The sequence below is a fragment of the Centroberyx gerrardi genome, chromosome 19, assembly GCF_048128805.1.
Source record: "Centroberyx gerrardi isolate f3 chromosome 19, fCenGer3.hap1.cur.20231027, whole genome shotgun sequence".
NCBI lineage: Eukaryota > Metazoa > Chordata > Actinopteri > Beryciformes > Berycidae > Centroberyx > Centroberyx gerrardi.
In genome coordinates this window covers 10,677,906-10,807,352 of record NC_136015.1, presented here as the reverse complement: position 1 = coordinate 10,807,352, position 129,447 = coordinate 10,677,906, and the positions used below count along the sequence as shown (strand labels likewise).

The window sequence follows — 129,447 nt, the reverse complement described above, 5'->3', positions numbered from 1 at the left end:
TCTGGCCGACTCTACTTCAGAGGATCCAAATCTACCCGGCAACCAACCTGCATGCTCATTCTCAAGCTCATGCTCTGATGCTCCGCTATCTGCAGAACAAACACTTGACAAGCCACTCCACAACAAGTGCTCTGCTTTCCAGCGGACTGCTAATGTAACAGCATTGTCTGTCCACGGACTGGAGGCACGGCTGTGGTTGGTACAACAAAAGAAATATGCGTTTTTATTAAATTAAGCTTTTCAGTGAAGTGGATATTTATATTTTGTTAAAAAGACACTTTATATTCCTCAAATTTATATTTGTTAAACAATAAAATACAACAGCATTCACTGCGGAAGGCAAGCATGAAAAATGTTTGAAGCTGCGTTTGGACACAACACTGAGTGGCTGGTCACTCTGTATAATAGTGATATTATTTACTTAATATCTTCATCAAGCTTTGCATACTTCACTGAGAATGTCTTGAGTGCCATTTGCAATGCAGCTAATCCACATTGGTCATCGATAGCAACAAAACACAAATTCGATACACCTTAACTCCACCAAATGTGATCTTTGAATTGCTTTTCCCCTTGTACTTCTACTTTCAAAAGTACTTTAAAAAGTAAATGCACTCTCCAAACCACTCATTCTCACTTAAAGGAAGATTGACATACTTAAACCACCTTCAAACGTCTCAAATGGGCCTTTAATTCTGTACAGCGAATGTGACCCGGGCCATTCATCCCCGTCACGACAGTGTGCTGTAATGGTGTGAGTGTCTGAGTCTATTTTATCCAGCCGTTAGGTCTAATTTAACATGGGGAGATAATATCAGCGTGCTATTGAGAGAAGCACTCTAGAGACCAAGGCTGACTGGAGAGAGAGGTGCTATTGAGATATTAGTCCTTTTGTTGAAGGAGCCACCAAAGAGGAGAAAATGAAGTGTCAGCCTCAGGAAACATTAAGAATAAGGGTTCTCAACTCTCCATAATAAGGGCTGAATCAGAATGGGAGAAAGGAAATGGGGTTTACTGCCTGGCTCTTTTTCCTCATCTCCAGTCAGATGGCGCATTATGTGAATGTCACAAATCATTTTGAAAATCATACTAAAAGGTACGAATAAAGAGAAAAGGTAGCAGTTTTATCAAGCATATAGGTTTCAAAGAATGATTTATAATATGTTTCCTTGTGTTTTGAAAATTTATACGGTTTCCATTTTTTAAAGGGCCTCTAGGCCACTCTGATGTCCCACTACAGATGCCATGGCAACGTTTTAGATAGTGATCCCATACTGTACGTAGGATCAGCATTGTTCTAAATGCAGCGTCATCTATTCACACCAATGCTTTTGATGCCTCTTGCCACATGGACTGGTGCTCAGTGCCCTCATTGTGTAACAATAGATTCATGCAGCAGTTGTTTGTGACAGTGGGTGTTGGTGTCATGTGTAGTCGTTATGAAGCTGATGCTAGAGGTAGATGATGTGTGTGTGGGAGTCAGCTTCCATTCTTAAGCCCTAATCTAAGAAGGTTTTTTATACATTATGTGTAGGTACATATAGACTGTTGATGGAAGGGACTATATCTTTTTGAAACTTTCAGATCCCAATGCTAAACAAAATGTTTAAACCATCTACAGCTTTGAAATACATTTGAAAGTTGTTTTTAGCTTGCACATATATACTGTCAAATCATTTCGAAAGCAAACATCTAATAAAGAAACACACTGTCAGTAGTAAGGTGATGTTGATCCTGGCATCATAGGTGGTTCTACACTATAATATTTGGGGACTTTAAACATACATGAACTCCTCTGTGATCTTGCTATGTCTGAGATGGGAGGGAGACACTATTAAATTGTCACGCCCACATGTACACACACATGTGCGCACACACACACACTCAGCCTGTTTTTCCCACCGACAGTGGTGTGGTGTCATGTGGAAGCAGTTATTCTCTGGTCAAGGGTTGACGTCCTTATATGCTATCAGGCCCTGGAGGGGTTACTGAGTACATGACTCTACTACTCACAAGCAAACAGCTAACACACAGCAATTACACAGCCTGAGTGCTGCTGTATCCTACAAGATACAGAAGTCAGCCTGAAGCAACTTTCCCCTCAGGTGTGTGTTTGAGACTTTACTTTTAGTGAAGTTGACATTTGTCCAAGTTCTGGCTTAAGGGATGTTTGGATAGATTCAGTGTCGATGGCTTTAACCTAAAATGTGCAGTAGACATTTACATAAACAAAAGCTTAAAACAGAGTAAAGAGAAGTATATGAATTTCTCAGGACAGCTGTGTAAGTCTGCATGTGTACCAGACATCTTCTCCAGAGGAGGGAGGAGGGAACATTGTGTGAATGATTGAAGGGTCAGACCACTCACTCCCTCGGCTCTTAAAATAGAGCACAGAGAGAGAGAGAGAGAGAGAGAGAGAGAGAGAGAGAGAGAGAGAGAGAGAGAGAGAGAGAGAGAGAGAGAGAGAGAGAGAGAGAGAGAGAGAGAGAGAGAGCTCAGGTGTCAAACGCGGCTCGTGAGGAAAGGGCAGCGCTCCAACAGAACATCATCACATTCCAATGAAGGGACCGGAGCGCTAAAGCAAAGCAAAGCAAAGCAGAACAGGACGGCTTGTTCTCAGCCTCTATTGGCAGCCGGCCACAAACAGCCACCGGGCTGCGCCTGTTACTGTGCCAGAGAGACCAAGCAGAGTTTCAGACAACAAGTTGTGGAGAGACAGAAGGGAGTCAAGGGGTGGAGGCAGCAAGTGAGAGAGACAGTAGAGAGAGAACAGTGGGCATGGGGTGATTTTACTTTAATGACAATGTACTGTATGTTGCTGTAGCATATGTGCACACATCAAATATATATGGTAATGTTTTAAAAAACACATGCAGCCATTTACATGACAAAGATAAATAAGTGAAGCATAAGACATTCTACTTGTATATCTCTTCCTTCTTTTTGTCTTCCACACACATACAATGAACGAGAAATATTAGGTAAATTTACTATGGGAATTTATTGTAGTAGGTTTAAAGAAAACCCCTCAAAGAGACTGTGTTGAGTCACATGTGGTTGAATTTCCTACCATGGATCTTACTGGCCCTGATTTGTCCGACCTAACCATGCAACTTGAATGCTTCCACCTTGTATATATGATTTTGTCATACAATACCGGTTAACACATTTATGAGAAACACCCAAATGTGCTGCAAGACAAAGGATAGTTCTAGGGTAAAGTTTACCAACGTACCAAGAGCTGCAAAAAGCAGAAGAAACGACATATGAGGAAGTGGGCCTATTCAAAGTGTTGTTTTACATTCGCAGGTCCCTTGAATGGTAAACTACACCTCAAGTACAGTAATACTTGGCCTTTAAAAAAACAAAAACAAAAACAATTTGCAAATCACTAAAACATAAAATGAATGACTTAATATTTGAGTTAATACACACAAGTTCTTAAGGCTTAACCACATGCAAAGGCAGCTTTGACAAACAGGCACACGAGATTGTTTGGAAGTGAAACGGGGACATGGAATATATGAATAAATTATTAGAGATAAGACAGTGATCAGATCAATAACTTGGACATGGCATCAACTAGCCTGTTGTTTAAGCCCATAGTAAAGGAGGATGTATGTTGTGGTTCCAGTGTGTCTACACTGTAGTCAGTCAGTGCATCACCCCACCAGGTAGAGATGACATGATGCTATATAAATATTAGCATCTTATATCATGTAGCGAAAAGCTGAGGTACATATTGCAGCTGTTAATACAATTCTGGGTTTTACCCAGGTATTCAACCTCTACGGTTAGGTCTTTTAAATATACAGCACATGTTGGATTACAAAACAGAACACTTACGGTGATATTATCAAATTATCTTCCACATGCTGAGATCCACTGTACAATTCTAGACCATTACTCCTAGAGAACACTGAAAACTTTCTTGCCAATAATAAAAAAGTTGGCAAAAGTTGGAAATGTACAATGGTTTATACACTATATTTTTCAATTTCAACAGAGAGAAATGGTTATGAATGTCTAGGGTAACTTGGAAATGTTTACAACTAATAAACAACTCAATGATAAATCATTCTATCAATTTTTCACAGTTTAACCATACATACATACATACATACATAGTAACTTGAAATAATACCAAGTTTGTGCAATTCTGGTGCTCCCAACAGAAAGGCACATCTCATTTTGCCCCTTGGCACTCAACATCCATCAGGCTTATTTACCATTAGAACACCAGACTGGCAACATTAGATCATCTGAGTTATAAGTTAAAACAGAGGAGTGTCAACTTGACTTAAAAATACTACCAAACCTTGAGGAACATTTTCTCTCAATGTTCACACTTCAACTTTGACCGATCACATTCTGATTTCATCTTCTGTTGAACTAGCTAAAGAGACTAAAAATGGCGCAACTGATTTTGAGTTGATGTGATCATCATCAAGAAATAATTTTAGGCCTAATCATTTTTACACTACATAAAAGTGTTACAACTTAATATACTTAAAGGGTCTATGAAAAGTTCAGGTGGGGTAAGAACCGACAGTGTAATGCTGATTAGGTGCGACTGAAGGATTATTGCAAGATATTTGTAAATATAAAAGACTGAGAATGTCTAGATGAAAAAAGTGGAAGACCACACTGACACACCTTTGAGTTTATGCTGTGCCCGTCACCCTGAGTGAACCACTGCTGTTGGCCTTGACTGCACTGTTACAGACATGCATTGCATACATATAGTATGTTAATGTTTACAATACGTGCCATTATAGCCTTACACAGCTATTTTATTTACCAAAGAACATTTCCAAGTCTTATGAGAGAAAAGAATATGATATAAAAAGAAACGGCTAGCTTGCTTGTCTGTTTCACAGTGTAATCATGTTATTAAACCTACAATAAAAAATAACTGCAAGGTGTGTGTGTGAGGCAAAGGAGATATATGCTTGTGAGATGCTGTATGACCCTGTCTAGCCTGTAACATTCATGGACTGAAATTAATTGACATTCAAATCGCTTTCAAATGTGGTTTGCTTCAGTTAGGTGAAATTGCCTAGAGGCTGGTCTAAAGTCAGTTTTCCATTTTAGTTTTTTTTTTTTCTTTTTGGTGGGGTGATCTGATTCCTGACCAGCATCAACGGGAAACTTCACCTCTGAGAATTTCTGCCTCCGGGCTTCTCTCTTGAGAAAGGGGAATCCACATTGCACATACACAAGTCCAGGTCTGGCAACCTGCTGAAGGCACTCGGTATCTTCTGTCAGTTACAATACAAGTTCATCCATTTCTCCCATCATGGACCTTACCCCTCTTCTTCTTCTTAATCCCATCTCTTCTTCATTTGTTCCGACTGTTTTTTTCCAGCCTGCTCCGTCAGTCCACATCATTGGTGACTCCTCTCGTACTTGCCCAGCTTCTTCGGCTCCTTGCTGGGCATGCACCAGTCATCCGCCTCTGTGCTCGTCTGGTAATGCCTTAGGGCAGACTTGTTGAAAACAGGAAGTCTCTCCACTGACTCTGAGGACAAGGCCTGGTGATATAGAGTATAGAGTGGAACTATTTACTCTGGATCCTTTTCCCACAGACATGCATGCCTAAACTGTGCTAGTCAGATCCAGGTTTATTTCTCATCGGGCTTTGCTACTCAGTTCCAGCTGTGCTTGATGAAGACACCGTACAGCTTGGCTCAGTAGTGCAAAAGGGTAAAGGAAAACAAAAAACTCTCTGTTTTCTAACACAGATCACATGATAAGTTACCACTTACAACACGACACGGATCGGTTATGCCATTTGTGCTACATAATTACTTTACATCCGCCACCATTTAGTCAATCCAGCATGTTTAGTTGACAGTATGTTTTAAAGTGAAACTCTACACCAAATTGGCCTTCACGGCTATTTTTGACATAGCCAGTGTAAGGAGGCAGTGTTGTTCTCACCTTCAAGTATATGACAGCTGAGGTGCCATGGCCCTCCATGGAGTAGAGCTGCAGGTCTCCCTGGAAGTACCTGGCATACAGACGGGAGATGGGCAGGCCATAGCCAAAACCAGCCTGAAGGAAGGAGGGAGGGAGGGGAGGACAGAAAAACAGGGTCACAGCAGTATTACAGATTAGACTGTCTGGGCAAGTTGCTAAAACATAACCATGTAAAACATCAACTGAAAACACAGAACAGAAATATCTATGGTTTGGTTTAAAAACAGATAACCTTCACTTTCTCTCTCATAGTTAGAGTTTAACCCAAAGAAATGTGGCTAACTACAGTCCAGTTTGTAATTCAGCTAATTTACAACCATGTTCAGCTGTGTGTGGCTCTGTTTAACAGAGGTAGAATTAGATTACAGTTTAGATTTCATCTCAGATTCAAGACAGCATTGATTTTTACTGAACTTCATCTCATGTTTCAACTGCAAAAGCAAACATGACATATTTTTATCTTCAGGATATTTTTTTTCCATTTCTGTGATATGTTGGCTGTTCCCTGCTAGCACACTGACTGTAAGAGAATCATCAAGACTAATAAGTTACATAAGAAACCGTAGTGCAGTGAGAGTGCCAGGTTGGTCTCACCAGAGGAGCGTTGCGGGAGTTGTCCACATGGACGGGACTGGGGGCCGTGGAGTACATGTAGCTGAACAGACGCTCAATCTTCCTCAGAGGGACTCCACCTCCTCTGTCAGACATCTACAGACAAGAACGAAAACACGGGTCCTCTCACTGTTATGCCAACAGGCTCACGGCCTACATAGTTTGTCTTCATCATTTGGCATTTCAACCGAATCTCAACAATCTCATCAGGGTTCATCATACTTACAGAATATAAGGTCTTTCCCATTCAACCGTTTAGACCTGGACCCGCACACATAACGGCTGAGGTATGATGCTTAGCACAGAGTGTGTTGTGTACTTCAGGTATGTGTACTATGTATACAAAGGCACAACAGCATGTGCTTCTTTGTTGCTATAAACTTAGAACATTGGTTGTGTGCCATCTTAACCCTTGATGTACCTTGATGGTGAGGTCCTCAGTGCCCAGTGAGACTCGCACTTTGATGGGCGGCAGAGTCAGGCTCGACTCATGGGTCTCTACTGTGGCTCGCATGGCGTTCTGACAGAAAACATGCACAGAACATTACATTACTGACTGAGCAGACACACCGTCCACCTCTGAAGTCGATAACACTGGCTTTCATAATACAATCACTAAAGATGTTGAGAATCACTCTGGGTAAAGAGTAATATTCTTTATATGAATTAGGTTGAGATGGTATGTGGGGTGCTGCATATTAAACAGCATACCAAGCAAAACAGTATCATAACAGTAATTTGAGATGTTACTCTGTAAGCATTACTAGTTTAGGTTTGTTAGTTACTGTACCTTGAAGAGCTCAAACAGCATGTGGTAGAGGTGGGATGGCACATAGACAATGTGGAGGGGCTGGCCAGGGGTTTTGGCTGTGAAACATTTGGTACTGTTGATCACTTGGAAAAACACACTTTTCCTTAATGTGTAAATGTGTCACTCACAACCATGACAAATTGATAACCATGACACCCTGGGTGAAAGGTAAACCAGTGAGTGTGCAATGCAGGCTTGTTAGAAAACGGTGTGTTTTGTGGGAAAAGTCTACACTGTAACTCTGGCAGAGACGAGACAGAGTTTGAAAAGAGAAAGAGATAAGAGACCATGCCAAACTAAGCAAGGAAAATAACAATGTCATTCATCATTTTGTTTTATTCTCTCTAGCCTTTATTTGCAAAAACACTGGCCGATAATATATACAGTTTAATCATATCTCTAGTATACAGTATGTTCCAACATAATATACTGTAGGAATTGCGAATCTGGATTTCATCTAAGCACATATTGTAACAATAACTGGCACATTTGAAAAATTTAGTCTTCCCTTAATTTACATATTCCACACATAGGGATGGTCTTTTTTTATGCTGTGTAATCATGTAGCCAACTGTTTCCATGTTATCCAATCCTACGCATATTAGCATGGCGAAATAAAACAGGTCTACTTCTCTTTGCGCTGGAGAGAATTCTGTCGGTATGAGCTATGTGGATCAAAGAGAGGGATGTATAATGCTGAGGCTGGCTCCTGACAGGCCCAGCTGACAGGAAACAGACACACAAGGCCTCAGCTAAACTAACAGAGGTATGCACTGGAAGGCTCAGTTGGACTTCAGGGAACTCTAGACTCTCACACAGATATTGTGTACAGGAAAAAGGGAAACTACAAAGATATAGACTAGAATAACAGTTAACATCTTAGCACACGGACTAGCACACTAAATCTTAACATACTGACAAAAATAGCTTTCATATGTAAATAAGAACTTTAAGGTTGCATTTTTAAGACTTACAGTTGACTTGTGTGATCTCCATATCAGGAGATGTCAGGTAATACTGCTCACAGAGCATCTTGGAAGTCTCATAGGCATCTGCAGAGTGAAACAAAAAATAATCTATGGTTGCCATCTAAATTGCAATATAGCAGTCTAACAAAAGAGAATGATGATTCATGCTAAAATGGAGAACAACACCAGAAGACATTTCGTTGGCCAAAAGGTTCTCTAAGCTTTCAGTTACAGCAATTTACATTTCACTGGCATTCACAAGAGGGTCTATCACTCCAATAAAACTCATCATGACTTGCTTTCACTCCTTACACTGACAAATATCAGATGATAAAAGGTCAAACTATTATGAATCTGTACAAACAGTGAGCGGTGGAAAACAGATATCACATCCAGTGTGTGTATAGTTCCTTATCTAATGAGATGTCTGTATAGAAGGCAGTATTGGAGCTGAGGAGGATCATTACCTTTTACTACCTCCACCACGTCACAGCTGGGGTCGATGCTGCCAATATGTTTGGGATGGGCTGGGTTGACGCTGCCGTCGAAGATTAACGCTACAAGAACAGTGGAAGAAACACGCACAACTGTGTGTGACTCAAACACGTACACACATGGGTGGCACATACACACGATGCACCATCCATAAAGGCCACACATTCCTTTCCAGTGGGAAATGTTAGCACTAGCTGAACACTTTTTATTGACATAGTCAGACATGTGCTCTTGTACTGCCGGAAATAATGTCTAATGCATTAATCATTCAGTGCAGTGGCAGAGCAGCACTGCTGTAAAAGGCTGTCAACGTGGGGCGTGTGGTGATTATGTGGCACTGTCTTACAGCAGCCAAATCTTAAACATGTCTGAGATCAGCACTTTGTCCTTAATCAGATAAAAAAAAAAAACATAGTGTGATCCAATCATGATTTCAAGAAACCAATTAATACAGTGCCCCTTCTCAGAGGGTCAACACTTCAATGCTTGCTCTCTCAAGCATAATCAGTAACATAATCACTGAGTACAGTTTAATGAAATGGGCTTTTACCAAGTACTCACTGACAAGTTTCGAGTGCTAGCGACTGTTGATTCATGAGCTTAACTCACTGATAATCACCGAGTGCTATACTGACTGTGCTGGTTCATGAGCATGCGTGTGGAGATGCGGCTCATGTAGAAGCGGTCCAAGAAGTACTGGACGTTCTGGTTGGTGACGGGGTCCACGCCGAAGGCCTCCTTGTACTCCACCACGCCCTGGGCCATGGTGGGCACCACGTTGTTGTGCCGGTTACGGACGTTCACCAGAGTCTCTGTGAACCTGGGGGCGAAGAGATGATGCGTGAGGTACTATGTGAAGGTAGCCAGTGAGTCACATGTGTAAGATATGCAGTCTGTGCATCAACATAAGCGCGCACGGGCACACATACAGTACATGTTTATTTAATTTCCCAACATGCATCGTCCACCACTTACGGCAGCGTGGTGCATGGTTAGAAAGCACCAAGGTAGCAGTCAAGTCAGCAGAGAATTACTTAAAACTGGAGACCAAAAGAAGTCAAACAGCTAATTATAATCTTGAAAATCAAGAGTTTCGCAGGGTGGCAGGAGCAGAGCTAATTACAATACTGCTAATTTCATCAGGCACTTAAAGAAAAACCATTTGAAGCAGTACAACAAGTTCTCAAAGGTAGTAGCTCAGAAGAAGTCTGCGCCCACGCAGCAAACATTAGAGGATGTGCTAAAAAAAACAAGCAAAAAAGGCAAAAAAAACCACAAAACATAAATAACAGAGGATTATTGAGTTTACTGCACTGGATGAGCAGCCCCTCTTGGTGGTGGAACATGTAGGCTTTCACCATTTAATGGATTATTTGGAGTCACGCTATAGTTTGCCCTCTATCTTTCAGACACTGCCCCCCAGAAACTGTACAACAAGATATGTGAGCAGCTCTTGGATTGGATGAAAGGTGTGACAATAATTGTTTCCATACAGACATTTGGTATTCAGACGTCTGCCCCAAGTCACTCCTGAGTTTGACTTGCACTGGATTAATTCGAGCTTTACCTTACAAAGTGCAGTGTTGAAAAATAAACAATTTTCAATTAATTACAAAACCATTTGGATCGGTACTCAGTACCGGCAGATACTCAATAATAACCCGGATTTGAGACAAAAAAACATGAGATGCTTACTTGTCTCCTTTTGCCCAACTGCGTAGGAAGTAACTATTTAAATTTATTCTCTTATTTATTTTTTGTTTTATCTCTTTTAACAGTTCTCTTTGAGGCTACATTGCCATGTTTTAAAATATAGTCTGTGCTCCAGTTATTCTTAGTAACTCTGTATGTACAAATACTTTTACTTTTTCTCTCTTTTACCTTGTCTTGTTTTACGTGTACAAATGTGTTCTTTCTATGTTTTATGATCTTAATGCTTTTGATGTAAAATTCTGCATTGTTTTCAATATACCTTACTGCAAGCATGAATTAATAAAGTCAAGTCAAGTCAACCCAACCCCGAGGCCTACACAAGCAATCCATGTGTACTGAAATGTCTGTAAATTACTTACTTGGTCAGGACCTGTTTATCCTCTGGATCTTTCTCTAAAAACTCCACAATCTCCAACAGACTCTGTGAATACCTGGTGGACATAAAAAGGATTAATTTAATGAGAGAATATGGAAAAATCCTCAACTCATTCATTTACTGTATGAGTCAGTATCTGTTTTGGAACAGCATTCCTGGTTATAACATACCATGCAAAGCACAGGGGTGTATTTATATACAACAATGTCTATTTCAGTCTTATCAATACAGTGCACTTAATGCATCAATCTCTCCATATCTCTTGAAACCACATTTGAGCAGTGATTCACCCTTTCAAAATTGAAATACTGTGTGAGTAGCTAAGTGGTGTTTGGAAATTCTTGTGCAATTTAAAAGCTGTGTAATTAGCCATAATGCATTAATACATGATTCAGTTTCACAGTCTGAACTTTATACAATGTTCGCTTGTTAATCACTGCTAGTCCATATACATTATGTTTAGACCAGCGGGAGGAGATTCTGTGTCTTGAGTGCTGAGCTCTCAGACTCTCCCTCTCTCTCTGTAGAAAACTAGGTGAAGGGTGACAGGCAGAGCGGCTGTGTTTTCAACGCACTGACTTTGTCCCTCAACTGACCTTCAACACTCTACCCCTGGTTTGAATGAAGACCTATCATGCAAACAGACAGACATCTTGAAACAGTCTGTTATACAACTGATAATTTCACAAACTTTTATTGCCAGGAAATATCAAGGCTTGATTCCTCTCCCCATGTCAACAAAATAGTTGTGAGAGATCAACTTCTTTGTTGGCAACGCAAAGAGCGTTGCTGCAGTAGGAAGAGAAAGCCCGAGTGAGGGACGTAGATAACCAAATATAGACAAGATGGATCATAAGAGAAGGGTGGGGGAAGGCCGGTGACCTTTGCTGTCAACATTTGTTGTCTAGCGTACAGTGGAGACTAATGCATTCAATATGGCAGGGCAAAGGCTGTATTAGAACACTGTGTTTTAGCAGAATGTTGGGAAGCAACAAGTCGGCTGGAAAAACCTACTAGAAAAATGACTGGGCAATAGGACTGTGTTTTTGCCTTTGTCAAACATAAGGCTGACAGACAAAAGTTGTGACTCAGTCAAGTAAACAAACTACTGTAGATTATATTTGGGAGCTCTCATGAAAAGCCTGTATCTCTGCCACCTTTGCTTTACTGCACACAGCATGAAGTGGAGGTGAAAGACAGGAGAGTGGGGGTGGATGCAACACTGGTAATGAGTTCAGCTCAAACTCACAACATTGTAAGTGCATAGTGTGTGAAACCTATTCCCTTCATCCAGGGAGTGTCCCACAGCCTTTCATCATGACAAGTGAAAATGATTGCAGCTACTCAGCTAAGCGGCGCCTGCCTAGAACAGAACTATCATGCGTCCTGATGTCTGGGACATAATCTCAGTCTTTACAGCCTTTCACCTTGTCTCTACCCCACCCTTTATACCATGGTACACAGTGCAACTTTATATGTATGTGTGTGTGTGTGTGTGTGTGTGTGTGTGTGTGTGTGTGTGTGTGTGTGTGTGTGCATAGACAGATACTGGGATAGCTGGCATAAAGCCATACCTGTGGGTGGTTTGACTTGGGGTAGTAACTACTAACAAAATGAGGAGGCAGAGGTGTAACACTGGCCTGGGCTCAAATTGTATCAGGATATTTCTCTGTGTACCCTATAGCCTTCTGATAACTTTATACCGACATGCATTCTTCAACCAACTTGGAATAGGCAACATTATAGGTCTATACTGCACTTATGGGAGCACATGAAGGTAAATACTTTACTTTGACCCATTAAGTTATAAAGGCTTATCACATAAGGAGGAAGATGGCACAACAACATAAAAAAAACAGGGCTGTCCAGCCCTTTAGCCTTATCTACTTCAAACAAACATCATAAGGCATATTCCCAGTTCAATGGCATCAAGCCAGGTAGCTTAGTGAGCAGCAACAGGGAGAAGGGGAGTTGATGCATCTTTAAACAGAATAGACCGTCACTGCACCTCACACAACCACCGACAACATCAACAGCAATCCTGTGATGGCAATCGCCAGCCTGCCACTAGCTGAACAACTGGAGAGTGGAATATGGGGGAAGCCTACTTTCTGGGATTGGGTGGTATCATGAGGTGTAAGGTAGAATGTCAAAAAGCAAAAGTGAGGCCTTCAGTGGCCCAAGATAATGCTAAGTCATGACGTCCTATGCTAAAATAGGCATAACTATAATAGCTTAGCCTACTGCAAGGAAATCAGTGGTTTAAAGAAGCTTAGTGTGTAAGGCTGCAGTTGATTGTAAAGCAACGTGGGGTGTATTACTGGATGTAGTGACTACTTTGACATAGCACATTTAGGGATTTGAAAAAGTATAGTATAGCCTGGTATAAGGAGTATAGGTGTATCCTACTAGCTGTAATGAGCAAAGGTACAGCTATGAATTCTAGGACCCCTGACAAGAAGCGACAGCAGACATGGGAAAACCCAATTATTCCAGACTTTTTGGGGCCCTAATTTACCGTTCCTTCCACTTGCTGCAACCCTGGAGGTGCAAAGACAATTCAGTAGAGTGTTCACGCAGTAGAGAGGGAGTGATCACAAGGACAGATTATATAAGGGGGTCTGGAGATAGGCCTACCAGCTAGTGAGGAGCTGTAGGGATGGAGTGCTGAGGAGCTTGTCGGGGAGAAAGTCAATTTCCTTCATGATGTTGGCCAATCTGACCGGAAGCTCCTGGCGCAGGAACACAAAAGAGGTCTTCTCACATGCATTGGCTGAGCCTGCAGTCACATGACGGAGAGAGAGTGAGAAAAAAATCCCTGGGCAGGCGTTCAACTTTGACCCCATCCTGAGAAAAAAAAACTGCCACTTTTCCTACACAGCTTGCACTATCTGTTGAAGGAAAGACTCTGTCCAGGGTTGATTCTGGACAGGGTCTTGACCATAGACCGTAAAAAAAGACTTGACCTATGAGATATTGTGCAAATGCAATGGAAAAACATGATGAAATCATCTGTTTTTTTGTTTGTTTGTTTTTTTTTGCTGAGGCAGGACTGGAGTATCATGAGAGCTTGCTTGAGTGTATGCCAATGAAGAGATCAACTAAATTAACTTATTTTGCTCATGCTTTAAACAGTTTAAAGGATTCAACTGTAGCCATTACAGCATATTTCAGTCTTTTGTATCCAGTCATTCATAAGACCTAACAGTTGAAGGCACTAATTTGATAACGACTTTTCATATACTGAACTGAAATGACACAATAAATAATCGACAGCAACAACAGCAACGTCGACACTAACTCCTGTTACTATGCAATCATGTATTTAACGGAATTAGCCTAGTTGTAGTAGATGCTGTCAACCAAATTTAATGACTATCAGTGTATATATTGAACAATGACAGCTGTCACATACAAACAATAACGACTGACTCAGTATTTGGCATGCATACAGATTAATGTTGTGCCAATGCACAAACTAATTCAAATTTGCCTTCAAAATTGCCTGGCAAAATTAGGGCATGTCAGCATTTATATACAAAGTCTGAAAAACTTACCAAAGTCAATGAACTGCTTCATAGACAAGGGCGAAGGGGAGAACTTGGAAAACCTCTCCACTTGTTTTGGTATCCCAGCTATTGAGCTGCTTTTCAACAAAAACTGAGCGAACTTCATGTTTCCTCTGGCTCTGCTCTTCAGATCACTTCTTTGTGAGGACAGGCTGCCCTCTCTTCAGTACGCTCCAGTTTTGCTACCTTTGGCTAGCTGGGCTAAAGCTGGCTAGCATACAAAAACCCCTCGTTAAATTGACATCATTAGTGGATGCCGGTTGTCACAGCTCCATTATCGTTTTTACTCGAGCAGTTTCCTCGCATCTTGGCAAGTTTTACCGTTATGACTTCCAAAATGCAACCCCCAAGTCTGTGCAGCAGTGTTGTTGAATGGGAAGCAGTGAGATTGACATTAAATTCAACCAATGAGCACCGAGATTCGCTGACTTTATGGGAGGGGGTTGAGTGTTTTCGTCACGTCGCTGGAGCCTTAACAAAACATTGTGAAAGGACCTCATTTTATCAAAGCATCCTTTGCCGAAATAGGAACACTTGTTTATTTTACAGTTTTCAACCCTTGTCAAATCATTGTTAAAATAGTGCGCTAATAAACGGATAGTTCTGACCCTCGGGTCTGACCGAGACACGAAGCCGTTGTAAAATACCCGATGAACCCGATGAACGCACACCTGTCACCGCATCACAGCAAATTTAAATATTAATGCGCCAACCGAAAATCACCAATCACTGCAACCACGTTGTTTAGTTGCGCGTCGTAGTTGGTCTAACTGTAGCAGACGGTCTCTTGTGGGTCGTTGACAGTGCCAGCATCCATTGCCAACGCTTCAAAATATTAATACTTTATTATTTACAAGTTTTGGATGGCCCTATGCACTTCTTCAAATGGCCAGAAGATGGTGGCGTTGCAATAGTCATGAGACGCTGACAGTGCGTGTGAAAGGAGGAGGGATTTCCTCTCCTCCCTCTCATCATCATCCTACTGCTAGTGATGTATCGGCGTGCAATGCACCTGTTTTATGTTTTATTTGGGTCATCGACCGCCGAAATGCTCTATTTTAACCGGTGTCATCAATAGCCTCACGAAAAGGTTCAAACCACCCATTCATATATATTCCAGCGGCCTCGATTCGGTGCGAGTTAAAGAGAGGATGTGGTGATTTTTTCGGGGTGCAGCGTGAGACAGCATCTTTGCCGGTGACACATCATTATCAATACGAGTGGACAAGGTATGCTGCGAAACAATAACAATTTGCTATTCTATTGTTTGCGAGACAATTTCCTTCTGTGTTGTTATATACTGCAAATGCTGTATAGTATATCTTGCAAGGCCTAAAAGCGCATTAAAGCAGCCTATTTGACGTAAATGCAAATGATGTCAATTTTGGGATTAGCTGCGAATGCTTTTATGTCCTGTAAGCGAAAAGTCAAGCATAGGCAACTTCTGTCGCTATTCATTTCTAAATACTTTGGCTTTTGTAGCCTGCATGGTCATACTGTGTATCAGGTGTGCTAGTAAAGACTGTACCAGTTTCGTCCTCCACTTTTCCTGTCTACTTCTATTTATAGACAAGAGGTTCTGCATACCTTCAGTCATTTTTCATTGATGTCTGTTCCAATAAGGTTTGTCAGACCCACCATTGAACCTGAACTAGCCTAAATGTTTTCTAATTTACAGTGCTAGGCTACTTTATATTTTGAGTATTGTGAGGACGCTCTCCTTTTGGTACCCACACCTGAGTGATGGACATTTAACCTGTGACATTGGCCCATTACCCAGCAAACCTCTGGTTAGCACTCAGACAGCCTTAATGGGCAGCCCACACAAAACCAACACAGACCCATTGTGAGCCTATGCAGGATCCCAACTGTAAGACTGATTTAACTCTGGCTCATCCATTTAGGTTTAACTTAATTAGCTTCTTAATTAAGTGACTTAGTGCTTTACTGAGCCAAATGTATATGTTCACTTGTCCTGGAAATTGGAATGCAATAGAAGTGATGTGCTGTTAAAGGGCATGTTTAATGTATTCTTCCTGAGAAAACATCTAATTGGGGTCTTGTAGCCTACCTCATATACTAAGATTTGTTTAAGTTTTCTGCTAGCATTATTAATTGGATTGAGGGATTGAACAGCAGAAATGTGAAAAAAGGCAATGCTCTATTTGGCCCTATCAGGAATATTTCTGGGCCGCCTAAAGACTGCACACACTGGACCAGTGCTACTGGGCCGAGTACCGCACCAATGTGGAAACCCCATTGGGGCCCAGTGTCGGCTAGTATTTGGGCCACTATTTTTGCCTGCATCAAGTCCTTATTGGCTGCTGGGCCTGCAAGGTTATGGATCTATAAATGGCACACCCAGTTGGTATTCTGAAGCCTGTTGTGCAGACAAATATTCATACATATCATCTTGTAATGAAACCAGATCATATTGTGACCTTGCCCCTTTCTTTCCTGCAGCCTCATAGGAGACCATGTCGGACAAAAGTGACCTAAAAGCTGAGCTGGAGCGCAAGAAGCAGCGCCTAGCCCAGATCAGGGAGGAGAAAAAACGAAAGGAGGAAGAGAGGAAGAAGAAAGAGGTAAGAAAAAAAGTGAGTAAATCCACACAACTGGCACTCATTATATTCCACTGTGAACTGTATTGCTTGTGTGTTCGGTTGGTTCTGTCTGGCCGTGACACAGATAAGGCTGTGATTGTGTTTGTGTGTTTCCACGCATGCATACATACATCTGTGTGTGTGCATAATGATGGGGCTGGGCTTTGATCAAAATGCATGTGTGTGCATGTATGTGTGTGTTTGAACCTATTAATGCACCCATGATGGATAACTTGACATTTGTCTGTGCATGCTGTGCAGTCAGAGAGCCAGCAGAAGACAGAGGCTGCCCCAGAGGATTCAGACCTGGACCGTAAGCGCAGGGAGACCGAGGCCCTGCTACAGAGCATCGGCATCTCACCGGAGCCTCCACTAGGTACACATTATACCCTTAAAAATAAAAGGTTCTTTGGCCCTATTAAATCAGAACTGTTTTTAGCACTATATCCTGTAGAACCTTTTGTAAATTCTTCGCATACCTACAGTAAAAATTACCAAAAAGTTATAGACATGGTACCAAGCAGAGGTTCCTTAATAATTACAGCCAAATAACCTCTGAGGAACTAGTTATTCAGCATATACACACCATACAGTGGACTAGGGATACACACAACAACCTACAGTTTGTGTAATCTGCGGAAAATGATCAGTCCAATCCAGCCTCGCTGATTCCTAACATGAATCGATTGGAGAACTAAAGCACATTGTTTGCTATGTTGCCAGGTCTGTACATAATGTATTGTTACATTTTCCACAACAGTAGTAATTGTTTAATTTGTGAGGCAGAAGTCTGCATGCTGTATCCAGTAGATTGCTGTTGGGACATGCCTGCTGTGGGGGTTATGTTTGCATGCAATAGTAAATGGCAAAAATCTGAATATGAATAGCTTTCATATGATTGTGACGTTGACCAACGGACACAACGTCATAATTTCTTAGTTGTGTGCATTTTTTTTTTCCATTTCCTTATTTTACTTTAATTGTATTTTCTCTGATTTTGTAAAAGTTTGATGTAGAAAAAAATAACTTCCATTTTATAGATTTCATCAAGTATTAAAAACATCCCATGATTTGTTAGGCACATTGTCCTTTGACAATGATGAACGTTTTTCATAATTACATTTGGTGTGTCATCTTTATAGCATATTTTCTCATCTTTTATTTGATTTTGTTCCATTGGTTTCCTTGTGTGTACAGTACCTTGTAATAGTGTCTTTGGACAAAAAGATTCATTCTAAACTAAACTAAATCAAACTAAACTAAATTGTATCAAACCACATGAATATAGAAATACATGCCACTTATTTTTAAGATATCCTCTTAAGATATCTTCCCTCTACATGTTCCAAATCTGATCGATTGACTTCAATTCCCAGGATCCCTGTCACCTCCAGCAGGCTTTTGGAAAAGCCTGTTCGTCAGCACTGTTCTCTAGTGGTCTGAAATTGTAACAACACCCCAACACCTCAGAATTAGGTCACTGCTATGCCTATTATTAGCTTTAATCATTTTTTGATATATCCCAGAATAAAGCCGCGTAGTGCAAAATAAACTTCTAATGCAAAACCAAAAACCAGTTTGACGTTCTGTCCCCCTTTTGTTTGTTTTGTTTTTTTAATTTAAACCTTTATGCTTTTTCCACTTGATTTGCTTTCCCATCATTTCATCCATCCTGTTCTTTTGGCTTTGCGGACACCCTTTTTCTTCTCATTGTCATTGCTTGGGTTGAGCAGTCCATCCGCTGCAGCCTTTAATGTTAGATACGTGTTATTTTCATTATTTAGTCCCGACCCCCATGTCCCCCTCCAAATCAGTGAGCACGCCCAGTGAGACGGGGAGCCAGGACTCAGCTGATGGGGGAGCAGCGGGCAGGTAGGCCAAAGTCTTGGATGTCACTTCCTACCAAGGTTGAATGTCAGAAGTCATTCCCAATGAGTCTTCCTCATTTTGTCTTATATAACTCTGAAAAAAAGAGGACTTTTGAAATTCAAATGCTGAAAATACCGCATTCATTCCTCACATTCTTCAGTAAAGCTAAAAGAGGCTCTAGACGCTCATGTGGAAGAGAGAGGATAAATGGAAATGGTGTACAGAAGTAGGTTTTGCTCAGTCGTATGCACCAGGGATGCTCTTTGAGAGGTTACCAATGCACTGCAGAAACTGGAGAGCACTTGAAGCCGTCTCATGGCCTCGCAACGTTGGTGAAGTTACTTTGGCCTGTAACTATTCCTTTGGCATTTTTTCATTTTTGACAAATATTCTGTCTCTTTCTCTTGTCACTGGAGCAACAGGTATAGGTAAGGATGAGTGTCAGTAAGTGTTGGTGGTGTTGTGGTGCCTTGTTAGGTTTTGAATGTGGTATCTGTCATTTGTCATGGCATCCTGTGTTTTGATGACCACAGTACAGCTTGTTGCTGCTCATCGCTAGAACAGAGAATTAAGTTTGACCTCAAGGTAAGTCAGAGCTATAGTCAGACTTGTTGAGTAGTTGTTGTTCATTTGAAAACATGGAGGGATGCAGATTGCTATTCCCAGATATTACGGTGCAAGTAGGTACCATATTGATAAACTTTCAGAAAGCATCCTTGGTGAGCCACTTAATAGAATAAGTTTGGAATCTGGAATAGGACTAACCCATACATTTGCAGTAAAGGCAAGTAGCTGACGTGAGCACGTGACATGATGTAACCTTTGTTCTGTCACTGTTTGGCAGGGTGCTCTGCATTCACAGTGCATTCACAGCTGGCTCATGTGTCATACCCGCTTCTGCCACTGCAGCATCTGTTTATTGAACACACCAGACCAGTACAACAGCGACTGCACCACACTGCTCTGGTGAATTAAACCTGAAGTTGAGAACAAAGTGGTCATCAACAACCAAGCGCTTTCCATTTGCTACCCAGTGGCAGCTCACTGTGGAGGTCGATGTGTGAGCGATGCCCACAGGGGTCATTAGTGATGTGTTGTTCTGGTACGGCCAGGGGTGGAATTGGGGCAGAAGGACATGTGGGAACTGAGCTAAGTTCCCACAATGCAGTTCTCTTACGTAAGATTTGGATTTTGTATTTCCTTGTAGCTTTTACCAATTGGATTTTACAAATTGGTGAGTTAGTCCCAATGCCTGGAATGAAAAATTTCCCCCCCAAATCCACCCTGGATTATGGCATGCCATTTTGAGCTTCTCCATCTGTGGCTGTGTGTATGTGTGTGTCCCTTCTTAGGTCAGGTTTCTCTAAAAACAAGTCACAAGCACAGAGCAACAGGTAAGCATTTTCACCTCAAACCCAGGAATGTGTCCCCCCCCCCCCCCCCCCCCCCCCCCTCCCCCCGCTTAGCTGAGTTTACCCTCATGTGAACACAAACAGAGAGACACCCACAGTGTTGTCGGTGGTGTTCCTGATGTGTTCCCATCGTGCTTTATAAGAGCGAAACAGCGCAGTGCCCTTCCGTCCGTCCCCTCCCTCCCTCCTTCCCTCCTTCCTTCCTTCCTCTCTCCTCGGGCGACTACCTGTCCGAAGCCCCCGCTGTCTCCCTTAACACCGGCTCGAAAGATTTCCGCTCGCATGGTTTGAGCCACGGAAGTCATTTCGGCCTTGACGGGGGTTGACAATCCGCTGCTTAAAGTGTCATCGCTGTTACCGTAAAACAGCCAGTCTGTCAGGGTAAAGAAATGCTTTGCCACTCTCGCCTGGCACTGTGTGGCACAAGCTGAAGGTCTAATGGGCATGTTCACTGGTCCTAAAAGGTATTATCAAAAAGCGTAGCGGGGTTGGAAGCGTTATCCTGTCACAGCTGTTAAGTTTCAGCACCGGCTCGCCTTAAAGCTCTCTGGAGTTGAGTTTGTTTATGAGTTCCCCCCGAAATGAGTGATCCCTCCCCCCCCCTCCCCAAGCTAGAGCGGCTCAAGTACTATGCAAATGTACTGAAGGAGCTCAGGGATTTCCTCATGGTTTGTCAAACTCATTCTTCATGCATGGCAAATATATTGTCATGTATGTTGAGCAGGCCACAGCTTTTGTTATATGGGTTTTATTTGGATTTTCATGTGCTGAATGTGATTATGTGATTATGTTATGCTATGGGTGTGAGATGTAAGTCATGTTGCTGGATACATTGTTCATTGTTTCAATGTATTATTTGGCACAAATTGGCATATGAAACATCAAAACATAGAAGTCACTATTTTTTTTTTCACATTTTTCTAACATCGCACAACTATAAATCATGCAAGTTATATCAAATAAAAGTAGGATTAATTTCTTACATTTTGCTAAAATTGGGTTGCGTAGATAATCTTGAACAATGGCCAGACAAACATTTTTGCATAACTTCCCATAATCATATATGATCTTATACATTTAAAAGTCATCAGGTCAAATACAATTTTTCCACTGACAGCAGTCAAACCATTTTGACATTCTTCTGCACAAGCGTTTTACATTTTCCTCCCATGACTTGTCAATATTTTCATGTTCCTGTAATAGATTCCTGGCAGGAGATCAAGAAATCTATTACAAGAGATGAATAGTCTTTCAATAAATACAGTACATTAAAGTATAATGAAATATAATGTCTCCCTCATGTATAGCCCTCCTATGCTACAGTATATCCACTTGTCTAAACATTTTTCCACTGACAGCGCCAGTCTGTGCATGTAATTCAATGGGACTTCCTGTGTGAAGCCATTCTCTAGATAAGTGGTGTGTGGGTGTGTGAGCGCGCATACATGTGTTCATGTGTGTGTGCCTATATTATATGTGTGCCAATGCATAATTTGTGTATATGTTCTAATGTGTCGGTATGTAACCATGCATGTCCTGTCCTCCCTCCCTTGCCCCCCCCCTGCTGGTGCTGTCAGGACGCTGCAGTGGGACACTGACCCCTCTGTGCTGCAGCTGCAGGCCGACTCTGAGCTCGGGTACATCCTCCTCCTCTCCTCTTCCTCTTCTCTCTTCCAATATCTGACACCACAGAACACCTGATTAATGGCAAAAAGAGCATACGAGACAAAAAATAAAGTTTGCACTTGCCTCTAAATAAAGAAATTCATCGCCAGCTGATTTGATCTTATTGAGTAATCCATGAATAGATGAACGCAGGTTACAGTTACTTTTAGCTGATGTACCAAGCAGTAATCCTCTCAAAATTGCAAAGGGTATCGTTATGCATTCTTTAAAAAAAAGAAAAACATGAAAGAATCAAAACTATTTTATTTTTAAACCTATATTTATTCAGGGAAATTCGACTGAGCGTGCTTGCTCTTTTCTAGCAAAACCTTGCTACACATTCATACAAGTCATTCCATTCACATTCACAGCTGGGAGCTTCCCAGTACAACCACAGTCTTCTACTGTTGGCCACTGAGCAGCTCCACTGGAGCAGTTGGTGGGTAAAGTGCCTTGCTCAAGGGCAGCTCAACTGTAGTTGTGGAGGCAGGGCGAGAGTGTTACTCATTCACTTTGCCCAACCACAGTTTCCCAACCTTTTGGCTGCAAACCAACTTCTCTAATCTCTAGGCAAAAAAACCCCCAGAAGAATCCATGATGTTGCACCCTTCAAAATATTGAGCGAGTTACAGACACTCAACTCTGCATGTTATTTCATCGACTTCATCGTTTGACCAGTGGTACAGACTGTAATATACTGGACCATATACAGGAGAGTTTGTGATTATGCAGAGAATAGCCAGGCTCATGCTAACATCCTGTCTCTGTTGCCCAGGCGTAGGATGCACCGGCTGGGAGCCTCCAAGATCACACAGGTAGACTTCCTCCCCAGAGAGGTGGTCTCCTACTGCAAGGAGACGCAGACGCCGCTCACCGCCCACCTGTCTGAAGGTGAGTGTGTGTGCTTGTGTGTGTGCATGCATGTTCGTGTGTGTGTGTGCATGAGTGAGACTCTTTAAAATCATTTTATACTGTATCATGCATAGTCTCCGTTTAATTCCCTGCAATTCAGATGCTACTTAGGATCCACAGGGCACCAAAGGTCATAAGAGGCAACAAATGATTTCACATTGCACTGATTTTCATTGTTGTGTGGTTGAATGCGATATCCCTTGGTTACCCAATCCACAGCCTGTAAACCTGGAGTGATTTAAAGCCTTTGGGGGGGGAGAGTGAGAGAGAGAGAGAGAGAGAGAGAGACACTGTGTCTGCCTGTCAGTAACTGTGTCTTCAATCACAGAACATCATAGTTTTGACTCCTGGACATAAGTGGAAACAGATTGACGGATGAAAGATACTCAAGATGTTTCCTGACTGACATTGGAGCGTTACTATGTGTGTGTGATGTGTCATGCATACAGAATCTGTACATTTGTGTGTGTGTGTGTGTGGTGGTGGGGGAGTGGCGAGAGATGTTAGTTTCTCACACTGACATTATGGTTTGTTATATTTCGATTCATTAATAGTCTGGTCGTCGCACACAAATCCTGTTATTATTATGAGTGTTAAACCTATTCAAGTTAAACCCGCTGCATATTTATTTTTAAGCTAAAAAAATTGCCTAGAGTAAGAACAACTGGGGCATGTCGTTTTTAAATGAGTTATATTTAAAACACATTTCAGTTTCAGTTACTATGTTGGAAATTTATGACCTTATTAAATATATATATATGGGGCAAAAAAAAGTCTAGTTTCTTTACATCCTCCAAATTTGGTGTGGGAAAAAATGTTATAACAAGGTGAAGCACGGAGAGGGAAAAAAATTGTGTGAGTGCATGTGCGTGTGCGTGTGGGTGGGTGCACGTATGTTTTTAGGGGTGTGAGGTTATGTGTGCGTGCATGCGCAAGTGTATACGTGCATATTTGTGTGTGTACGTGTGCGCAAGTGGGCGTGCTCATGTGTGCCGAGCTGCAGTGACTAAACACATCCATATGGTCAGAATTGAGGTTAGTCCTGCGCTGGATTTGGCATAACATTGGTGGTAGCTGATTCAAGGCATAGGTTTCAGTTTACTGTCAGCCTTGTTCCACTGGAGGAGAGAGGCGGTGGATATATGGATGGGTGACAGTTACTGGAAATGTAGCGTTGTTCCACTAAACGGAACCGCATGCCGTCGACGCTGATAGTGATATATGGATCGAATATTTATTTACCCCTCCGTTTGCTCTTATCTTAAGTCCAGACATTCAGAAGTTTCATCTTCTCATTCAGACATGCACAGATACACACATTACTCCACCTACACCCTCTTCTCTCTTCCTCTTCACACACACACACACACACACACACACACACACACACACACACACACACTCCCTATCATCTTCTCTATCCCAGTCCTCTTATGCTAGCCCAGACAGCTGGCAGCCATGTGACTGTGAAGGGGGTTGTACTTCCTGCTTCCTGTCATTATAATAGATGGCCTGGTGTGGATTCCGCTTACTTCCCCCCCACCCACCCCTCCCCCTCCCCCTCCCTCTCCATACACACACACACACACACACAGGTCCTGATCAGAATCCAAATGTCCCGCCTCACCCCCGCATCCTTCTTCCTCGACAGGCCCAGGAATAGATCATTTATTCAGCAAGTGCACAGAGACCAACACATGCATACACTAGCAGGGCATGTATATGTGTGGAGAGGGACATACACATGTATGTAAAGACACACACACACATACACTTACACACACATGCAGACACACACTTTGATTGGTCATTGCCCCTAGCGATCCGTTTAGGTTTGTTTGTTTTCAACTTCTTGACTGGTATTCAGGAGGTGTGTGTGTGTGTGTGTGTGTGAACATCTGTGAGCCAGAGCAGAGCTGTGGTGGTCTATGGGGAGGTGACCCTGGCCTTAGGAGACCCTTTCCTTTGCAGACTACTTCTCCATAAAGCTTGTGTGTGTGTGTGTGTGTGTAGAGGCTGATGATAGCACCTGCTGGGGCTTCTGGCTGTGTGTTTGTTCAGGCCAGTCCACGAGTTCCTCTCGTTGATTGGTGAACCTAAACACACGCACACACACACACACACACATGCACACAACACACATATATGGTGCACAAATAGTTAAAAAAGTTACTGTAGGTTTGGACACCTGGGGACCCTCAGACCTAAGTATAACAAACAGCTTCTTTGAGCTTAAAAAGCAGGCACATGTTCAGTGTGTGTGTGTGTGTGTGTGTGTGTGTGTGTGTGTGTGCGCGCTACATATGTACATCTGCGTAGGCCTACAGTGTCTATGTTGCTCTGAGCTATGAGAGCCAGTGAGCTGACCCTGTAATTCCTGGTGGTTTTCATGCCGCTGCACAGGCAGATGCAGACAGCGGGGCTGCTGGGAAGTGTTTGGTCCATAGGCTCTAGTGTACTCTAATCTGTCTTCCCTTCCTTCCATCCTTCCATCCCTTCCATCCCTTCCTCGCTTCCTTCCTTCCCTCTCTGCCTCCAGGCCTTCTGACCCAGGCCAGAGTGTTCTGTGTAATTTACCTCTGGTGCTCTCTCTGTGTCATGTTAAAATGGACATTTCCTTAAGTAGAAAGAGAATAATTGAGAGAGAGAGAGAGAGAGAGAGAGAGAGAGAGAGAGAGAGAGAGAGAGAGAGAGAGAGAGAGAGAGAGAGAGAGAGAGAGAGAGAGAGAGAGAGAGAGAGAGAGAGAGAGAGAGAGAGAGAGAGAGAGAGAGAGAAAGCCAGCTGGGGTGTGGAGGGATGAACAGAGAAGAGATTCTGTCGTTTTAATGATGGTGGTGTGTCCCAGGGGCGTGCAAAGCTCTATGGAGGGACCTCTAGTTGTTTGGATGTGTGTGTGTGTGTGTGTGTGTGTGTTTGGAAACCTGTGTGTGCATGTTTGTGTATGTTGTCACATATGTGTAGGTGTACATGTGTATGTGTTTAATACTGTTGGTTTGCTGCTGCTTCCCTTAGGATACTTGGAACACAGATATTGAATGTTCTATATGTTCTATATGTTCTATAACTAACTACTGCAGCAAATGTTTTAAAGGTCACATGCAGTCGATCAGTTGTGTATCAGTGGTTTTCATTACAGAAAAATGAATCTGATTGCAGAGCTTTTAGGCTCTAACTAGATTAATTAATGTCATTTCTATCAAGCATCATTAAGGGCCGATTTCACTACATGGCGTCCTTAATGTGGAAGGAAGTTTCACATTAAACTGGCGATATTGACATTGGGTGCAGCGGTGTGTGTGAAAGGAAGCACAACTGTAGTCTCATCGTAATCACTTTAAATCACTGATGGATGACTCAGGGATTCTCTCATGGTTTGTTGTCCTCGTGAACTCCTGACCTCCCCCAGTTCTCACACTGGCCCCTTTGCCCCGGGAGCGGGCGGCTGTATGTGTGTGTGTGTGAGGCGTGAACACGCTCTATAGGCATGTGTGTTTGAGCCTGAATGCAGCTTTATCGAATTGGATTGATTCGATTTGATCTGACTTTTGTGTCTTTCTCTCTGTGTGCATGTGTGTTCATCTTTTACATAAGAGTTTGTGTTTTAAAACTCCCATGAAGTGTGTGTGTGTGACTCTCATTTAAACCAGTTAATGATATGACTTTTCATTTCCGTAACCAATTTTCCGCCTTATAATCGTCATGTGTAGCCGTCTATGTAGGTTCCTTTTCCCATTGACTGCTCGGAGATCTGTCTGTCCTAAGTGTCCATTGTGTCAGTCAATCAGATTAGTCCCAGTCACGGTTGGCTCCAACTATTTACTGCTGTCCTAATGGGTATGAATGGACAGGCTTGTGTAGTTAGGGACGAACGCTTTGTCTAATGACATAGCAGGGGAATAGAGTAAGGTCTAATGCAGCGTGTGATAGTAACATATCCTACTGAGGTCAAACATAGTGTGTGTATGTATGGGTATGTAGGACGCATGCCTGTGTATGGTTTTGGTGACACAGGTGACAGGTTGGTACCAGGGTGGCTTGATGGTTCAAGCCCAACGACAGCTATTGTCTTTGCTATATGGTGATCTTGTGGTCTAAAATTACCAAAACATCATTATATTTTCACACTGTTGAACAGAGGCAGTGCTGGAGTTTCACCAGTCTCGTTCGGGCCGTGAACCCTCCGCGCACGTCTACAACGTAACCGCAGGAGTTGAAATGTTCCACTTCCATTCTCCGGGAGCCCGACAGTGAAAAGATACAAGTTGGTCGAGCCAAGTCCCAACCACGTTGCACACATGCACAAGCAATGGTTATGCCTGGAAGGAAGGGGTGAGATTCCACATAGCTTCGGTAAAACGTAGGCATTTTTCTCTTTCTCTTTCTCTCTCTCTCTCTCTCTCTCTCTCTCTCTCTCTCTCTCCCCCCCCCCCCCCCTCTCCCCTGTTCCCGTCTCTTGACCAGCCAAACCCACATGGCCATGAACGGAGGGAAGGGCAGAACTCTGACAACCGCACTCTTTTACTTTACTGATCCCAATCAGAAGATAACTATCAGCTTCGGTTATTAAAAATGAACTCTGTGTGTGTGTGTGTGTGTGTGTGTGTGATGTTGGCGAGAGAGGGAAAGGGTGAGGGGATCGCAGGCATTTGTGCGTGTGTTTGTGCACGTATACATGTGTGTAGGTTGGCATGGGTGTAGCATGAGCCTGGCCCAGTCCACAGTAAATTGGTTTCGCTCAGTGGAGCCTTAAAAGACCCATAATAGGCCACGGCGGAGAGGTGGCCAAAGAAATGGAGAGAAAGAGAGCGGAAGGGGGAGAGAAAGAGCGAACGTCAGAGGTGAAAAGATGACTGTGGTCACTAGAGATTGAAGACAAACAGAGGGATGGAAGAGAAGCGAAAGAGGAAGAGCAAGAGAGAAAGGAATGGAGGAGAAGCAGCGGAGGCCACTGAGGCCTTTGCAGCAGTTATGATATTACAGCAGTAATTGTAAGCAGTGAACCACAAGCAGGCCTCCAGAAATACAATTTTGTATGTGTGCGTGTGTGTGTGTGTGTGTGTGTGTGTCTATGTGTTTGTTTATGCTTGGGTTGCCATTCTGGAAAACCCCCTTCTCAGGGTTAAAAGTTCACAGGGTCAAGAGTTTGTGTGTGTTAATGTTTGTGCATCTATGTATTTTCTGTAAGCAAAAGTGTGTGCGCAAGAGTGTCTCTCTCTCTCTCTCCCTCTCTCTCTCTCTCTCTCTCTCTCTCTCTCTGTCTCTCTCTCTAGTATTTTCTGGCCCATTAGTTTTCAGGGTCTGTACAGGCCAGGGTGAGTATATAGTAGTTCAGTAATTCACTCCTTAAGTATATTTACTGCAATGAGAGGCTTTCTTTTGACGTGTGGTGGACTGGTAATGGCCCCTAATTGCAAGAAAAAAACCATTTCCAAGAACCAATCTGAAAAGACACGCTCACAACACACACAAGCATACACACTCATAAATGTAAACACACATGCGCACGCTAACATACAAATGAATAAACAAGCATACACACTCAGAATTGTACACGCAAGCATACATGTGCACACTCGCAAAGTGACCACACTCACATGCACATACGTCATTTGAGCGCTGCATAATCCCATAATGGAGCCGTTAAGAAACCAAACTGCAAATTTGTGAAATGATCCTGACCATTGGCAGCACATTGGATCAATTAGAATGTTTACTTTTGCACTTTTTTACTAACTCCTAAATATATCAAATATGGCTCAAGAGGTCCTGAACTGGTAGGTATTTCAGAGATCATACCCAAAATGCCCTTTAGGATTTAATCCAATAGGACTGGATTTCAAATTGGCACCAACACCCCATTGGAATCCATGTCTGAATCTCATTACGACTTTAAAAATTAGACCTCCTGCAGATCCTAAAGGATTTTTAGCATGTTCTGTGGTATTTTTGGGTTCCTACGTACTATCACTAAATTGGCTTTTAAGTCGGTAGATCAGTGGCCACACACACGCTCAAAAAATGCAATTATAAAATGTGATCGAGAGAATAATGCGAGTCAGGACCCATAAACACCATACTCTGATTATGTTATATGTCGATGGTGACGATTTTGTCAGGGGTGCATAACTCAAAAAGACAATACTAACCACATGTCACATGTAAACCAGGTAATTAGGGGAAGTGTCACTTTATAGAATCATCACACTATTATCTTATTGGCAGTATTTATATTATTATGCGCATAAAGTCGCCAGTGTTGATTTAAACATTTATAAGACATTTGTAATGACTATTAAATGGAAGAATGGATTGCTTTGTCCACTTTCTCTTACAATGGAGAGTATTGGGAGTATTGGGAGAGGAGTATTACTGTGTTGGACAGCACACCATGCACTCACAGCTTGTGAGTTCAAGGTCTTCTCTCAGCCTGTGTTTAAATGTCCTCGCCCCTCTATCCCATGTCTTTCTTGGCACTTCCTACAATCCAGTGAAGCTATTGTGCATTCAGATAAAAGGAGTGAATACAGCATAGTCCATAAGCCAGTGTCAACCTTATGGGCCTGGAAACAGTAATTTGGTTCTGTGTGTGTGTGTGTGTGCGTGTGTGTGTGTTTTGCATGAGGAGATACTTGTGCATACGTGCATGCATGCATATGTGTTTCTGTATGCATGGATGTGTGTGTGCATGTATGTGTATGCACCCACATATGGAAGTGCTTGTCTCAGACATCGTTGTTGTTCCAGCCAGGCTGCTATAACAGGCTGAGCAGACCAGAAGGTGTGTGTGTGTGTGTGTGTGTGTGTGTGTTTTCTCAAGGCAAAGTTCAGCTACAGAACCACAATGGGCGTCCGCAGAGGGCCGTGCACAAAATGTATCATGTTCAGTTGTTTTACTTTAATTTTGTTCTACTTTTCTTTTTTCTTTCTTGCATTTTTTTTCATAGCAGAATAGTGTGTTTATGTTTTGTGGATTTTGGACTCCTGGATGACTAATTGTCATTGAGATAGCAGCTTTTAGGGATACTATTTAAACTAAGTGCACATGTGCCGTACGTGCACACACACACATGCACACACACTAAGATCAGGTTTGCTTCTCTCTATTTTGATCTCCCCCCGTCTTTTCCCTGCAGTCAGACATAATCGGCCAATATTTCTCCTTTTCTCTCTCCATAAGACAAGTCTGAGTTTGGCTTTCATCGTCATTGCCCTCAAAAGGGCACAGCCTCAACTCCTGTTTCACTCCCCAAATTGATGCAGGGTCCCAAGCGGTCTTTGCCAAAATGGCCACAGCAAGTCAAAACCCAGAGAAAGTCCTGATATCAGAGAAAAATAATGTCTTTCACAGTGCGTACGCTATTTCAAGTGAGTCACAGATGATTGCAATTTTCCCCCATGACCACCGTATAATAAGATACATGAAACCCCCCCTCCCTCCCTCCCTCCCTCTCTCTTTCTTTCTCTCTCTCTGGCAAAAATGGCCATCATCCAAAATAATATTTGCCATCTGATGAGTGCTTGAGAGGAGTAGGAATACGGTTTCATGTGTTTCTTTTTTCTCTCTTCAATAGTTTTCTATTCCCTTCTGCTCTTGTATTTTGTTGAACTTGACTTTTTGACATGTGCCCCTCACCCTCCCTCTCTTGTTGCATTTTTATACGTGTGTAAAACAACAGTGGGTCTTGAGCGTTTGCCTGGGTGGTCTCCCTTGTACTCCGAGATCCCTTCTGAAACTCCCCAGGGGGGTTTCGTTGGAGCGGGTAGCGGTTCACTGCCATAGCTCACTTGTGTTTTCTAGCCTGCAGTTTGTAGGGGGGGGTTGCTTGTTTTCAAATACTTCAGTTAGTTGCTTATTTTTTTTAACCCCTTATATGTCAAGTTTGTATCTTTTGACTGTTATTTTTAAGCTTGCAGTTTTAAAAAAAATGACAAGAAGAAGATGTATTTAGCCTTTGTTTAACACAGGCAGTCTAATTTTAACACAAAACTTCCACAACCTGTTGAGGAAAAATAAATCTTCACTTCTAACAAGGTTTAAACTACTTTGTTTTGAATTGTTCTTCAGCCAACCATGGCACTTGAATTGAACAGACTTTTAAATCAACTCCAGTTGCAATCAATTCAAAACCTATTTCGAGATCATTATCACGGTTTATAGCTTGACAGTTGATTGAAATGAAATGTGATAACCGTGTTGCTTTTCTGTTTGGCTGGAGTGTGCTGTGTCATTCTGCAGCCGTCCAGCAGGGAGCACTCTTGGCACATAAAATTCAGCGCTCCTTCCGAGCTCTCACCAACCGAAAGTGTCAGATTTTTATTAGGAACAAGTATCAAATTAAAGTTGAATTATGGTAATTTGAACTAACAATTTTACAATTAATCTCAAACATGTGTTTGCGTTACAAGACGACATCTTGAGTCCTAATTTGATTGACTTAATTCCGCTGGCTTGAAGGGCAGCGCTTTCTGTGCTTCAGAAAGGTATTGAGCTCATTCTCCTAAATATGAGCGTTAGATTTGGTGTTTGTTTGTTTTTTTATTTCAGTCTTCGTGCCATGAATATTGTTGTCTATTTTTAGTGCGACCCAGTCTTTGAATCCCAGAAGGATTCAACCCCAAGCATCCAAAATGCAGCAGGCCTATAAAAGCTGTTTGTATGTCAGTCCTACCCATCTGTCTGTCCGTCCCTCATTAAAACAAAATGAAACACCATCATCAAGTGGCGTCATCCAAGTGGCAAACACAGACCACCAACCACCATCTGAGCCACACACACACACACACACACACACACACACACTGTACATGCCCACACCCCTTCTTCTGAGTGACACAAATCCCTGCTCAGATGACGTGTTGAAAAGTGAGTCGATGCCACAGCAGTGATTTCTTTAAGACTCTCTCTCTCTCGCTCTCTCTCTCTCCCTCTGTCTCTTCCCCTCTGTCTCTCTGTGTCTCTCTCTCTGTCGGTCTGTCGGTCTCTCTCTCTCTGTCTCCCTCTCTCTCTCACTGACTGGGTTTTTGACAGTTTGGAAAGTTTGAAGTCATGAGTTTTAATCAGGGCCCTGCGGCCGGGCGCGGAGCATGGCGTGGCGTGGCATGATGGCTCAGTTTAAAGATGTGGGTCTGGGTCGGTGCCAAGCTTGGCTGGCACTGCTAGAAAGAGAGGGGGGAGAGAGAGACACAGAGACAGAGAGAGAGAGGGAGAAACAGAGAGAGAGAGAGAGAGAGAGAGAGGTCTACTAGGACTGTGCCCACAGCACAGAGCAGAACCGGCCGCAGACCCCCAAAGGCCTGAATGGGCTGCATTAATGACAGTTGATTATGTGTGGGCATGCATGTGTGCATACGGTGTACGCTCAGATGTACGCAGACTTGCGCACGCGCACACACACTCACACACACACATACACAATGTTTGATCAGTGTGGGGAAGTGTGGTGGAGAGACAAATTAATCTAAATCATCCTGTGGGTATTAGCCTTGCCAGTTTTACATCAGATGCTGCTGCTAATGTGTGTGTGTGTGTGTATGTGTGGGTAATACTTTTTCCCCCACTGTGGCAATCATGACTTGATGAACCATGATGGATTTTAAGCTTTATACTTTACTAAAAACAAATAGAAAGGCAAAAACCCAGAACAAAATTAACAAACTTACACAGGAGAAAAGGGACTTATGGAGGATTATCAGTGCCGGATTTTAAACAATATCTTAATGCAATTACACTTTGTTCTGGTTTATTCCAGATGTTGATACTCTCTGGGTCACTATAGAAAAAAATAGCACTTTATAAGCAATTACTAAACATTTGACAGACTTTGTAAGAGGCTCAAGTGATGTGGTGCTCTTTGTATACCACTTCCTTGCAAGAAGCTGCGGCTGTGTGGATCTGAATCACATTCAGCTCATGCCATGCTGTTGCACTTCTCTCTACATCTGTCCTGTCTGTCTTCACTGTGCCATGTCTCTTCACTGTCTAGAAGTCAGTGAAACACTTGGAAAAGAGGAAAAGATCTCTGTGACTTTACTGTACAACTGTTCTCTCATCCATCGGTTTGCTGTCCCACCCGACTAGCACTTGTTATGTGAGAGAATTCCCTAAAAAGTTGGCAGTGCTTATCTGTGTTCAAAGAGAAGGAACATACTGTAGTTTTATGTGAGTCCTGCTGAATAGTGCCAGATCTTTCTCAATCTCACGTTTCCCAGAAAGAGTTGACTGAGATACTTATAATGGGTAAAAGGCTAAAAGCATGACTGGTCTGACTGTCAAAATTATAACAATGTAGAGCCGCATTTATTTTAAACTATGGGTCAACTCCCAAAATGGGCCATGGGCTTGTTCCTGGTGGCTGCATACATGAAAACATAATGTTTATGCTTTAATGAGCCTGGGTCCCAGGGCAAGAGTCTACATTTATTCAGTTTTACTCACAGGTTGAAAAGGTTTAACCCCTGAGGTTTGAGAAGAGCTGAAGTACTGTAGTTCCAGTGTGTGTGTGTGTGTGTTTACAGTTGCATTATTTAGCATAGAGATGTTACTGTTTTGTAGATAATCTTTAAAGCATGAGCCTATGAAAACGTATTGTGTTCAGAATTTTTCAGGGTTGATGAAATGATATCCAGTTGTGGCAAAATAAATTTCCTTCATGCCTCTCATATAACATTTTATTTATCGTAGGATTGCGTCATTTTATATCCAACCTGTATCATTATTTCAGTCCTATAAAATCTGTGTGGTTTTATAAATCTTTTCTGCTGCTTGGATAACAAAGATTATGTTACTGTAGGTGGGACAAATAAAAGTGAGAGAATTCCCCTAAGACGCCTCAGGTCATTTGTAATATCTGCTGAGATGAAGTGGATGTGGGTAAGTGGGTGCGTGTGTGTGTGTGTGTGTGTGTTGTGTCTTTCTCTAACAGCAAGCATTGGTCTCAGTGAAGTCAATGCACATATGTGTATGTGTGTGTGTGTGTGTGTGTGTGTGTCGTGCCAGGGCCACATTAGAGGAGTCTTTCAAGTCGTGTTGGCCTCCTCCTACTCCTCTGCATAAGGCCTGTGTTGTGGTCTGCACATTGCTCAACAGCCAACCTCCCAGAACCCCTGCGAACTCTGTGTGTGTGTGTGTGTGTGAGTGTGTGTATCTGATTTTATAGGGTTATTCCCAGCGCGTGGGATCCCCAAAGTCCTATTGGAATTCTCTCGGAAGTACTTTTGTGTCCCCCCCCTCTCCTTCTTCCTCCGCCTCCACTCTCTGGTATCTACACCTCTCCCTCTTTGTGTTTGATACAATAGAGATCTATAGGAATTACGAGTACTATCAACTTTGTTTGTGTGCGTGTGACTCAGTCCTGTAATCACCTCCGCTCTGCCAGGATCGGCCTCAAGCTCGGCAGCTCTGCCTCCATAATATACTGGGTGACAAACTTGGACCTGGTCTCATCCTCCCCTCAGTAGTGTCATCCTCCTCTGCACACACACACACACACACACACACAGCCAGCTCTTTGATAACCGTGCCAATCGCTCCAAGCGTGCGCTAACACATTTCAGCACACTACCACTTACCGTGGATTGGGTTCAGAATAAAAGGTTAGCTAGCTCTTTGATCCTTACTAAACAGAACACATGCTAACACATTAATGCCATGACACCCCACGCCATTGTACTGAACTGTATGTGCTAACCGAAGGGGAGCAAAACACGGTGTACATCTGCAGGCATTGTCGGTATCTTTTAAGCTGCTCTCTCCACATGCGAGCCAGCAGCTACCTACTGTGAAATAATACAAGCTAATGAAATTCTCAGCGGTGCGTCTAGCTTCATCAGCACCGCGTGTCTTCTTTATCCCGCTAAAAGCTAGGCCAGTTTCTCTCAGCTGAGGTAATTCACTCACCTGTTGGTCTGTAATGGCTCAAATGACTCCTACTGGCTAACTCAGGCCTCATGCACTGCGAACGCAACATTAAGCCGTTAATTAGCCCGGATACAGCAGCTAGTAGCATTCCCGCTACTGGCTAATCTCTGGTTCTCTGTCTGAGAAGAGGGGGCTGAGAGAGAGTAATCTGTCTTTGGAGGAACTCTGTGTAGGTGTGTGCAAGGATGGAAACACATACATGTACCAAAGGAAAATTACTGGTGTAAAAATGTACTAAAGTAAGTGAAAGTTTTTTCACATTTTTAACATAATGCTTATGGAAAGCCTATAGTATTTGTACTTTGTAACGGATGTGATTTAAAATGTAGTGAAGTGCAATACGTCAGTCAAAACATACTTAAGCAAAAGTAAAATTACAGATTTCTCAAATACTAAAAAAAAGGGCAAGTACACAAAAAGCTACTCTATTACAGTAATGAGAGTAATTGTAATTTGTTACTTCCACCCTTAGGGGTGTTTATGTGTGTGTGTGTGTGCTCGTGTGTGTGCGGTGTGCATGCGTAATTCTGTACATTTCCCAATACCTTCACACTTTCTTGTGTGTGTATGTGTGTGCATATGCATTTACACAAACCTTTACACATTTGTGTGCGTGTGTGTGTGTATGCGTATGCGTCTGTGTGTGTGCGTGCGTGTGTGTGTGTGTGTGTGTGTGTGTACTTATATTTGTATCTCCGCACTATGAATGTGTGTGTCTACATACCCGCTGGGCTGTGCTGAATTGACTGGGCCCGGCCAGCGTGAGTAAGCAGCCAGGGGAAGATTGAGGCAGCCAGATGCGGCGGGCCCCGGGCTAGCGAGGATATCATTACCCCGGGGGTGTAGCCAGCCAAAACAGGAGCCCCCAAGCGGAGTTTCATCAAGGTGGACCCCCGCCAGCGGCGAGGGGGTGGATACCGGTTAACCTGTTGTCCCGCGGCGAGGCGCGGTATTAAGCGGCAGGTGGAAAGAGAAAGCATCCCGTGACTGGAATGAGGTGGAAACAAGAAAGTGTGGAGATACTTACAGGGTAGCAGGCACACACACACACACACACACACACACACTGACAGGTAGACACGCACACATACTTACAAGGAGAGGGAGATTGTCTCTTTTTATTTACCATCCCCGCTTTTGTTGCACATCTCAAGATTCTTGATTATGCAGGAACCCCTGCAGCGCCTTTGTGTGTGTACATGCGTGTGTGCTTGTTTGTTTGCATGTACATTTTACATAAAGTTTTATATTACCTTCTCTAGCCCGTGAATCCTATTTTCCAGCGTCATTTACCACAATATAGCTATCCCTTTACTTGGAGTGCATGCAGAAAAGTATCTCTGAAAAATTTCCATTCAAAGGAAATAGCCGGGATATTTTTGGTGCCGGACTGTGACAGAACAACATGATACATGGCCACTGGCAACAACATCAGCAGTATCTTCATACGGGATTTGGACCGTCTCCCCTCAGTGAGGTAACCCATAGGCCATGAATCACGCTGCCTTGCTCCGGAGTCCTGTGGTCCGGGGGTTGACGGTCTGACCGCTCCTCAATGTGGTCTCTCTCCTCTCCTCACGCTCCTCCCATCCCCATCACCACACATTCCAACCACCGGACCGGTCACGTAAGGTCAAGAGAATAGAACGGAATAGAATAAAATAGAGTAGAACAGGGTAGAGAGTTTTGTGTAAGCGTCTTCCCATTGTTATTATGTCTAGATGCGGTAGGTTTGCAGGATGGAGGAGGTTTGCTGGTCCGCATCCCGAGGCGCTGGAGTTTGTGGACGAGTCACCACCGTTTGCGGAGGGGACGGAATGACAGATACATGGGAAAGAGAGAGAGAGAGAGAGAAACACAGCTATAAAAGTTGAGGCAGGGAGAGAGAGAAACGGGGAGCGACAAAGGGATTGAGAGAAGGGTATTCCTGTGCCTCTCTGTGTGTAGCTAGTCTGTTTTGGCAGCTCGGAGACGGAGCTAGTCTGGCAGTCTGCCTGTCTGCTCCTCTCTGGTCTCCCCTCCATACTGTTGGGTCACTGGTGTTTGGATCACTACAGCTGGCTGTTAACCGCCGACTTGGACACGGCCTCGCCGCCATGTGTTTGATTTACATAGTTTGTTCATTTATTATATACACACGCAGTATGAAAATTAAAATCCATACATCAGAGATTCTGCTTAAAGTGAAAAAGGAAAGAAAATACAAGGAAGAGGTTGAGAGAAGGGAGGCTGAAATAATAACAATCAAAAAACAGGCCTGGAAATTAGTGCCACAACTAGAATTTCTCTTCATATTGAGTAGCAGTTAGTTCATGAAGAGCTTAGGAGAGTCCAAGTGATAAATGGACAGTTCATCCGGTGCCAAGAGCGGTCCTTGAGCCAGTGGTTTTAACAATGCCCCAGGGCATACTCCGACTGAGTTAAACACACCCTGACGTGTGTGTGTGTGTGTGTGTGTGTGTGTGTTCGTCTGTGTCAGTGTGTGTGAGACATGACATGTCTGAGGGTGTGATGTAGTCACTTCCTCCCGCTAAACTGAGCGACTGTTGTCAGCTTGACCCTGCGCCAGTTAACCCCTCGCCACCCCTGGCACTGCGGGGTAGGGCCCCGTATGTGTGTGTGTGTGTGAAAGAGAGAGAGAGATTATGTGTGTGTTGGCAGACCACAGGTGTCTGGTCGCGGTGTCATGGTGTTAAGAGGTCTTCAGAGAGGCCCCCTTCTCTCAGCATCTGTGTCGGAGGGAGGGAGCGGGAGCAAGGGGGAGAGGTTGGTGAGGGTTACCAACACAGCCTGAGGGGAGAGAGAGAGAGAGAGAGAGAGAGAGAGGGGCAGCAAGTAGCTGACAAGCAGGTGCCTATGTTGACAGTAACCCTTCTTACTTGAACACCCCCCCTCCCACACACACACACACACACACACGCAAAATCCTTGCTCTCTGGGGGAGAGTCGAGGGTAATTGCAGAGTCTGATTGGACGGAATGTAGAGGGAATCCCCCTTTATACACACACACACACACACGGATTGGATCTCTTTGCTTGGGGTCAAAGGTGAGGGAAAGAGCGGAGTGTGCACACAACTCGGAGACACTTCCTGCTGTGTGTGTGTGTGTCAGGGAGCATGTGCGTATTAATTTCCTGCACGATGAGCAATATGGCTCCACACATGCGGACCATGTGAGTACTTCGGCTTCAGCATCGACACGGAAATGGGCGTGGGCTTGTTTCCTCTCAAGCCATATGTATGTATGTTTGTATGGTACAGTGGGCTGAAGCTGTATACAGTAGTCATGGAAATGCTGCAATGTTTTCTGCTGCACGTTTTGTGTGTTTGTCTGTAATCACGCAGCCGTGTGCGTCTGTGTTTGTGAGTGAAACCCATTTGCGGCTGAATGTCAGTTAGACAGGTGTACCGTTGCATGTCTGGGAGTGATTATTTTGGTAAGGGCGGAGGGGGTGAGAGGGTTGCGACACAGGGGGAGGTAGAGGAAAATTGGAACAGCTGTTGATTAACATGGCTGCTCTCTCTCTCTCTCTCTCTCTCTCTCTCTCCCTCTCTCTCAGTAGAGGAGGAAGAGGAAGATGAGGAGCTGACGGAGGTGAAGCCAGGCCCAGAGTCGGAGCAGCAGGACGACGACGACAACAAGGAAGCCAAGGAAGGTACGGAGGATGGATGGAGAGATGGATGGATGATGGAAAGTGAAGCACTCGTTTGACAAGTTGCAGTGAGGAGTATTTAGTATCCTCACTTCTCTACAATGCAGAATTCAAGTGCAACATTTTCTCCTTGGTGTACAAGCAGTACACAAATGTAACAGTCAACTACTATCATTTTAGGGATACATCCTCAAGCCTTTATCAGGGTTACGGCAGCCTGCCTGTCAAAATAATGGATATAAATTACAAGCGTGTGGCTATACTTCAGGTCTTGTACTACCCCATTAATCCAGGTGTACTTTTTCCCCAACCTTTCTCAATGATATATCCTCACCTATAAACTAAGATGCACTTTAGCCCGCTATTGCCACTCACACACACAACTTCCCATTCTTCCTCCTTCGCTCCTCTCCTTTCCTCATCTTCTCACATGTTGCTAGTCAGACTGTCACGAAACACGGTCACTTGCGTGTGACCCCGCCCACCCCACCCTCGCCAGTCAGTGGCTGTATCAGATGGAGGGGTGGGGGTGGGTTAGGGCGGGGGTTAGGGCGGGTCCAGCTTATCAGCTCCGTGGCATTCAGGGGTCAGCACTGATTAAAAACCTGTCACTTGACCCCCCCTCCATCAACCACACTTCAAAGTGGAGAGGAATGGAGATGGGTGTGTGTGTGTGTGTGTGTGTGTGTGTGTAGGGGGTCATGTAGTAAATAATGGAGAAAGGGCGGTTTTGTAAAGGCGAGGGGCCCTGGGCGGGTTAAAACACAACACATGATAGACAGACAGATGGAGATAGACATATTCATATACAGTCGCACACACACATAAACACTGATTCAAAGGAACAGATAGACTCAAACACACACCGATGCATGCGCGCGCACACACACACACACACACACACAGTCATCCGTCTCCTCTTCATCCTGGCCTATTAGAAGGTCTGGCCTTTGATCTTTGCCACTTGATTCACTGGGCCTTTTCTGACAACTCATAAGAAATACAAAGGGCTGTGGAGGGGGGATCAAAGTCAAGGGCTGGGGTAAAGGTCCAAATATGTGTGTGCTGTGTGTGAGATCGCATGTGTGCTTGGGGACAGTGACTTCAAAAACCGGACGCCGTGCTGTGCTGCCATTACGTTCAAAGGGAGGCGGGCCGCTCAGAAGGCTTTGTTTGTCTCGTGTTTATGAAGTTCCTTACTGTAGGGTTTTATTAGAAAAGATGCATTAGGAGCTGTTTGTAGTTTATTATGTCCTGGATTTGACTCTGGCTTTGATAGAGGTGAAGTCAGCAGTGATCTGACATCGCAAACACATGATGTACCGCTGTGGCTTTTAGGACTAGCAAAGGTAGTAGCGTGAGTCTGTTTGTGCTTAGGAATGGAGGATTTTTCAGTATGATAATATAGAAATAACTATAATATAGAAATCTCGATAGCATTAGAGTTAAACAGACATCTCCTATCAATGTATTCCTCAGTTTTGGGATTTCAAACTGTAACTGTAGAAAACAAAGATTTATTTGTTTTAGTGCACATAATTATCAAAGTGAACATCATCTTATCAATTAGTGTAAAGGTGACATATGCCTCCCCTTTTTGAAATGAAAGCAAGTGGTATAAGTTGTGTTTTTTTTTACACAAACAAAAATTTTAACACACAACTTAGCAACAAAGATTATCATTTTCAAAGATGTCTCTTATCCAGCTGGAATAACATTTTTATGGGTGATCCAAAGCCACATCGTAGGGATCTATCAAAACTATTTACTCTCTAACTTTTAAGGCTAAGCATCAAACATAAACATGCAATTATTTGATATGTTATTATTTATAAGGACTTTTTTGTCGTCAGAAATGAGGTGCTATCATTGCACTTTAGTGCCGTTGGTATTCTGGACATGATGTATGTACATGTGTCTCTCCCACACGCCTGTCAGGCTCGTTCCCGGTGCTGCGGGAGCTGACGGAGGAGGAGAGGCAGCAGATCCTGCACTCCTCCGAGTTCCAGAGTTTCTTCGACTGCAGCATCCGGGTGATGGAGCGAGCGCTGGCCGAGGACAGCGACATCTTCTTCGACTACAGCGGCCGAGACCTGGAGGACAAAGAGGGGTGAGGAGGGAGGGGGAGAGGAAGGAGCGTGGAGGAGAGAGGGGGCGGGAGTGAAGGGAAGGGAGTGCGGGGGGGAGGGAGGCGGGGGAGGAGAGAGCGTGTGTTCGGACGTGAGCGCACATGTGCGTGTTTACTTGCGTGCCGAGGACTACGAAATGCGCCGAGACTGAGTCATGCCCACGGTGTCATTCCAGGGCCTGGGAGCTACTTTGTTCTTCACAACACATGTCTTCCCGGTGATGTCACACGCCCAGGCCGGGATAGGGGGTGAAAAACTCTTAAAGAGCATTGTCTTGTCGTCTGAGAGGCTGCCTCCAAATGAGAGAGGTTATCAAAGTGTTGGTTGAAGTTAAAAGAGTCATTAGCGCTCGGCTGTTGTAGAAGAATGCTGCCTTTGCCCACTCACTTCAACTTTGACCACTGAGAAGCATCAAGCCTGTAGTCAAATATAGTTTTTGTCTAAACCAGGAAGATTTCAGTCCCCTTATTTTTAAGTAGATGAGGTTTTTTTTGTGCTTCGCTACTATTAATCACTCACTTAGCATTGTATCCAAACTGTATACACTGGATATCACTCACACATACTTTATTAGTTCTCACAATTCTCAAATGTAAACCAGTTGCCTTCTAGTTTGACCAGGAAGTAATCTTTGACCCTATCTGTCTCTACTGGCTGCTTGCAGGGACTTGGCCAGCGGCTCCAGTCTGTCCTTCAGCAGGCTCTTCTATGATGAACACTGGTCCAAACACCGTGTCATCACCTGCCTGGACTGGTCGCCTCAGGTAAGACTTGCAGCCTTCTGTGTGCCAGGGATCGGTCAATTCACTTTCAATGCAAACACTTCAGGAAGTGGATTTTCTTCAGTGTTTCAAAACTTACAGTTAGTTTCAATTTAGATTTTGAATTGAGTGCGATGTTTACTGTTTGTGTTGTTTCCCCAACTTTAGAATGTGTGTCTGTCGATTGGGTTGTGTGTCAGTGTGTGTGTGTGTGTGTGAAGGGAGAGGGATTCGCTCCATTATGAACTTTCACAGGGCTCTTCCTCTTCCTTGACATTTCTTCTTTATTTCCTTCATTTATCTCCCTCTCCTCCTCCTCCTCCTGCTCCTCCTCCTCTTCTTCCTCCTCCTCCTCCTCCTTCCCCATCTCTCTCAGTATCCTGAGTTGCTGGTTGCCTCCTATAACAATAATGAAGACGCTCCCCATGAACCGGATGGCGTTGCCCTGGTCTGGAACATCAAGTTTAAGAAGTCCACACCAGAGTACATCTTTCACTGTCAGGTACTCACCAGCTGTTAGATGACTGTGTATATCATACTTATCAAACCTCAAATATATGTCAAAATTATGGTTCGATTTTCCTACAGCAGAGTGTTACAGTTCATAGTGCGGCAGAAATTAAAATTGAGTTTGTTGGATTTTTTTTTTTCTATTTTGTGGGTGGCGAGTTGCAAGTAAGAGCTTCCAGTTATTAAGTTCCCTTTGTTAAAGTGTCACAGAGCTAAATGCAGAATAAAAAAACATCTTCCGCGTTCCTCTCATCTCCCACTCAGCTGCTCAGAATTTCACAATCAAAAGCTCCCTCCTTCTCCTTTATTATTATAATTGCTTAACTGGCAACCCTCAATCTGGCAGTGCCATAACTGGCAACCCTAAAACGAGGTCCATGGATGTGGCTGCAGCATTCTAAGACGAGCAGCTAACGTCTGTGGCACATTCCCCTTTGCCAGCCTGCGATGACGACACCTTTGTGGGATTAAAAAAAACAAAACAGAGTAAGGCAGGACGGATCCTCATGCCTCGGTTTGACCCTCTTGGCTGGATCACAATTGAATTCTGGCACTGAAGGCCAGTTTTAATAGAAGAAACCGAGGTTTTGATGGGGAAAAAAGTCATTGACGGGTGTGATGCTAATTACAAATGACGTCGGGAACGGGGTTGAAGGAGGGATGGAGGGATTGGGTGTGAGGGCTTCACTGCTCCCAGGAGGCAGCGAGGGCACATAGAGACGTCTCGGTAATAAAAAGATGTGGCCTACCACTTCCTAATCCGACGCTGCCACATGTGTGTGTGTCGGCCCACCCACATCGACGCCGCATCTGATGTTGCTTGTGCTGCTTCATACACATCACTGTAAATATGGAAATATACCTGTACTTACTCGGTTTACGTGCCGCACACGCTCGCTTCAGCACGTCAAAATAAAGTTGGAAATGCACACGCGCTTACATTCTCACATACAAGCTTCATTGAAACAGGAGAAACATAGTGACAGATTTTCTCTCTCTCTCTCTCTCTCTCTCTTTCTCTCTCTCTTTCTCTCAAACACACACACACATAACCACATATTCCTGCAGACCGCACGCTGCGTGCAAATATTTCAATATAAATGGTGCCATATAAGTCTAGCTCCGTAATGGATTTTTAAAGCACACCATTCTTTCACTCCACCATAATTTATGCTCATGCTGAAATCCATGCGGTCTTATGGATAGATTACAGCCATGCATCTTGTAGCTGTAGGATTCAGTAGTTTTTCCATGTGGTTCTCTGACATAATATGTCCGTTTGACTTTATTAACAACGCGGTTTCTAAGCACGGTGATCTGCGAATTGTCAGTTTTAAAGCGTAGACGTTCGGGAACAAGGGCATGTGTGTGTTAGCAGCTGATAAAATGCTCAGCGTATCGGTGCTGTCAGCTGCAAATCTGCGCAACAGAAGTGAACCGTTTTCTGAGTGGCTACAGACAAATGTTTGTGTGAGTTGGAAATGCGATCATAACAACAAGAGCTGGCAGCAGGTTGGAGTGAGAAATTGAGAAATTTGTGAGCAGCTTTCAGTCGATAACACAACATAACGTCGCCGTCATTTCTCTTGTGAGTTTTTTATCCTCTGACACATACGCACATACACACACACACACACACACACACGCACACACACACAGCCGACTTGCACACACAGAGATTTGTTTTAGGTGAGTGTCTGCTGGAAAGATGTGCGCTAGATGAACTGATATCAGAAGGGGGGGAAAGACAGAAGAAAGATTGAGAGAGAAGAGAAACTCCCAAATGCCCCCCCCCCCCCCATGTCAGTCAGTGAGTTAGTGTGGCCTGGGGCCGTGCCATGCTCTTTCATGAGGGGAGGAAGAAAAGTGAGGGAGCGAAAAAGAGAGCGAGAGAGAAAGAGAGAGAGAGAGAGAAAGGAAATGAACAGGGAGTAAGGGAATGGGGGAGCTGAGAGAGAAACAGAAGAAAGATAGAATGGGAAAGTGAAAAGAAAGAGGGAGGGGGGGAGGGAAGGGGTCTCAAGTCATTTGGCATCGGCCCTGGCTCCTTCACTCGCCGCTGGATTGGGATGAAAGGAACGCAGGAGCGGTTAGGGGAGAGGAGAGAAGAGGAGGGATTGTGTTTTTTCTTGCTCTCTCTCCGCGGGGTCTATATTGCAAACAGAGACGCAGCTCTCTAGTTAGCCGCGGATCAGATGGCTCTTAATGTGCGAGCATGTTCTGCCGTTTAACCCCCTTAAACCACAGGGCTGCTTCTTCCTCTCTCTCTCTCTCTCTTTTTTTTTTCGCCTTCCATCTCCCCTTCCTGAGGTAGAGGAGGGAGGGAGGCTTGCCACTGCCGCCTCGCGCGCTCCGCTCTCTGCATCTCTTTAATCACACACACTCTGAATTTACTGTACACATATAGTACACACACACACACACACACACACACACATATATATAAGGGTTGGGTTGGCAGGCGCCCAATGCTGCTGTTGGCAGGCCCCAGGAGATGGGTTTGTAGCATTCCAGCATTTCAGCCATTTTTATTTTTCCAGACCTGCCCACAGTGGCAGCTTTCATCTGGTGGATGGATGGATGGATAGGTAGATGGGTGGATGAATAGACAGATGGATGGATCTGTGAGTGTGTGTGCGCTTGTTTGTGTGTGTGTGTGTGTGTGTGTGTGTGTAGGGGGGGGTTATAGATACAAAAGGATGACAGTGCTGGGTTGGGAGTGGAGGGTTGGGGTTTGTGGTTGAGGTCTAGTGCAGGGGAGGGCTATACTGTACAGTATAAGGCTATGGCTTATAGATGGGCGTCATGTTTCAGCTGGGGTTTTGGTGAGGTCAGGCTGCTATATTTCTGGCGGGGGTTGTGCGCAGTTCCGGTGAATGGGCTTAACACTGCAAAAAAAGGAGATAATCCCACTTGTTTCCACTGCAGCTTCTTCTGTTTCAGGATTCTTTTTTAGGAACAAGTGAAGGGATAATAAGGCAGATCACTCCACTAGTATCATGAAAATGACACTTGATTCAAGAAAATTATTGAAACAAGTTCATTTGCATTGGAAACAGGTAAAATTATCTCACCCTAGTGGCAGATTTTTCACTTGTTTTAAGAAAAGTACGATTTTAGGATTCAATACTACGTAGATGAAATGACGTTAAGATGTTTTGCAGTGCAGCCGCGATACAGTCAGCATGTGTGGGTGTGTTGGTGGGTTTTATGTTCTGGTGGAGTTGGTGTGGTGGAAAGTAAATCAAGTGAAAGGTGATGTTGGTATGGTTTGGGTTTGGGAGGAGTCTAGACGTGGCAGACTGTGCAATATGGGGATTGTGTGTGAAAGATTTGGCAATACGCAATAGGTGACAACTATCAGGATTTGGCTAAGCGTTGTAATTAGATTCTGTTGCAGTAGTTAGGGAGGCTGCTCCCATGTGGACTAAACAGTGCAGCTTATGGTGACACCAGACGGATGTCATAGAAATCTCACAATAATGCATCAGTGTATTGGTGAAACAACCTTCTCACTCCGGTCAGGACAGCAGTGTCACTCCCTAGCTTGTAAAGAAGGTAATGTAGGACTCTGAGGTTTTTCTGTCACTCTGGATAAAGAGCATCAGCTAAATCACTAAAATGTAAAAAAAAAAAAAAAAGGCATAGTGGGCATGAAGAGGATGGCAAATTTCAGTATGTTTTGATTGTGTGTATTCATCACAGACAGATTACAGACTCCCACTTGATACGTTTTTGTCATAGGAATACTATTTGAGAACATTTTTGTTGTTGATACAGTACGATATGACTGACTATGAAATTATATAACTCTTTATCCTGTAAATGGGACTTAACCACAGTAGAGATAGTGAAACCTATGATCAAAACAGCTGTTATACAGTTACACACTTTCATTCTCATACATTTGGAACTGTATTTCACTCCTCTTTCAAAAAAGCCCTAAAAACTCACTTGTTTGAAATTGCTTTCAATTGTAATTCATTTCCTCTCTTTATCTTTCCTTATTTATGGCTGTTTTTATTATCTTATTTTGCATTTTCATTTTTAAGTAGCGTTAAGTCTTTGTGATGTTTTACATTTTTTTCTGTCTCCCTCTGGTTTATGTAAAGTGCCTTTGTATCGGCATAAATAAAGTGTAATATTATTATTTTTCTCTAATTCTGCCAACTTTTAGGCAGCGAAATAACAGTGAAATTAAACTATTCCTCATTTTGCTGGGAGCCCTTTGCGAACCCCCTCAAGAACCCCTGGTAGTCCCAGGACCCCACTTTGGGAACCATTGATCTACAATATAGGAGAGGAAGTGTGCGATCCATCGGTATATTTTAGCGGTGTGTGCGGGTTGGGTGTGTATTCTGGGAAAGGGGGGCTGTTGCTGCTGTGGATTCTGGTACCAGTTGAGCATGCCTGTCCTCATCTCGGCCGTCCCAGCAGAGCTCAGTTGGACCCGTCATCGCCCCGTCCCCGAATCTGCTCCAATCTGGTAACTTCACACCAGCGTCTCAAGTGGGCAAAGTCACACCACATTAAAGGCCCATTCCCCTCAAAACCTCTGCCGAACCCCAAACCACATGCCCCCCTCCCCACCTCCACCCCTCACAGCCCCTGCCGCTACTGTCATATCCCATTGGACTCAGTCATATTTTTATTAATATCTTGCTGCCTCGCATCGCTCCCTAGGTCTTTGGCGCTTCCAGAAAGGTTGAGTAAGAGAAGTGAAGCAAGCAAGCAAGCCCCCCCAGGGTGGGAGGGAAGGCAAGGATGGAGAGAGAGAGAGAGAGAGAGAGAAACAGTGCAGCAGACTCAGAGAGAATAGTCAGGCATTATTCATAGGCCTTGTCTGGATAGAAGCCCATGTGAAATTACACCGGAGGATGGAGTTGCATTGTGTTCATAAAGCTTAGCGGAGAAATCCTATAAATGCCTGGTGGAGGGGAGGGGTGGAGACCTGTGTGTCTGTGTTTGCTTTGTGACACACTAAACAGACGGAGCTTCTTTACTTGTGGTAAAGACAATTGAGAGCGCTTCATTTCTGGGTAAATGAGATTATTTCTGCAACCGTGGCTTCCCTGATTGGAAGTTGTTTTATTTGGTATTGAGACATGATTCTTCTGAATACATAAACCTACTGTACCAATGAGTCCCAACAGGTTATTAGTCCACTTTAATGCATCTGGGCCTAGATCCTACATGTGTCTGTCACTCTATTCTTCCATGAGAAATTCCACCATGTGGCATTTTGCTGGTGTTGGTGCAAAACAGTCTCAGGTGCCGCCCCAGAATCTCCCATTAGTATTCAACAGGGGTTTTGATTTCTGGTGCTGAGACAGTTACAGTATGGCATACAGTTACATCATTTTCATTCAGTTACCACTCGGTGGATGAAGCAACACCATCCTGTAAAATGGCAAGAATCCATAACTTTGTAATGACAACAACAGGCATAAGTGCTGACTGGTAGCATCTACCACACAAGGACCAAGATGATCAATACTGATCTATAGCTGTTGTAGTAGCCTAACATCAGCGCAGAATAGAGTGGAATATAGTAGAGTAGAAAAGGCATTATTTTTAGAACACAAAACCAACTGTAAAGCGACTGCCAGTGAAAACGTACGTCAAGCAAGCGCACAAGAGAATGAAAATAAAGGGAAAGAAGCTCTAGGAGGGAGAGAAAGGCCTGCTTGTCTTCCCCGAGCCTCCTCCTCATTCTTTCGCTCCGTGAAGCCCTCATTCTTTGCTCGGTGAAATGGAGACTCGGCTTGGTATTTCTCTCCCTCTGCCAGCAACCGCAGAGTGACAAAATCCGTGGGGTGTCATAAACGAGTGAAGCCGGGGGGAGAGAGAGAGAGAGAGAGTGGGGGGGGGGGGGGGGGGGTGAAGGAGGAGGGATGAGAGGTGGGGATGCCAAGGGAAGACAGTTGGATCCATCTGGTCCTGATAAGGCGTAGTGGAAAACAGATGAGTGCGGTGAGCGAGAGGAGGAGAGGCGGGAGGAGAGGAAGGATGGAGGAGCGTGGATCTGTTTGGGAGGATATACTGCCTATCGTGCCCTATCAGCCCCCCCCCCCCCCCCCCCCCCCCCCCGCTGCTTCTTCCCATCATTCCACTCTCCCTCCGCTTCTGCCTTCCCAAGCCAACTTTAGCAACAGTTTTTTTGCCCTCAGGAAAGAAAGAAAGAAAGAAAGGAAGAAAGAGTGGAGGCAACAAAGGAGGGAGTGTTCCCCTCTCTCACTCTCTCTCTCTCTCTCTCTCTCTCTCTCTCTCTTTATCTCTCTGTCATTCCTCCTAACCTCCCTAATCCCTCGCTGGGTGCCATCTTTCATCACAGCCTACCATGTGTGTATTATCCTCTACAGAACACTTCCCATTAATATAATAAGGGCTGCCAGAAGCACTTAGCCTTGTGAGCCTATGTGAGATATGGTAGATGATACTTGTGTGTGAGAGATTGTGTGTGTTTGTAAGCGTGCGAGAAACACACACACTCTCTCACACACAAGCACACACGCAGACACACACACTGCGCGCCTCGCCTCAGGAAAGAAACGAAACCCACTGCTCTGACTGCGTGAGTCCGCGCCTGTAAAACTTCCACAATTCACCTCATGCCCAATATACAAAAAGTGACTCTCACGCTTGTGTTTTTTTTCCCTTCCCTCTTCCGGGAGCTGTCACTCTCCACATCCTCTCTGTCTGGGCTGGCAGGAGGTGACTTAGCAGGTGTCTGACCCATGCTGCACGCACAGATGAGAACCGTCCGCACAGCCGCTCGCCGTTCTGGAAATGAAATGTCAGGCTCGGTATCGAGTCGGCCCCGATATTGAGACGTAATCATAGCGGCGGTGTTGCCGGCAGACGGCAGAGAGTTGTCGAGGTGTTATTTAAACAGATGTGGCGCTCGTATACGACTGGCATGTCCAGACTCATGAATCTCAAGTGAGGCTGAAGAGGAGGTGGAGAGCAGCAGCGAGGGCGCATTCAGTTCTCTTTTCAGAAAGTGTACCTATCGAGTCTACCTTTACACATTTTTTTTTTACATAGTTATGTTTACACACTGTGAAATAAATTCATGGATACCACAAAAATGCAGTACTCCAGTCAGCGCTGACAAATGCCCATGAATACATAAGAAGTAAATGGAAAGACTTGTAGCATCCAGCCTAAACATAACCCAGTTCCCAATAATACAGTGCTAAACTCGGTCATTAATTTCCTACAGCATGACATCTGAATCGGGAAGCCGCTTTAAAGTGTCAACCAATTCCCCTCGGGGCTTAAATCATAAAGTTCCTTATGGCACGGGACAAATTGATCTTATTTCAGTGGCTAATGACATACAGTACGTTTAAATAGCATATAACTCAGAACCATATGTGTTGATGTGACATATGATTAGAAGCGTTTAGAGAGAATGGCTTTTATGCGAAGTCCAACTCGCTGTTGGCAGGCGCCTCAAAGCGCACTATCGGGACCAAGTCGGGCTAATTTTCAGTAGCTCTCTCAGTAAGCCTGACAGTATATGTGGGTAATGATGGCATAACGTGTGGTTTTTCAAAGAGGGGACTCAGAGTTTAGTCAAGGGATTTTTCCTCTTAAGATGGGGACACTGATAGGACTTAGGAGTTAAACTAACATATGGAGCAAATAGAGGGAGCGCTTTTCATTTGATTTGGCTTCTCTCCTGTCGTTACTCATGTGGGGTATAGATGTTTATTTGGGGTGATAACTAGTGGAAGAACAGGAGAGAGATGTTTTCTGTTTGTGTGTGTGCTTGTGTTTGTGCGTGTGTGTTTGTGTTAATATCAATCAATAAAATATAAGGGGTAGGGACATCTTTGTCTTTATTGGACAGAACAAACAGATAAAAGTTTCTGTAGTGAGTTTGAAGATCAGAGTATCAATCACAACATACTTGATAGATAGTGTACAGATTTTGTTCTGTTCCAGATTGTCCCAATTTAACAATATTTCAAACTCAAACGAGAACGACAGTTTTATGGCAGTCTTATGGTTACAATCACCCTAGTCATATAGATAAGCTTCTTACAAAGACAGAAAAGTCAGAGAGGGAGAGGCACAGACAGAGAGGAAGGGATGATGAAGGAAAACTCCAGTGTATAAAAGAGGAAGAGAGGAAATAAGAATATTCTCACAATGAAAAAGTGGAAAAGAATCAAGAAATGTTGGTTATGTAATCGTTCGCTCTGCTTTCCTATCTCCTCCAGAGTCTTAGCATGGTTTAGAGTTTCTTCATGAAAACTGATAAATGGTCACGGTGGTGGAGTCGTCTTGGGCTGGACGGGTTAGGACTTGGGTTTATTAACCCACTGATGGAGCGCTGTGTCTGGGGGAGCGGGCCTCTGACGGAAGCCTGCCAGACGACCGCAGAGGGATCAAGGTCAACCTGAAACTCTTGGATATTAGCGGTGATCGAGTTGAAAGGCAGATTCTTCCATCTGTGTATGAGTATGAGCGTTGTTGTCTTGCCATTTGGCTCGGAGTAGCTGACTTACTGTCATAAAAACTTTTCTGAAGACTTCTCAAAGTTGCAGTCACTCTGCTGATTGGTTAGGATAGGAATTATGATTCAGAAATCTGTTATAGATTTAGAGAATAGAGGTACACCAATTGCAATGTTGCTAGCTTACCATACAGGAACATTTAAGACAGTTATACATGGTAATGAAATTGTAGACGACTTGTATTGCACCTTTATTGTACATAAACACATTAAAATCCATATAAAATTTACCTTACACCCTATTCTATATGGAATAACAGCCTATGACATGCCATAAATCGCACTATTCCAGATATTCCTGGTCAGACCATCAAACACCGTGCGCTAATGCGTGCTAATAAACCTTAAACCCAGATCCCTCTGTGTCTGACTGTGTAAATAAACTTCTCGGAGAGTTCCTCTTTGCTGGCCGACAAGGGACTTTTATTTTTACCGCCGAAGTTCAGTTTATTTTGAGTCCGCACATCTGAAGCGACTCCCGAGCCGCTCCTCTGGAAGCCGTGACTCCTCAGAAGGAACGAAAAAGAGACAGAGAGAAAGAAAGAAAGAGAGTGTGCGGTGTTTTCTTTCCCTCTGGTTTGTTTTCCAGTCCCCTTTAAAAATGAACTCGGGGTTGGAGTTGGCTGCTGCGCACATGGTGTGGTGGCAGGGAGGGAGATAGAGAGGGAGCGAGAGGGAGAGAAATACAAAAAGAGAGAAAAAAAGAACAACAAATGTTATACTCTTACAGATTCTCAGATTCAGTAGGGTCTTCCTACGAATTTAAACAAGGACAGGTCTTATAAGTGAACAGTGGCTGCTTGGTTCAAGTACCAATTGATCAAGTGAAAACACTAATATACCTACATTATTGTTGTCAGTTCATCACACATATTGTATCACTATGCTTGTATTTGCATCTATTTGCTGGATGGTTATCCCTAGCAATTAGGAGATAAATGCCTTGGTTTGTGTGTAAGTATTTTTAAGGCACTTTCCAACCCATATAAGCTCTTCATTCATTCAGTCAAACCATGGACAGATCCTATCTGAGATCTTGTCTTTTATACAAAATTCCTTATACAAAGACTGGACTTGGGAAGCATGCATTAATACTAGTAATAATGCTAGACCAGTGGATTTAGGGGAAGAGAAGGCCTCAAAGCTGTCAATTTAAGTGGCTAAATATAATTATAACTGCTATTTTCTTGCATGATTTTGAAAATCTAGCAACACTTTTAGAACAGAGAACACGGAAATTCGGTCTAAGAAAACTCATGGGGCACATTTTGGATGCTGACATATTCCAAGTCTAAAATTCAACACAGCAAGTGAATTGATGGTGGCTTGGCATTTCTAGTGTTAAGCTACCGTTGCCCATGTTCTTGAAAGGCATTGTAATTTCACTGGTGTTGACCAGTTTAGATCTCCAAGTCTCCAGTTTCTGTTGTGTTGAATTGTGAAGTCTGTCTGTGGACTCCTTATTTACTGCCTTCTTGGCCTGGTCTCACCTGAAAATGAGCTTTCTTCCTCAGTGTGACTAGCCTGGTTAACTAGAAGGGGGATGGATGGATGTATTTGTCAATGTGTAATTCCACTTGCCCCTCTGTATCACTACAACGTTCAAAACATTTTCTCATAATCAGCTCCGGTGGCTCTGGGTCAGGGAAGGCTCGCCGTTGCACGCAGAAGCCCATATGGTACGAGCACTGAAGAGGAACCAAAACTCAATAAACACGGCATCGGGGGGGGGGGGGGGGGGGGGGGGGGGGGGGGGGGGGGGAGTTCAAGGGTGCGCTTGTCATGATGGAGGCTACAGTGTGCGCTCCAGTGGCTGCTGGGGTTTTGATGCTGTAATGTGAAACGGCTGGGGGAGAGAGGACTACAATTCCCCTCTTTGTCTGGCCTGCACCCCAGCGTCACCCCACGCTCCTCTCCTCGGCGGACCCTCACCGTCGCCAAGCTCATCATCTCTCCCTCCATCTATCTCTCCACGTCTGCCACCCATCACGCCGCCTCGATCGCTCCCTCCTCTCCCGCCACTCACGCTCCGTCTAGCGTTACCGGCTCTCTTCGTATCTGTTTATATCTTTCTTTTTTTCACTGTTTGTTTGATCTGTATTTTCTCACTGTCTGCCTTTTCATCTTCTCTGCTCGTTTGACCGTTCCATTTCTCTTCTCATCGCCTTCCCCTCTCTGTTTTCTGAACTTTTCCCCCAGAATAACCTCACAACACTCATTCCCTGTACTCTGCATCACTTTCCCCTCAATTGTACCTGAATAATATGTAGTGATTCCTTTTTCTCATCCCCTCTCTCTCTCTCTGTGTCCCCAGTCTCCGGTGGTGTCCGTGGGCTTCGCTAGGTTCCATCCCAACCTGGTGGTGGGGGGGACTTACTCGGGACAGATCGTCCTGTGGGACAACCGCAGTCACCGCCGGACCCCCGTCCAGAGGACCCCCCTGTCTGCTGCCGCGCACACTGTAAGGCCGGGTCCCAATATGAACATGAGATATATGTCCAATACAACACAATGTAAGGCCGGGTCCCAATATGAACATGAGATATATGTCCAATACAACACACTGTAAGGCCGGGTCCCAATATGAACATGAGATATATGTCCAATACAACACACTGTAAGGCCGGGTCCCAATATGAGCATGAGATATATGTCCAGTAAAACGGAATATAAGGCAGGGTCCCACCTTGTGCATTCTGTTAGTTGGTTTGGAGGTCTGGAATAAGCAAATATAATATAGACAATGATAAAGTAGCAGCATTGCAAAGGAGTTAAACAGTTGTAACAGTTAAATAGTTTGATAGGTAGTCAGACATACAGATTAACACAGCAATTTAGTTTTCATATGATAATGGAATGGGAGTTATATACAGAGAGGGAACTGCACTGCATGTATTTATGAAATGGGAAGCCTCCAGCTTGGAGACTAATTGTTCTCACATACAATAGACACACACACACACTCACACACACACACACACACGACCGGAGCAGTCAAATTCTAGACATAACTCAAAGGACAGCTCAACTGTGAGTTCATACGCTCCAGTGAACTCACTGACCCTCAACAAATTACTGGCCAATATACACTAGCAATATCATAAGAACTGTGAGTGGGGGCCATTTGTCGTCATAGCTATTTGCCACACACACACACACACACACACACACCACTACGTGCCATCCATGCTGTAGGTTTAAAGTGGCTGTGGACTCCAGTAATGAGGCTGTCTCTGGTCCCCTCCAGCCAGTGAGTCCGGCCGGCTAGCCCGGCGCTGAATGGAGCCTTTGTGGGGCCCAGTACACAAATCAATTACTGCACAGTAATGACATAATGGTTTCACACACTCCTCTGGATTTGCACTGCAGCTCATGTCCCAAATGTAGAGCCGTTTGAAAGGTCCACTGCACACTGGCATCTGGTGAACTTACTGGAAGCCGGCTGTATCTGTTGGCCCAGTTCACAATACTGTCTAATGGCATTATGTGTGGAGGGGTGAAACTGAGTGATCAGTACAATATCAAATTCATTCATCTTTCGTTATTATCCCAAGTGATTCATCTAACCCAAACCACATGAATAACTAGGGCTGCCCAAATAATTATGTATAATTGTATGTCGCACATTGGCTAATTTTACTTTCCACAGGTAACAATTGGAGAGTACTGGCATATTGAAACATTTAATTTCACTGTCAGATCCCACTGTAGTTACAAATAGTCAAGATGTTAATATATGATGCCAGAAGTGCAATAAAATAATTTTGCTCCTCAAATCATTGAGACTAATATCTGTGATATATGATCGTGATCACAATATCTAACAAAATAATCCAAATTATCATTTTAGACCTTATTGTATGGTTGAAATGAGTTATAAAATATTGAAAACAATCATCTCAACTATCTCCAAGTGTGTAGCTCTCCCCATGATTGTCTACATGTGCTCTTATGTCTCTTGCATCCATGTGTGTATCTCCCTGTGTGTCTGTATGTGTGTGTATCTGTGTCTCTTTTTGCGTGTGTGTGTGTGTGTGTGTGTGTGTGTGTATAGCACCCGGTGTACTGTGTGAACGTGGTGGGCACCCAGAACGCCAACAACCTGATCACTGTGTCTACAGACGGCAGGATGTGCTCCTGGAGTCTGGACATGCTCTCCCAGCCACAGGTACACAACACACACACATCACACACACACACATCACACAGTCCAGGCAGACTGCAGGCAGCTCCATGTGTTAGGGTGGTGGTGAATTAGTGCCAACATGGCTATAGTGTCAAGTATTGTCTGTGCACTGCAAAATATATCCATCTTCATTCAATTAGTATGTGTATGTGTTAAAATCTTGTTTTCTTTAAAAACAGCAGAACAAAAAATATGCTAATGAGGTGAGATAATTTCAGTTGTTTCCAATATAATTTTTATAGAATTTTCTCTCTAGAAGTATCTCTCTCTGTCAAAAATACCAAGAAAAATACACTTTTAAGACTCAGTATTAAATGACTTGTGAAGATGGATATTTTTTGCAGTGTGCTCCTTCAACTGGGGTTCAGTATATTGTGTTTACTGTAACTGTGTGTGTGTGTGTGTGTGTGTGCGTACGGTCACATATTTACCTGTGTCTGTGCTTGTATGTGTGTGTTTGGTGACATATGGGCATATGTCTACGCTTGTGTGTGTGTGTGTGTGTGTGTGTGTGTGTAGGAGAGCATGGAACTGGTGTACAATAAATCCAAACCGGTGGCGGTGACAGGCATGGCCTTCCCCACGGGAGACGTCAATAACTATGTGGTGGGGAGCGAGGAGGGCACCGTGTACACCGCATCCAGACACGGCAGGTTGGTGGACACACACACACACACACACACACACACACACACACACAAGATCACAAACACACACATGATTATAGTCTTCTTGACTGATGCTTTTAGTCAAATTTTAATGCAAAACAATGGTCCCCTTGCCCTCTAATATGCTCTTCTGGGATACAGGGCTTGTAAACCTTATAGTTAAACACAGACTGTAGAATATATCAATTTTAACAAGTCATTGAATGTTGAGGTTTAAAATTTTCAATAATTTTCTTGAATTAAGTTTTATTTTCAGCAGTGGAGTTTCTCTTTTTTAATAGCGCTGTCTACTGCATTACAGAGGCCATTTAGTGTAGACTTTTATTCCAAGCCCCCCCCCTTAATGTACCATCAGTTTATCTTTAGCATGGGTAACTGTGCACTTCACCTGTTCTTTACTACACAAGAGCCCCAAATGCCACAGTGCTGAATACTGTAGTTGTGAACCTCACACTGCTGCCATCCCTCTGCAGTAAGGCGGGTATCTGCGAGATGTTCGAGGGCCACCAGGGGCCGGTGACGGGCATCAGCTGCCACAACGCCGTGGGCTCCGTCGACTTCTCCCACCTCTTCATTACATCCTCCTTCGACTGGACCGTCAAACTCTGGAGCACCAAGGTAGGGCGTGTGTGTGTGTGTGTGTGAGTGTGTGTGTGTGTGAAGAGGTTGGCTTAGGGTGTGGGGGGTTGATTGTGTGCTGTGGGTGGCGGAAATGTGTGTGTGTAATAAGGCTATTCAGTGTATGGATGTGTGGTGTGTGTGTGTGTGTGTGTGTGTGTGTGTGTGTGTGTGTGTGTGTGAGCGCGAGTGAGTGAGGGGGAGAGGTGAGTGAATGGGTGAGTAGATGGGGATTTTATGAGTGTAGAATCAGGCTATTCAGGATCTGTCTTTCTCCTACTGTGTGTGTGTGTGTGTGTGTGTGTGTGTGTGTGTGTGTGTGTGTGTGTGTGTGTGTGTGAGAGTGGGGAGAAGTGGGTAGGTGGGTATTGTAAGGGTGTGGAGTTTATTCAGTATTAAAGGTGTACCGATAGTATTTGTAGTGTCTGTTGTGCTTTGGTGCAGTAAAATACTTTTCTGGTAGGAGGAAAAATGTCTGAAAACCAACAATTACATTTTCATTCACTATTAAGTCCTCTTAAATATATTCACTATATTCACTAGGCACTTCATATTACTCTGTTAAACTGTTCAACACATTTTCATCAAAATGGGGTTTATTCTGAAATTTTGACCGGAGGGCATTATTTTATTTTTTTTATTTATTTATTTTTTTTGGTTGGCTTGACACTTGTAGGCAAACTAACATGAAAATGCTGAAATATGGCTGTTTGTGAAAAGAACATTCTGCTCCTTTTCTATTTTATTATAATTTCTTTTGTTTGATTGAGGATTGTTACACAATTTGCAGTGTTGTTCCTGTAATTGTTTTATAATAGGCCAACGCTAGGCAGCGTGAGTGAATGTTAATTGAGTGGTACTCAGATCGGTACTTGTATCGGCCGATCTATTTAACAAAGTGCTCGGTGCTCGTTCTGAAAAACTGGTATCAGTGCACCTTAACTCTGTCTTTCTCTGTGTGTGCGTGTGTGTGTGTGTGTGTCCCCGCATGTGTGACCAAAGTGTGCATTTGCAACAGGTATTGTTCTGTTCTGTGTACGTTTGTGCATTTGTGTGTCCAGGTGTGCACGTGAGAGTGCCTGTGAGCGCGCACGTGTGTGTCGCCGTCACTCACTCATCACCGAGAAACAGGAATCCATGGAGGCCGCGGCGCAGCCTGCCGTCTGCGGGCGTGCTCACTGAATCAAAAGCTCGGCGAGTCAAAAACACACTTTTAGCGCGGGCGCTCCTCCTCTCTCTGGTTTTGAGTGGCCTCATCCACTCTGGGCATTTTGTTCGCCCGGTTCAAACCGATGTGATGAATTCCATTTGGGGAGTATTTCAGCGGCAGTAAAAAGCAAACAGTCACTGTATCTGTCAAAGTGTCTGTCGGAGAGGAGAGAAGATAGCTAATACATTCTTAAGGTCGCTGTTGTTGTGGTGAGACACAGCGGAGTGAGCTCAGGTCTCTGAGATACTGCACAAAACAGAGAAAATCAACATCAAACACTTACTCCAGTTATTACCTTTACTGTATATTTACACTTATTACATTTACCTCACTAACACTTGGCTGCTGTTGAGGCCAATGGATTTTGGAGGTTTAAGAGAAGGCCAACAAGCTGTCAGTCTATCTAACAGTAAATCTAACAACAACCTATAAGCTGAGATATTTCAATTATTAAATAGAAAACAGCAGTTGTTTGACCACGGCACGGCTTGGCTTGAGTTAAAGAAAGCTCAACTCTAATGGTTTTATATTCAAACGTTTGGGATTATTGGGATTGCTGCTAGCCCTCTTGTATGATCACACAAGGCTTTCTGTGACATTTTCAACCGATTCTTGAGTATTTTGTTTAGCTGAAGTACAGCTCAGCACCAGAGAGATTGACAACCTAACAAAGCTGGCGGCTGACTTGGACAGTGTGAGGGTTGACATGGCTCCATAGCGGTTGGGTGTTTATGACAGTCGGTCCAGTTGGACTGTTCTGTTGGCCCAGAGTTTTGAAGAAGGGATGAGGGAAAAGGAGAGAGGGAAAGTGCTGTACGGACTGGAAATGAGGAAGGGTGAATGAAGAAGGAAACGAGCGAAGGAGGCAGGGAAGTTTAGACGGACGATGAGGGAGGGTGAAGCCGCTCTAAGGCAGGAAAGAAAAAAGGGTTGATAGAATAGAGTGGAGAGGTAAAAAAGACAAAGGAGACGGGGATGACAGGAAGGACAACAGAGGCATATTGGGTAACAGGGAGACATTAAAACCACAGCTGGAGCAGCAGCAGAAGCAGTAGTACTGTAGACAGACTCTAGCTGTCTGCTCTCCCAGTGCGGAGACATTAGACTGACCACAAACAGAGAGAGAGAGAAGGAAAGAAGGGAGGAAGGAAGGGGATAGAAAAGAGCTAAGGCGAGAGAGTGAGAGGGAAAAGGGCCAGGGAGGCATGAGAGAAGAAAGAATGGCGAGGTTAGGAGTAGAAAGTGATGCTAACCTTGAGGGACAGAGGGATCAACATGAGCAGGGCATCGAACTGCACACACGGGCAAAATCAAAGGCAAAAGATATGCAGTATGAGCAAAATGCATAATGCATATTGCATAATATCTTCCACTTTCTGCGAGATACAGTTACAGTTTTCATGCTTTGCCGTGACAGGCAGTTAAGCACTCTGATGAATTTTAGCTCATATTTGCATGCAGCCGGTCCATAAGTCATACGCGAAGAGTCCCGTGACAGATATTAAAACATTCCGCCGATTTTCATCAGGAGAGTGTGTTATTTTTCGGGATTTGGGAATTCCCTTTCCTTTGAGGGGCACCGCAGGAATGCGTGTCTGTCTCCCATCCCACATAACCCGTATGTGTGTGTGGGCAGGCGGAATACCTGAATGTGTGAGTGTGTGTCTGCGTGTGTCTGTGTGTGTGTGTGTGTGCGCGCGACACAGCACACACACACACGCACGTACACCTTAAAGCAAGCTGCCTTTGCTTACCTAAAATTCCCTTGAGGTTTGCTTTCAACCCACCAATCACCGCCATCACAAACTGTTGTAACACACACGCTCACACACACACACACACACACACACACACCGCGATTTCTCCTTCGCATTCAGAAGGTTTCCCCCCACCAGTTCAAAAAGGCCAGCGTGCCGAAGTCTGCTGATGTTTTTACACTCAGCGGTGCAAATATTGTGGTTAGTGAAAACATTCTGAGTGGGCCAGAGTCTGAAGACGTCGCGGCAGCTGGGAGCGGGGTTATGATTGTGCATAACTTGAACCGTCTTGCTCTCTTGACCCCAAAAACGGCGTCTACCCAGTGATTGGATGGAGCGTAAACATTCTACTTCTTTCTCTCACTTCATTAAAGGCCCGCGTCACCGTCACAGTCAGTTCGGCTGATTGTTAATGAGTGTTAATGACAATATTGAGACGAGTGTCTCTCTATGTGCTGATTTGGGGATCTGCAAAGAGAGAAAAGATTGAGACCGTAGTCCCGATCTTCACTTGAGGATTTTGTCCCGGTGCGCCCTCATGGCCCCGCTTGTAAAACGTTCCGCAACTAATTCTAATTTGATGACAGCTTTTCAGTCCCGTCAGTGCGGCGGTTGTTAAATCTGGTGTGAAGCGAGCGAGCGAGCTAGTGTGATGTCTTGTGATGCAGACGCAGCCAGGATGGAACCAGTGGAATTACATGACTGGCTGCTGCTGAGACTCTCTGGTGGGGAGACGGTTTGGATCCTTCTGGACGGCCCAGTGATGTAGACGGGTATTTTATAAGACCAGCAGGCTCTCAAACTTTTGGAGTTTTGAGCCAGCAAACCCAAAATGTGTCAAGGATTGGTAGTAATTGTAATCCCTTGAAAGAAGTTTTAGTTTGTATAATTTCAGTGGGATATCATCAAGGTGCATCATTAAAGCCAAGGTTTCTGTTGGGAAAACCAAGGCCAGAAGACGGAGGCTGGCATGAGCTTGCAGACAGACGGTTCTTAGCATTAATATTTTAGGTACCATCTGTCATTGTTACAGCTTTGGCAGTTAAACTTTATGCCAATAAATTGGCACTGCAGTGTGTCAACCTCCAGTATACCAGTGATGGATTTCCAGTCCGAGCCTGCTAGAAGCTCCCCAGCTTCTTAGGACAGGGAGGATAATGACAAGGAGTTACTTCACGTTTGGCGCCGCAAGGATTAAACTCAATTTTAAGATTAGTTTTAAGACTTGATGCTGCAGATTATTTACCAAAATCACCTTAGTTTAGAGACTGGTAGATTATGGACAGACTACAGCAAAATAGTAGTTTACATTTGGAATAGTTGGAAAGATACAAGGAGGACGTGATTCATCTCATCTCATTCAAACATATCTTTGACCTAGGGCTGATTATCAAAATACAATGGAATCTTAAATGCAACTCAGCATTAAGAAATACTGTAGAGTGAGACGGTGAGAAAAAGAGTGAGTGAGAAAGTCAGGGGGACGTGGACTAAAAGGAGAGGGAGAGAGAGAGAGAGAAAGAAAACAGAGGGATGACTCAGCTGATCGAATGCTGAAACTGTGGGATGGAGAAAAGTGACCTTTACTGTCACCTTACTGGCTGGAAAACAGGTTCAATCGAGGCTTGAAATTAGTTCTGCGCTGTGTGTGTGTGTGTGTGTGTGTGTGTGTGTGTGTGTGTGTGTGTGTGTGTGCTTACTGTATGTGTGCAAGCGTGCATCGCTCCCAGTCTGCAGGTCTCACAGCCTTTCAGAACAACTGTTGAATCGGAGTATGAGAGAAGCAGTGATGGGGAAAAGGAGAGACAGAAAGAAAGAGAGAGAATGAGAGAGAGAGAGAGAGACTACATTCCTTCACTCGCTCTCCCAGTCTACCTGTCTCCTGTCTCCCACTCTACCTGTCAGGAATGCAGTTCGTAAGCCTCTGGAATCCTAACAGCAGGCCTGAGAGAGGGGGACTCTCCTTCACACACGCACACACACACACACACACACGCACACACACGCATTTGTATTACTATACTTGTGAGGACCCACTACCCCTTAACCCTAACCTTAACTAAATCCAATCCTAATCCTAATTTTAACCCTAAACATAAGGCCTAACCCCTTAATGCACAATACTGTATCCTCACTTTGGAGGATATTCCTCATCTTTCTATGCTTGTGAGGACATTTGGTCTCCATAACTATAGAAATACAAGAACACACACACACACACACACACACACACACACACACACACACACCCCTCCCCTTTCCAGCCCCTTCCTCTCTCGCTATTGTCCTTCCCCTACCATTTTCTCCCATTTCCCATCTCTTCCTCCTTCCTCTCTCTCTCTCTCTCTCTCTCTCTCTCTCTCTCTCTCTCTCTCTCCCTCTCTCCCTCCCTCCCTCTCTCTCTCTCAGACAGCTGTTGTGTTGAGGTTACAGTACACCTTGTGGAGGGGCCCTCTCTTTCATCTCTCCCAGCGGTTTTATGGCGCTGTGTGAATGTGCAAGGCTTTTTAATTAGGCTCTGCACCCAGACAGGCCCCAAGGCTGAGGCAGCGCCACTCTGTCTGAAGCTCCCTGACTCCCTCACTCCACTCCTTCTTTCTGTCTCTCTCTCTCTCTCTCTGTCTCTCTCTTCTCTTTCTGTCTATCCCTCTGGTGTGTCATCTAACTTAATCCCTTGCTCTCTCTCTCTCCAGCTCTGTTTCACACCACAGTCAAACACATTTACTTATACCTCTCTCTCTTTCTATCTCTCTCTCTGTCCCTCTCTCTCTCTTTCTCTCTCTCTCTCAGCATAACAAGCCTCTGTACTCCTTTGAGGACAACGCTGACTATGTGTATGACGTCATGTGGTCGCCTGTGCACCCTGCGCTCTTCGCCGCCGTGGACGGCATGGGCCGCCTGGACCTGTGGAATCTCAACAACGACACCGAGGTGTGTGTGTGTGTGTGTGTGTGTGTGTGTGTGTGTGTGTGTGTGTGTGTGTGTGTGTGTCTGTATATGCGTATGCACGTGCATTGGTGGGTGGATACCGGTCAATGGGTGGGCGAGATGGGTGTGTTGTCTGTGTCATCTCTTTGTGCGTTCATGTTGGTGTGCATGTCTGTGTGTCATGTGTGTGTACGTGTGTGTGTGTGTGTCCTCAGGGCCTGTTGTTGGACCCCAGCCCGAACCGCACAACCAAACAACCGAGCACTTCCATCCCTACACACACATATATACACACACACACACACACACAGAAGATTCCCCTGTGGGCGTTTCCCACAGAACCTCGCTTTAAATCAGCCGGGGGTGACATCTCCTCACCCCAGCTCCCACCCCGGCCGTCCCGCCAGCGTTCCAGCAACCTCCACCCAACGTTCAGGCAACGTTCTTCCGTTCATTCCCCCCCCCTCCACCCTCCTCCCAACCCCCACCCACCCCCACTCCCGTCACCTCTCCCTCCCCGGCCTCTGTCCCGTCAGCGAAGTACGCAGATGTGCAGGAGACCGCGAACCGAGAGCCCCAACCCTCAGTCCGCAGTCCCATGCTGGAGACGAAAATAATGATAGAAAAAAAAAAAACACTTCAGGCCAGGGGTTGGGGTTGAGTTTCCCAACGCTTTGGAGCAATGAGATTTACTTTAGAGACGAGTGCATCTCAGGCCAACGCATGATGGATCTTTGTATTCAGCGCAGCTCGAATCATTTTGTGGACCCCGGGAAGACTGTAGCCGTCATCCGAAAGCTAATGGGGATCCGAATAAAGAATAAATCAGACAGCTTGATTTTTTTTCTGTAATGAACTCAAATTTGGGATGCAAGGCTTTTGGTAAGACGGTGGGCTTTCTAGCTGAATTATTAATGCTTGACAATTTTACACAAAAGCAAATTCAGGCCACTTCACTCCTCTATGCCTGTGCACTATGAAACTTTCGGTTTGAGAAAATATGTTTTTCTTTATTCTTAAGCAGCATTAAAAAAAAAGGAAGTTGTAGAAAAGAAAGATGTATTATTGTGAAAATATAACATCAATTATGAATCTGAACACTTTAGCTGCACATTTTCACACAACTCTTCTCATATTCTCAAAGAACTATACACCAATCAACTGCTTTTCTTGGGTAGAGGCACTTATGATGACAATTATGATGATGACTATGATGGGTATTTTTACATTAGAAATTACACAATGTATATAGTAGATATTAGAATAATAATTTCTACATTTTCTATGTGCCGGAGGTTGTAAATGTAAGCTCTTCTGTCTATAGTGAGTTATAAAGGTGTGTGTTTGAGTCTGTCTTTCTTTGTATGTGTGTGTGTGTGTGTGTGTGTGTTGGAGGGGGGTGGGGTGGGGGGATGCCACACCTTTGATCGCCCAGGTAAAAGTAGGGATGAAAGGATCCTCCATTCTCCCTCTCTCTTGGTTTCCATGGAGACAACATCCACAGTGCCTTCAACCTTATCACAGTTCTGCCTCTCTAGAGATGCTCTCCTCCTCCTCTCCTAATGCTCTCTTTCGCTCTCTTATTCCTCTCCTTTCCTTGCAGCCCCTTTCGTATACATGTCATGTCAAATTCGCATTCCAACACCCACGATTTCATGTTACATCTCACTTGTAGTACCTCCTCTCCTCTCCTCTCCTCTCCTCTCCTCTCCTCTCCTCTGCTCTCCCCTCCTCTCCTCCTTTAACCCTAACCCTCTCCACCATTGAAGCCGTCACTAATGCTGGCTCTTCTTTCTGCAGCAGGATTCCCATGGTTCCCTCAACAGCGGCCCTTTCACCGACAGAGGAAGAGTTCATTATCGACGACCTAACTCGGCTAACAATGTACTTTATGAGAAACATTTGCTGCGACAAACACACACGCACACACACAAACGGATGCGCGCGTGTGCACACACTCACACACAGTCAATCTAATAGCAACAGACTTCCATTGTTGCCATCATATTAAAAACACACACTCATAACGACATTAACGGAGCGGTGCGGCAGGCCTGGTTCTCATTTCCCGCACACACACACACACACATACACAGCCAATTTAAAGCGCTCAGTTCAGATCCACTCGGGCGGAGCGGTGGAAGCTAGCAGGCTAATGGCAGTCAGTCTGTGGTTAGCACTGCTTTAAATACGCAGAAGCCCTGTGTGTTAGGCGACATGATGCCAAGGCCTGTGTCTCCACTGGTGACATGTGTCAGACTCGCCTTCCACATGTCAGGAACAGTTTATGGAAACACTGCGGATGCTTTCAGGCTTTGAAGGTGCACTATGTTTACTAAAGAGAGCATCGGCTCACCAACAACAGCAAACACATACACGATTAGTACAAGAAGCCTTGTGTGTGCACAGTTGAATGAGAAGTTGTAAATTTGACAGCTATTTTTTTAACCTCTGGACTATGTTGATACATGTGCACATTTGTTTAGCAGATTTGTTCTGTAAATTAGACAATTAATAGCATAATGTTCCTTTTTTCCAATAAAAGTTCAGAAGAAAAATAGTTGAAATAGTAATCAGTCATTAAATAAAAGAAATACTTAAGAGATGTGGTCCAAGTTTAAATCTTTATTTCAGTGCATGTTCCTTGGAAAAGGAAGGGTTTTAAATAAGGCTATCCAGGGAAATGGTAGGGTGCTTTTTGGAAACGCTGTGCACATGATGGCACGTTGTGTACTCTGGGCTTGTTTTGCCTACAGGCGGGAGGTGTTATTGTTTTTATGGATGTATTGGAGACTTTTATAAAGATTTATGTGGCTCGTTAAAAGCTCACAGCACTGTTTCACTTAAAAAAAGTGAAGCAAAAGTGGCAAAACACGCTGTAGGTCCTCTGGAAATCAGTGCGAATCAGGACCGAGGTCCAGTAGGGTTTGCCAATGCCTTGTTTCAATCTGCTGACTGAAACATGTAATGGATTATCCCTGCTGTTTATTATACATGCCAGTGTTCACAATAACAAGTAGACGTCTACAGTTGTGATAATGTAATGTAACTTTATCCATAGGGAAATTCTCTTTTTGCTTGCCCCCCTCCCCCTCCACGGAGAGGTCAGAGGTCAGGCTCAGCTACAGAGCAGAGACCCTGGAGTCCTCCTAAGCACTATGGATGTGTTCAGTAGATATGAAGTATGTTTTCATCCTGTCCACCAGGTGCCGACTGCGAGTGTGACCATCGAGGGCACGTCGGCCCTCAACAGGGTGCGCTGGTCGTCAGGAGGGAAGGAGGTGGCTGTGGGCGACTCAGAGGGCCGAGTCTGGATCTACGATACTGGCGAGGTACAGTCAAAGATCATATACATTTTAGAAGATGAATCACTCAATAGTAAAAAAAAAAAAAACAGGCTTGCCTTGCAGCAAAAGTGGGTGTTAACCTTCATGCATTATAGCTTCGATCTTTCTGCCAGACGCATGTCATTACCCCAGTGATCTGTCTGCTGCAGACCTCAAATAAAGCGGTTTTGCTCAAAAACTGCTCATCAAAAAAAACTTTTGTCTCTGGATGTTAACAATACTTTTGACCTGGGTGTAATGTGATCCAAATAACGTTTAGATGTTTTTAACAGAAGATGTGTGTAGCAGTAGGTCATTTTTGTAGGTTTTTATTAACGCAATACACTGAGAGCAGACTCTGGCCCGCTGTACTAGTAGCAATTCAGTCATATTGGCATTTTTTTAGGGAGAAATGTTTAATTATTATGACTATTTGCCAAGTAAATTTTTGTTTTGGATTCATTTTGGGTACCATATTCTCGCCAATGTAATTTTCAAATAATCAAGATGTAGTGCTGCCAACAGCATGTTAGTGAACTACACTGACCATAATTCTTTGCACCTATGACGCAGCACATTTGTGCTCCGAGTCGCAGAGTGTCTGTGCCAACACAAACTGAATGGAGAGACAGTTTGAAATGTAGCCTCGATAATCAGATGGAAATATAATAGTCAGCTCATGTTACAATGCCAGATGTGCTGCCTGTGTACAATTATCTTATACTAGATTAAGAGACTTTAGTGCCTGAAAACATCTGAGTTACTGGGCTCGCTAAATGAAACATAACAAGTCATCAATAATCCTCCCAACGCTGCTGCAGTAAACTGACAACCTGTGGGAAACACTGTACTATAAATGGAAAAACATGTACTGCAATATTAGGGCCACAACATCTAATATAATAGTACCTTAATTATCATTGTGCAAATGCTGTGGAGTAAGCTATGCACTCGCTCAAGCCCCAGAGTACATACTGTACTCTTGCTGTGTTTCATGTAAATGTGTATATTTGGTCCAGTGAGGAAGAAGTTGGTGAAAGATGTGTAGACTAGAAGTACAAAGCGCTTTCTTCACAGTGAAACCTCCACATGCACCACAACCGACCATTTTAGGTCTTCTGGCCCTGTATGTTTACCCAACTGTCAGCATTGCCATGGATGTATGTGTTTGATTTTTTTTCCCTCTCTGCCGTGTCTCTTCAAAACGGCCTCCACATGACTTTACCATCACCACAAAGTGGCCAACCACCCTGCCTGTGCCTATATGCCCTCTCATGTTCGCTGGGCTCTTTTTGGCCTCTGGTTAGGAGCCTGTGTGAGGCCGCGTTAGCTTAGCCGCGCGGCTAATTTTAGCATCTTTGTTGTGTGGTGAGTGGGAGAGAGGCTCGGCCGAGCTGGTGGCCTCCGCTCTGGGTTGATGGTAATGAAGAGTCATCAATAAAAGTGAGTGCAGTGGAAAGGTTTTATGAGTCGGGAGAGGAGTGTGTGTGTGTGTCTGTGTGTGTGTGTGTGTGTGTGTGTGTGAGGGGGGGGGGGGTTATTTACTACACTAGAAGCTCCCCCCATAAAAAAAGAAGCTAAAACTAGCAACAGCGTGTGAAGAGAGAGCAGAGCGATGCACTGCGGTCCGGGGACCTCCAGGGCTCAGAGGGTTCCAGAGTCCAGCAAAATGTCAATAGTTTTATTTCACTCGGCACAAATTAGCTCAGTGAGATAATGTATCAGCTTGGATGGCTGTTTAGATTTGTAGGTTTCCCTCTCCCAACGGTTGTCACTCCACCGAAAGTAACAGATATGCATTTCTACACTAAATCATAACACAAAAACCTAATGCAGATCCATTTGGGGTTCCTTGGACATGAAATTGTTTGTGAACCCCCTGCTTTGGAGAGCTTGACGACACAAAATCCAGTGTTGTTTCCAAGACTGTCTTTCCTGAACCGCTCAGGGAAGATAATCTTTGGTGTTTCTCCAACACGTCAGCTTCTTGTCCTGTGGTTTAAACGCTGCTAACAGAGAAATCAAGTCAGGCACCATATTGATGATGTTCTGGCGGAGTGCCCCCCCTGCTGTGGCCAGCCCAGCTCTCTGGGGGGTGAGGGGTTCAAAATGGCTGCCTGCCTCCTCCTGGTTCCTGTTTAATTACAGCCTGGCCGTGCAGAGCGGTCGCAGACAGCTTGGGTGGCAGCCACGGCTTCCATCCCTCTCATTCTGACTCCCACAGCACAAGGCTCCAGCTTGACACTTAAAGGGCAATACCACTCAATGTGTGAACCCCTATGCCACGGTCACGGACGGCACAACCAATATTTGTGAGCATCAACAGCTCTCTCCCAACATCACAAACCACAGGAGAGAGATTCGTCCATTTGATGTGACTAAGATGTAAAATCTGGAGCTTCTTCATAGACAATGGATTTGGAAAGATGGTAAGGGCGATGTGGAGAGCAGCCGGGGGAGTTTCTGAGAATAAGGGAACATTTTCCATTTCAGATCTGATAATACTACTACAGTACAGAATAAAAGTGTGCCATTCATTGTCTAAGGAGCAGCTCTAGGTTTTTACAGTTTTTTGGATTTCGGGTAAAATTGTCTTGACTGTCCTGGACCTCAGCAGTTCATATTAGGGTAATTGCTTAGGCATTATCAGTTGAATAGCCTTGAGTGAAAACAAATGTGTTCCTCAGAGGGATTACTATAGGGACACAATTAGTGTCAGTAGATTACTTGGCTAATAACATGCAATCCTGTTAACTAGCAAACATCAAGGTTAAACTCTAGCTGCAAATGTGTCCATCCAGTGCATTGAATCATCTGTGTGTGTGTCCCTGTGATGTTTCCCCCCAGCTGTCGGTGGCCCACACTGACGACTGGGCTCGATTCGCCCGTACACTGATGGAGATTCGCGCTAACCGGGCGGACGGCGAGGAGGAGGGGCCTGTGGAGCTGGCTTCATAGGACTGAACCGCCAAAACCAAACCGGAGGGGGTGGCGTCACCGTGGGAACCCAATCAGAGGCCCGGCGCTCTTTTGTTGGTGTCACTGTAGCATGAGCTTCTCCGCCTCCCTCAGTTCAGCCATTCCTCCCTTCATTTCTCTCACATTATGTACTGTAACCGTCTTGTCCGGACAGGGACATGCTTTCTCGTACTGTATTTTTGCATTTGCTCTCCTGTAAATGCAAACGGTCTATTAATGGGTAAACTGTTGACTTATTTGTCCACCCTTATTTATTTGCTCAGTTACTTGAGGTGATGTGTTGCTTGCAACTCGTGAGCCTATATGAAAAGTGGCAGTCTTATAGCCTTATGAAGATAAGTGTGCTGTAACAATGCATTGCACTACCGTAAAAATAAAACAGGGTCCATAGAATAGCGCTGTATTCTGTTCACAAAATGTCATGTTCAGTTTATGTTGTGCTTCTTTCTCTGTATTACGCCTGCATGCAACACATTTATGGGATATTACAGATGCATAAACATGAAGATAATATGGTGACGTTATAATAATACGCTGTGGGGCTTAACTGCTTTACGTCAATGTTACAGGGCCATTCAGTGGAATCAAGTGGAAGAGTATGTTTTAGCACTTTGTCTCATGTTTTGAACTCCAGAGAGCTACTACTGTGTATTATTTCATGAACTGTAATGATTAACAAGAGGTATATCGTAATGCAGAGTGCTCGCTGTTCAACTTGCTATGTTTACCATTAAAGCGTCGCTGAAGAACTGTTGGTTTGCTTTTCCCTCACTGCATTCAACTGTTGCTTGCTGTCATGTCTGAGTCAGCAAGAATCCATCCGGTCAAAGCATGGCAATGAAAAATTCAAGAAAAACACATACATTTTTTTCCTAAGATAGATCTCTCTTTACTCTCAGTACACATATTGCTGCCATACGTATAGTAAGGCACAATTATTACACTCCATATGTACATCCTACATTTTCTGTACTGTACAAGTTCGAATACTCGCCCATGACACACACACACTACAGAACTGCAGTCAGTGCCATCTCTCTTATAGACATTTCTACAACATCTGCGCACATTTAGACCTGAAACCAAGCTTAGACAGCAAACACTGTGTACAATCAGTACGTTACACTGTGCCTTTACATTCAAGTGCTTTTTGGTCATATTCTTTGTATATATATTTGATCAAATTAGTGCATAATTGAGAAAGCAACGCAAGACCAAAAAAGCTGTATAGATATGAAAATATGCCTCTGGTTTTCTCATATATACAGTAGAGTAATATATTATGATGTGTGCTATATTACTTTATGATCAATTATTCCTATTTAACATAAAATATATAACCATATAGGGAATATTCTTTTGAATATAAAGCGACAAATGGAAGACATTGGAAACAGCTGCAGCTACCTAGTTATTGATATTACTTCCCAAAAAGTAAGTCTAGGTGTTTTTAAACTTCTGCCAGCCCTTGTGCTGCCTGTGTGCGTATAGCAATTGCACTGTATGAAAAACCACAACAATATACAATTCTATACAATGTCAATCACAGCGGCCTCCAAGGTAAATTAAAAGAAACACTGCACGCCAGTCCTATGAAGAATAAATCTTCAAGTAACTGGTGCTAAGTAGCTCGCTCACCAACATGGCTGCGTACAGACTACCATATACTGTATAAGGTTCCACAGATTATGTCTTTAAAAGAGGACAAAAACATTGATAAATAACTTAAAATTCTACAAACGAGGGACTAGTCGCTGTCTATCAGTGCATGTTATGTATGAAAAACATTCGAGCCCTCCCTTTCACTCGCCCCCTCCACCCGCGGACGGAGGGAGGGAGCGGTTTAGGGGGCCGACACCCGCACCGTGTAGCGTGGGAGATGGAGTCCAAACTTGCTCTCGATGCCAGCGAACGTGGCCACGGCCAACCTGAAGCCTCCGATGTGGTCGGGGTTGGGCGCCGGCAGGCTGATCCGAGACTTGGGGGTGGGCTCCGAGCCAGCCGGCTTTCTGTGGTGTGGAGAGAGAGACGGAGAAGAAAGCCAGAGAGACGCGGCCGAGAGGAGCGGGCGAAAGAGAGCGAGGAGAGAAGGACGAGGAAAAAGCCAGGCAAAAAGGGGGATGGAAGAGTAGGCGAGAAAAAGTAAAAAGTTCGGAGAAAATGTGAGATGGTTACATAGTATAAAGTTAAAGACATGTTAACCGAACAGGGGGAGAAAGTGAGAGTGCGCAGACAGAGGAGAGTTTTCATATTCAACAATGTTCACCACAAAAATAAACATCTTAATCGAATATTAAAAGTGGGAGAGGGTGACATTCCCCCAGCCAAAGCAGTAGAAGCAGAACTAAATGAATATCCCACATTGATTTCACGCTGGGTCCTGTGATACGCTGCCAACATGGACAGCAAGAGAGCACAGATCAACCCACACCAAACCACACAGAACATTCACTGGATCTGCATTTCATTTGGTTCCATTGTGAGCGTTTGGGAAGAGAAGCTACGTAAATCTACTGCGGCTTCCAATGGACACACGCATGTGCGACACATAAACTGTACCAGCAGAAAAGAGTGTGGATTAAAAGAAACATTTTTAATCTTGGTGAGAGTAAGAAATTCTCCGCTTCCCCTCCCCATTGGACCTTTTCGACTTTTAGAGAAGGAGTGAATTACTCTCTAAGAGCGACCTATTTCGAGGAGGGAAAATGAGCTCATTTCAGTCCCAGAAGTGGGGAAGTACATGTACAAGTCAAATTGATTCTGTCTGCCCTACATCACGGCTCAGTGAGACTCTGTTTGAGAAAAAATGTCACTTCCAGAGCTTTAAGCGAGGGCTTGAGTCTGTCAGCTGATGTGCTCTGAAATTATTTTTGGTCTTGTGGCATTTCTCTCTCTGGCGGGAGAGGGAGGACACCCACCGAGAGCAGCTAACTTGAAATTAACCCTACTGTACCTAAAGGGGCTGTGCTGTCTTAAAAAAGAAAAAGAAAAAAACAGTAAGTGTGAGAAATATCTACGATTAAGCGTCAGAAATGTCGGCACATTTTGAATTGTCATTAGAAGTTAGATTATGGGAATCAGCGAAGTTTCAGTCTTGGGTTCTGAGAGCAACACCAATGACTTTAAGGTAAAAAAAAAATGGCAACTAAGCCGGATGGAAGGCAGCAAGAAAGACAGAGTGAGTAGATGGTGACTTACTGTCCTCCAAAGTCGACGTAGAACCACCGCTGCAGGAGTTCATAGGTCACCAGCGTGACTCCGAACTGAGGCGAGGACCGGAACACTCGAGCTACAGGAAGGAGCGCAAATCAGTTTATACAAATTCATAGATGACAATTTTGGGAATCTTGGTTGCTGAGTTTCTCCTCCACATTGAAATCAAGATGAATCATTATAATATATCCTATTCAACAGCTTATTGAACAGTGGACAGTTTCTATCATGACCTGTATTTAATGACTTTTTTCCACAAAGACAATGTGGACACTAGTCTACACAAACAGATGTATTTATTCTATTATCCAGATTATTCTATTACCCAGATTAACTGTCTCATAAGGCGATAAAATGTTGCTCTTTTGCATTTTTGCACTGGACAGTTTTCTGAATGATAAATGATCGTATTTTAGGGATTCTGTTGCTTATTTGTTCCGTTTTTATCTACAGTGTTTGTTCCATGTTGTTTTTACCTGACTGCAAAACCAATTTCCCTTTGGCACAATAAAGATCAAACTTGAACGTTTGTAATCACCATACTCCTCCTACTCTTCACCACCACTACCATCACCCCATCAGCCTCAGTGAGCGTACCTCCGGCTCCCTTCCAGAAGGCGCGGGGCCCCTCCTCTTGGAGGATCTTCCAGAAGCAGTCCATCAGGCCGTTGTAGGTGGTCTGGCCGGCGCGCGCCGCCACCTGTAGCCTGGTCTTGATCACGTCTGCTGGAGTCACCAGAGAGGCCGCTGGCATGCCTGGAGAGGACAATCATTCAGTAGTCAGGAGTGTCTTGTTTTTTTTGCACAATGTGGTGTGTTTGACTCTAAATACAGCGCGGATTTAGCATCAGCCTGGAACAAATTAGATGATTTGTGTAAAGCAGCCATCAGCATTTGATTGAAATCTGGCATATCTGATAGACAGTTTTTATCGTTCTTTGTTCCTTCTTTCAAAACACGTCACATTCGATCCTTTGGTCATCTTGCAGGAAGCCTGCTACATACACACACACACACAAGTAGGGACCAGTTCCTACTTCACCCTCAACCAATCGGTACTGCCAGCCCTGCGTAAAACCACCAACGAAGCCATTATTTAATCTCTGCCTTTTTCTTCCTTTCCTCTTTCCCCCTCTTTTCTTACAGCCGTTTGAAAGGGGCCAGACAATGGACAGTAATGAGAGCAATGCACACTGTGCCCCGTGTGCCTGTGAAAGTGACTGGCTGACTGAAGGGAGTGACTGCGCAGCCCCCACTCCAGCCACTTCAGCCATGAATGGGCTCAATCATCGATGGCTCGGTCATTACCATCAACTGCCCTCTTGACGATTTACTCTGACTTCTTGGTTTTTGTAACAGCCAAACGAGCTATTCAGCCCCCTGATCAACTCAGCATTAGGTAGCACACTGGCATCCGGTGGAGACTGACCACCTGCGCTGCGGAGAGCAGAGGAAAGGAGAGGAGAGAGCAGAGGAGAGAGGAGAGGAGAGCAGAGGAGAGGAGAGGAGAAGAGAAGAGTGGTAAGTAAGAAAGTTAGAGTGAGGAGATGAGGAAGTTTGCTGTGGGTTTTGGGGAAATGCAGAGGGGGAAAGTTTAAGAATAAGGTATCTGAAGTAGAATTGCTGTGGAAGATCTGTCACACCAAAGTGGAAGAAAATGGCAATTACTGAACAGTAACAGTACAGCGGCATATAACACCAATAATGCAGTCATTTCAAAGTTGTAAAGAGCATCTTACCGATACCACAGTCTCAAATATCAATTATTTAACCTTTATTCCTCTATAAAAATCCCTGCAGAACTCTTTCCTCGCATAAGGAACTTGGGAAGTTAGAGATGGCCAATGCTGTTTTCTTCAGAGACCAGAGTAATGCTCAGCCAAATAATGCTGTACAAACTGAGCGTGTAATTCAATTTCCTGCGCTGACTGTAAAGCACTAATTGCCAAAATGCTGTAACCGCTGATAAATGTATGAAAGGGGATGATAAATGTTTCGAACTAATGAAAAAAATAAAGACATCATGGACTTGATTTCAATTTGGAGTCTGCGGGCCATGGCTGCCAGTCTTGCGGGAAGAAACCAAAGTAAAAATGGAGGGGGGAGGCAAAATTTATATGACTTTTCCATGTTGCGCCATGCCTCTGCGTCAAAAAAGAGCGCTACTGACACATCTCTGAGGATTCAAAATAAATATTAATTCTTTTACACTAATGTTCCAAACCCTTCTAACTTGGCAGGGGAGTGCTGGGCCGTTTTATTAGCGTTTTTTTTTTAAGGTAAAACCTCTGAAAATCAAATATTAAAACTCTGCCTTGTCCAGATCCTATTTTCACACAGGAAGAGGAGAAACTTGTTAAATAATCAGTGGCTGTTTTGCTCCTCATGGCCTGCTTACTCACTGTAATGACTAACCTAACCTAGGGCACACACACACACACACACACACACACACACACACACCGAAATGCCTGCATACACACCCATACAAACAGGGGTGTATGTATGTGTGCATGCATGTGTGTGTGAAATGGGAAGGCATGCATAAAGTATGCACATGGACGTGTTTGTTAGTGCGAGTGTGTGTGCTTGCACGCACACGTGTGTGTATCTGCATGTACAATATATTAGGATTGGAAACTCTCCCTCCCGGCCTGGTTGGCAGGCGGCCGAGGCGCTTCCCTGCAACAGGGCTCCAAAACCCCAGTCCCCAATCACCGAGCAGCGCTCTAATTAGCAGCTACCGCCATGGAGCCTGCGGTCAGAGGCAGCCTGGCTTCCAGGCCCTGGGCTCTGCTACTGCTACTACTGGGGCGAGAACAGAGTGAGATCTGATGTAACACTTCGTCAACATGTAGCCCGACCTGCGTAAGGTGCGATCATCCCTGTTCACATTTTTGATGTACTGTAGTTCCAGTAACAAGGACTTCAAGAATTTTCATGCTCTGCATATAGAGGACAAACTGTCAAGCCTCAGGGTTTGACATTTACTTAGTGACACTCAGAAATGTCACTAGCCCAAACACTGTTACTGAAAAAGTAATGGATACAATAATATAGCCATATTAAGGCTACTCTATTAAAATGCAGAATGGGATTACAGACTAAACGACTGAAACGCAAAGAGACCAAGAGTCAAATGATTGCACCTGGCGTCATGGGACATTAATCTCTCTCAAAAGAACCTCCACTCAAAATGAAGATTCTGTCCCTGCTGTGTGCTTTCAGTGGCTTAAAGGGTGGGACTAGCATATCTTGACAGTCAAATGTTTTGTCGAATAACGACTGGGTGAGGGAGGCACTTAGAAGCCAAGGCGAGGATTCAACAGGAACATGCGCTGGCTGTGCTCTGGTAAACGCGGCTTGTAGGAAAACATTAGACGGACCAAAATGCAGCAGTAACTTCCGAAGCAAATATTTATGTCCATCCGGCTGAGAGCTTCGCCTGCCAGAGGGCACTGCTCTCGAACCGGGACTGTGGGACACATTTACACTAAATGAACACACGTGGGATGCTGTTAAAATTTATCTGAAGGAAAGGTCTTCTTGAGAAGTATAATTATAAGCCTTACAATTAGAAGTATACAAGCATAAGCCTTTAACAGACCTGATTACAAGGTTTGCTACTGAGGTTAATTTTGCTATCAGTAGCCTAGCTTAGAAGACCCTGTATACAGCCACACCAGAAGACTGATTACAAGACGAAATTCTACTCTAAGCCTACACAGGCACACAGTTGTCTTAGCCCCACAAATCCTTGAATATTTCCAATTAAATGCTGCACGTGTGGTCTTTAAAGCCTCTTGTTGCCTTTAAATATCAAGTAGATAGAGCATTATTGTATATCTCTTCTGCTTCTCTCAAACATTACAAACGCAACTCTATCTTAGACTACTGTTCAGAGACGAAAAATGTTTACTGGCTGCACTCAGTCCAATGGAGCCAGAAGAAGTAGGCTACTCATGCAGAATAAAAAAAGGGAAGAGTTATTATGTTTTCCATTCAGACAATACAATAGGTGGATATTTAAAATAAGGCTAGGTAGCCATCTTGCTTGCTTTCATCTGTTCTTATTCCTGTGTACATATATATGTACACTACTTTGAGGAAAACATTTCAGAAAGTACTCATGCTTTTGTCACCATTGTATGAAAGCCTTAATACCCTTGAGGGCGCTCTTTACTGTGATTATAGGTACTTTGGTAATTCTGACAGTAGTTGGCGTAAGTGCCTTGTACAGAGCTGCATCCTCGTTGTACCCATAATCACAGAAAAGAACGCCTGCTCAGGTATTATGACTATCAGCGCTCCTGCTCTAGATAAATACAGAGCCTGATTGTTACTCAAGGATCTTGCAGATATAATCCTGGGGCAAAAAAAACTGTTTTGCTAATGTTATTCGGAAACTCAAGACTACCTTGACTGGACGTTACCTTTAGGCCCGATCCCAGTTCTCTATCGCCTATCTGCTGGAGTATAAAGGTGGTGGGGATTGAAGTATTTTACCTGCCAGTGCCCCGGCAAACAGCATCTTGGCCGGCCCTATCGTGCCGTTCTCCTCACTGAGGTAAGCCTTGATGTGGGCGTAGCAGGGGAAGTAGATGGCCGAGAATGGGATGTCCCGCAGGAAACAAGCCTTAGCACCCTGTGGGGGAGGAGGGTCGGAGGGGAAGAAGGAGAGATATATAGGTTACAATATCAGGTGGAGAGTTGAAAGTCAAAAAGAGAGAGAGAGAATCAGAAGAAAGGGAAGGAGAGAGAGTGGAAGAGAGCAAGAGAAGAGACAGAAAAGAAGAGACAGGTAAACAGAAAGGGGAAGAAGAGAGAGCAGAAGAAAGAGAGTGATGGGGCTGGGGGGGATTCAAACCTTGACCTCTGGCTGGGCTCTCTCATGATGGATCGACTAACCACAATATAAAACATCGGCTGTCTATACACAGACCAGATATTCTAGGATTAACTGATGCTACTGCCACAGAAGTACATCCAAAGTTCCACTGGAACTTAATCTCTTATGGCAGAGTCTACTGAGTGAAATATCTGCCACAACATGCCAGACAATTCTCAACAATTTATGTCTCTTCATATGCAAACTATCTCTGCAAACTCTCCTCAACAGCAGGTGAGGGAGACAGCAACAAGAGCAAGGCTTAGAGAGTGAGACAATGTGAAAAGCAGAGAAAGATAGACCGGCTGACTGAAAAAAAAGTAGGGTGGGGGGAAAAGGAGGAGAAGATGGCTCCTTGTCTGCCACTGTAAACAAAGCCATATCATCAAGCCTATTGGGTTTCCTGCTGTATTTCCAGCCTGTTGGCCCGCTGCCACCCTCTTGATACAGCAACTACAGTCAACAGAAGGCGTTTAAAGAGCTGGGCAGGGTCTCCCTGTTTTTGGACAGGCTTCATTTAACTCCTGAGGGATAATCCTTCGGTTCCTCCACACACACACACACACCCACAGAGGATTGGCAGATACCTGGGCTATCTCTTTCCCTCTCTTTCCTCTGGCACTTCTTGTCTGCCTGTCCCTCCTGCTGGCTGGCTGGGGCCAGAGCGGCTGCTGAAAGCCGGGAGATTGTATCGTAGCAGGACAGACAGGCAGCCTCACAAGGCCCGGGCCCAGGGGCCTTAATATGGGAATGCAATGGCAAGTAGAGATGGCTTCGGGTTATGAGTCAATGGTGAGAGACAGAGAGAGAGAGTGCGAGCATGTCTATCTGTGTACATGTGTGCATGAATAGACACACACAAAGATGAAATGCATAATCTAATTTAACAAAAATGTTCAATGCAAAACTATACACAAGTACATGCCTGTGCACACCAGTAAACTTATTTAAATACAACGACCCCGACGTACATGGAACATCATCTGGGTACATGTTCCCACAGTGACAGCTCTCCCCCAGTGATGATTGGTGGCGCTAGTGCGTTAGCCACCATACCAACCGGTAGCTCCACCAGCGGAGGGTGAGCGTCAGGATAATTACCCTGACAAAGGCAGCTCTGTGCCTGGGCGCAGCCCCTCCGGAGCCAGCCCGTCTGGGGCTCGCAGGCTGGAGCTCGTCTCCTCCCCACCTCCCCTCCACCACCGCCAACACCGCTACTGCTTTCTCAATGCACATTGTCTCCTCTCTGCGCGTAGCACGGAAGACGAACGCAGAAGTGTACGCACGAGCACACGCGCACGTACACACACACAATCACAAACACACACGCACATGTACGGGTGAGGCGGTGTTGAGCAGCATTCTCACAGACCACAGACACACAGTAGCTATGTGTACACACACACACAGAGACACACTCCCGCCAACATAGACAGGTAAATTACTAGGAGCGTGTACTCACACACACACACACACACACAGGAACAGGTAGACAGGCAGACAGAGACAAGAGGAGGCACCACATTCAGCATTCTTTAACAGCCTTGTTAACAGAACCCAAAGGTTTACATGCAAGTGACTTGTCTGCACTGACAGGTGGTCAGATCAGCAGAGACAGGGAGAAACTCTGCACACAGGCAGCCAGCATACTGATAAGCATAAAGAAATAAAAGTGACAGGGTCCAGTACGGTAAATAATGGGTGCCCTATATAAATCTAAATCAAAGTCCTATTCACATCTAGAAAGATCACTATAAAGATAACTATAAACTATAAGGATATATTGATGCTCAAGTATTCACATTCTCTGGCCCGCTTCTTTCTTACAACTTTAATGTGATTGGTTGAAAAAGTTGAATCGTTGTCTCTGCATACAAAAAAAAAAAGCTCTGAGATTGAACCAAAATATAGTTATAGTTATCATTTTGGGTGTTTTTAGTTTAGTTTATAGTTTATAGTTGCAGTGGGAATACAGACATTCTATTTACTTAGAACAATATTAAGCTTTTTGTAGTTATCTTTATGGTTACTGTATTAGATGTGAATGGGCCTTAAGAATAGGCCCTCACTGAAAAACAGTTGAGTATTTGGAATTTGACAACACACACTGACACACACGAGCACAAGCGAGCGAGCGTGCACGCACTAAAGGAAGATGAGGCAAATTAATACAGCTGCAGGTATTAAGATTGACATTTTCTCAGTCGATTGTGTTTACAGTTGAAGCAGAATCTCTCATGCCAAGCTCCATTAGGGTTTATTGATGTAATTTAATTAGACATGCTCTGTTTAACCCTGAGGGCCAATGGCCCCGTCTAGCCAGTTCAGCTGCTAATATTAGCAGTAGCCACAGCTAGCTCATTCATTCCTACTGCTCTTCCGTCTTGAGGCCTGGGGTAAGGATACAAAATGGACTGGTAGTATCCAAAAAAAACACTGACAATGCTGTGTGTGTGTGTGTGTGTGTGTGTGTGTGTGTGTGTGTGTGAAAGATGTCAGGCCTGTGTGTGTCAGTGTCTCAGGTCTGCTGTGCCCCCCACAGGTGAAGAACAGGGTGACATTAGGAGTCAGAATACAAAGAAGGATAACGATTGTGAGAATAAGGAAAATGCAGTAAAAATACAACAACAATATTGCTATATCAGCCACTAATATGACTCAGCAATCTTTCACGCTTGCTTTACAATGTGTGGGGTGCATAATATCACACAATCCTAATATGTTCAAACAGTGCACTGTAATTTTTAGCCCTGCGCCATTGAAAAATGCCAATTATGGCAATTAGGGTTAAATACAGCTTTTAGCATAAATTGTGCCTTTTCTTGTTCTTGAATAGAAGACCACATGGAAATGTTGATTTAAATGATAGCTGATGTGTGGTAAGGTAATATCTGTAATTCTACAATAGTGAATAGAAAAATCGCATATGATTTAGTCATAACAGTAATGAGAAATAATGGATTGTTGTGAAGTTGCGTGGCTGATGAAAATACAATAGAATGGATATCGTGCCTCTGACCATGGTTTGCCAATTAAACTGGTACACTACATTACTGGTACACTGCGACAAAGCTGGGCTGAATTTAGCAAAAAATACATTATGACCACTGGGACTGAGTGCTACAAAATTGTGCCATTAACTTGAAGATAAATTCGATTTTCAATTTCAAATTGGAAATCTCCTGACTGCAGATCCTCCATCAGCCGCCTTGGAAGCTGTATCCTCTCACCTATTCATTGTGGTCTGATTATTCAGCTGCTCTGAGCACATTTCATTTGCCTTTTCAGAAGCATCACTTGATCGTTTCAGTGTGAATCTCCTAACCACTGCGCCATCTGTCATCACTTCTGTGATAGGACTGAATGGTTTATGTGCATAAAAAGAGTATTAGCATCCAGTTGGATAATGTGTATTGATCTATACAGCAAACACCTACACCCCCACCCCCCTGACGGTGTGGCCCACCTTGTAGAGTCCAAAGAAGCCCAGGTCTCTGATGACGGAGAGGGCGCTGACCCGGGGGCCCGTGGTGATCTCCCCCGCCACCTGCAGACGGATCTTCACTATCTCCAGAGGGTTGGTGAAGATCACCTGGGAACCACCAGCCTGGAGGAACAGAAATTCATTGGACATTGAAATTATGCATGGATCCTGTTGATATGCTGGCTGCCACAACGTGCTAGCATGATTGCAACCTGTAAAAATGTCTAAGGTAATGATGAGCACACTGATGCTTTAAGACCCATGTTGTTAAACCACTACCCATTTTGTCTGTTCTGTGTTTAGTGCCTGTCTTTGTGTGCTGCCCAAGCTCAATTGAAAAAGAGCTGTTCATCTCAATATAGCTCCCCTGGTTGAATAAAAAAATTAAAAATACTACTTTATGACAAAGTCAACAATGACAATGTTACTCTGACCCAGCTAGTGGTGCGCAATTGGTGCAAGTGACGTCATTTAACAACGGTGCAGTCTCAGCAACCAGCTGCAAAACAAACATGTGGAGAGGAGGAGAGTACAGGAGACTAGCGGGAAATCCAGCTGATGCAGTCGAGTCTGTCAGCTGTTTGTCTTCGTCTCCCAGACCCCGCGGGGGCTCTGCCTCGCTCCCTAACCTCTCACTTCACGCCGCTCTCCAAACTTGTACTTGCGAGGGGAGGGTAAAAACACTGCAGCAAGTCCAGACCGGTCCCTGTGCCTTTCATGTGTTCGGGGTAGCTGGGGTAGAGGTGTGGCGAGACAAATGGTTAACTGTGTCTAGTCATGGAACATGACGGCATTTCCAGAATGCTTCTTGGTACTGAGAGACGTTTAGACCGTTTAAGATGCTTTTCGGAAACTGGGCTTTGTCTGACTGACAGACCGCCACTCTAAGACTTCTCTGTGTCTCGCATGTTCTTTCTCCTTTAATTGTTTCTCTCACTCTCTTCCTCTGCACTCTTTTGCAGTATTGTCTCTCTCTGTCACTCTGTCTGTTGCTTTGACCTCCTCTCAAGCGATCTCCCTCATCTTCTTTAATATTGTCTCTCTCTCTCTACGGTTGCCAGTGGTTACTGCAGCTACACGCAGAAGGGCGGCACATCGCAATTAGATAGCAATCGGTTGCCATGGCGCCATTCCCGTCTTAAATAGGCCTGGTCTGTTTGTTGTTGTTTCTCTCATTTTTTTCCCTCTTTCATTCGCTTCTTTATGAATGATGGATTGTGCTTGTCGCCTCTTGCCTTACGGGAAGGCATCAAGCGCCAATCTGCAACATGGGCATTTTTTGCTAAAAGAGTCCCTCAATTTTAAGCGTTACCATATTTTGCCCAAGAGAAAGGAGGGAGGAGGGAAGGAGAGAGAGAGAGAGATCATAATCGTCTCATTGAAGGTGTGTGCAGCCGCTTTTTAAATAAAACGGAGCAGAGTGGGCTACAGCTTCCCTTCCAGACCAAATGAGAGGCTGTGAATAGCAGGAGGGCTGCCGCTCCAAAGCTGCTATAGCTCACAGCTAACTCTTTATGACTAGTTTTATGGAAACAACCTAGTTGATTACATGCTGGCTAATAGCATGACCATTAAGAGGCTATTGGCTCCGGCCCCTAGCAGCGTTGGCTGCTTCAATTGGAGACTAATGAGAGTGGAGATGGTCAAGGAGAGTAAACAACAACATGGTTCAGAGAGATGAGCTGACAATTAGCGTTGACAACATGAGAGAGAAGGAGGGGCAGTGTTGGCGATGTTGCGGGAGAGCTTTTTGTGCACTTAACTCTGTCCCTCAAACGCCTCCTCCACCCTCAGCACATTCCTATTTAACTTTGGACAATCCTCCTAAACTTTGGATAATCGGGACACAGAGAGAGAGAAAAGGGGAAAGACGAACAGAGGAGAGAGACAGAGAAATAAACAGAGTGAGATAATGAGAGAGAAAGATGGGGAGACAGAAACAGAGGGAGAAGTAGTCAAAACAAGAGAAGTGAGGGAATGTCAGAGGTGGAGGGAGAGAGGTTGAGGGTTGTGATTATAGAGTGACAGCGTCGGTGGCTCTCTGATGATCCCCAGGTAATTACAAGGCAAGGTGATCCTGAGAAACCTGGGAAGTCAGCACCTTATGTACGCTCCACCGCGCCCTGCCTGTGTGTGTGTGTGTGTGTGTGTGTGCACTTCAGAGATTCTTAAGAGTTTGAGGACCTAGACACACAGGCCAGCAGTTTACTTATCTTAAGGCCAAACAATAGATTAGTGCCAGCTGAAACCACTAGCCACCCTCCATTAATAGCCATTCACACTTTCATTAGTACTTAGAGAATGCTTAAACAGCAATTATGCTACATGTGCCGGTCTGAGGGTGTGTGCGCTAAATTCTCCGATAAATGTTTTCACAATCTACGGCAGGCTTGAATAAGAAAGCCATTACAAAGGCTTAAAAATCAACCATGCAAATTGCAAGAGATTTACACTGAATAATTGCTAGTGAAAACGAACAAAGCATTACTGTATTTCAACTCTCCCCCCTCTCTCTCTCTATGTTTCTCTCTCTACCCCAGTCCTCCTCCCAGCAATGACCCAGTGAGTATTTTGTGTAACTTAAGTCCTAAAGCGCAGGCCAGTAACCGCCAGATAAGCATCCAGCCAGCTCAGTCAACGGAGCATGCCGTTCTTACCAAATAATCATTAGGACCTGGCAACCCACACTGGGGCTTAATGCTGCTGAGCCATGGCTTTACAGAGAGAGGAGAGGGGAGAGAGCGAGAGGAGGAGGTGGGAATGGAGAGAAAAGCAGAGAGGAGAGGGAAGGGGAGGCGAGAAGAGGAGAGGAGTGGATGTAAGAGGGCAGAAAAGGAGAGGAGGATATAAAAAGAGGCAGAGAGGAGAGGATAAAAAAGGAGAGCAGACAAGATGAGCGCAGCAGAGAGAGGGACGAGGCAAAAAGGGACGTTAGAGAAGAGAATGAGAGAAAGAAGTTGTTTTAAGATGAAAGGTGTTTGAGGGACAGAGAGATGCTAAGTGTAGTATACTGAAACCGCTCACACAACATTACGATTCCCCCCCCCCCGCTCTCCCTGCCTTTCTCTCTTTCATTCTTACGCTTTATAGGCTGTGGATCTGAGACTGTCGCTGTGGTCCAAACCAACACTTTCACAGCTACCAAATGATATAAACAGATTTCATGTGCTGTGGCTGGAGACTCACTAAAACAGGGTTCAGTAGGGTTCGACTTCTGTGTGTGTGTGTGTGTGTGTGTGTGTGTGTGCGTGTGTGTGTGTGATAAAGCGGCAGGCAGAGTGCAGTGCCAGCACTAACACCGGGGCCTCAGCCAGGATGAAAGGAGCTGTCACGACGGCTCATGGAGGAAAAGAGGAAAAATCCATCCATCCACACTCCTCTCCTCTACACTCATCTACTCCTCTCCCTCTGCTTCTATATACATCACTCCACTACTTTAAGGACTCCATATGGGCCGTATAAAAAGGGCTACCATTATTTTTGACACCCAGTACAGTGCGGTGCATTTCTCTAGTATATTTGCTCTGGAGTTACCTTACTTTTTCATCATTTCTTCATACGGGCCTGTCTCTCTCTTTCATCAAATCCACACAAACACAGTCACTATCTAACACGTAATTAATTTTCTCTCTCACCGTCCATAAAAATTATTTACCACTGAATTCCCATAACTAATAAGGTCAATTGTGTGTGCCTGAGTGGGCCTAAACCCATAATGACTTGTGTATTCTGAAATACTCTGCTTTAGTGATCAGCATCAAAAGAGGGCTGGAGTGAAAGACCTTCTTTCATTTGGTTAGGCTAAAACTGCTGGGCCTGGTAGACTCACAGTGTGTGTGTGTGTGTGTGTGTGTGTGTGTGTGTGTGTGTGCATGCGTTGGGGGTAGTCTGTGACAGCTCAGTGATCAAACCTAGGATGGGAGGGGAGCAGGTAACAGATGGGGGGGGGGTCTCAGGTAGCAGCCCCTGTCAGTCTCCGTCTCCTCCCTGTGTGTGTGTGTGCGCACCTGTACGCTCTTCTGTTCGTCATACATGCACATATTCCTGCATGCATGTGTGTGTCCGGGTCTGTCTGTGTGTGTGAGTGAGTAGGTGCAGTATGTGCGCACGCTCCCTCTTTCATGTGTGATCTTTACACGTTCCATCAACAAACAGTGGCTCCCGGCCTCAAAACAGATCACACATTCCCCGCCTGTCTGCTCAACTGTCACAGGGGCGGCCCTCAGAAAACAGGTAAACATAGTTAGGGATGGTATGTAGCCTCGATACTGTATACGCCGTCTGTGTACTGTACGGCATCGTTTTAGCACAGTGCACTTTGAAGACCCAGGATGGCCGAGGAGGAGAGAGGCAGCTGGAATATACCGTGCAGAGGTTTTAAGAGGGAGGGTGAACACTGGAATATGTCATGGTGACTGTAGGGATGGATGTTTATTTTTGAATGAAGCTAAATGAGCTAAATACGCGCACACCGGTGCAAACATGTTGAATAAAAATTTGACGTGTATACATTTTGGTTGAATATGAACTGGCTCATTTCAGCTCAGGCAAAACATAATGAACTTTCGTAGTGGTGAAAATGTAGAGCGACACTTCCGTGCACCAACAGAAAGCTGAATTCACCATGATGTGTTTTTTTTTTTTGTTTTTTTTTTAAGTTTAAAAAATGGCCTACATAGATGCTGTATAGATCAACTGTAAATGAAACAGCCGCCATGTTGAGGGAAAACGGTGGCTCACAAAGTGTGGTCAGGCGACCTGCAGGGAGGCTTAATTATCTAAACCTCTATACCGTTATACACCATAATGTGCTAAATGAAATCTAAAAATAGTAGAATTTTCTCTGAGATGGAAGTCTATCTGCAACCTTTTCTCATGTGGGCTCTTGGTTAAATGTATAAATGTTTAAATCTATTTAAAGGTCCTTGGGATGAAAAGATTTGAGAACTCCTTTTCTAGAGGATCAGTTATTGCATTGTTAACTAAACCAAACTCTGAATGTAAAGTTTAAAGGGATCCAGCTAAACTAATGTCCAGTATGTGTCTAATGAGCTGGTCCTCCGCTTTACTTCCATACAAGCCAGGCAGCAGTCGTTTAGGACAAATGTAACAGCCGACTTACACATCCACCGGCCAGGATCTCAGCAGGCAGAGGGACCGTGCCGTCTTTCTGTCTGGCCTTCCCTCGCACAAAGTCATTCACCTAGAGATGCACAAAGAATCCAAATGTATTTTTAACACAGAAAAAGAGAAAAGAAGAAAAACAGAGAGTGCTACAAAAACGGTGCAAAGTGTCAAAAAAAATAAAAAAAATGGTTATGGAGGTTAAATGTGCTTGAATTCCCTTGACTTTACCCAACTTTTAATATACAAAGTTACATTATCACACCATTTTTAAAGATGATATGTGTGGTAGAGCATGATATTAATTCACAGTACAGTATATTTTAAGTAGGACGTGGTATCAGTGTCATTTATCTTACCTGTAAATCCTGGAGTTCATCATTTATTTATTTTTTGTTTTATACACACATCACTGGCATTAACAAGCATAAGGTATGCATTAATCAGCAGATATTGATGTATGTTGAGAAGACAGCAGTAATGCTGCTGTTGTAAAACCATTGAGCGAACCACATACATTATTAGACTAGGTGCTTTTCATCAAGAGGCTTGATGGAAAGTTAACAGATGGGGGAACACTAGAGGAGTGGTGACTGTGTGGTGGTTGTGTGCATGTAAATGTGTGTGTGTGTGTGTGTGTGTGTGTGTCCCCATTATTCACATTCAAGTGTGTGTTTTTGTGTGTATCACATAAAATCATATACATACAGAGGATTAAAATAATGGTAGAACCCGGTCTATCTGTGTGTATATGTCTGTGTGTGTGTGTGTGTGTGTGTGTGTGTGTGTGTGTGTGTGTCTGAATGCTAGCTAAGGCTGTGACTTACTGTGAGCTTTATGGCCTTCTCGGGCGCCACACCCAGTAGCTGTGGTACCAGACCTATCATTAGGAAACGACGAGATGATTAGACAAGAGAGTGCTGCGGTCCCCCCACTCACTCACACACAGACACACACACACTCTCACACACACATACACCACTTCCACACACTCCACATGAAGCGTAGCTCCCCGCTGCATGCGTCCGACCCTGCGTGATCCCCCAAACACTAATGAACTCTATTGATGTGGAGTGTGGGGACATCAGAGTAACAACAAGAGAGAGAGAGAGAGAGGGGAAAGAGAGGGAGAAGAGAGAGAAGAGAAGGAAACTGTTTCCCAGAATAGGAAAAAAGGGCAGAGTATAAAACACACCAACCAAAAGTTTACGCAGCCCTCAATTACAACCCAGGGCCGGATAAAAATAAACAAAATAATCACAACAGAGCGCAATGAAACTTGGCCCCCTACCCAGCCCCAAGGCAACAAGCATGGGCATACACACACATTTTCCCAATAATCTAGTGTGTCTGCAGCAAGGCCACACACACACAAGCAACCAGCCACACAATTGTATCCTAAACTTGGCTAAAGGACCTGTCTGGACCTCATAACAAACAAAAAGAGGGAATATTATTTTTCCAAGTGCTCACATTCATACACTTTCTTTAACACATACAGGAGCGCACGCACACACACACACACACGCGCACACACACACACACACACACACACACACACACACACAGAAGGATATGGGAAAATACACCTAATGTATTTCGACAAAAACGCCCACATAAAAAAATCCTCTTGTTTATGAGAGCTCCCTGCATCATACTACAGAAGTCATTTTGCCAATTTTTCACTGCTGATTTTGCATTCTTCCCTTCGCAGATTTTTCCGAGGTTTTCAGTGAAGGCACTCTCGGCTTATATTACATAACTACAGTTTGGCTGTCAGACTACTTGTCTGTCCATCTATCTGGAGCCAGGCCCGTCTGTCTCTCTGTCTGTCTGTCTGTCTGTCTGTAAAGCCATTCCACTCTTTACAGCCTTTGTGTTTCTCACAGAAACTCGAGCATTCAGGTTTCCTCACGGGAGCCGAGCGCTGTCAATCAAAATGATGGGATTTCCAAAAGGGCACCGCCCCCATTCCAAGGGACCATTTGCTTTTTTCTATCCTTCTCAGACCCCACCCCAACTCCCACCCCAAAAACACAGACACACACATAGACACACAGACACACACCAACCCCCATGTCTGAAAACAGGGCAGGTAGTCATTAGGGATGCGTGCACTGGTATGTGCGTACCTGCTTGTCCAAGTGTGCGCTTGCATGTATGTGTATGTGTGTGTGTGTGTAAGTCCAGACTGGCCGGGTTGGTGCGACACCACCATGCCGTGACACAGGCCTAAAGGTATGTGGCCTTGCGTGTGACGTTCATTGTCCTGCTCTGAAAGTCCCCAGCCAGCCAGTAATCACTTCAAAGGAGACAGGTCAACAGAGAGGTGAACTCATACCGCCCTCCTGTCCACCCTTCACTTTTCTTCTCTTTTCTTATCGTCTCCTCTCCCCTCCCTACTCTTTTCTTGTCCCTGCAACTCGCTTCTCCTTTCTTCTCTTCTCTCTCACCTTATTTCGCTCTTTTTTTCTAAACCTGTTGTGCGGCTATGACTGCCTATGAGTTGTTTTCCCTCAAAATTGCCGGTAAATACAGATGTGGAGTCAGCTTGAGGCTTTCTGCCCATTTTTGTTTTGACCTGGTAACATGTATGCTGAACCTACATTAGTGCCTTGATCTCGGGTAATCTCACCCATGAGCATGTTGACCATCATGATGTTTGCAATACTGCTGCTTTACTGTTCCTCTACCCTCCAAAAGAAATGATTCTGTAAATCCTAGCGTTGTTGCAACCATTACTGAGAGCCATACCTTTTATACTACGATGTAGCTGCTGCAGAATTAACGTAAGATAGATGCTGGATAGAGTCCTCTGGGATGGTGTAAAGTGTGTATTCGTACGTGTGTTTGTGTGTACGGACCTCGGTAGAGGCCGAAGAAGCCCTCGTAGCGCACCACCTTCCTGAAGCAGTCCAAACTGTTCTTGTACATGAGCTCTCCCACCAGGGAGCCGCTGGTCCTCTGGTTCTGCATGCGCGTCTTCACCAGGTCGATGGGGTACACCGCTGTGGCACCGACGGCTAGCAGAGAGAATCACAAAACTGTTACACAAACCATATTTAGATGCCGATCAGATGTTACAAAGGTATTTCCTATTTCCTATTTAATTCACCTTACATTTCCACTTTATTGATCTGTTGGTATAAGCTTACCACCCTCCCCCTCCCCTCACCTTAACCAGGGTTCGTATCCCACCCCCAACCTTGTGGCTACATCTTTCTTTGTCCTGTTGTCCTCATTTCTTGTGTAACCTTGTTTCTGTGTCTTTTGTTTGTCTTGATTGTGAAGCACTATGACTATTTTGTTTTGGAAAAGTGTTACACAAATAAAGTTGTAATTATTATTATTAGTATTAGTATTAGTAGTAATAGTAGTATTGTTACCCTTATAATTATTACACATCATCCAGGTTAGTCCCCTTAGGATCAAAGATCATTTTTGCACAAACAAATTGGGTTTATATTTCATGATGTTGAAAAATCACTCCAGACAGGGATGAGTGAGAGAAATGAGTGGACAATGTTGTTAGGATCTCTAGAGAACAAAATGATGATGATATTATAATACTACATTTCTTTTACTTTTAAAAGTCTTTCAAACTATTAGGAATGACCTGGGCAAAGTGTGATTGGAGATGGAGATTAAGAGGAAGAGAAGGAAAAAGAGGAAGAAGGGGAATGTACTGTGGAAATGATTTCGAGGAAGACGTCAAAGTGTTCAGGAGTCTCTTCTCTCTCATCCAACGACTTGGCCCGTCGGACGAACACAAACAAAAAGAACCGACCCAAGGCGACAGACTTAATTAGAGAGAGACGGAGAGAGAAGAAGGGACGGCAGGGCCACTAGATGTATACCTCCTTATTAAGCTGTCTCCTTTGGGATAGAGGGAGGGGAGCAGGGAGGAAGGGAGGAAGGGAGGAGGAGGAGGAGGGAAACAGGAGGAGGTCTGGAGCCAAACACAAGGCCTCGGCACCACCCGTCACCCCCACCCCCGCCCCCCCCCCTCTTCTGATCACTCACACAGGTACAAAAGAATCCACACAAGAGGGTTTTCCCATGGCACGCAGAGAGGCGAGAGACGGGACAGAGAGAGGATGACGGAGAGAGAAGGAGAAAGAGAGAGAGAGAGAGAGAGAATGAGCGAGAACAAGAAAGAGAGGGAGCACTTCTCTTTAAGCAGGGGAGCGACCGCTCCTCTTGTAAGCAAGGGAAAGGGCAATAGAGGGGCCATTGTCCTCTCTCTCTCACCCTTTTCTTATGAGGACAGCAGAGGGCGGGGGGGGGGGGGGGGGGGGGTGGGGGGCAGGCAGGTAGATGGGTGGGTGGTGGGGTGAAGGTATGTAGGGAGCCAATGGGGCGTGACTCTTACCCCCTGCCACCGAGCCAAGGGTGAACCTGTAGGCCGACTCTGCCACCTGGACGAGGATGGGGCGGGAGCCGTCGCTGCCCGACTGCTGCTCACACAGAGGAAAACAGAGAAGGAAGAAATCAGAGCAGAAAACAAAGTGTTGAATGTAGCAAACAAAAACAGACAATCAGACGGAGCAGGTTGAGAGAGACATGAAATTATACAAGCCATGATTTCAGACAATTCTAATTTAAGTGATTCCTCTGTATACCCATCCACATATCCTTCAATACGGTTTCCCATAAACCCTTGCATGCCACACATCCAGTTCCACAGATCTACAGGTTAAATTACATGCTATTAATCATTCATTCCTCACATCCGAAGTACAGTGTGTGATAGCCAGTCACGATTTTACATGATGGACATCAATGTATAATGGTCATTACATGAAATTATGCTGTAAAGCATACACTAGATCTGCCTCGCTTTTAAAATAACCCTAGCTAATTTTTTTATTAGCATAACAATATATCAAAGTGTATTGTTTAACAAATGGCATACTCCTTAAATAACATAATTACAAACTGCAGATGGCAAGAAATATGTTCAGAGAAAATACATCCAGCTATTATTTTCTGAAATACTAAGATAAAAATCAGTTGTGAGAGAGAAACAATCTATTGTGCAAGTGGTCAGGTGGTGCTTCAGCAGTTCAACATGCAAAAATTAGTGAGCTTTGAGATCAGAAGCTACAGTTAATGAAATTTCAAGTGTCCTACTGCACAAGTAGCGTGTTCTATATTCTACTTCAGGATATCACTCTTTTGTAGGTTTTGAAACAAACTGCAGTCATGGGACTGCTTGCACGAGACATCCTTAGTATGTTCCGCCAGACCAGTTTGTCCTCTGGTCGATTCCTTGAGGGCAGATTTCCTGATGCAAGAATGTTTCCTTTCAGTATTAAATAGTCTCATCAGCCTACAAACCAGCTGCTTACATCAGCTGTTGACATATTTGATAATATTTCATTTTACTACAATTGTTTATTGCTCACTTTGGTTGCTATTTGTCTCTGGCTTTGATTCTCCAGAGAAATACTTCTGTGTAACTGAATCATTCTGTTCTGAAAGGAGTGCTGGACAGGCCTGGAATAGCATTTGTCAAGTAAAACTGGAATCAAAGTGGTCTGAGTGCACCCTTGTGATCATCACCACGCTAAGCAGAGAGCAGAAGAGTGTTAGTAGCCAGCATTAGTCACACAGTAACATTAGCCACATTCCCCCTTCCACCTGAGGTACCTGTTGCCTTGTCTGGTCTGCCCAGCCCCGGCCTCTCGTCCCTGGGGAGAGGGGGGTGGAGTGTGTGAGTATGTGTGTGTGTGTGTGTTTGAGGAGGGGAAGGGAGTCTCTAGAACAGGTCCACCTGTCAGAGCCAACTCCCACCCCCCTCCACAATCCATCTTAGCCCCAGAAGGGCCTTCCTGCCCCTACCTCCCCTCCACATCTCTCCTTCTACCATCGTCTCCTCAGCCCCCTCTACCTCATGACTGGCGAGGTTTGGGGTAACTAACTGTTGGAGGCTGGAGAGGGAAAAAGAGGGAATAAGCTAACAGACAGGGAGCTAGGAAGAGATAAAGTGAAAGAAAAAGAGAACAGGCAAAAATGTGAGTGGGAGAGGGAGACAGAGCGAGAGAGACAGAGAGAAAGTAGATCAAGAAAATGAGAGAGAAATAGAGAGAACTAGCGAGAGATGAGGAGAGAAAGCTCCAGTTAGCTGGCGGCCGGCCCGTGAGGCCAAACCACAAGGGCCTAAAGTGGCTCATTGTGGTGGGACTGGCGTCTGTGTAGCGCTGGGCCCCTTTGCTTGCTCCCCTTTGGCCCCAGCCTGCTCCAGTATGGCCTGGCCGAGGCCTCGCTGTAGTGCTGGAACCCACCAGGCAACGCAACTCTGACCAAACAACCCAAAAAAACAGCTTTCTGTCTGTCTGTCCGGTTGTCCATACATCCTTCTTTCTGTTATTCTTATTCAGCTTGCCCTTCTTAGCTGCTGCAAAGGCTCTTCACAGCTTCTATTCCCCACTTTAAGCATGTCTGAGGTTGATAAGTCTCGGGGATGGCTCCGCTTCTCTATATTTCCACGGCTTTGTGAGTATGCTTTTTTTTAAAGACACCAACCACATGTCAGGGAGAGGTCTAGTGGTGTTTTCTCTCTGAGTTCAAGCCTATGATGGGAAGTTTTTTGGACATGGCTTGATCTCAATGAACCTTTGAGACTGAGCAGGCTGACAAAGTCTGGCTGACTGGTATTTTGGGGGCACACATGGTCCAACTTTTCACTTTTCATTTGAGATGTCTTACTTGGATCTGTGTCTCCTGTGTTTTTTTCTTCCACTTTTATGTAACTCTACTATAATGTCTGAATAAACTAATTCTAAAAGGTGCAGTTCATACCAACATTGAAAATTAAACTGATGTTTTGGTTTTGGGGATTAATTACCACTGGACAGGAGATACTATCATCCTTAATGATACATGTTAGTCAGCTGCACTTTGACATCTAGCTGAAGAGAATGTACTGAGATGGAAAAAAGCTACCAGTGTGGAAGAGGAAGCCAAAGACATCAACAAGTCGTCATATTCTGTACCTGTCTCTGGACCTCAGCCAAGTTGTAGGGCAGGGCGCCTTCCTCCAGCGGAGCTATCTTCTCAATGTCCACTAAACCAACACGTCTGGTGAAGAGAGAGAAAGGAGAGACAGAGTTTCAAATAACTTCCAACTGTCATAAAAACTCTCAAAGGCTTATAGCATTTCAACCATGCATCAATATGACTCAAAGTTTGACCTTTGAGAGCTCAATCTTTCTGCCTGAAATTACTCACGATTCAAAGATACTCAATCCTTTGCCATCGCTCCGTGTGAAAATATTGTGGAATTCAAAAATTCAGACCTGCGCTCGGCATGATTGGGTGTGACAACCGATCTAAAGAACCTGACAACTCCCATTCCTTCATCCCATCATCCAAATATAACAAAGACATTTAACATCTAACCTGCCTTTCTGGATCTTTCCATCGCATCTCCGTGACGTTCCCAGATTTCCCAGGCTGAAGAAACGGGGAACGCCAAATCCCCCCCAACCCCTCTCCTCTGACTATTGGGGCAATTATCTCCCGCATCTCCAATCAAGGGGGCTGGAGAGGGCTATTAAAGTATCCCGTTGCCCAGAAATAATAATCAGGTGGTGTCTCAGGCCGGGGTTAGAAATTACCAGCGCACTGGTCGGCCGCGAGGCAGACGCAGGGGAAGCGGGGGAATGTGAGACGAATACAGTTGTTGTGCGCCGCGGATCGTAAGGGGGACTGGAATCCCCTTTTTTTTAAGATAAATGGGAGTTTGGATAGGTTTTGGACTGAAAGGGGATTCTCTGGCATTGATGTAGTCATGTCTGGTTCTTTTGATCACTCGCAGTCGTTTGAGTCGTTTGAGAAGGAAGAAAGTGGTTGTTTCCCTAAGGTATGGACCTAGGGGTGAAGGTGCGCTCTGGGGGGCGAGTCTGGGATAGGCTTACTCTCCACAACTCCCTGACTGGCTGGGGGAAAAAAGAGAAATAACTGAAGTATAAGATCAATGGCTACGTGCTATTCCTGTGTGTCTGTGTGAATGTTGTGTGTCTTTCTCTTTTCTAGGAGGCCTTAAAGATGGCTCAGCCAGTGTGTGAGTGTGTGTGTGTGTGTGTGTGTGTGTGTGTGTGTGTGTGTGTGTGTGTGTGCGCGTGTGTGTACCATAGTTCGTCTTGGTGTGCACATATGTGTACCTGCCTGAGTGCACATACCTGTGTGGCTGCCTCAGTGTGCGTGTGTGTGTGTGTGTATGTTCTGTGTGTGCTGATTCTTTGCCTACATGAAAGCGTGAGAGTGTGTGTGTGTGTGTGTGTGTGTGTGTGTGTGTTTGACCTACCCGCGGGGCTCCGACAGGTCAGCCAGCTGGAAGAGGATGTCCACCTCCATGGGAGTGACCTGGCCGAACCTCTGAGCCGCCACAATGAACTCCTCTACAGAGAGAGAGAGAGAGCGAGACAGAGAGAAAGAGAGAAAGAGAGAGTGTTTTTAATATTTATCAGCAGTTGGCACAAAACAACAAAAACAACAGTAATTATGAACATAATAATAGTGTTGTCGAATGATAGTAGGCTTGTCACAATATAGCTTCACACATTACAAGGTGAAAGGAAAAAGTCATAATATGTAGCACTGAGCTGAATATCCTGACATCAATTAAAGACACAATCTGATATTACCACCTATAACTACAATTCATGTTACTACAACTTTTTATATTCTTTAGCTATTTTAATATTCATATTAAAGAAACCAGCATAGCCAGAATGTTTCATTTTTAACTACTTATTATTTCCATTAAACATGATAATGTGCCTATATCATATTATGGACTCAGTATCATGGACTGATATTGAGCATGTTATTCCACCACTGCCACATTAAACTCAAGTTACAACAATGATGGTACAGCAATACTACCATACTGTACAATGCACTTAGCACCCCACTCAATTGCAATGGCTGAAAGGGAGCTGGCTGATTTATCTGTGTACTGCTGTACTACAATATACGTAAAAGGAGAAATCAACCCTCTGATACTTTAACATGGTTAGATATCATCAATTTGTTGTTCAGGAGTTATTTTGTGATGAAGTGTTGTTATTTACTTTTATGGTGTACCCACTTTCACTCAACCTTATATTTCCCAGAATGCCTTTTGACAACTGAGAGAAGGGACATTAACTTGTTGCTTTCAATCTAAGCATGTGGGCATATAAATATAACTAGCCAACTAGTTCATGAACATTGGGGCGTGGATATAAGCGTGGCCACAAATGCAACATGTCTTGTGGTTGCATTGCATTCTGGTCTATTGAGGTGAAGAAATTGGTATCTTTGCTTCTTCTAGGATGGATTTCTCCCTGTATGATTGTTAAACTTTGGTGCAAAACGGTGATTCTTGAAAGAAGCAGAATCTCGATGTGACATCATGCTGTCTACATTTGACCAGTTATCTGCGCGAATAAAAAAAATACACCACCACACAACAGAATGGGCCAAAAACTGTTTTCTTTACAGGGTTGAAGTGTTTTAGGGTGGATTTTCCCTTTAAGTCACTTCACTCATTCCCTTTTCCTTCTGAGACCCGGTTGTGACTTAGCAGTGAGAAGTGTCAAAGCACGTTCAATCGATCATAGAAACACAGAATAGAGAATATGGTTATGGAGAGTTATGGACTTCAAGAGTATTTTGAGGCAGCTTTAGCATGCCGTAACTTAAGACCGAGTCTATTGTTGGTGGAATAATGAACAGGTTGACTGTAGGCTGGCTTACAGTGGAGGAGTCAGCATTGTTTGACCTGCTTTATTCAAAGAGCAGCAGGCTGGGGTTGTGACAAAGTCGTCCTACACTGGAGCCATTCACCCCGCCGAGGCTCAGCTTACCCCTGAGGCATTCTCTCACACACACGCACACATACACACACACACACACATCCATGAGTGCATGCAGGTATGCTCATAAGCATGTGAGAGTGCATTCACACATGCTTGAGTGAATGAACGCACACGCACGCGCGCACGCACACAATCAGAGGCAGACAGACACATACACAGTACTGTCTGGGGAGATCACAGATCACGCTGCTGATAACCTGCCTACCTGTAGTCCACACACACACACACACACACACACACACACACACACACACACACACACACACACCTGACTGACCTCTACACACACTTGACAATTACCTGCCTGTTTGTGAAGTGGCCTGGCCTAGAGCCTATTAAACTGATAAGCAGAGTCACACATAACTGCCTTGTCCACACACAGTTCCTTGGTTGTCTGGCCTATATCTTTATAAGGGCTTTAGGCTAATCTGTGCCTCTCTATCAGCAGAATACGATTTATCTTAAAAGGTTTGGCTCTTCACATACACATATTCACCCTCGTCTATACCGGCCTCAAGACGTTCAAACTGAGCGGTCTACTGACCGGATGAAGAAAAAACATGCTGAGATGTGAAAGTCTATTTTCTCCCACTGGCACATAACTGTGGGCATTTCCTTGCTGATGCTTAGCAACTTGGACCATTTCTGAACATTAACACCCTTCCTCCCATCCTTTGTTCAGACTAACGGGGCTCTGCTGTTTATGACCACAACCTGATGCTGGCCTGTTGAGAGTACTATAATAAACTTTTAAAAGACAGTTAGGAAACACTTCACAAATGGTTAAAAAAAAAAAAGTATAGAGTAAAAAATGTTGATAAAATCGACTGTAAAACCGATGAAAGCAAGGTAAGAAATACAAAAGCAAGGCAATAAACATAAAAGTAAACCATAAAATGGATGTCAAAAACAAAATAATAAAAAGATCAATACATAAAAGCAAGACTATAAAAATGACATTTAAAATGTGACATAACAGATGATGCAGATTTAGCCAGCCAGAGCTCCTTCGACAGGTCGTTCGAAAGTCAAGAAGCCCTGATGGTAAAGACCTGATTGCCTCTTGGATTGATTCTACATTTTGGAGCAGCCAATAGGGAACTGACCCCGAGGACCTCAGGCTGTGATCTGGGTTCGTATGAGCTTTAAAGGTCTGTGCTATAGCTTGGTGCTCAGTCCAGATCCAGCTGTGCCTTAAAAGTGATCAGAAAATCTTAAAATCTATTCTGAAACAAACAGGTAAGTGTAAAGATTCTATGTGTTATGTAATCACACACTGCATACTTCATCCACACACACCTGATCTTAGCCTGTTCACTTAGACGCACAGTCATGATTAGTCTTGTGGCTGGACACCTTTCTGCTGGCTCTATAAGTCGGTAACAGAATGTGTTCTGTAATGGTCTCGCATCACACACACACACTTCTACATGCACACACAGGCACACACACATGCACATTAGAGTAGGCGTTGAGCACTGTAATGGCGTCCCCAAGGCAAAACAGTGGCCTCGCCGCACATACGGAATCAATCAGGATTAGTATGCGTGTGTGCATGCTCGCCTCTATTAGCGTATTTGTATATGGGTATGTGTGTGAGAGAAGTATGTTCCTGAATATGTGCACACTTCCAAGATGCGGGTGTGTGTATGTGTGTGCACATGTGTTTGTGGGCCAGTCCGTGGGACGTGGAGCTCAGCACTCACAGTCCCCAAGGAGGCCTTAATGACTTAGGGAGTGGAGGGTGGATGGGTGGGGGGGAGGTCTAGCTGGCTATGGGCCACCGCCGGCCGGGCCAAGCCCAGCCTCGGTGTGCCTACGGTGGGAACGGCCTGGGGAACGTTCGGGCTCTTGGTCTGGGTCCGGTGTGGTCCCCACCCCCGATAAGGCTTCAGATAGCATCACAAGGCTACACCAGTGGCCCTGGGCCATGTGGAGAGAAGTCAGAATAGCTGCTTATAGAAAGAGAGAGAGTGAGACAGAGAGAGAGAGAGAGAGAGAGAGAGAGAGAGAGACAGCGAGAGAGAGAGAGAGAGAGAGAGAGAGAGACAGCGAGAGAGAGAGAGAGAGAGAGAGACAGAGAGAGAGAGAGACAGAGAGAGAGATAAAGACTACTAGGCTCCCTGCCAAGTTGTGAGGTAAAGAATGAGAGAAAACAAGTGGAGCAAGCAAGTGAGAGAGATAAGGAGTTAGAGGAATTGACCATGGGAGACAGACAGAGAGAAAATATCTAGCCCTCTAATTCCACCTTAGACAATTCTGTGGCAAGAAATGTAGATGTAAAATATCTGAACGACTACTCTGCAAGGATTTCCCCTTGATGTGACAGTATTTAGAGTATTGAGAGAGCCATTTTACTCCTAATAACTGAAGTAAGCTTTACACATTTGCTCTACAGTAATATGTAGAGCAAACCCAAGCAAAATAGATTGTCAAATGGTTTCCAGTGTTTAAACTACCTAAGGTGTACTTGATTTGCCTGGTGAGGCCGGACACTTCAAAGCCTCGAAAGTGGGCAGATCACTCTGACAAATCAAGCACTCCTCCTTTTTTCAAGAATTCAAAATGTAGTGAACTATCAAAGCTGGTTCTAGATCAGTGCCAATATGACAGTGAATGTCTAATAGAAAAGCGACCTGCCATCGAGGATTGTGGGCATGCAGCACGTCTGTTGGGTCGGATCCAGCATACCCAATCACATGCTACTGGAAAGGCGGAAAACGAAACAATAACAAGTTTCCACCCTCCCTTCCACGCACACAGACAGACATAAACACACTACGCAGACAACACATTTAATAATGCCTGTAGCCTGTGTATGTATGCGTGTGTGTGTGTGTGTGTGTGTGTGTGTGTGGAGGGTGAGGGATCCTGTGTGCTGTCTGTCTGCCTACAGTACATACATACAGAGTACATGTTAACACATAATGTGTGAGTGGGTCATGCCTGTGAACTGATGTGTGTACATTTATGCATATATTCACATACATGTGCATCTGCTTTTGGCTTGTGTGTGTGAATACGAGTGTTTGTGTGTGTGTGTGTGTGTGTGTGTGTGTGTGTGTACCTTTGGTGACCTCCAGGTCTCGGCGGTGGCCAGCGAGGGTGCTGTAGATCTTTCTGATCAGCTCCATGTTGTTGAGCAGTGAGTTGAAGCCGTTGAAGTACGAGAAGCTGACCTGGTGAGACGTACTGCCCCCGGCAACCTGAGGAAGGATAGGGGGGGATTTAACGTACATTAATCTCATAAAATAACCAAGATACACAAGCACACAGTCACACTACACTAAAATAAAATAGATGTTTGAGGGATGCATCTGGATATTATGATTATGTGTAAGTACAGGCACAAACGTACATAAACACACTGTTGGAGTATCACCTAAAATATCACATATGATGACAAAAAGAAGAAATTTTGACAAAACCAGCGGTTAATCGGCAACATTTCTCCGCACCACCGCTCCACAGGGAGAAGTAAACCTGTTTCAACCGCTACTTTTTCCATCACACAACCAACACTCTCGGGGAGTTTAATTAACTGCTCTTTATGAGCAGAAGGAAGCGGTAAAAAGAACAGAAAATAGAAAAAAGGTAAAGGCTTAAAAATAGATGCCGGCCTCTTGAGGAGGACATTCCTGGCTGCCCACAGCCTCTTTTATGTGCACCAGAATCCCATCTTTCTTAAATCAGGCTCCCAAACTCTTAGAAGAAGAGTAGCTTTGACTGTATTGAAATATCTATTTGAAATGTGTAATTCAATTATGTGCCATGAATGATTTGGGATATATATGGTTATTTTGAGTAGCTTAGGAGTATCGGAGGAGATTCAAGACTTTGCTGTGCTTGACAGTGTTAGGGGGGGAGAGGGAGTAGAAAATTCAAGAGCTTCCCTTTCACTAGATGGCACTGTTTGCTTTACAGACACATGCAGGAAGGCTGCTAGCAGCTCTCTGTGTTTGGAACAAGAGGGGGGGGGGGAGCTCTGGCTCTGGTGAAACTGCCCTAACAGAGAGACACATTTGTATCTTGTTCATATCTACGAGCCCATAGGCATGGACCTTCCCATGAAATTCAACCCAGAGACCCAGAGCAATACAGAGGGGGAGAAGAGAACAATATTTGGGTGAAGGGAGTGTGGTGTTGATCATTTATCATGTTTGGTGAGTGAATTAGAGGCCGCTGTCTGACTGTTTGTGTTCCGCCACAATATTGTCTCTAATGTACCTATGGTGTTTGTGTGTTTTGGATGCGTGTGTGTGTGCACGGATGAGTGTGTGTGAGTGAGTTTACCAACATCACTCCGAGACGACTGGTCGGTGAGGTAAACACAGCGGAGAAAATGACAGAGTCTACAAGGTGTTTATGAAATGGGGCAAGACATGGACACACACACACACACACACACACACACACACACAACAACAAAAAAATCACACAGACACACAAAGAAAAAGACCGACACCAAGACACAAAAAAGACAAACACCTTGCAGTTCAAAACAAATACAGAGTACACAAACACAGACACACACACACAGACAAAGAGATAGACTATGAAGCTCCAGTCTCTATCTATCTCTGTCTCTATCTTCCCATTCAGCTGGCCTGCTTGGCTTTGACACTGCCAGGGAGGTTAGACTTAATGACATATTGGGAGAGAGACAGAGAGACAGGGGAGGGAGGGAGGGAGGGAGGGAGGGAGGGAGAGAAAGAGGGGCGGCAGAGAGGGAAAAAAAATGAAGGGAGGGAAAGAGAGAGGACAGATGAGAGGCGACAGAAAAGGTAAAGAGGAGAGAAGGAGAGATGAATAGTGGAAAGATAGACAGCTAGAGAGAAAGAGAAAGCCACAGAGTTGGGTTGTGAGAGTGAGAGAAAGAAGTGAACACAGGGAGCAGAAAAACCAATGTGAGAGGAAAAGAGTGAGCAGAGAGATCGATTGAGATGGAAGAGAATAAGTATAGATTCTGCACAGTCCTGCTTTTATCTCTTCTATGGAGAATAGAGTAATGTTAGGCTGCTTGACTTGCTAGTTGATGTTAGCAACAAGCAAATATAGCTTATATGCATACATGGAAGCACTCCTTATACAACAATGTGCTTGATTACAAAATGCCAGAGTATGTGTTGTCGTACAATCATACAAAGATTTGGCTATACACCCCAAAAAATAACGAGTAAGGCAGAGAACTTACATTTCACTGATTTACTTTGCAGCAGCACATCAACAAAATGTGTTTCGGCTTGTCCCTACGTCCTTATGCTATGATTTACTGGTTTATTATGTGATGTATACTGATTGGTTGATGGATAATGGCTGATAAGAGGATCTGCAGTCTAATCAGATTGGATGTATTTGATCCTATATATGCTCTGACCTTGTGATTGTGTGCAAGATGTTCAGAAGAAGGCTGTTTTAGCCGAAGCACGTCAGCGTTTTGTTGATGTGCTGCTGCAAAGCAAATCAGTGAAATGTAGGTTCTCTGCCTTACTCTGTATTTTTTGGATGTGCTGCCACATTTATTTATCTGAACAGACTACTTTTGGTCTAAAAACCTTTTTTTTCCTACCCCTAGAATCATTTAGCTATATATCAGCATAAATCACTGTATCGCAGCAGGACATGCAAACTCATAGATGAGGAATCCAGAAGTGTGTTCTCCTGCCATGTGACGTCATCAAAACTCATTTGCATACGAAGAGTTTTGTGGTGGTTTCGTGAAAAGAATCGCAGCTAAGATGTGAAGACTTATAGTTAAAGTTACATTTTCACAATAACACTAGTATTACTTCTCTTTATTAATTAGATACTGCTCAATAAAGAGCAGACTTGATTCGTACAGAATTATGTTTTACCACAGCATGACAAAGGTTCACTGTGCCCAGTTACAGAGGAGTGAAATGTCTCCCTATTTTTGACCAGCCTAACTCTGGCTCTTGTAGACGAGTCTTGTAAAAGGAATGAGAGCCAAACAAAAACCGCAGAGCCAAACAAACACCCACCGCCACCAGGCACTCCTCCACAAAGGGTGTGAGCACGTGTGGCCGGATAGTGACCATGATGTCCCTGAAGTCCAGGGCCGAGATGGAGCCGCTGTGGGCCCGGTCCCGCTGGACAAAGGCCTGCCGCGCGTGCTCCAGCTGCATCTCCTGTGGAGGGGAATGGAGAAGAGAGAGAGAGGGGGGTGAGGTGTTAGATCACACATATAAAGGCATATTATTTTACATCTGCATGGGCCACACACCTCTCAAGTTGCCTGCAGCCTGTAACACACATACTATACGTACACAAATCACATAATATTCACACACACATACAAACACACACACATAAACACACAGAATTTGCGTTGATGGGCCCCCTGGCGCCGTCTCCCCCTCTCAGTTACAGGGGGCCAGCATTTGCCCGGGCTGCAGTCTCGTCTCCTCGTCCAACACCGGCCTGCCTGCCTACTGTGAGGCGTCGCTTGGGTTTTTCACACCCTCCCAAATCCCCCATTAAACACACTTGAGGGGGAAGCACACAAACACACACACACACACACGCAGGCAGGCTGGCTAATCACCCAACTGCTCACTTTGTCTCTCTTCTTACACACACGCACACACACAAAAAAGGTCCAGGGGGACAACAGCAGGCTGTGGTGGGACGGCTCCCGGAAGGCCTTTGAAATTAACAGCCATTATCGGTACCTGCAACCACAAGTCTACAGAGAGAGGCTGTAAACAAACCACTGACACACAACACCTAGGCCGCAAAATGCTTCCTCTACCTCACATCAAGAAGCTACGTCACAACAAAAGACAGGGCTATCAGGACCATAATTCACATCTAGTCATTCTGAGATACAGCCAAAAGCTGGAGGACAATGAGCTGAAGTTAGCTGCTTTGGCTGCTGACTCACCTACAGTGTAACATGGCTTTCAGTTCAAAAGAACAATGACGCACAAGATCATGAGACCGTTATATTTTAGTATGGGAGGTTATTGGCATACATGTTAAGCCATGTTGACTCAATGACAACGGCATAAATGACCAATTTACGCTCACTATCCTCATTCTTACACTTTTGACTATATATCGAGATGGTAACTCGATAAACAACGAATGTCTGAATCATCCATACAACAATAAAAACATTTGAGAGCTTCATTTCATGCATGGTATGAGAAAAATATTATATAGCAAAAATGATTTGCCTTGAGAGTTACTCAGAGTTATTGAGTGTGATTTTTTTTCCTGAGTGATATCATCCAGAAGAAACTCAGTCCATGTAAAGTTAAATACAGCTCACTAAACAGATGAAGAAAAGCCTAGTTTAAAGCGTCACTGAGGAATAATGTTGGGGAAAATATGGATTTAATTTTATTGAATTGTTGCATAATGTAAGTAGTTAGTAGAAGCCACAGTTAGTGCAGTAAATAGTTTTTTTGTAATTCAATCAAATTAATAATTAAAACCAATTTAACTAAGAACCATGGAGATTCTTGAGACTCACAGGTAGGACAAAAAGGTCAGAAGCATTGTGGGCGAATTGACCATTAAATCTTCAATCGTAACATGCATGGCATTACTCAGATTGATTGATTCAGATTGTTATTGCTATAAATGGAACTAAAAAAAAAAAGTGGTATTACCACGACACAAAACCCTATGAGACTATGGCTTATTGTTGTGTTGAATTTGAGTGATATTTCGCTGACAGCATAACTGATCTAGCTCCAAATTCACGGCACCCAAGAGAAACGTTTGGGGGAGAGTGACATTTACACAAAGCTGAGTGGAGACCGGAGGGGAATAAGCATAGACATTATAACAAAAGAGCCAGATTTGCAAAAACAGCAAATGCAGCAGCCGTGTGTCAGTATCACCTATGAGCACAGCAGGGGTTCCACAGACTGTATAAGTGAGTGGAAGGCATGAAAATGAATAGAGGTTGATGCACGTAAACACACACACAAAGTAAATAAGGTGAGATATTTTGGTGTCAGCATCCTGAGAGTCGTGACTCACTTCTCTGGTTGGTTGTGAGTAGGTCAAAACACTTTGGTGAGGAATAAACTGGGAAGAGGAGAGGGAAGAGGAGAGCTGAATCTCTAAAGTCAAAACAAAAAAGGGAAAGAGAGGAAGAAAAATGTGTTTGTGTGCGTGACTGTGTGCACACACACACAAGTGCAAGCATTGGTGTGTGTGTGTGTGTGTGTGTGTGTGTGTATCCATTTGTAAGTGAAGAAAAAAAAAGCCAACCCGGCTCTCGAGCTGGACAAGTCAAGATTCTGGAGAGCCACACAACAACCACACGGAACAACAAAACAACTGTGGTCCGGGGGATGGAGCAGTTTATAGTCTCAGCCTCTTAAAACCTTAACTTGTTGCAACTGTGTGAGTGTTTCAGGGACATGGTTTTTATTTCGGAGGGGAGTGGGGGAGGCAGAGAGACTTAAAGCTGGGGGCTTAAGACAGCCAACGAGAGACCGCCGAGGCATTTGCAGTCGCTTTAATTGTCCTTGGACGAGAATAAAAACACATGACAAGCCACCTCTGTTTGCTTTCAACGGCTGGCTTTTTTTTTTTTCCCCTCTCCGACACTCAGACAATAGATATGAGTGGAGAAGGATTCTCTCTCTTTTCCGATCTCTGCTTCTCATCAGCATGGGGCTAAAGCTATTACAAGGGGGAAGCTTAAGCACAACTGCCCATTTACATGTGCGCCAGTGAGCCTTCTACATGGTGATGCTAAGGGCTGCCCACTGATTCTTGGGAGAGTCAAACATATAATTGGGACTACGAAACTCGGGCAATGCCAACATTCTGAATTCACGTTTTTTGAGTGTTTAGGAAAGGGGTGGGGCATGTAGTGTCCCCTCCATGTAATTCAAACCTTTCCTTGCCAGCATTTATAACATGGGCTACTATGTGCCACTTCTCTAGACACTGGCAATACCATTGCCAGAGACTACACCACTCTGACAATGCGAGCTGGGCCTTGGCCGGCATCCACGCGTGAGACGGGAAAAATGCATGTAATTGGTGAGAATCTCTGGCTTCCATCGAGACAGTAATTGGCCAGAGAGAGCCCTTGTGAGAAATGTGCGGCGCAAACGTTTTCCCCGATAATCCCATCTTGTGAGCATCTGGCAGCACCGTGGTTCTAATGGCAGAAAAACACAATAAACACATACATGTATGGCAGGCAGAGGAGGAAAGAAGGGATGAGAACATTCTTGAGGAAAAGCTGGGAGATAGGGAATTATAAAAATAACTCAGCATGTTCAGAATACAGTGTGTGTGTGTGTGTGTGTGTGTGTGTGTGTGTGTGTGGAACACATCTGATGAGGTGGTCTATATTTGGTCTTTACAACTCAGAAAACTGGGTGATAGCTGCACAATGTACTATTCTTTTTGACTCACATTTGATGGTGTGTTTGTTAACAAAGGCATCATGGTAGCATTGTGTACTAGCATGCTCACCAAATACATAGTGATTGCATCGGTTTAAATCCCAGGTCAGGAAATGCTGTTGCATCTCTCCTAATTTCCCTGTCAACAATCACTGGACTAGCTGATAACGTAATGTAGGAGTGGAGTGCCAAGTTTTGAATTTTACTTGTAACCAATGTACTATAATAGCAGAGTCACCATTACAGGGTTATTAATGTGGCAGTCTTATTAATGTGACACACTTTATTAGATCCCACAACAACATCAGACCTCTCAAGTTCGATTGTATATTATAGTGTTTTACAATAAAACATCGAGGGAAGTGATGAAAGATGAAATGCAGGACTACATTTTCAAACCTTCAAAGGATTCTAGCTGTTGAACATCCCTTCCCCTTGCCTAAAGAGAGAAGATTCCTTGAATGAGGCAAAATGTACTTTTTTCATCCAGTTATTAAGGCATGAATCAATAGCTATGAGAATGATCAAATGCAGAGAGCACAAGCAGGAAATGTGCATTTCATAGTTGAGCAATGAGCGCGGCTGGCTGCTGGCCTACTGCTATGAGGAGCTGGAAACCACTGAGTGACTGACTGGGAGAGAACCGGGCACGCTGTCAATGCAAAGTACAGTGTCTACTCGCCACAACACCACACACTTGCACTCATGCGCGCACACACACACACGCATGCACAAACAAACTCACACACATAAACACACAAAGACAAACACAGGCACATTCACGCACGGACATAATCACAGACACGCAAAGCAGGTATGCCCACGCATATGGAAAAAAACAGATAGGTACACTGAGATAAAGATGCATACACAGAAGCAGACAAATGATTTTCACACACACCGAAGCGTGCAAACACACACACACACACACACACACACACACACACGCACACACGCGCACACACAACAATATCCCAATATCCATGCGCTGCTGCCCACTGTGTGTAAGCCATCTGGTCTAAGTTAAGTGTAATATAAAAAGCTCATTCAGATACATGGTGAGTGTGGATGCAAACTTGGCACAGCTTGGGCCCTCTCTCCCACCCCCACCACCACCTCTCCCTGCTTAGGCCTGATTTAAGTCTAGACATCATATTGGAAAATGGCTCGCACGCCACAAATACACTAGGAATATTCCAGCACCACTGGTACTATACTATTTATGGAGGTAGGTAGAACTGCGTCTCTACCTGTTTTAGAATAGGTGGAGTGGAGTAATGCTAGGTGTACGTCAGCTAATGGAAAACAAATGCCGACAACGTCGCAAACATATAACCTCAGTGTTTCATTAATGACTAATCTGGTCAATATGGAGGGCTGTGTTTGAGAGGAATTGGAGCAGAGAAAACCTAAGGGTTGCTGTGTGTGTGTGTGTGTGTGTGTGTGTGTGTGTGTGTGCGTGCACGCACTTGTCAGGCCTAGCTTAGATACAAATCAAACAATACAGTTCCATGACTGGATAATATGAACAGCCTATAAACAAAAGTGTGAAGTACAGTAAGGATAAGGCAATGTATAAAGGTAAAAACGCATAAATAGAAAGGTCGATATGATTCAATGAATTCCGTTGATGGTCTAGTAAAGAAAGAAAGAAAGAAAGAAAGAAAGAAAGAAAGAAAGAAAGAAAGAAAGAAACAAAGAAAGAGAAAGACAGACTAAGAGCATCTGATTTCATGTCGACAGATTGGAAGAAAGACAGCATGTGAGAGACAGGGAGAGTGGAAAACGATCGTGTGTGTGCGTGTGTGTGTGCGTATGTGTGAGAGAGAGAGAGAGAGAGAGAGACAGAGAGACAGAGAGAGAGAGAGAAACAGCGAGAGAGAGAGACAGCGAGAGAGACAGCGAGAGAGAGAGAGAGCAGAGGTGGATCCAGGCACAGGCAGACACTCTGCTCCTTCCTGTAGGAGGTGATCCACAGTAAACCCACCAGGAGAAACTGGGTGAACTCTCCGTAGTTGAGCTGCTTGTTCCTCTCCGTGCCAAAGTGCAGCCGCATGAACTCACAGTCCCAGTTGAAGGGGATGTGCTGGTGGATGGTGGTCTGGCTGAAGACCTGCTTCACATCCTCTGCGGAGGAGACAAAACACACCAGCACCTTTAGTAACGCCCGAATGATGAGAATGAAGTTGACATCCTGATAAGGAGAAGCCAAGACTACAGATGGCATCATGCAAGCATTTCCTGGGTTTGCAGAATCAGCAAAGAGTGAGGGATAGAGCTTTCAGGCAAAAACATAATATTGTTTTCTTTTTCATTTCATATCCCTTCAGATTATTGGGTAACCGTTCTGATTAACAAAATACATAACATTTTTAAGGCTAAAGACTATACATAAAACATGTATAAGGTCTTTACCACTATTAACAACCCCTTCTTATTCTCTTATTCTGTATTTTCATATTCTCATAAACTATTAATAAATATTTCTCCCCTCATACGTTTTTAATTTGGTCTAATAAAGACCTAATAAACTATTCATATAAATTCTTGTAAGTAAAACATTAGCAAATAGCATGTGCTTCCTATTTTGGTGTTAGTGTTAGTGATTATGTGAATATGCGAAATGTGTTGGTGATTATTTTTGACAAAATGTCAATGTCAATCTAGAGAATGCAATTCTACTCTGATTGAGACTTAAGTTCCTAAACTCCAAATCAGTCTTGAATGACACATGGCAGAACATGTTTAAGCTGCGTAGGCTCTGCATTCAGAGGGAAAGCCTTTTTTTCTCACTAGTGTTCCTCTGCCTGAACCCTCTAAGCCTCTACAGCCAGTGGAGTAGAGAGACACTGAACATGAGTCCCAAATTACAGCCTTACTAAAGAAACAAAAACAAACCAATAGAGCGACCTGTTTCTTATTACCAAACAAGCCGTGTTTCTGAACGAGAGGAGAGAGGAAAGGAGGGAAGAAACAAATTTAAAAAAAAGCAGAGACAGGGAAAGAGAGAGAGAGAGGTGATTTTTATTTCAGCCGGACCGTACCTTCTGGAACAAGACAACTCGGGCACAGTTTTTTACACTTTAATGAGGCAATAAATATACAGCCTTTAACTCTTTAAAGGAGAGGTGCAGGGCCGCTCCAGAGCCCGGCGTTTATATTATCAGCTTTTATAGACCTGTCAACACTCAGTCCTCTTTTTCTTTTTTTGTATCTTTCTGGCTGAGGTACAATTGCATTTCACGTGCTGTGTTACATGTTGCAATTTTTATGAACTCTACATTCCACCAAATTATGGATTTATTTTTTTGTTAAGTGCTAAAAAAAAAAAAAGCTGCATTCAAACCTGCTTGTTTAAAATTCGGTGCGCTTTGCTGCCTGTACTTAATAGAAATTACTCAGGTTATTATCAAATAAAAATGGCTTTACAGAAAAATGAAATAAAAAGAAATCAGAGTGCAGCCATTTATTGCGTGGAAAAACAAACGGAGCTTTAACGCAACCTAAGCCGCGGCAATTAATGTTTTTAATAGGTAATAAAGAAGGGAGTTGTTATTTTGGTTGACTTGGAGAGGCCCTTTAATCTAATGAACGCCAAAGAGAAAAAGAGAGGCAGAGAGAAAAGAGAATTCTGTAATGTATCACAATAAAGCAACTTTGACAAGTCCATAATCTCAGTCACAAGTTATTTGCTTTTGGTGAAATGGTAGCCCGATGCGAGTGGCAGACACTGCAGTCAGTGTTTGTGCATGGCGTAATGTGTGTAATGTTTTTCATGCAATTTTCCACTTGTGTGTGAGTCTCATAGCTCACTGGCATTGGGATATTCATTAACCTTTGGGAGAGGCAGAAAAACAACAGACCTTTTAATTGCCACCAAGACAACGTCACTCTAATTGATCCTTTTAAATATGAAAATTTACATATGTGCATATATAATCAACCGCAGTGATCTTACTCCCCGTCGACAGCAACAATTAAAATGAAATTCACTTACTCTTCCCTGTTTGCGAGCGAGATGTGTGCGCCGCATTTCAAATCAGCCCTAATGCGCTAACGCCTCGCACACCTACAGAAGGCTGGCATTAGACTTGTTTAAATCAATTAGGCAAATGTGAAATAAGCAACGAGTACAAATGTCTTCCCTTCTCACCTCTGGGCTTCGAGGCTTTAGAGTAATGGTGCCAATCATGCACACACATAGAGCCGCCCACCCCCCTCCCTCCACCTTTCCCTCCATCCCCCCCCATTTGCCACCCGCCCTCTCCACCTCCGACGCTAACCTTATCGTCTTTACACACAAGATATAGATTTTAGTTTGTAGTTGCAACCACTTCAAATGATGGGAATTCTCTTTAATTCTTGCCTGTAACAGAAGAGATGAACCAAGGTCAGACCCCTAGTTAAAACAAAAGAGGGGTTTGTATGAAAACTGCTTCAGTGGCACATTTAAAGGCAACATTTCTAATGCTGTGTGAGAATTGCCTCAAATACTGTGTTTTAAATGTCAAAAGCAGAGCAATATGCGCAGTATTGGGCAGCACACCGTCATTACTTTTCCCAGTAACAAGTAGTGCATAATTTTTTTATTTCAATTTCTGTAATACTATTACAGTTACCAATCAAAAAAATAAGTCTGTGCTTTAGTTATCACTACATCCTCATTTGTTTAGTTATAATTAGCTGTGTCCTCTCAGTTGATCCGGGCATACACTGAGCCATCTGATATGAGAAACGACAAAAAAAATTAAATTTCTCCAGATGGATCTATTCTCACTAGTTTGATTTTATCGAGCAATAACATTGGATATCATCACTATTGCGATGGAGTTATCCTGATTTTTGAAGGTAAGAGAGGATAAGTAATGGAAAAATAAAACAACAACTAGTGTAACAAATTACTTCTCCCAGAACAATAAGAGAAAAAAAATTAATAACATCACTTTTAAGTGAGTAACAAGTAATACTACTTTTTTTTTTTTTAGTCCAACACTGAATATGTGTGTCCATGAGTTCCTGGGTTTGCATTTATCAAGGTTTTATATTAGGGTCCCTACATCATTCCAAGTCTCTCATGAACTATAAATCACATAAACTAGAGACTATCTACCAAAGTTGATCATATTATTACCTGATCTAAACCTGTCAATCAGGACACAGATGTGGGGCGACCCACCAAAGTTGGCCATTCTGTAGTCTATCGGGACGTAAACCTGTCAATCAGGGTGTAGGGGCGGGGCTACCTACCAAAGGTGGTCATTCCACTGCCTGCTTTGTCAAACAGCAGGAAGGCAACCATGAAGAGGGCGTCTGGGGCACACAGCACCGACTCGAACGCAACAAACTCCTGGAAGGAGATCAACCTGGCAGAGAGAGGTGGATGGAGAAAAAGAAGATAGGTAGGAAGGCAAAAGATTGTCAGATATTGTCATTGGAGTAAATCCTGTCATTTGTGTGAATTCATTAATGTGTTATAGCTGTTGGTTCACGTTCTATCTAGAAATACTTAAACAGCTGCACATACGAATTACTGAGTCATTGATATTCCTTCAGTCAAACAACAAAGACATTACTTTAGTTACACAAAAATTTATAAAGATACTGGATAAAAAACATACTGTTTTAATACTGCATAAAAGTACAAACTACAATGTAATTATTGTCACACAGTGGCAAACCAGCACACTTAGAGACAGCCCATCAATCTGCACCATGTGTAATTCAGGAGGTCTTTTTATCCAGTAGTCTGTTATTCCATATGTAATGTCATAAACTCATAGAGTATGACAGCAAGAAAATAAAACATTTTAAAAAGCTCAGTGTGGGTTGCCAGTCTCGGTTGGCAGCTGGCGGAGAGGGCCAACTTTACACCAACAAAAAAAATGATTAAATATGAAGTTTTATATTTCACCGTGCCATTTTAAACAAGTAGACATGCATGGAGGGAGTTGGGAGCCAGCTAAGGAAATCCTTAAATATTAACATCATACAATATGAGGTAAAGTGTGAAAGTCGAAATAATCCTAGGTGAAAAAAAAAAAACCTGTTGTACTGGAACTGAAAGGAATAATTTTCTGGAATTATTTTCATCAACACTGCAACACAAGTTATGAGTTGGACGTAAATAAAAGAAATGTTAGTTCTGTGCATTTCTTGCTCTCCCTCTTTCTCAGTGTCTCAGTGCTTTGATCAATACTATTATATCACCCCCTTCTCCATAACATCACAAATGCCCACGCGCATCACCAACAAGAAAAAATAAATAGACACATCACCATTGTATGAACCCACTGGGAGCCCCCATGGGAGAGTCCTGGTGTGGGGAACTGGACTAGCCTTAATTTAGGCCCGGGTTCACAGTTGCCACAAGTCCATTATGAATTTCACAAATGGATCTGATAATTACAGGAGGGGTCAGCGCTAATGAGCGGTCCCCCGAGCATCCATCTATTAAATCTATTTCAATTTCCAAGGGGGTGTGTGGTGGAGGGGGGGGGCAATGATTATATTTTCCTGGTCGCACTAATTAATTATGTTACTGATGAAATTTAGAGGTATTTGTTTGGACTCGTAATAGGTTGTGCGTGTTTGCATATGGGTGCACATGCACATGCTTACATGTATGCGCGTATACATGTGTTTTAGAGTGTGAGGCGGAAAAAACAAGGTATAAGAGACACAGACAGAAAAAGTACCTGAAGAAGAGAATAGCTGTGCACTGATACAAATATTGGTTATCAAAATTATACCAGGAAAAAGTGCATGTTCTTGATATTGGTGACAGAGATACTAAGAACTGACTACAGTCGCAAGCACACAATGCTACATGATAAGGCTTAAATAATGTATGCCATATCAAATTTTGTTGAATGTCATTGTGTAGATAACTGCTTTCAAAGTCTTTTGAATGCAAATCTGCAAAGATATTATCCTTCCCAAGCCAAAAACAGTCAATAGAACAAAAAGCACTCAGATTGATACTAGGTTTCAGTGAGAACTCAGAATTATGTACGATATGAAATGGCATGAGTACGCTTCTAGAAGAGAATAAGTGTGTGAGTAAGCAAATGAGTGTTAGATTGTGTGTGACTGTGTGTGTGAGAGAGAAAGAGAGCAACAGAGGAACTCAGAGAAATATGGAGAGTGAATAAAAGTGAGCATGCAGTTCTCTTTCTCTCTGCCTGTGGCACACGAAATCAGCCGCCATTGTTTCAAAGGCAAGACTAATTGTTTTATTAACTAAGCAGGTCGTTTTTAAGAACAGGGCCCCGCTGATGGCAAGTAGGTGGAAGGGGGCACAAAAGCACGCTGCTGAGCCCATGGATCAGCTGTTAAAAACAAAGCAAATACCATCGCTGCTCGCGCTGCTGGAATATTATCAAACTCTACAATAATGATCATTCCTCTGCGACGGACGAACAGTACGCTCTTTGAAATTATACCTCAGAGAAGTTAATAAAGGGGTTACGGCAGGTGCAAGGAGGCAGAGAGCACTAAGATTCCCAGACGGACAGACCTGAGGAAGAGAGTCAGTATTTTTTTTTCACACGCATCAATTTACATGCATGCCGGTCGGCCCGTCTGTGTTTTCCTAGACGTGGATAATGAGTGTATTAGTGTAACTGAGAGGGCTGTTGATCACGAAGGGATTGGACCACGGTTTAGACCAGGGAGACCAGACAAGATCCAGGGGGCATCTCCATAACACACACACACACACACACACACACACACACACACACACACACACAAGCATACATACACAGAAACATGCCCACACACTCATAAGCATTTACACACAGCGCTCCAGCCAGGAATGAAGCTTATGATGGTTGATTAGCAGCGCCATGACGGCTACAAAATGATTACCATGAGAGGAGAAGCCATCGTTTTGCTATGCAGACCCGACCCCAACGAGACACTCAATAATCAAATCAACCGGCGGCATCTCCCAACCATCAACTGCTATGGCATGTGTCCAGGCCCGCTCTGTACATGCATGCAGCCCGGGATGAACCGCGCACAAAGGGCTAATGTGATACTGCAGCCTGTCTTCAGTGTATACTTACTGCGCTTCCCAGGATTTGCTGAATCTTTAAACAGGCATATGCATGCACATATATCAGATGAGAGACGTTACGCACAAGATGTAAACAAAGACTTGATTCTAGCATGTAATTCTTTAGATGACAGCTGAATGATGCCATTGTTATGATGCCAATACAGTCCGATTTGGCCCGTCTGCGATATGTCAGGCCAGCCTACAATTCCACCCTGCATTCCATATATCTTTGTTTTGTTTGTTGTTATCTTATCTTCGTCACCCGGCTTTTATCGCTGTCTTTTCCCAGCAGGTAGCTAAATACACTCCTCTGAACCGAAAACCAGGCTTGGAAACGTTGTTTACAAGTAACATAAATGCATGGTGTTGGTTAGGCCTGGGTGAAAGCCAGACAGCTCTCCTTCTTTGATAGTAGAGGGAGAGAGGGCCTAGAGGGGCTTCAATAATCCCCTGTCCCTGGCATCTTGGCATTGTTACTGACAGCCTTCCACCCACCTAGTGCGTGCTCATACACACAGACATACACACAGATACAGCCGCACGCGCACACACACACACACACACACACACACACACACACACACACACACACACACAGGTGAGTGCTAGCTGCCAGTATCTGTTCTGTTTCTAAGAGTGGACACCCACCAGTCCAGTCCAGAATGCCCACAGCAGCTGGCGGACTGCTATTTTCCCAGCACGCTCTCTTAACAAAGTTTTTTTTTGGGGGGGGGGTTTAAACCTCCGAGAGCCTACAGGGAGGGGAGGGGGGATTTTTCACACTTGAACAGAAGCTTCTATCAAAATATGGAAAGGGAAGAAGGGATAGAGATGGAGAGAGGTGGGGAGTCGGAAAGAGCACTAACAAAAACTGAGTCCAGTGTTTGGTATATGAGAGCGCAAAAAAAGAAAGTGATGGAGAGAAAGGGGGGGAATGCAAAGAGAGTGAAAAAGAGAGAACATGAATAAGTCGAGTGAAAGAGGAAACTCTCTAATCCATCTTGGTAGTTGTGTGGGGTTGTCAGTGCACACACACACACACACACACACACACACAAAATGGTTTATTCCCAGACACTGAGACATCTCCACCCTCCACAGCCCTGTCTTTCTCTCTCTCCGTCTGTCTGTCTCACTGGGAGGAGGGGGAATAAGAGGGAGAAAAGTGATTTCCACAGAACAGATTGTTACGACTGTCACTATATCCCCTGATTTACACAGCCACAGAGGGGGAGGCAGAAAAATGCATTACACTGTTTACATCCCCACGCACACACCAACACCCTCGCGCAAACACACACACAGGTATCTAAATAAAATTTCTCTCACTCACACAAACACACACACGCGCGCGCGCGCCAACAGACAAGTAGGCAAACACACTGACTGCCATCCGACCCCCTGCTAAATCTATTACCCCTGACTCATCTTGTTGAAATGGAGTCCTACCTGGCAGAAACAGCAGCAGATGCATTAGCTTCAAATATATTATGCACATATACCCACCGAAATTTATTGTTTACAACTTATTTGCATGAGAGCGGGCGAGCTGGATGAAAATACAGCTGCTAAAGTGGTTTGTTTTCTTGCTCCCATTCTTTTCATAAAGGTTTGCACGGCAGGCGCTTGAAAAACAATGCATTTGTGTTTTCAGCTAGCACTGAAGGAACTGATGTTGCCATCCACACTTTTCTACATCCATTGTTTTTTTCACTCGTGAGACACAGGCCTACAGAATCCTGTCTCATTGTCTAGTCAAATCATTTATATATCAGAGTTCATGGGCAGAATAATGCATCAAAAAGCATGAGCATTATGAGGTCTTAACAATGTCAACTGTAAACAAATGGGCTGCATCCAAACCAAGGTCTAAACATTATTGGGGAAAACTGTGATCAAAAAGACAGACATTTTTTCCCGTTTTGCCCCCATATCATTTCTATTCCCCTCCACAAAACCAAAATGAGGTTTAGATACAAAGCCTGGGCCATGGGTTCCTAGCAGATTTACCCTGATGCCACGGCCACCATTTATCCTGCTCCAAAGCCGCACAATGCATGGGAGTGCTCCTGAATAGCATGGGCAATTACAGTGCATGTGTGTTTTGTGAGAGTGTGTGTGTGTGTGCCTGTGTGTGTGTGTGTGGTTGAGTGTGTATGCCTCACTCTCTCTTTCCAACTACAAAACCCCCACTCCCCCATCTGCATGCATGTGTGCGCGCGTGCACACACACACACACACACACACACACACACACACACACACACACACACACACACACACTGCTTAAAGCAGACGTAATAACATGAAACTACGCAGCCATGTGCACTTTGCTCTTTGTAGAAGCCCAGGTGGTTACCATGGCAATGTGTTGTTCTCTTTTTTTGACTTGCCCTAACATTTTATTACCCGTCATTATGTATCATTAAATACATACATATTAATGTAAAAAAAAACAGGGGTGTTGGGGTTTGGGGGAGAGGGAAGTGTGAAATTAGGGGTGAATCTACAAAGAAGGAAAAAAAAACCACCTGAAAAGGGCCTTTGGTGGTTTGATGTCTCTTTGCTAAATAATTCAAATATGAAAGTCCTCTGTGCATTTTTACACCAAAGGATTCAGTCAACGATTTGTGTATAAAATGCAAAATAACACTAGAAGGGTAGTCATACAAGATCAAAGGGATACATAATACATGTACTTACAGCTTTGATAAGACTATGCCATAAGCTTACTACTAACCAGTTGGCTTAACATTAATAACCAGGGATAAATTCATGGCATAAATGAAGACTCAGCAATGTAATATCACATTCAGAATACACAGCAACTTTTCCAGTGATATTTTCAAAAAAGTAATAATGGTCTCAATTCTCATGAGCAAGTGCTTCCTGACAATAAGTCTTGTTGATCATCTCCTCTTTTTTTTTGTCTTTTTGGAATCATCTGTGGCAAGATTTGTCATTGCATCAGTACCCTATCCAACCTGGCATCATTCCTAAACTAGAAATCTAGTTCTAGTCCAGTAGAAATCCTGCAGTACTAAACAATTCCGCTTCAGGATGGAGCAAAACAGAAACTATGCAAAGTGTGATTTCTGCTATACCTAAATTTTTATAAAACACCAGAATGTCCTACATTAACTGTGCCAACGGGGAGACAGAATACCAACCCATCTTTCTTCTGGTCCACCACCCCAGCCAGCAGCGCTGTGGCCTCGTCCGACAGCCTGATGTCTGTGTGGGCATGGAGGAAACGAGTCACAAAGTCCTGCGGTGACATGAAGTACTCCTCATCATTCTTCTTGACACTGGCATACTGTAAAGAGAAAAACAGACACACAGATGCATACTGTGAATCTTGGGATTTGAAAAACAAAAAACATGAATCAAATGATGAGTCTAAAGCTTCTTTGATAAATGGCAAACACAAATTATAAACACAAAAGCGAAGACAAAATACACAAACAAATCCCACCTTTTCAAAAATGGCTTTCAGCTCAGTGGGGTCGGCCCTCCTTGGAAGAACTGACTGAAAAAGTAAATAGCAGAATTTACTTTCAAATCCACCAAATAAACCCAATGGCCCCAAAACATAGTACCTAAAAGGTGCACAATTATTTCATCCAGTGCATCATTTCAGTGACACAAAGCAGGATAATGCTGATAGCAGCTTGTTTAATTCTTGCTTTAAAAAGACTGAAATAGGGCGACTGGTAAGAGCTGTTCAATTGTCCACATGATAATTTATTGTTACATCATTTATTATTGTAGAGATTAAGCCTATTTCATAAAATGTTGCTTGGCTCTGACACCAATGACACTGTTGCAGTGTCATTGGTGTAAACGCTCCTCCTCAAGCCCGCACGCCATAATAACTTCTGGCACCTGCAAGTAGTTTATGGCAGTGATGCCGCAACATGTAGCAATATGCTAACCAAGGTTACCAGGGACTACAGCCGGCTTTTTTTTTAGCAAAGGCATGCTACCAGCCGGCTGCACTGGAGATGGGACCTAGGAGGAGCCAGAAATACCTAAAATACTAACATTGCTGCACGTTGTATCACTGCTGAAACGGCAGCTCGGTCACTTTGGCTTGTGTAGGTAACGATAGCCATATCTATCCTAGCTAGCTGGCTACTGTAAAGCCCCAATGTCATTGCCGGGTGGCCAATGTTAACCTCCAGCACATCCTCTTAGCAAGCTAACCAGTAGTTAGCAAGCCCTCCGGACAGACACCATCAGTGGGGAAAGTCTCTGAGGGGTCTGGAGGATACTCCCGTGGTCCCAACTCAGACAGGACCGCCCGCATCACTGACGAGGCGACGGCCATTCAGAAAGTAGAAAAATTGCTGTGGAAAAGTGAGCTTACCTTTGCTGCCATGCTAAGCAAGCTCACTGTCAAATATAGTCCCGTTCACTTCCTTGTGCGTGACGACGTTCCCATGGAGATCACGCGCCGGTGCAGTGAAAGGAGATGAAAGAGGATCAGCTGCGCACGTGGTGCAGGGCACGGGGGTCAACTGGTCAGCAGCATGTGCATGTAAGGTCCATTCACTGGCCCATCGATGTGTGTGTGTGTGTGTGTGTGTGCGCGCGCGCGCGGTGTGCGTGAGTTCCTGCACCTGTCCCTGTTTTGATTAAACTTGACCTCTTCAGTGAAAAGACCTAATAGTCCATCCTAATGTGTGTAAAATTGTAATCAGGGCAATGTAGGAAAGCCTCAAATGAACACCTGCTCCATCCCTGGATCTGTTATCTTGAATGTAAACAACTGGACTAGTTTCCTACTGAAAAATCTCTATAATAGCCAGCAGTAAGTTTACAGTGACCTTATCCTAGTTTATGGTATTTTTTAGGATGGTATTACTGTAGGATTGTCAGTGGTAGAATTTTTGGCCCACAGTAGCTGCAAGATATTTTGTGATATTTGTATAGTATCCTTCTAAAATGTATTATAGGATTAATATAGTTATTTTTTGTGCGATTTATTCATATGCACTCCACACAGAGCCTCTACTGTACTGGGGAACAAAGGTTCCCATATAGAAGTTGGAATAAAAGCCTTAGTTCCTTCCTCACACCTCCTCTTCCTCACAGTAAATGGTTCCTATACTTTATTTCCAGCTTTTCCAACCCATCTGTGCTTTGTGCCAGGAGGGAAAAAGGTGGAGAGAGAATTTCATGACTACAAAAGCAAAGGTTAACATTACTCACAGCATAAAAACAATTTAAAAGGGAGCAAAAGGGCTCTAATGGCCCGACAGTCTTCAAAGAAAATGCATTTTGCGCTCAAAATAATTCATAGCTTTTTGCCGGTGGCTTTTCAGCTTCCCGGAGACCCAGCATGAACCACTATATTTTTCCCAGCAGGCTCTCTGCTCCTCGCAAAATGGCCTTCGCCAGGGCATATCCCGCGTCCCCTCCAAATATTGACAGCACTGAGTCCATCGCTTATTGGAAAAATGGCTGTAAGTAATGTTTTATCAGCCGATGCAATCTCCAAACCTGTATTTTCTCTTGTCATATGACAATATTTGACAAGATTAATGATTTGATCCCATGACATTTTATTTCCCATTGCTGTCAATCCGCCAGCAAACAACTCACTTACTTGTGGCATTTACTGTGGAAAGCATGTAGCAGCATTTGCTTTGCTCGTGTATTATTCATGAGCTGCAAAATTTACTTGAGGCATGTAAACTACTGTGTCGTAGCTGCTTTGACGTATGAAACTCTTGACAGTTTACATGGGAAGTAATAACACAACAAATAACACCAAATGTTTTTGCTTGTTTGATGTCATTTTTAGAACAGCGTTGTATATTCCATCTCTATTTTTAGGGACCATGATTCGCCCCACGTCCCAAGAGTAAACGGGTAATAATGATAAACCTCACAACCTTTGAACTTCCACGGCCTGAGGGGTCTCCTGCCCACGTCCCCAAGGGCCCACGCGTCCTGACAGCATGAGCGATAAGTGACGGACGGCCGTCTCAATCCGCCTCCTCCTATTTTTAACCCACACTAAACACAGAGCTTCCAGAATAGACCTAAGCTCTAAACAAATGATTAATAGGCCACTTAGGGTCTCCCCACTGACCAGCGTGTCCCTATTAACAGCCAATAACGGAGGCCCTCTGGGGTCAAAAGGTTTAAAGACTTTCTAATAAAAGTAACAGAGACATGGAGATGTGTTTTAGAGGAGAAAAAGTTGTGTCTCAGTTTGAAATGCTGACAAGTTAATAATCCCTTCTCAAATGGCCCTACCGCAGTAAAATGGCCAGTTCGTTCTTACTTTTATTGCTATCATCTGTCAGTCACTCATGTCTTTCTTTTTTTCTCCCTCTTCTTAAGTGGACTGAAAGAGCTGAACAGCTTTATAGTAATACTCTCACTGGGGTTTTATTCTCTTTTTTCCCCACTCTTTTCTTTTCTTTTTTGGTTTAATGTGAATTTATATTGTAGTTTTAGGCAGGAAATGCCTAATGGATTCCCAAAGATATATTCATGACATGGTAATGAGATTCAAATTTGTTGGAGACTTTTTTGACCTGAAAAAAAAGGGCCACTTGTGGCAATGGCTTTGTCCTGTTTTCCACAGTTCAAGAATACAGTTTCTCTGTCATTCTCAATATTCCCAGTGTCGTTTTAAAATGGTAGGGATGGTGATACCAATCAAAACTCAAAAAAGATAACATGTGGAAATAGTTGAGGAGGATTACTTATTACATTGTGGTGTATCACTTACTTTCAAAACAGAGTCTCCTAATCATTGATCTAAATCCACATCTTAGTCCATGCCAGAATCACTTTCTATGATTCACAGTTTTAGGCTTCACACTGGCTGTTGTGGGGATTGAACCTCCAACCTCTTGGTTCTAACCCCTAGACTACTCTACTGCCCCTCTAATGAACTACATTAAAGTTCAAGATGAATTCACACTAGACTTCATGTGAGAATCAAGTTTGACGGGCCAAACCCATCCTCCAGTTGTGTTCAGCGTGTGACACACGCAAACGCAGGGAGGTTGCAAACAGCCATGCAAACACCCATTGTGCAACAACAACAAACCATGCAAACCTAACTGTTGCCAAAGTGGGAATTTTATATAACTAAGGAGTGTCACCAAAACCGCACAGCAGACAGGCTGTCCAGATAGTGTGGGACGACTCAGACAAATCTGTTTTGCATTAAAGACAAGTCGATGGTGAGAATAGAAAGGATGGGAAAAAACGGTTCAGTGGGGGCGATTCTTATGAAATCACCATCTAATGTGGCCTACTTACAAGTCTTGTAAGTAAGTAAGTGTTTATTTATTTTGAGATTTTATGCTTGTTTCATGCTTCTCTATGGTGGACTACCTCTTCCAAATGAGTGAGAGATTTGTGGTCCAACACATAAAACATAATACATGCCTTATCAGTCATATACAGTAGGTAGCCAATTAGCAAAAGTATAGGATGTGTGCATAGTCTCTGCTGTCTGTCTAACCACAAAACAGTGCCTGTTATAATCTACTTTCATTTCTCCAATCAGTTGGTTGTCAAACACTATCCTTAATCATCATACATAACATGCACTGCATTAAAGTGGCATTCATATAAACAGCATATCTGTAATGGCGTGTGACAAGCCCTGTTTGTTTACACCATAATAACTGGGTGTTTGAATAACTTCCTGACGACTTAAAGTAACCAGACGGACTCACTCTGCTTCCATTCAGCGGTGCAGCTTGATAACCTGGACTGACGTTTAGCATGGAGTGGACTGTGGATTATACCAAACAGTAGGCTGACTGGACTGTTTGAGTCATTTCACCTGAGGACTTAAGACATGGGAGTGCATTTCCTTCGCACATTACGGATGCAGTGTACATCCGCTTTTCTCATTATGCAAATAATGACGTGTGCATGCACAAACATGTGCAGAGAAACACTCTTAGTCAGTTACACACGCACGCACACACACACACACACACAGGGTCATCAGCCCCACCCACGCACACACATTTATTTGAAGCACTAGCCTTGCTTCCTTTGCACCCCCACTCCTCCTCTTCCATCCGCCACCAAATTCTCCTAAACCTCAAGGCGGGCCGGCTTCGCTGTAGCTTCTGGATGAATCTGTTTAGTATCTTTCAGTTCAGATGAAGCGCTACACTAACCATGCTCCGAGGCATCTGGGATGGGCCGGGGCCCTGAGGCTAGAGGGGTCTGGGGAAGCAGGGGAAGGGTGGATGGGAGCTTTGAGATGGTCCAGACAGGCCAGTGGGCAGGCTTGAGCCCCTCTCCTCCACAACAACAAGGACCCACACTGAAGCGCACTCTGGCCCTGCAACCCGAGAGGGCACAGGGGTCCTCCAGCCTGCCTGGGCTGGGATAAATGAACCCAGATGCAGAGAGACCAGGCCGACAGGATGAGGGAGGGAGGGGGTCAGGGGAGTAGGTGGTAGAGAGAGAAACACACAGAGCAAGAGAAGGCTTACCTCTTTTTTTCCCCTTCTTCCCCCAGCTGAGGCAGTTGTCTGTCAGATTCCTGCGCTTTCTCATAACCGCTGATCACAGAGGCCTCCGTGCAAGGAGCATTGTGGGAAATGATCAGAGGGGCGTTTGTCTTTGAAGGAGAACGAGAGCAGCAGCAAATCTTTAAGTCCTTTCCTGTTCCTCTTCCTGTCAAGCTGCCACCTGGACGGAGAGAGAGAGAACGTATGGGAGTGTGTTTGCATTCGTCCAAATAATTTGGTTTAAATGCAGGGAGGTTTAACATGTAGCATGAATAGCGTGCGTATCTTTGATGCTCAAATGATTTTGAAGGAACTACTCTATAGATATGCAGGAGTAGCTATTCAACTCAACGATACACTCTATCCAAGCCTCTAAGCTGTCACTGTGCTGCCGGCTCCCATCTCCAGAATGATTCTACCTGTCTCCACCTCCTTTCATAAACAACTAAGACATCTCCGCCTGTCTACTTTCAGTCATGCTACTCTCACTCTGCTGAAGACTCTTTTCTCTTATGGGTGTGCGAGTCACTCAACAGCGCTGCATCACGCATATAAATATAAACCCTTGAAATACGGCGTAACAGTGTGCAAGCATTCAACTCACTGATTGGTGCATTTAATTCACCGTGTACAAATGTTATGGCATCCTTTTTCTGGACTCATTTTCACTCATTTGTCATTTGCAGACATAAATCTTACCAGAAGTCCACCTGCAAAACGCAACCCTATCCTCAGCCAGAGGTGGGTGGCATTTTAGGGGGGGAAAAAAAACAACAGCTCCATGAAAACATTGGAATGCCCCATGCGTTCTTTCCTCCTCTTGGGCAGTAGTAGCGCTTCAAAGCTGCTTTTCCACTGCAGACTGTGGCGATGTGTTTCTCACCAGGGACCTCAGGAGTAACCTGTGTCACTACCGATCTGCCAGCCTCTCCTGATGCCATCCAGACGCCCCATCCTGAAACACACACCGGCCTCTTTGTTTGCTCCACTTGAGGTTGAGGCGGCTTTTTTTTTTTTTTTTTGCCGAGTTGGACACGCACTAACACATGCACAAACACATGCACAGATGCAGACACACTCGCACCAATCCATGAGCACAAATACACACATTCAAACCAACGCACGTGTACAGACTCACCTCCATACACTCGCACACGCACGCGCACACACTCACAAACCACCCCCAGTCTGAGGCAGACACAGCAGTGAGGAATAAACGACAAATTTCCTATTTCATTTCACTAAGTCCTGCCTGCTTTAGCTCACTCCTAACCTGCCTTGCCACTTCGGAAGACCAAGAGTTAAATTAGGGAGGACTAAATTTCCTTGAATGAAATGACTGTCAACTCAACTTTGCTCCGTCATCTCAAAAGAGCGCAAGAAAAACTCCCCAAACCCTCCCATTCTGTTTTGCACAGTAATGAAGAGCCAACAGAGTTTGAAATATGAAAGACAACCGTGGTAATAGGCATCAATCTCAATTGAATTATGAAAAAACTTGGGCTTGTTTTAGTCTGTCTTCAGATTTGTAGTGAGCCAGCAACATGTAGCTCCTCTATATGTCATCATGACCATTAGGAAGTGGTGACATCTGTCTGATAAAGCTGACAAGACGGTAAGCACCTCTGTGTGTGTGTGTGTGCTCGCATTGCCTAATGTCATTTATATCTGCTCTTGAATGTGTCCATGTGCGTGCATTAATGTGTGTTTTTGTGCATCTCCACATCTGTGCATGTGTATTTATGCACATTTGCGTGTGTGCATTCTTGTACATCTGAGAGTGTATGCGTTCTTCTTCTTCCACATCTGTGTGTGTGTGTGTGAGGATGAGAGAGTGCATGCCTGCGTGGTGTGCTGGCTGGCTGGCTGGCTGGCTGGCTGTCCTGCCTGGAGGGGAGATAAATGGCTGAGCGTTGTTGTTGTCCAGAGAGCAGACACTCAGACAGCCGCTCACACATGATTAATTGTTTCCTTGTTGGGACCGGGACCAGTTGACTGTGGCTGGGCCAAGGCCTCCCACCCAGCCTTTCCAGACCTGTGTGTGTGTGTGTGAGAGAGAGAGAGTGATGAGAGACTAAGACAGCAAGAGAGAGAAAGAGAATGTTTTGTCCTGTTTTATGAGTTTGTCTGTCACTGTACTCTCCCTTTAAACATAGGCTATTGTTTTGATCCCGACCACACAGTGAAGTGGCTAAGTTTTCAGTTGTATGTGATGAAAATGAACTATGTGATTTGATGGATGAATTTGTCCTGAAACTTTTTTGTGTTTATTTGAATCAGATTTTCATTGTTTAGAAATGTTAGACTAGTTTCATGGACTTCTTATTGCTTATTACTTGTCCCTACACAGATATGATGCAGATACTATGACTTGTTATCAACGATGGACTAATGACTCAATCCAATTGAAAGAAGGGCCAGCTATTGCCTTGAGTCATGGCTGCACATTGATTTCTCATAGGTCACCACTGCTTGGGTTGACAGTGGATCTACAGTGGAGCTGGGTTACGCGGGAGTGCATGAGTGAGCCTGATGATTGATTAATTACAATTATCAGAGGCCTGATAATTCACCAGAGATGATAATAACATCAAGTGTGCCTAATTGCTCTGGCGAAAAAGCCTCTCTGGTGTCTAAATTGTCCCCCCTGTTAATTTCTCTTCCTTCACTGTCCAATGCTTTTAAGTGCGCCAGGACAGGTGGATGGCTGATATGGTGTGTTCAAATATTGGGGGTTTGGGAGGGGGTGGTGGGGGTGGAAAAAAAAAGGAGTAAAAATAGAAAACAAACTCCCTAATTGCCAGGTATCATGGGCGTACGGGTGGCTGTAGGAAGGAGGCGCAGCGGGTGGGGGGGGGGTGTTGTTGCCGCAGACGTCACCGTTAAAAACACGCTGCCATCCTCGGAGGGCCGTTCGGCTCGGTTGCACATTGTGGGGTTTAATGATGGCATGAGGATGAGTCACATGGAACACTGATTCACTGTACATTAGACCCTTAATCACGCCAGCCATTATCCCCCATCTGCGTTGATAAAAGTATTGGACTCACAGCTCCTCCAAGACTCGTGTCAAACCGATTCAAAACAGTTGCCCAGTGAGTTTAAGGGGTTTCTGTGACTTGAGTTTTTTCACAGCATAGGTAAAGCAGTAGGTCATTACTAGCCTGGTGTATATTGGTTTTGTTGCGATATCATCAAGGCCTACAGTGTGTCACATTTTACATGACAATCACGTAACTCCACCTATACACTACTGCATCCCCTATGCCTTTTCAACTCTGTCCAGTCTATGTGAAATTACACATTTACCCGTCAAAGAACAGCGAGAGGGGGGAATGTCATAAAGTGTACGGCTGAAACAGGGCGCTCATAATCCGCCCTGACATCAAACCGAAGTCTTGTTTTCATAGTGACTCGACCGCCAGGGATACCGTTAAACTGAAACATACCCATCTGTTTCTCTCTGTGTGCCAACACGTCAGGTCGGGTTAAAATCCCGACGGGTTTAAGTGACAGTGAGGCCGCGGCGTGAGCCCGTTCTGTCTGAACTATCCAGTGTCGTGTTCACGTGCTCCGATGAGTTTATCCCCGTTTTCAGCTGAGCTGTGATGGCTCTTATAGAGAAACACGTGGGCGGTGTATGAAATATAATCCAGATATTGTATTTGTTAGTGACATGTGTAACTAGGTAGGGTAAGATACTGTCATTTTGATATTTAAGTTCCCCTGAACCACTTTTGGGTCATAGTATGGCGCTTGATGCTCAATATTGTGTCAAAGTGAAGACTTCTTTAGTTTTGTGAAAGATCAAACTAGTAACTGTGTTGCCTTATGCTATTTTTTATATGAAAAGGCCATTCTGATTTCTTGTCTTAAGTTTGGAATTATATATAGTGGATCTTAAGAGGCCTATAGGCTACTGTGTCTTTCAGTTGGTATGCTGATAGTTATTTTCATGATTTTCTACCATCAGGCTGACATTTGATCACATCCTTACATTCTAATCCTATTTGGAAGGCTGTTCACCGTGGCAAAATGCGTTTTGCGATTATCTTAACACTATCTACAAGCAAAGGAGAGCTAGAATCTGTAACACACAAACATACTGTATGCTTAGTCACTTTCTGTACATAAGCATGGCCCTGTATAGTCTGTTGTTAATGTGAATGTGATGCACATTTTGCACATTGTGTAGGCCTAAATGTGCAGTAAATTCACATATCTGTTCTCTTCATATTCCCACATCCTCCTTTATTGCATAAATAGCTATTTTTTAGAATTTCAATACTTATTTTGTTCTGCATATATGTCATATTGTTGGTATATTTTTCTATCATACATATTCTGGGTTCATTATAGTTTTGTGTGATCTTAGAGAAAGGGGGAAACCATTCGAGACAACACAGGATAATTTTGACGGGGATGAATGGGGCTGAAAAAGTAGCCTGCATGGTCAATCCATACTGGTTAATTGAGGCAGTTAGGGTACAGAGACTTAAAAGCCTTAGCCCTCCTTGACGCTGATGGCTGTCCAATAAGGGACCCTCAGTAGGGCCCTCAGGGCTTTTGATAGGGCACTCGCCAGTGTCCTCAGGGGCTGTTTCACCCCCCACAATAAACAGGCAGCCCTTTGTCACCATGGGTAGGGGGGTCTGGAGGGTTGCTCCTCGTTATTATTTTCTAAAGTAATTACACCTTATTATCTGTGTTTACTTTAGCGGGGGTGCGAGCGTGCAGGTGTGGGCCGTTCGACAGTGAGTTGGCAGTGATGGGTCTCGCTGGTGAACGCACCCCAGAGAGTCTCTTTTTTTTAATACTCTCTCCATCTCCATCTCCATCTTTACTTGGAGGTTTTTGGGGGTTTTAGTAGAGGTATTGTAGCCCCGCCGCTAATTTCAGCCCCACAAAAGAAACGTGCAATTAGGGCTATTATAGTAGCAGCTGCATGCTCCCTAGCTGTGCGACGACGGCCGCCTGTCTTCTCCCTGGCTCTGTGGTGGAGGGAGAGGAGAGGAGCAGGGAGAGCAGGGCCTGCAGCGGTGAGCAGAGAGCCGGAGCGGTCACAGTAGCCTCCAGTGTCTGCAGACGGGGAGGAAAATATAGCTCAGGAGGCCGGTGTGTGTCTTCAGTGTCGACACAGCGGGGTTTCTCGCCCACAGGCTCGCGGGCCCCGAGAACAATGGATCTGCCATCTCCCAACGTGAAGTGTTATGAAATAGTCCTCGCCACGGCTCCATTGGCTGGGCTCTTGCACGGAAGTCATGTGGTCTGTGGATCTGCGTGGGCTTGGGCAAAAACGATTATCGAATAAGGAAATGCTTTTTTGAAGATTCTAGTCCTTCGGAAAGACACATGCATCGGTTTACAGAATTGACAGTTAAATTAAGGCTGCGTTGAGCATTTTCTGCATCAGATGGGTCATGGCTTTGAGTGTAATTTGTTGAAAGTATGATGGATGGCTTGGATTTCTGTAAGAAGACCAAAATTCGCCACCGCTAATAGGCTACTACATTTGAAGTTAAAGCCTGTGGACTACTTATCAGGACAAGGAACCATTTGACAAAGACCTTAAAAAACTATCCTTTTAAAATCCTATAATATCCTTGACCAAATTCAAAATGAAACCCTTCGCTGATGTCAAAATGCTCAAAAGAAGCAGAACGGTGCTCAGTTTTCTCCTACTGAAACGGTTGCGTTTATGGTAAGTCAATCAATATCAGCCACAGCGAACCCATGTACATGTCAAGGTGAATCACACGGGTCACAAAGGAACAACAAAAACGTTTACACAAATTAAAGTGATGAGAAGAGGGATAACAGAGAAGAAAGCTGAAAAGCCTGGCGGTCTGTGCCAGGTTGAATATCGGGGGCCTACGGAGGCCCTCATGGCGTCGAACACAAGGGACCAATCTTACGCTCCCAGCACAAACAAAATGGTCACGGGTCCTCCTCTGTTGCTCTCACTTACCGATTCTCTCACCTCGCTGACTTTCCAACCCTTAGAATAATCATATGGCCCAGGGCCTTTGGTTTCCAGGGCATAGGCAGATCTCTGTATCTCTTATGTCTGACTCAGTTCAGTTGATCGACACGTGCCGGCCGCCTTTTCTTGTTTACCGCATTCATCAAATGCACTTGGCAGCAAAAAATCATTTCTCTTTACTGACAAACGGTGTACATCTAATCAGTAGCAGCAGCTGGAACGTTGTCATTCAACTACAACACGGGCTGTGTACTCAGGAGAGCTGTTGGGCTGTGATATGCAGTTGATTGTTTGGGATAATAACTAGTAGTAAACAGGGATTTCATATTTTCCCAGAGGAGAACAAGAGACCGTCTGTCAGATGGTTGTCAGGGTGTTTTCAGTTGCCAACATTTAGTTTTAAACAGTCAACCTGAGCAGCGCTAACAGATTTCCACTTTCATCTTACAACCTTCAATTCCAAAATCTGAAAGACACTTTGAAGTGCAGAACGAGTCCCTCCAAATATGAACTGATGCAAAACAGCGAGTGGCTCAAGAAATCAGCACCGCAAGGGGAAGATTAAAAAAGAAAAAAGCTAGTATGGGCGTCCATCCACAGGCAGAGGAGGAGGATGGACGCTGTTTTCAGGATGAAAGCCGCTCTTGCAGCCTCGGTCTTACTGGCATCCATTTCACCTCATTAGGACCCTGGGACTGAGAGTCGACAAAACGCTGAGAGAAATCATTTTGCCGGGGGAGTGTGGCTGGGCTAAATTGGCCTCTGGTTCAGTGCGAGGGCCCCCGCTGTGCCGAGCGGAAGAGCAGGGCCTGGTTGGCAGTAGGGGCAGGCCCAGGCAGGGCAGGCTGGGAGGCCCCATGCTGGGACCCCCTCCCTGCCTCTGACAAACACGGCAGTGGATAATCTCTCCTTCAGGGACTCGGCCCAGCGCTGTGGGGCTGAGAGGGAAGGGGGCTGTTATACAGCACAGTGCAGAAGAACTGCCTCAGTGTGTGTGTGTGTGTATCACGCTGTACACCACAAACACATCTTACATGCACACACACTCTTGTTCGCATTGTGTGAACTGCCAATGCACACGGCTTATATACATCTCTCCAATCCCCCATGTGCACAAACTTTCTCTCTCCCTCTCTTTCACACACACACACACACACACACACACACACACACACATCTGCTCAACAAAGGCTTTACAAAAAACAAGGCTGTCCAAAAGAGTATGCTAGTTTACAATCGAACATGAATATCTCAGTAGAAAAAAAAATCTGTTCAGCACTTGACACTTGAGTAATATTATGCAAAATCCATGCAGTCTAAAATACATGTGGAGTGTGTCATTGGGCAATAAGCCATCCATTACAGGTAGGTTAAGTGTTGCGTTGGCAAGGGGATCAATAACCCTGACAAAAACTGTTATTTGAAGACATTATAGCCAAACTCTGACCCAAGTCAACTTCCAAAATATATATTTAGTCTGAAGCATCAAAGAATAATTGCTATTTTCAAGTGATATTGAGAGGGTTCTGTAGCCTGAGAGCAGTCCCAGGACCAGGTGACACTGGGGAACATGGGCTAGTTCTCTGCTAATGACCATTTAAGCATCAGTAAAATTTAGCCATCGTTAAGGCAAGATTAATTGGGAATCACGGGGGCGACCATGTGTCATTCACTTAATATTAGTGTTTCCACAGTTTTGCTAATGTTTGCATGGTGATTACCATAAAACCAAATAATGCAATTCAGTTTCTACAAATTAGAGGACTAAGACTATTCTCAATATCAGGTTAAATAAGAATTATCATTAAACTCAGCAACTCACAAAAGGACAATGTAAACAATGCAGTGAGTAAACTATAGCATCTTTATTATCCATTAACTGCATTTACTAAACTAATCACAACTGCATTAACAAAACTGACGTAGTTGGTCAATAAAAACACCCAAAGGGACAATTTTCTCCAAACACTTGCGTCAATATTTCTTACAAAAAAAAAAGGAAGCAAATTAACATCCTCCAATCTCTGTCTGCCGTGTGTGGTCAGCCAATAATATTCAAACATGAATGTCCATATCCAACGTCAACGAATACTGAAGGGCCTCGTCAGTTGCTATGACGTCTCCATCTTGTAACCATGCTTTTCCAGCTCCGCTCTGCAGGGAGGAAAAATAAAATAAAAAGATCAAGTCAGTAGAGATGATTACAGGTGGGTGGTTCAGGCATAAGTACCCTCTGCTATTGATTGTGAGAACCATTAGGAGATGGGAGTGAAAAAATATATATATTGCCTAATGCATGCAGCTATGGATTTGATGATTACACATACATGGCAGCTATGCCCTTTAACAATAATGACATCTTCTAGAAATTACTTAATAGCATGGCTATCATAATTGGTCTCCATAAAACAATGGTATATTACTGTCTGAAGCATACTTAAATAAAAACAGGCCAGCTACTTGTCTATCAACAGTTATTGATTATTCAATAAGTATGAGTGTAAACAGTGCAAGCCTTCACAGCAGAACAGAGCCTGCGATGTTAACTTTGATGTGTAGCCTAATGCACAACTCTACAACGAGGTAACACTGTAAAACTTTACATAATAAAGTTACTTTTGGACATTTGGGTCCTATGTCATCCTTATTTTTGTCGTTTTCAAGATGTTAACGGCACAATTTCAGATCTAAGGGAAGCCTGCAGCAGTTATAATTCAGCAGAATATGGTCACCAGATGCTCCTGAGAATTGCACTGAAAAA

At 44.1% G+C, this 129,447-nt stretch overlaps 3 protein-coding genes and 1 long non-coding RNA gene across 9 annotated transcripts in view; 1 reads left to right on the top strand and 3 right to left on the bottom strand.

Moving 5' to 3' along the window:
* Positions 1-4,976: 4,976 nt before the first annotated feature.
* pdk4 (pyruvate dehydrogenase kinase, isozyme 4) lies at positions 4,977-14,842 on the bottom strand. Of its 3 annotated transcripts, XM_078290291.1 has the most exons (11): positions 14,515-14,842; positions 13,595-13,736; positions 10,941-11,012; positions 9,504-9,688; positions 8,841-8,930; positions 8,380-8,457; positions 7,385-7,461; positions 7,016-7,114; positions 6,577-6,690; positions 5,944-6,057; positions 4,977-5,534 (listed from the first exon to the last, which is right to left on the bottom strand). In XM_078290291.1, the coding sequence occupies exons 1-11, from the start codon at positions 14,630-14,632 to the stop codon at positions 5,388-5,390; spliced, it is 1,236 nt and encodes a 411-aa protein (XP_078146417.1). In that variant the 5' UTR covers positions 14,633-14,842; the 3' UTR covers positions 4,977-5,387. The 3 variants fall into 3 exon arrangements, 1 of the variants encoding a protein (XP_078146417.1); XR_013507488.1 differs by lacking the exons at positions 4,977-5,534; positions 5,944-6,057; positions 6,577-6,690; positions 7,016-7,114 and having other exon boundaries at positions 7,401-7,461; positions 9,488-9,688; XR_013507489.1 differs by lacking the exons at positions 4,977-5,534; positions 5,944-6,057; positions 6,577-6,690; positions 7,016-7,114; positions 7,385-7,461 and having other exon boundaries at positions 8,412-8,457; positions 9,478-9,688.
* A 2,161-nt stretch (positions 14,843-17,003) lies between these two features.
* dync1i1a (dynein cytoplasmic 1 intermediate chain 1a) lies at positions 17,004-68,137 on the top strand. 4 transcript variants are annotated; one of them, XM_078290305.1, is made up of 16 exons: positions 17,004-17,111; positions 17,391-17,505; positions 18,914-19,001; positions 21,988-22,047; positions 22,851-22,966; positions 38,470-38,562; positions 40,498-40,669; positions 41,353-41,452; positions 41,826-41,951; positions 52,801-52,947; positions 54,541-54,654; positions 55,192-55,325; positions 55,814-55,958; positions 61,716-61,856; positions 65,060-65,185; positions 68,027-68,137. In XM_078290305.1, the coding sequence occupies exons 1-16, from the start codon at positions 17,004-17,006 to the stop codon at positions 68,135-68,137; spliced, it is 1,896 nt and encodes a 631-aa protein (XP_078146431.1). The 4 variants fall into 4 exon arrangements, with proteins under 4 accessions (XP_078146431.1, XP_078146428.1, XP_078146432.1 ...); XM_078290302.1 differs by having other exon boundaries at positions 18,863-19,001; XM_078290306.1 differs by lacking the exon at positions 21,988-22,047.
* Positions 68,138-69,046: 909 nt separating this feature from the next.
* slc25a13 (solute carrier family 25 member 13) lies at positions 69,047-116,599 on the bottom strand. The gene is made up of 18 exons (XM_071910773.2): positions 116,569-116,599; positions 115,675-115,728; positions 115,370-115,515; positions 109,385-109,500; positions 106,125-106,264; positions 100,739-100,885; positions 97,804-97,942; positions 93,179-93,272; positions 91,866-91,950; positions 89,240-89,324; positions 87,732-87,890; positions 85,695-85,747; positions 84,866-84,946; positions 79,726-79,866; positions 75,878-76,016; positions 71,969-72,127; positions 71,357-71,447; positions 69,047-70,167 (listed from the first exon to the last, which is right to left on the bottom strand). The coding sequence occupies exons 1-18, from the start codon at positions 116,578-116,580 to the stop codon at positions 70,002-70,004; spliced, it is 2,007 nt and encodes a 668-aa protein (XP_071766874.1). The 5' UTR covers positions 116,581-116,599; the 3' UTR covers positions 69,047-70,001.
* An 11,930-nt stretch (positions 116,600-128,529) lies between these two features.
* LOC139920723 (uncharacterized) overlaps positions 128,530-129,447 on the bottom strand; it is a 3,162-nt gene continuing 2,244 nt past the window's right edge. Inside the window, exon 3 of the long non-coding RNA XR_011785059.2 lies at positions 128,530-128,840. This is a non-coding gene — a long non-coding RNA (uncharacterized LOC139920723). The remainder of the gene's footprint in view (positions 128,841-129,447) is intronic.

Bases quoted from the DNA above. Each gene is read 5' to 3' on its own strand.
- pdk4 (XM_078290291.1), bottom strand. From the start codon at position 14,632: ATGAAGTTCGCTCAGTTTTTGTTGAAAAGCAGCTCAATAGCTGGGATA. The intron at 8,931-9,503 runs GTCAGTATAGCA...CTGTTCTTGTAG, and splicing joins CATGCTCATGAACCAGCACA to CGTTAATCTTCGACGGCAGC. The intron at 7,462-8,379 runs GTAAGTCTTAAA...AATGTTTCACAG, and splicing joins GGAGATCACACAAGTCAACT to CCAAAACCCCTGGCCAGCCC.
- dync1i1a (XM_078290302.1), top strand. From the start codon at position 17,004: ATGTCGGACAAAAGTGACCTAAAAGCTGAGCTGGAGCGCAAGAAGCAG. The intron at 17,112-17,390 runs GTAAGAAAAAAA...CATGCTGTGCAG, and splicing joins AAGAGAGGAAGAAGAAAGAG to TCAGAGAGCCAGCAGAAGAC. The intron at 22,967-38,469 runs GTGAGTGTGTGT...CTCTCTCAGTAG, and splicing joins CACCGCCCACCTGTCTGAAG to AGGAGGAAGAGGAAGATGAG.
- slc25a13 (XM_071910773.2), bottom strand. The intron at 100,886-106,124 runs GTGGGTTTACTG...TCCCCTCCACAG, and splicing joins AGTTCACCCAGTTTCTCCTG to GAGATGCAGCTGGAGCACGC. The intron at 89,325-91,865 runs GTACAGAATATG...CTGTGTGAGCAG, and splicing joins TGGCTGAGGTCCAGAGACAG to CAGTCGGGCAGCGACGGCTC.